General features: G+C 35.4%; 1 protein-coding gene and 1 pseudogene across 1 annotated transcript; one reads left to right on the top strand and one right to left on the bottom strand.

Moving 5' to 3' along the window:
• Window positions 1-47,405: 47,405 nt before the first annotated feature.
• SAMTOR (S-adenosylmethionine sensor upstream of mTORC1) lies at window positions 47,406-127,259 on the top strand. Its single transcript, XM_068550054.1, has 5 exons — window positions 47,406-47,589; window positions 62,133-62,274; window positions 78,869-79,039; window positions 109,740-109,854; window positions 125,283-127,259. The coding sequence occupies exons 1-5, from the start codon at window positions 47,430-47,432 to the stop codon at window positions 125,910-125,912; spliced, it is 1,218 nt and encodes a 405-aa protein (XP_068406155.1). The 5' UTR covers window positions 47,406-47,429; the 3' UTR covers window positions 125,913-127,259.
• Window positions 123,436-124,410, bottom strand: LOC137768718 (protein-L-histidine N-pros-methyltransferase pseudogene; annotated as a pseudogene).
• Window positions 127,260-144,179: the final 16,920 nt, after the last annotated feature.

The raw sequence follows: 144,179 nt of genomic DNA, 5'->3' as shown, positions 1-144,179 counted from the left end.
CCGCCCTTCAGTCTGAAGTGCCGCGGGAGCAGCATAGCCACACCTGACCCACGAGAACGCTCCAGTTCTCCCCACCCACCCGCGAGAACTCTATAAACCAGCCCCGCCCACCGCCTTTTGGGGAGAGTTGTGCTTTATAGTGCGAGCTCGCATCTCTCCCTTCTTTCATCAAAGGATCAAGCTTTCTTTTGCTATGGAACCGAACTGAGTCTCGTTCTCTTGGCTCGTACTTCAAGCATTTCCTCAGCAACCCTACACACAGCCTTTGCCCACTGCTCACCAAAATGAGAAATAAAGACACAGAAAGAAGAAAGGAACTCACTACCACACTGGTAATCAAGACGGAAGCTAGCCTAACTCTAGTATGTGGGAAAGAGTAATGCTAATTCCAAAGCAGGGAGAACTTGATAGAGGCATCTTCTCAGAGATAAGGACATAACATTTCCCACCTCCAGTGTATAAAAAAGAAAGCAATAAATAGTGCACTGCTTTTAAGGCCTGGATGCTAACATAGAATACAGTAAATATTTTACACAAGTAATTAAGATTCGTGATAAAAACTGTTTTCCTGTTCAATGTTACCATTGTCTCCAAATAGGCGTGGTTCTTCTGCAGAGTTCCTTTACCTCTGGTTTAAAATAAACAATTGAACAGGCTTTCATTTCTCCATTTTTATATTATACTGCTTACTTAATCCTTTATAATAAAATGATAATAAATTCAACATATTGTTGCCAGATTTGCATAGATGCCTCATTTATGCATTCTCTTTTTTGATAACAGCATTTCATGGCTGACTCACATCCAGTGTAAAGTATGCTAACACTCCCAGAGCTTACAGTTTCTTTCCAATATCACCATTAACTATTCTTCTCCTATAACTGATTTTCATTAGTTTCTGCCAGCCCTATGTTTTTAAAATAGTATCTGAAGTGCAGAACAGTTGCACAATCAACACAATTCAAGTGAATTCAGTTTTTTAAAGAGAGAGCACCTCAAAAATGTAAATAAGAAAACAAAAGCTGACCTCTGTTCTCAAGCAAATCCCACCTTAAAAAAATTGTTTTTATCTAGATTCATTTGAAACAAGTTAACAATTACTGGAGATGACAGTAAACTGGCATGAAAATTACTTAAATTATTCCATTTGGAGAAAAGAAAATGGAAGATAATCATAGATTTAAGACGTAAGGGATTATTTTAAAATGTATTCCAAATAGCAAACCTGTCCAAAAATGTATGCTCGTTTATAGATGAAGAAACAGAAGTGTAAATTAATCATTGATCAATATAGGGAGAAGAACAGAAAACTTTCTGAATCTGAGGGTCTTTTTAGTTTGTTTTGTGCTCCAACCAGTATGCACTTCTCCATTTCAAATGTATCACCAAATAATCAGAATGCAAAGAAAAGAGACATGAAGAAAGACTTCAAGCTTAAAACGACATAAGAACAAAACAGGAACATATTAGTAGCTTAGGCATAGCCACGTTTGCAAGCAACAATTTTGTGGAAGATAATAAACTGTCATATGGGTACAAAGGACTAAATGTTCACTGCTGACCCTCTAATGTTATGGAAAACGTTCAGTTTTACAGCACTGTTTCCTTTATTAAATATTATGTGCCATAGCCCAGATGTAAATCTGACCTAGCTTTTGGTACAAGATAGCCCATGAGAATGCTAGAAAAGCTAAATGTCAGGATTATGCAGAGCCAAAATTAGGTGAGCATGGATAAAAGTGTGGAAAGATATACCCCAAATTGCTAACAGTGGTTGCCTCTGCAGGATGGAAGTAGAGCTGGGGAAAGAGGAGAATTATCACTTTTAAGTCATGTATTTTCTGTTTAAAATTTTTTGTTTAGATTGGTTAAAATGATCATATGTTACTTTTATAATTTAAAAAATTCATTACTGAAACTTCTGACCAGATGTCAAATAATGTTGCTTCTCAGTTGAAGCAATATCTGACTTAAGAGAAACAGCACTTACTGATGATCCACAAATTCCATTCCCTGAATTGTATCTCTACCTTTTCTCCCCCTATTTGGACATATCAACAGCCCCACAGAAAAGTCCCAGAACTATTGCCAGGTGAGCTATCATAAGATGTAGAAAAGGAGAAGTACAGGTAGGCAGAATTTTTTTAGACAATCCTTACATTCAGAAGAGTGAGTAAGGGAAGAAGTTGTGAAAACAGTGAACACACCCTGAATCCAGTTTCCCAGATGGAACTTCTTGCTTGAATATTGTCCTGCATGCCGAAAATATTTCCTGGTTTGTTTGGGTTTTTTACACTTCAGTTATTACACCATAGAATGGTACTATAGAATTCTACCAAAAAGATAATCCTCTGGTTTACATCTTTCTTTAAAATACAAATTCTTCTTGAAAGGGTAAATGGCTCTCCACTCTTCACACACTAGTAAATGTTAGTTTAATCACATGTCCTCGTAACAGCCAGCTGAAATTAGACTTGCTGATGAGAGAAAAAGCATATGAGAGAGCGTAATTACCAATGGGAGACCTGGATGTTGAACTGAAGAGGACTTGGTACAAATGAAAGCATGTAAGCCTAGGAACTACAAAAGGGCCCTGGAAAGTCATAAAAAAAGATGGGTCATAAAGGAAGGTAGAGGATACCAGAAAAACTGTGGACTACAGGAAAAAGCACCCAATGAAAAAAAATAGACTCTTTCTGTTTCCTTCACCTTCTCTTCTTTCCTCTCCTTCCTTCTCTTTTACTTCAAATACTAAAGCAAGTATGAGTACCACATGTGAATTATATACAGTGGCCTAAATAAACTTCAGCTGAAGCTCCCTCCTCCATCCCTCTACCGCAAAGACTCACCATCACCTCCCACAGACTAAACACACAGTCGTTTGTCCACTGCCCAGGAAAAGGTTTGAGAAATAGCTCATTGAACACTGCCAGAGAGAAGTATATTTTGTCAATGATATTTCTATGGACTGGACGTTTATGCTCCCCCCCAAATTCATATGTTGAAACCTAATCCCCAGTGTGATGGTATTTGGCAGTGGGACATTTGGGAGGTAATTAGGTCATGAGGATGGAGTCCTCATGAAAGGAATAAGTGCCGTCCTTATTCTCCATCCTGGCCTGAGTCATATTGCCTCTGGCAAAGACTCATATTACACTCCCTTGTAGGTTTTAGAGCTCTTTGGAACACAGACCTGAAACAAGACTCAGGGATTCTTAGATGAGCCTTCTGTGCATCCCAAGGACAAAGCAAATCAGCCAGGAATAGAGATGGCTGTGCCTTTTAAAACTGTGGTCATGAAATCCAAGCAGGACAGCCAGGGATAGAGAACTCACTACACACACCATCAAAAGTGGTTGACAAAGTGAGCTAAATGAAAGAGTGACATTCACTAGAGGTGTTTTCTTAGTTTCCCAGTGTCATCTCTTAATTGAGTATGCCTAATACTTTTAAGGAGGACTGGGAAGATAAGTGAGATAACACACAAACTGTTTGGAGCACTCAATTCAAGGCCAGGTATCCTAGGATTAGCTAGAAATATTTACGTATTATATATAGGCCATGGGGCCTATATAAATACGGGACTTGAGGACAGGGGGAGGGGGAAGGGTAAGCTGGGATGAAGTGAGAGAGTGGCATGGACATATATACACTACCAAATGCAAAATAGATAGCTAGTGGGAAGCAGCCGCATAGCACAGGGAGATCATCTTGGTGCTTTGTGACCACCTAGAGGGGAGGGTTAGGGACAGTGGGAGGGAGACGCAAGAGGGAAGGGATATGGGGATATAGGTATATGTGTAGCTGATTCACTTTGTTATAAAGCAGAAACTAACCCACCATTGTAAAGCAATTATACTCCAATAAAAATATTAAAAAAATAAAAATAAATAAATAAATAAATAAAATAGATTTTAAAAATCATTAAACAATTTTTGACCACCAATTTACATTAACCTCCCTCATACTTATGCTTTCCCAGATATTTCACCTTTCTTCTTCTCAGTATAAATGCACTAAAAGAACAAAAGCATTCTGCTGAAGCAAAAGTAGTAAAAGCATTCTCATAGGCAATGGCTTTTATGCAAACAAAATCCAGAGGACTTGGGAAAAAACGGATCTTATGCAGTTTCTTTTGGGGACACATTGGTTTCCCTTGTAGCCTTTCTGATCCCAATCTCAATTTTTGTAGTCCATTTAACATATACAGTTGATGGGAGGATTAGAACTAGAGTCCCCTAGTGGAGGAACAGAAAAATGTGTGTGAAGATTATGGAATTGTAGAATAATGGGTAACCGAGAGCCAGATGGTCCAGATTCAAAATCTCAGCTCTTCCCCTCACTAACTGCATGACTGTGGACAAGTTAACCTCTCTGTGCCTCAGTTTCCTCATTTATAAAGTTGGGATAATAAGTACCTGCTTTCCAAGGTTGGATAAATTGAGTAAATTCATATAAAGTGCTTAGAACATAGTCTACCATATAGTAAGACCTCAATAAACTTGAGCATTAATATTGGAAGAATCATATTAACTTTTGTGGCACTTTAGGAACTCATACTGTGGTTTACTTGGAGTTGTCACTGGAAGGTAAGAAATGAGACTGCAGAAAAAGGCTGTCTTTACTCTCACGATCCTTTTGAGAGCATTTCAGCTTGTAAATGGAGAAATATAAAGGTTTCTTAATAATGGTTATTATTAATAATAATGATTATTATAATAATAATGATTCCATAATAATAATAAAACACAAAATTTATAATTTACTTATGAGTCAATGAGATTAAATTATCAGTGGGAAAACTGAATAAAAAAAGGAATAAAAATTTTATTCCCTGTTATCCAAGTGAATTTTAGCATTGGAAATGACTTTCCACTTCTTTACATAACTATAGCAAGGACATAAACATTAAAAGATTTCTGGTCTTGCATAATTTTAGGTTCAACCATAGTTAAAGGAAACAAATAGGAATAAATGTGGATACATGCTGAAAAACTTTGCAATAAGCAAAGAATAATTTTTAACACTAGAAGAATTATTCATTTTACCGGACAACTTAATGTCTTACGTAACAGTGAGATAGAACCTAACACCTGCAGGTAAGACAGGGTGGGTGAGAGAAGCTGATATTGAACAATTACATAAAATGACACTTGGCAAACAGAGAAAACCAAAGAACGACTGCAAATGTTCCATCACTGGTAGTTTGATACTAAGGAGTAGATAAATAAAATAAGAGAGGAAATTGGGAGGCATGTGAGGAATTGCTAAAACAGAGCTATGAGTTAGGAATACAAAGTTGTTTTAAAAAAGCATCAGAAATTTTCCAAATAACATGGATTCCCAAGTATTGCTTAATAAGAACTTTGGATGGAATAATACTATAATAGTCTCTGCAGCTTCAAGCTTTCTTGCTGTCCCCAAAGGCAAACACATAGGGCTTCTGGTTTAAGGGGATGACAGAACCAAAATGCATGGGAAAATCACGAAGTTTAAGTAAACTTATTATGTTCTTATGACTAGGTTTCCTGATCTATGGTTGTTGACTTCTGAGTGGTCATTGGAAGAACCACTGGACTTCGGCTTCTTAGGACTTACTCTTGAATATGATTCTTTAATCTTCCCCTGTCTACTAGATCTTCAGCCCATGTCTTTTGCCTAGAGAGAGACAACGACAACCGTTCATTCAAGAAGGACCCCCATGCAGACCTGAGGACCCAATCAGTGAAGAGCAAATATCAACTTTTCCATGCAATGGATGACAACCAATTCAACAGGTTTCTATCCTTCATGAGAATGTTGTCTTTGGAGCATTTCCTTACAAGGAGTCCTATTGTCATTTGATCACCAGTTTGAAATATATTATTGCAATTGCAATATTTGTTGTTAACTTTTTAAAAAACACAAAGTGATGAAAATCACTGGATGTGATCAAGTTCAAACAGTCTAAACTATGCTCCCAAACTCCAAATTGATTCAAATTAAATGATGATTTTAGGGTTAAAATATCTCAATAAGAAATCTAAAAGTTAAAAATAAGCAAAATAACAAAAACATCTAAATACCAGAGTAGTCTTCTCTTTAGTTTAATCTTATATTGATGTTGTTTTTTTTTTTTAAATATTTATTTATTTATTTATTTATTTTTGACTGCGTTGGGTCTTCCTTGCTGCTCGCAGGCTTTCTCTAGTTGTGGCGAGTGGGGGCTACACTTCATTGCGGTGTGTGGGCCTCTCATTGCGGTGGTTTCTCTTGTTGTGGAGCACAGGCTCTAGGCATGCGGGATTCAGTAGTTGTGGCACACAGGCTCAGTAGTTGTGGCTCACGAGCCCTAGAGCACAGGCTTAGTTACACCACAGCATGTGGGATCTTCCTGGACCAGGGCTCAAACCCATGTCCCCTGCATTGGCAGGCGGATTCTTAACCACTGCACTACCAGGGAAGTCCCTCATATTGATGTTTTAAATGTACATACCATCTTTATACTTCTGAGCTATTAATCAACACTTCTGTTTTCTTTAATTTTTTGCCTCTTTTGATGTAAAATAAATTTTAAATGTAATATTTAGATATTAAAATTTTCCACTTTCACATTTTTGCAATTCTCTTAATCTGTGCTTGAAGTTAAGGAATCTTCAAAAATGTTTTCATACCTTGAATGAGTAGCATTGCCCTTATTTACAAAGGGTCTTTACTCTGAGATAATTGATAACAGAATTATATTTATGAGGATCCAAGGCCCAGAGTACCAAATGAGTAAATATGCATTTTCTACAGTTCATCATAAAGCTTAGAGAGAGCATGTAAAAATTTTCTCTAAGAAAGTAATTAAGATAAGTTGAAAGAATAATTAATAATTGCATGGGTTCATTTTATCCCGTGGTTCATAACTTTATTCTGAGCCAAATATTTTTAATTTGTAAAGTTTTATGATTAATGTCATTTGATCTAAATCAAATTCATCAGTCCAAATTAAGGTATCAATGTAAGAAACTTTAGTAATCAATCTTTGGTTTATTGCAGCCATCAAATCATTTACACATGAATAATTTAGATCAATTCAAAAGAATCATATCTTTCAGCTATACATTTCCCAAATATGTGTGGTGAGGAATAGCAGTAATTGTTCAATATGCTACTAATAACATTATTTTATTTTCACAAAAATTGACTTTATATCAAATTGTTTTTCATTTTTATTATTTTCCCTCTCTTGTTAAAAAAAAGAATAATATTCACTTTCAGTTACCTGCATTCATGGCCAGATTTTTTTAATGAGTCAGTTAGTTGGTGGATCCATATATTGCTTGAGATCACCATCAGCTCTTCTTATTAGGCATTTATCTCATCAAGGCAGATATATCAGATGATTGTCAAAACAATCAAGCTTCTTGAGGGCAATTTAATGTTTCCTTGTAAAATAAAATACCACACAGAGAGAAGTCAGTCAAACAACGAAACAATAAAAATTTGAAGCTAAAGTGTTTTAAATTCTAGTAAGAAATAGCATGAAATGCCAAAATGTATCAATAGAATGTCTCCTTTCATGTGAAAATACTGCTAGACTTGGGGGTGGGGGTGGGGGTGGGATGAACTGGGAGATTGGGATTGACATATATACACTAATATGGATAAAATAAATAGATAACTAATAAGAACCTGCTGTATAAAAAATTAAATTAAATAAAAATAAATAAAATGGCAGATATGTTGATGGAATATTTATATGGAAAAATATGTGAAAAATATTTAGCAAAGCTATGTGTCCACTGATAAAAAGGGCCAAGGAAAAAGAATTGAAGAATATGAATAGAGGACATACCGTTGACTAGAAAAAAAAAATTACTGCTAGGCTTAAACAGCTATCATACTGAGACTTGATATTTTACAACTTAGGGCTCTTCCATAACTATGCAGCCAATAAGCTCCATCTCTAAACATATTAACAGTTTATATCCATGAAACCTAGGTCATAGAACATTAATGTGTATCAGATGCAGATGGACAACTCAACAGGTACAATTCTTAAGACAATTATAATTGGTGCTATCCTGAGGGTATGGATGGAAAAGGAGGTTGCCAGGGAAACAAAACCAACTGACCGGACATGTATGGCTCTCAGATGCTTTATGATACCACTGAGTACACGAGGGCACATACAGAAGAGCATACACAGAGGGTGCATTGATGTATGTGCAAGAGCTCATTGGCTGTTGCCATGGAGGCAGCCAGTAATGGTGTGCAGGGAACAAACAGAAGGACATAAAAAGAGATGACTGTGCCACATGTACTGAGAAAGAAACCTGTGAAATTCTCTCCGCTCATTGGCCATCACTATGGAGACAGCCTTTAAAAGCCCATAGGAAATGGAAATTAGATTCTGGTTTAAACACACACACACACACACACACACACACACACACACATATACCTCATAGAGGTGAGTATAAGCATGAAAAATATTTAAGGTCAATTTCATAAGCTGTTTTCAGGAACAATTACTAACATATAGCAAAATCCCCCTAGACAGAAAACATTGACATTATTCAATAATTATAGAGAGTATCTTTTTTCCTACCCTGGTATTCATTTCAAAAAGTTACCCATTTCACTCAATTTTATCTCTAAGTTGTATGTCAGATGCCAATACCACTGTATGCTGTTAACAGGTCACTCTTTCAAGTAATGAATACAACCCCTTGCTGCAAAGCAAGGGCTTAGAGACCTTGAAACCCTGATGTTTGGCAGGTAGACATATTTCAAGTTTTATCAGCTCTTTATACATTGGGTAAATGTTTTCTGTGATGCATTATTAACAAGGCTCGTCAGCACCCTGTTATGTAAAAAAAAAAAAAAAATCAGTTGAGTTTTAACTGGCTACTCATGAGGCAGAAAGGAAATCGAGGTTTCTTAAATTATCCTCTTTTGCTTTTTTTTTGCATGATAGTAGTTTGCCCTGACTCAATTACCAATACAACCATCATCTCTTGAATTCTTTTCAATTTTTCATTTGCTCTAACCTTCTGCTATGTGTAGTAGCTGAGCTGCCTAAAGCTTAGGTTTATCTTGGTCCCCAAAAATACACAGACATATACAACTTGGTCTAAGAAAAATACGTATTGTAGGAAAAAATACAAAAATGATGACTTTTGAGAATATGGAAATTAATCGCCACTACTTATTTACTAAGAAAAGGAAAAGGACTATTCTAACCATGGAATGGAGCTTGAGAGAGAGGAAAAAGAGAGTCACAGGTGGCAAAACCCCCTAATTTACTCCTGGCAACTTTAAAATGGAAATTCTACAACCAAGGGAGGCACATACTTCTGTTGCAAAAGTCAAAATATTAATAGAGGTATAAGTTACTGCAGAATGTTCTGAGTTTCCCCTCTAGCTGGGTGGAAGGGTTATTTCTTCTGCCTGAGAAAGAGAGCACTAGAGAGGAAAAGGCCGAAACAAGGGTAGACTTATCTACCAACTCTACGCAGCCAAACATTTAAAACAAACACTTCTGTCACCCAAAGGCATAGCCAAATGAGCTAGCTGATGGCAACGTAACTGAGTCCTCATTGTAAGTCAGGATGCCCCAAAATTACAAATTTTCTTGGCTAGGGGTCAGCCTGTATTTGGAACTGATAAAGTTCTATCCACGTACTTGGTGTCAGAAGCAATCGTGATCCCAGTATACCCTAACAGTTGTCGAATACATCTGCTGCAAGCTGCCTGCACAACAGTGTGACAGATAAAGAAGCATCAGAACAAAGAAGCATCAGAACTATTAAGAGGATAAACTGGATCTTATCAGTTACACTGAAACGTGTGCTTATATGGGCTCTGAAATGTTCCACAGTATCTAACTTTATTTCCTCTGATGCCTAAAAAATGTGATTCAGCCTTTAAGCACGACTGGTGTGTTATTTTTAGGCAGAGGGGGAAATCTGGTTCAGTGTCACTATTAAGTACCATTGTTTATATAGGTCTTTTTATACTAGGATTTGACCTGAACTTTTAGCAAGTTGAGGGGTGGGTTGTGAGGCATATTATCTCATTCCTTTGATCCTAAACACTATCCTCAAAAATTTCATTTGCAGGGCTTCCCTGGTGGCGCAGTGGTTGAGAATCTGCCTGCTAGTGCAGGGAACACGGGTTCGAGCCCTGGTCTGGGAGGATCCCACATGCCGCGGAGCAACTGGGCCCGTGAGCCACAACTGCTGAGCCTGCGCGTCTGGAGCCTGTGCCCCGCAACGGGAGGGGCCGCGATAGTGAGAGGCCCGCGCACCGCGATGAAGAGTGGCCCCCGCACCACGATGAAGAGTGGCCCCCGCTTGCCGCAACTAAAGAAAGCCCTCGCACGAAACGAAGACCCAACACAGCTATAAATAAATAAATAAATAAATAAAAAGTAGCTATTAAAAAAAAAAAAATTTCATTTGCAGAATGAGTTTCATTTTCAAAGGACTTACTATAAATAATAATAATAATAACAACTTATTTCATGCTATCATAAAGGTGTAAAAAATTTTTAGAGAATTGTTTAATTTTCCTGGGGGAGTCTAATGCTCTTATTTTAGGTTATTTTGCACAGAGATCATTAATATTTTTTAAGCTGATTGACTTTTCATGCTCTAAATTTAGTTACCACCCTACAGATCTTCAGTTGAAAAAAAAAAACAAAAAAAAAAACTCTAGGGGTTATTTCTAAGATACATACCTGAAATTCCTGTAATTAGCCAGCCAATAAATGGGAACAGTTAGGCTATGGCCTCCAGATCCAAAAAGTCTGACTTTCCATTACTGTATAATAAAAATAAAACATTTATTTATACTCAATTATGTTACTTCTATAAAATATTTACTCACATTATGATGTTATATTTCAGCAGTAAATATAGCAAAGTTTTAACATTCCTACAAATATATTCATCAAATCAGTAAGAAAAGACACAAAAATCACAATAACAGATGAGAAAGGGCATGAATGAATCAACAGTTCACCTAAGATGATGACTAGAAAAAATGTTCAAACTCACTAAAATCTAAATATGCAAAATGAAATAATATTTTAACATATTATAGTTAAATTGCCCAAAATAAATAATGATACATCTTAGAACTTACAAATTTAGAACAAATGATAAAATGAAAACGATAGCTTTTAAAGATCAGATAATTTAGATCAAAGTTTGAAAAAATACAAATATTTGGGCAAAAAAAATTTTTTTTTGGCCGTACCGTGAAGTTTTATCCGCTGGACCACCAGGGAAGTCCTAATTGGGCAAAATTTGAGAGCATCTTCATTAACTTGTAACAATTATGAATCTTAATCCAATTATATTCCCTACAGATTTAAACAGAGTATTTTTGTTCTCAAGTTTTGGAAGTCCAAAGTTCCTCAATTGTTGGAGTTAAAATTTTACTGCACCTTTTCTCATTTTAATAGTTATCTATGATCTCAGCTTACCTTTGACTTAGCTAGTGAATTCCCCAGAGGTTTAACTCCCTTTGCCTCCGAGGTCTAACTTTTCCTGCCTTATAGGATTTGACAGAAAGAGCCCAAGGTTGAATATGTCCTATATTTCCCAGTATAACTTCCATGTGACAGCATTTTTCAAATCAGCAGAAAAATTTCCTCTTCTGAACATATTTCTTTTTCATGCCCATTCTTCTTCCTTTATGAAGCCAGGACTGGTTTAACTCCAACTTTGCACTGTATACTTAGGCTCATATTGCATTGTCCCTTGGTAATGGATACAGGAGGTTTTAGATCACTCATAAATCTACTTGTTTTTGTTGTTATTTAAAAGGGCATGCCCTTTCCATTTCAAAACAGACTATAACATACATTTAAACAGATATATAAAATTGTTTCTTTCTCTACACCAACTAAATAAACTGTCCTCACAGTTGCTCAAAAGCACAGATTCAATCTACTACAACATTTTCCTAATTCAGTGTTCCTTGAAAACAAACTACAAATTCAGAAATTTCATCATATTTCTTAATGATATGACTATATAAAACTTTTCATAAAACAAATAATGTTCCATATTTGGAAACAGATAAAATATCTGTGATCCCACACTAGCTTACCAGACACTTTCAGTCATTGGAAATAAACTCTGTATTTTCAGTAGATAAATTATTTTTTAAATTCCTATTTAGATAGCACCTAATAGTAAAATTATAGTTTCTAAAAATAGTAAACTTGATATAGTCTTCTCCATTTTTAGTTAAAACATTTTAATTATGATGGTTTCCTTTATTCACCAGGAAAAAAATTCTAACTTTGTCATAATAGGGGGAAAAATTACCTTTTCAGCCTTACTTTTTGCTAACCCTTTCCTGCCTGCTATTATACCCATCTGCCTGAAATACCCTTGAGTTTTTTCTTCACATTTGACAGATTTGGTATTATTTTTCAAGGCCAACTCAAAGGTCCTATATGAAACCATCATTAACGACTAGATTTGAATTACTTATTGCATTGCACTGCTGACCTAAAACAAATAGATTGCCAGTTATTTCTCCATCAAAAATGGGTTTATTCTAATTCAGCAAAGAATTGTAATTCAGGGGGATTGGAACCAAGATGGCGGAGTAGAAGGACGTGCTCTCACTCTCTCTTGTGAGAAAACCAGAATCACAACTAGCTGCTGGACAGTCATCAACAGGAAGACACTGGAACTCACCAAAAAAGAGACCCCACATCCAAAGACAAAGGAGAAGCCACAATGAGATGGTAGGAGGGGCACAATAACAGCAAAATCAAATCCCATAACTGCTGGCTGGGTGACTCACAGACTGGAGAACACTTATACCACAGAAGTCCACCCATTGGAGTGAAGGTTCTGAGCCCCACGTCAGGCTTCCCAACCTGGGGGTCCGGCAACGAGAGGAAGAATTCCTAGAGAATCAGACCTTGAAGGGTAGTGGGATTTGATTGCAGGACTTGGACAGGACTGGGGGAAACAGAGACTCCACTCTTGGAGGGCACACACAAAGTAGTATGCACATCGGGACCCAGGGGAAGGAGCAGTGACCCCAGGGGAGACTGAACCACACCTACCTGCTAGTGTTGGAGGGTCTCCTGCAGAGGCGGGGGTGGCTGTGGCTCACCGTGGGGACAAGAACACTGGCAGCAGAAGTTCTGGGAATTACTTCTTGCCGTGAGCCCTCCCAGAGTCTGCCATTAGCCCCACCAAAGACACCAGGTAGGCTCCAGGGTTGGGTTGCCTCAGGCCAAAAAACCAACAGGGAGGGAAGCCAGCCCCACCCATCAGCAGTCAAGCGGATTAAAGTTTTACTGAGCTTTGCCCACCAGAGCAACAGTCAGCTCTACCCATCACCAGTCCCTCCTATCAGGAAACTTGCACAAGCCTCTTAGATAGCCTCATGCACCAGAGGGCAGACAGCAGAAGCAAGAAGAACTACAATCCTGCAGCCTGTGGAACAAAAACCACATTCACAGAAAGATAGACAAGATGAAAAGGCAGAGGGCTATGTACCAGATGAAGGAACAAGATAAAACCCCTGAAAAACAACTAAATGAAGCGGACATGGGCAACCTTCCAGAAAAAGAATTCAGAATAATGATAGTGAAGATGATCCAGGACCTTGGAAAAAGAATGAAAGCAAAGATCGAGAAGATGCAAGAAATGTTTAACAGGGACCTAGAAGAATTAATGAACAAACAAACAAAGATGAGCAATACAATAACTGAAATGAAAACTACACTAGAAGGAATCAATAGCAGAATAACTGAGGCAGAAGAACGGATAAATGACCTGGAAGACAGAATGGTGGAATTCAGTGCTGTGGAACAGAATAAAGAAAAAAGAATGAAAAGAAATGAAGACAGCCTAAGAGACCTCTAAGACAATATTAAATGCAACAACATTCACATTATAGGAGTCGCAGAAGGAGAAGAGAGAGAGAAAGGACCAGAGAAAATATTTGAAGAGATTATAGTCGAAAACTTCCCTAGCATGGGAAAGGAAATAGCCACCCAAGTCGAGGAAGCGCAGAGAGTCCCATACAGGATAAACCCAAGGAGAAACACACCGAGACACATAGTGATCAAAGTGGCAAAAATTAAAGACAACGAAAAATTATTGAAAGCAGCAAGGGAAAAATGACAAATAACATACAAGGGAACTCCCATAAGGTTAACGGCTGATTTCTCAGCAGAAACTCTACAAGCCAGAAGGGAGTGGCATGATATACTTAAAGTGATGAAAGGGAAGAACCTACAACTAAGATTACTCTACCCAGCAAGGATCTCATTCAGATTCGATGGAGAAATCAACAGCTTTACAGACAAGCAAAAGCTAAGAGAATTCAGCACCACCAAACAAAGCTCTACAACAAATGCTAAAGGAACTTCTCTAAGTGGGAAACACAAGAGAAGAAAAGGACCTACAAAAACATACCCAAAACAATTAAGAAAATGGTCATAGGAACACACATATTGATAATTACCCTAAACATGAATGGATTAAATGCTCCAACCAAAAGACACAGGCTTGCTGAATGGATACAAAAACAAGACCCATCTATATGCTGTCTACAAGAGACCCACTTCAGACCTAAAGACACTTTCAGACTGAAAGTGAGGGGATGGAAAAAGATATTCCATGCAAATGGAAATCAAAAGAAATCTGGAGTAGCAATACTCATATCAGATAAAATAGACTTTAAAATAAAGAATGTTACAAGAGACAAGGAAGGACACTACATAATGATCAGGGGATCAATCCAAGGAGAAGATATAACAATTATAAATCTATATGCACCCAACATAGGAGCACCTCAATACATAAGGCAACTGCTAACAGCTATAAAAGAGGAAATCAACAGTAAGACAATAATAGTGGGGGACTTTAACACCTCACTTACATCAATGGACAGATCATCCAAAATGAAAATGAATAAGGAAACAGAAGCTTTAATTGACACAATAGACCAGATAGATTTAATTGATATTTAGAGGACATTCCATCCAAAAACAGCAGATTACACTTTCTTCTCAAGTGTGCATGGAACATTCTCCAGGATAGATCACATCTTGGGTCACAAATCAAGCCTCAGTAAATTTAAGAATATTGAAATAATATCAAGCATCTTTTCTAACCACAACGCTATGAGATTAGAAATGAATTACAGGGGAAAAAACGTAAAAAACACAAACATATGGAAGCTAAGCAATACGTTACTAAATAACCAAGAGATCACTGAAGAAATCAAAGCAGAAAACAAAAAATACCTAGAGACAAATGATAATGATAACACGATGATCCGAAACCTATGGGATGCAGCAAAAGCGGTCCTAAGAGGGAAGTTTATAACTATACAAGCCTACCTCAAGAAACAAGAAAAATCTCAAATAAACAATCAAACCTTACACCTGAATGAACTAGAGAAAGAAGAACAAACAAAACCCAAAGTTAGCAGAAGGAAAGAAATCATAAAGAGCAGAGCAGAAATAAATAAAATAGAAACAAACAAAACAGTAGCAAAGATCAATAAAACTAAAAGCTGGTTCTTTGAGAAGGTAAGCAAAATTGATAAACCATTAGCCAGTCTCATCAAGAAAAAGAGGGAGAGGACTCAAATCAATAAAATTAGAAATGAAAAAGCTGAAGTGACAATAGACACTGCAGAAATACAAAGCATCCTAAGAGACTACTACAAGCAACTCTATGCCAATAAAATGGACAACCTGGAAGAAATGGACAAATTCTTAGAAAGGCATAACCTCCCAAGACTGAACCAGGAAGAAATAGATAATATGAACAGACCAATCACAAGTAATGAAATTGAAACTGTGATTAAAAATCTTCCAACAAACAAAAGTCCAGGACAAGACGGCTTCACAGGTGAATTCTATCAAACATTTAGAGAAGAGCTAACACCCATCCTTCTCAAACTCTTCCAAAATATTGCAGAGGAAGGAACACTCCCAAACTCTTTCTTTGAGGCCACCATCACCCTGATACTAAAACCAGACAAAGATACTACAAAGAAAGAAAATTACAGACCAGTATCACTGATGACTAGAGATGCAAAAATCCTCAACAAAATACTAGGAAACAGAATCCAACAACATATTAAAAGGATCATACACCATTATCAAGTGGGATATATCCCAGCGATGCAAGCATTCTTTAATATACGCAAATCAATCAACGTGATATGCCATATTAACAAACTGAAGAATAAAAACCATATGATCATCTCAATAGATGCAGGAAAAGCTTTTGACAAAATTCAACACCCATTTATGATAAAAACTCTTCAGAAAGTAGGCATAGACAGAACCTACCTCAACTTAATAAAGGCATATACGACAAACCCACAGCAAACATCATTCTCAATGGTGAAAAACTGAAAGCATTTCCTCTAAGATCACGAACAAGACAAGGATTTCCACTCTCACCACTATTATTCAACATAGTTTTTGAAGTCCTAGCCTCGGCAATCAGAGAAGAAAAAGAAATAAAAGGAATACAAATTGGAAAAGAAGAAGTAAAACTGTCACTGTTTGCAGATGACGTGGTACTATACATAGAGAATCCTAAAGATGCCAGCAGAAAACTACTAGAGCTAATCAATGCATTTGGTAAAGTTGCAGGATACAAAATTAATGCACAGAAATCTCTTGCATTCCTATATACTAATGATGAAACATCTGAAAGCGAAATTAAGGAAACATTCCCATTTACCATTGCAACAAAAAGAATAAAATACCTAGGAATAAACCTACCTAGGGAGACAAAAGACCTGTATGCAGAAAACTATAAGACACTGATGAAAGAAATCAAAGATGATACCAACAGATGGAGAGATATACCATGTTCTTGGATTGGAAGAATCAACATTGTGAAAATGACTATACTACCCAAAGCAATCTACAGGTTCAATGCAATCCCTATCAAATTACCAATGACATTTTTTATGGAACTAGAACAAAAAATCTTAAAATTTGTGTGGAGACACAAAGACCCCAAACAGCCAAAGCACTCTTGAAGGGAAAAAACGGAGCTGGAGGAATCAGACTCCCTGACTTCAGACTATACTACAAAGCTACAGTAATGAAGACAATATGGTACTGGCACAAAAACAGAAACATAGATCAATGGAACAAGATAGAAAGCCCAGAGGTAAACCCACGCACCTATGGTCAAGTAATCTATGACAAAGGAGGCAAGAATATACAATGGAGAAAAAACAGCCTTTTCAATAAGTGGTGTTGGGAAAACTGGACAGCTACATGTAAAAGAATGAAATTAGAACACTCCCTAACACAATACACAAAAGTAAACTCAAAATGGATTAGAGACCTAAATGTAAGACTGGACACTATAAAACTCTTAGAGCAAAACATAGGAAGAACACTCTTTGACATAAATCACAGCAAGATCTTTTTTGATCCACCTCCTAGAGTAATGGAAAGAAAAACAAAACTAAACAAATGGGATCTAATGAAACTTAAAAGCTTTTGCACAGCAAAGGAGACCATAAACAAGACGAAAAGACAACCTCAGAACGGGAGAAAATATTTGCAAACATATCAATGGACAAAGGATTAATCTCCAAAAAATATAAACAGCTCATGCAGCTCAATATTAAAAGAGCAAACAACCCAATCCAAAAATGGGCAGAAGACCCAAATAGACATTTCTCCAAAGAAGACATACAGATGGCCAAGAAGCACATGAAATCTGCTCAACATCACAAATTATTAGAGAAATGCAAGTCAAAACTACAATGAGGTATCACCTCACACCAGTTAGAATGGGCTTCATCAGAAAATCTACAAACAACAAATGCTGGAGAGGGTGTGAAGAAAAGAGAACCCTCTTGCACTCTTGGTGGGAATGTAAATTGATACAGCCACTATGGAGAACAGTATGGAGGTTCCTTAAAAAACTAAAAATAGAATTACCATAGGACCCAGCACTCCCACTACTGGGCATATACCCAGAGAAAACCATATTTCAAAAAGACACATGCACCCCAATGTTCATTGCAGCACTATTTACAACAGCCAGGTCATGGAAGCAACCTAAATGCCCATCAACAGACAGACTAATGGATAAATTAGTTGTGGTACATATATACAATGGAATATTACTCAGCCATAAAAAGGAATGAAATTGGGTCATTTGTTGAGACTTGGATGGATCTAGAGACTGTCATACAGGGTGAAGTAAGTCAGAAAGAGAAAAACAAATATCGTATATTAACACATATTTGTGGAACCTAGAAAAATGGTACAGGTGAACCGGTTTGCAGGGCAGAAATTAAGACACAGATGTAGAGAACAAACGTATGGTCACCAAGGGGGGAAAGCCACAGGGTGGTGGGGGTGGTGGTGTGATGCATTGGGCGATTGGGATTGACATGTATACACTGATGTGTATAAAATTGATGACTAATAAGAACCTGCTGTATATAAAAAAAAAATAGAAAAAACCTATTTATTAAATAAAAAAGAATTGTAATTTAGGATCTGCAACCATGGCAAGCCATGTGCAAGTCCCCAGAAAAAAATGGGGAGGAGAATTCTTTCATAGAGGGGAAAAGGAACTTGGGAGGCCTATAGTAAACAAAGACTCCATGTCTTTTCATTGGCTGAATTGTGACTGTCTCTCATTGGCTGAGCTCTTGCCAAGAAGGAGGAAGAAGTCTTCTTCCTGTTGGGCTCCCACTATTGTTGGTCATAGGGCATGAGAGCTCCCCCTTCTGGTCGCCTGACTCTATTTTTTTGTTTGTTTGTTTTGGTTTTTGTTTTTTTTGGCCACACCCAGCACTTGCAGGATCTTAGTTCCCCAACCGGGTATTGAACCCGGGACCCCTGCAGTGGAAGCGTGGAATCCTAACCACTGGCCTGCCAGGGAATTCCGTGACTCTATTTAACTGAGGTTTCCTTGTATTAATTTCTTATAGCACTATCTGTGATCTCCTAGGTCTTTGTCCACACTTCTTTTCTAAACACTTGTGTTCTTTTATTATATTATAGACATATGTGTCATCTCACATATGTCTATATCTCCTTCTAGACTGTAAGATCCTTAAGAGTAAGCGACATACCTTGTTTACCTTTATATTTTCAGGATCTTGCAAAATAGCCGCTATATCAATAAAATACTGCCACATAAACATTTAATGAAAAAAAAATCATTATTGAGATTATAAACAGGCAGAATGGTAAAACCTATAAGGGAAGCAAAGTACTTCTTTCTCTGAAACAAGAGGAAAGAAAGTTGTCCATATATAGCATTGCTCCTTCGTGAAGGTGTTTTCACCATTTCAAAGTTAAGGTTAAAAATCTTGGGGGAAACACTGGTTCAGCTAATTATGAATTTGTGTCCTAGATATTCATACTTTTAGTTTGGCCAAACTACAAATAGTTGTAAATAAATTTTACAAGATATTCTCCAAGGAAGCAGGAATAAACAAAGAATGTGGTCCAGAAAATTAGAGAATAGTTCAATGGGGTGATTAACATCCCATCCATTATCAGACCAGGCTGTCTTGAGGAAGAACACACTCAGCTTAAACCTATTTTAGGACCAGGGCTAGGAAACAAGAGTCTATGAAATCTTGAATGCCTGCAATATCTAAATGTGCAGGTATCCTTCCTTTTCCTCTTCAAAGGCACTGAGTATTTATTTTGGCTGAAACTTTTGAGTGGGCCGTGTGATATTGTGATTTATAATAAGAAATATATATCTGGTCTTTATCCCCATTAAAGTCATAGAGCTCCTAAAACCCTTGGAAATTCCTAAGTGACAAAAGCAATAAAGGTGTCTTTTGTTATGTTCTTGATGTGACTTTTGGAAAGCCCTTGAGTAACCTAGGGTGGGGGCTGATTGCCAAGGGAATCAACCAGGTGATTAAAGGGATGGACCTTTCAGTTGTACATCCTGACCTTCCTGGGAGGGGAGAGGATCTGGAGTTCAATGTCCAATGGACAGTGATATAATCAATCATGCCTATGTAATGAAGCCTTCAAAAAACTCAAAAGGATGGGGTTTGGAGAGCTTCTGGGTTGGTGAACATGTGGAGATTCAGGGAAAGTGGAACTCCCAGAGAGCATGGAAGTTCTGAGCCCTTTTCCCGTACCTTACCCTGTTCATCACTTCCATCTGGTTGTTCCTGAATTATATCCTTTTATAATAAATCAGTGATCTAGTGAGTAAACAGGTTTCCTAAGTACTGTGAGTCGCTCTAGCAAATTAATCAAACCCAAGGAGAGAGTCGTGGGAACCTCTGATCTAAAGCCAGTTGGTCAGACATACAGGTGATAACCAGAGCTTATGATTGGCATCCTGAGTTGGAGGAGGTTGTTGGAACCTCCAATTTGTAGCCAGTTTGTCAAAAGCACAGGTAAAAACTTGGACTTGTGACTGATCGGCATCTCAGATGAGAGGAGGAGTGATCTTGTAAGACTGAGCCCTTAACCTGTGGAATCTGATGCTACCTCCCAGTAGACAGAGTCAGAATTAAAGAACACCCACCTGGTAACCTGAGCATTGCTTGTTGGTGTGGGGAACACCCCTCTCCAACACACATACACAAATTGGAATTGGGTCTAAGAACCTCAAAAGAGAAGATTTTAGATAAACTAGTTCTTATTCTTCAAGCTAGTCAGTAGCCATTCTCCCACACAGGCAATTGTAAAACTGTGCCTATGCTTTGATCAGAGTGAGCAGAGTGTGCAAGTGAACACACAGACTCTTGGTCTTGTTCTCCAGACCCCTTCAAATTTTCCCTCTTCTGTAAACCAATCTATCTTCAGATATGTGTTAATATCATTAGGCTCTAGCTTCTTTCATATTTACTCTTATTTTAAATATATTTCTAGGTGTAATTCTTCTAACTTGACCCACAGATTTGCTAATTTAGTCAATTATATGAAGGTGTTAGTAATTTAGCTCTTAGAATTTCACTTTAATTTTTCTCGTTTTAAGATCATCTCACTCTAGCCTTTAATACACTGTCTCTAATTCTCAGTGGATTACATAAATTATATCTGTACACACCTAATGTTTTAAGCCTTTATGAAGACTACAGTTGGACAAAAATAATGTCCTTAGGCAACTCTCATAACCATTTCCTACAGTCAATCAACCATTCTTACTGAAGGGGAAGATTTTTGCAAAACTTGACATTGCCCAAGTTAGGCAGCTTGTTCAGCAACCCTGAAGTGTAGACATCTAATCATCATTAATTGAGGAATCTTCCAAGGTTTATTTGTTCAGCTTAGACTTTCTAACCCTTGGAATTAGATGTATCATGGAGACACTGTTTTATGGGCCTCCAGATAAGGTAAAAAGGTTTTTATAATATATTAGCCATAAGAGCTACAGAAGATAAGTTCTTTTGAAAACATCTACATCATTTCCTTTGGAGTCAACCTTGATCCTCAGTTCACATTCAATCTTCAAGAAACTTTGATGGCTCTTCTTTCAAAATATATCAGAATCTGACCATCTCTCACTCCTCTCCCCCTCCCATGGCAGTGCCAGCACCTCTCTAGACCACTATGAATTACTACACCTTGAATTACAATCTTCCCTCCATGTGCACCAGTTTTGCATCCACGGATTCAACCAACTGCAGATTGAAAATATTTTTTTAATTCCAGAAAGTTCCAAAAAGCAAAACAAATTTGCTGTGGGCCAGCAGCTACTTACATAGCATTTACATTGTATTAGGTATTATAAGTAACCTAGAGATGATTTAAAGTATGGAAGAATGTATGTATATTATATGCAAATACTACAACATTTTATATAAGGTACTTGAGCTCCCTCAGATTTTGGTACCTGCTGGGGCCCTAGAACCAGTTCCCCACAGTTACCGAGGGACGACTGGACTATAATGGCCTCACAACTGCTCTATTTCTATACTTTCTCTCCTATAGTCTGCCTTCAACACAGACATTAAAACATTAATCTGCTCTCCTCTGCTCAAAACGTTAGAGGGGTTCTCCTTCATTTAGGGAAGAGAGAACTCCGATTTCTACCAAGAATGTGGAAGAATAAAAGACCAAGCATTGCCAAGCATTCTGGCAACAAAGGCTGATTTTAAGACCTATTTTAGAAATTTTCACTAAGAAAAGAATATACAATTTGGGAAAAGATGCAAAGAAGACATACATACACATCAAGATCTATGTGCCTTCATGAAAAGATGCTCAACATTGCTAATTACTAGAAAAACGCAAATCAAAACTACAATGAGGTATCACCTCACACCAGTCAGAATGGCCATCATTAAAATGTTGACAAATAACAAATGCTGGAGAGAGTGTGGAGAAAAGGGAACTCTCCTACACTGTTGGTGGAAATGTAAGTTGGTGCAGCCACTATGGAGAACAGTATGGAGGTTCTTCAGAAAACTAAAAATAAAACTACCATATAACCCAGCAATCCCACTCCTGGGCATATATCTGGTAAAAACTTTAATTCAATAAGATACTACATGCACCCCAACATTTATAGCAACTCTATTTACAATAGCCAAGGCATGGAAGCAACCTAAGTGTCCACCAAAAGATGAATAGATTAAGAAGATGTGGTATATATATATATATAATGGAATACTATTCAGTCATAAAAAAAAGAATGAAATTTTGTCACTTGCAACAACATGGATGGACTTGGAGGGCATTGTGCTAAGTGAAATAAGTCAGAGAAAGACAAATACTGTATGACATTGCTTATATGTGGAATCTAAGAAGTACAACAAACTAGTGAATATAACAAAAAAGAAGCAGACTCACAGATATAGAGAACAAACTAGTGATTATAGTGGGGAGGAGGGGGAGGGGCAATATTAGGGTAGGGGAGTGGGAGGTACAAACCACTGGGTGTAAGATAGGCTACAAGGATGTATTGTACAACATGGGGAATATAGCCAGTAATCTGTAATAACTGTAAATGGAGTGTAACCTTTAAAAATTGTTTAAAAATTGTATAAGGACTTTCCTGGTGGCGTAGTGGTTGGGAATCTGCCTGCCAATGCAGGGGATACAGGTTCGATCCCTGGTCTGGGAAGATCCCACATGCCGCGGAGCAACTAAGCCCATGCGCCACAACTGAGCCTGCACACCACAACTGCTGAAGCCTGCGCGCCTAGAGTCTGTGCTCTGCAACAAGAGAAGCCACCACAATGAGAAGCCCCCACTTGCTGCAACTAGAGAAAGCCCGCACGCAGCAACAAAGACCCGATGCAGCCAAAAATAAATAAGTTTATTTTAAAAATATTGTATAAAAATTAAAGTTAGAAAAAAATCCTATGTTCCTATATTCTGGTGAGGAGTGGTCCTTACAAAGGTCTACTGCCTGACTCTCAGGGACTGGGGCTTACTTCCTGGTCCCCACTTCTACCCCAGGATACCCCAGGCTACCTGGGTGGCACTCCTAACGCAAAAGCCTCTACCTCGGTCTCAGTCACTTCTGGCCTGAAAATTGCTGCTCCCCATTATAGATCTATTTGGTGGAGATGGAAGGAGCTTTTTCTGCCCTCTTTTCAATTATGACCTGGATGTTTGCATCTTCTGCTCATTTTTTCCTCTTTGCCCATGATAAAAGCAAAGAATTTTTTTTTTCAAAAGGTTCAATTAAAAACCTAGAGTAAAGCTAATGGACAAATTAAGTCATGTTGTCAGACTTAAATCTTGAAATAATATGTCAGAAAGTCTGAAGAATTGGTTAACCTATTACCTTTTCCTCAAACTGTTCACAGAATTGCAGTGTTTCAATCATAGTTATAAATCCCAGGCCTTTCAGACAAAGAGTTCAACCACAATAACAATGCTGTAAATAGGCACAATTCTTTTTCTCTTTTATCCAATATAGTCATTACCTAAATAAAATATAGGTATCTGGTCTGTCCATTCTGCTTAAGGTGGAAATAAAATTTTACAGGATACCTTACCCTTTTAGCATTGAATTTTGTGGAGATTCAAAATGTCATACATGGGGCTTCCCTGGTCGTGCAGTGGTTAAGAATCCACCTGCCAATTCAGGGCATATGGGTTCGAGCCCTGGTCCAGGAAGATCCCACACACCGCGGAGCAACTAAGCCCGTGCACCACAACTACTGAGCCTGTGCTCTAGAATCCACGAACCACAACTACTGAAGCCTGCGCGCCACAACTACTGAAGACCGGGTGCCTAGAGCCCATGCTCTTCAACAAGAGAAGCCACAACAATGAGAAGCCTGCCCACCGCAACGAAGAGTAGCCCCCGCTCGCTGCAACTAGAGGAAGTCCACGCGCAGCAACGAAGACCCAACGCAGCCAAAAATAAATAAATAAATAAATTTATAATAAAAAATAGTTAAAAAAAAAAAAAAGTCGTACATATGTCCATATCTCTACTGACAATTTCCACGTCAGGGAATGTGTGTGTATTTAAGGGTAACTGAAACTATTAGAAATAATAAGAAAATTAATGTCCAATAATATTAAAAATAACGTTAGCTTTCCAATATTTAAGCAACAACGATACAAACTGCAGTGGAAGAAATTATCTTTTACAAGAACAATAATAAGATTAAATGTCTAAATATTAACTTACAGGAATTTTACAGAATCTCTATTCCTAAAACTTTAAAACTACACTGAGGAGTGTATAAAAAGATTTAAAAAAATTATTATGCACACTAGCCACTTGTATACAAGGGAGACAATATTGTCATTTCCTTTCTAAATTACGCTATAGGTTAAATACAGTCACAAAACACCAAAAGGATGATTTTTGCACCTGGACAAAGTTATACTAAAGATCATTTGGAAAAATAAACACACAAAGATGTTGAAGAAAATTCTAAAACAGAAGAGTGAATGGGGCTAGCCCTATTAGCTCTTAAGACATCGTGTAGTTTCCATAATTAAACAGATTGGAACATGAAAAGAAATAGATCAATGAAACAGAACAAAGTCAAGAAATAGTGTGCAGGACGCACAGAGATGTCCTTTATATTAAAATTGTGTTTCACATCGATGTGGAAAAACTTCTGTATGGCTAAAACTAAAATTATAACTGTAAACAAAGTTAATGAACACATAAGGAAAAATATTTGTAACATGTTAAAAAAGGATTAATTTACAAAGAATTCATATAAATTAATAAGGAAAGAAAGAGTCATTTTGTAAGAGAGAATAAGAGGAATGAGTTGATTTTTTTTCTGGAAAAAAGCAAGAAAATGGTGCCTATCATTACTTTACACAAAAAAGACTGTGGTTGTGAGTGAAGCTGTTTAGAGAGAGATGGGAAAAAGAGGCTCTACCTTTCAGTTTGTATCTTTCTCTACAACATGGATTTTTCTAATTATATTCAAGTATGTATTCATTTAACATGTCAACATATTACCTGGGTGATGGGATTTTAGGCCAGTATTTATTTTCATTATTTTATTTATTTATAAATAAACCTATATTATTGTTATTTTTAACATTTTAAGGAAATTGCTCTATATTGTCTATAATTTACTTTAGAATACCACAGTGTAAATGGAGAGATATATATGAGTTTCGATTTAATTTTACCGTAGGAGCAGGTAATTATCATTGAAGTGTCCTAATCAGGAACATACACTTCATGGGTGGTTAACTGGCTTTGAATAGCTCTAACTAAAACAATCCAGAAACACCTACACCAGCCTTTCAAATATCTTTATCTCCAATCAGCACAAGAGGCTTTGATATATGTTAGAAGTAATTTTTCAATGTGAAATGAGTAGTGTTTAAGATATATGCATTGGCTAGAAATATTGTACAGATTTTCATACCTTTGAATGAATAACCTAATATCTAAGCAATCCAATACCCTACACCTTTTAGAATAAAGCACTGATTTAGGATTATAAATAAATTGTTTGGCTGCCTAATGGCAGATTTTCTCAACTGACTCTAACTAAAACGTTAGTTATATTTGACATTAAAATATAATCACATTCATCTATATTGAAACTTGTATGCAAGATTCTGTCAGAGTGCCTAAAATGGTACAGTTTATAGAGCATGATGACTTTTCCCAATAAACATTGCTATGTAATGTTTGTATGTGTGGCAAATTTGGGCTTGCTTTCATTATGACATTTCACCTTACGGTGAAGCTATGTGGGAGAAGACCTACAGTCTCACCTAACTTTTAAGGGAGGTCACTCCACTTATCTACCTCAGAAGCTTAATTATTATGAATGACCAAATTACCTTAGGTCAATTTACAACACATTTATAATAGGGGTCTTAGAGGTGGCAGCTCTGAGAAGGAGAAAGCTTGGAAACAATCTCAGCATGGTATCCTCCCTCCCAGTTATCATAATTAGTCTCCAGAAATATAGACATAGAATTCAAAATGTAAGATTTAATCATGGCTTTGATAAGGGTCTTTGTATCTCTTTATTAAGCTTATAGAGATATCTATCCTCCCTTTTCTATGTCACTATTATATTCCCAATTCTCCACCCCAATGAGCCTCTTTGCCAGGTGTATTACCAACTATTCTCTGGAGATATGCTAAGTATTCTGCTGGTTTCTGAATTTGCATACCCAAGGGCTTGTTTAGGGCCTTTGATCATTCTGCTGAAAGCCTTGACAAACTCTGCTGACTTGAAAAAATTCTGAATTAACAGTAAAAATAGAACCTTCATAATGTAAATTTCTCTGTTTTCATTCCATTTGTCCACATTTAGAATTGCCAGGCTACCTGAATTATCTGAAAGAATAAACATTTGGGCAAAGTTTATTTTCTTGCTAACTTTAAAGGTATGTGTCGTTTCTTAATTCCCCATATAAAAATTTAAATTATCTAATCCTTTGTACATTTATTAATCAACTCTTGGAATTTCATTTAGGTCTATTTTAAAAGTTTTTTCTTAAAATCTAATGTAGTCTATAGAATAGTTCACAGAAATTTGAATGCCCTACCTTTGCAAATCTAAATCTTCTGTGTATTTGATGGATAGTTTCAATCTTGGCATCTCAAGTTTCAATCTCTAGCATTATTAATTCAAATTATAATCAGAGTTTCTTCAGTCTCATACCATCCTTCCCCATGTCCCTTAACAAAACAAATTTAATCTTTTCATCTGGAAACAGTTCATTCCACATCTTGCCTTGAACTCACTACACTCTCAGATCACCTGATATCTGTGAAAACAGATGTCTGACAATTATTGGAAACAAAATCTGTAAAAGGTCTCTGAGATATCTGGTTCAGCATCCTTATTTTAGAGGTAAACTGTGTGTCCCAGAGAGGTTTAGCAAGTCTCTCAGTTATTCATCAATTTAGGGTCAAAGCTGAATTATTTAGAACCTAAATTTCCATACTCCCTTAGGCCATTTCCCTCAAGGATACCACACCACTTCCTTATTCAATTGTCTGAATCACTAAGAGCCAACATTTCAGCAGTGGAAATATGGTGAAGTTGAAATAAAATCTATATGGAAATTTCAAGCTTTATTGTTTAGATCTAGAAAAATACCCTAAGGAATAGCAACATTAATTCTTTGACATTCTTTAAAAACAACAACAAAAATACTATCTCTTTTATACTTTCTTCTTTATATTCCCAGATTATAGGAGGTGGAGAGGACCGTAGTCTTATTTCTCTTTCCTCTCTTTGTAGCCATCACGTAAAGTTAGGAACCCTTAAGCTCTTGCTCTGATCGAGCCATTCCTGAAGCATCTTTTTTACCTTCCATTCGTTGTGTAATAATTTTGCTTCTAACCCTAAAACTGTCAACTTTTTTCCTTGTCTTTTTTTTCAGCTTTACATGAATTGGCAAAGGATGAACAAATAGGTCAATAAATGAATGAGACTGTAAAATGGGTTCTTCCATTCTGAAACCAAGGTAATTTTTCAGTTATATACAATTAATGCTTTCTGATAATTGGCAAAGAACCTGAATGGTATTGTATCCAAATGACTGACTGACTCCATAGCATCAGAAATGATGGTGATAATATGGGGTATGCTACCCAGAAAAAGCAAGGTTGACATCTACCAAATTATGTATGAAATCTAACATCTGTTAGAGCTATTCAAGGTGCAAAATAACATAGTGAGTTAACATATACAATAACTTAGAAATGTCTAAATATTGTTAAGTTGTTGCTGATTAAATTTTTAAAGATTTAGTTTCACATTCTCTTCTTTTATTTGATCATATATGTTGTATTGAGCTTTTAAGTATCCCTCTCTTAAAAACTCTAAGTTATTTTTGCTATCTAATCTGCACTGTCAATGCAATCCCATTTCTCACTCTTGTAGTGTAGCTCTTTTTTCTTTTCAAGTACCAGAAATAAACATTTAACATTTGCAAACAGAAAACTCTACATGCATGAGACATGATACACTTGGAGAAATGATTATCAACTGAATTCAGATATGGGAGAATGAAAGATGTCAATTTTAAAATGTTTTTTCACTTCCTTAAGGAATCTCAGTGATCAGCTTCTGTGAACTTTCTTTCCTCATCTGTATAACAGGGATGCTAAACTATATAACCTAAAATCTAATTATAGGAAATTAAAATAGCCACTTCAATGTCTATCCCATGATATATCATGGTAATATAATCAGATAATAATATGGTCCAGCAATTTGTTAGCCAGCAAATGCATCTCCCCTTTCATGCTGCTTTACTAAATTCAGGTTTTTAATAAACATTCATTTCCGAAAGGTCCATAAAGGTATAATTATGAGATTTTCCCATTATGGTGGCAGGTCTACAGAAGAATGAAGTGATAGTCTCTGATTATAAAATTATAACACATGCAATATGAGAGACATTATGGTAAGCCTAATCAGCTTGCTATAAAGTATTCAGAATTTTAAAGATGACATACGTGGACATTCTATGAAGTTGCAAGTGTCTAATCCATGTAATTGCTCTTTTTTCCCACTTAAAGTTTGAACTATTTCCTTTGTGTGGTTAGAACTGGAAAAAAAAACTGACAATAAATCAGCATTATACCATATATTGGAACACTTAGTAAGTAAAACATCATACATTACTATTATAAAATTATAAAAAATCAATTATGGTATTGGGTTATAGATTCTTATGATAAAATATTTATTTTGTTTAGCAATACTAGCAATATAGTAAAATGAACTAAACTGGAAAAACTAAAAATCCCCCTCACCACTTTGTCAAGAGTACACACAGGAATGATGAAAGATTCCTTATTCTGTTTGTTTAATGTTTGGATTTCAGTGATGCCTACCTCTGAAGATAATCTTGAGTGGCACATTTGACATTATATGAATCTAAAGTAAGTTTGATGCCACATTTTCAAATACAATGAGATACTGCATTTCAATGTCAGTTTCCATGTTTCTAGAGAATTTCAGAATCATGCAAGAAATCTTAAGAATCAGGTCCTATCTTCTTATTTGTGAATATGAATTATTTCAAAATATAAAGCATAGGGAGAGGAAGAGAAAATTTAAGGAAAATAATAGTATTACCTGGTCAAAGAAATCTAAATAGCTTTCAGTTAGAACCCCTAGTAATTAACATCATGAGTTTAATAATGAATAGTCAAGAAGATTTCAATCTTGATGTATTATACTTCTTGGGCTACTATAACAAAGTATCACACACTGGGTGGCTTAAACAACAAAAATTCATTTTCTCACAGAAGTCCAGGAGCAAGGCACCGGCAATTTTTGGTTTCTGGTGAGACCTCCCTTCCTGACTTGCAGAGAATCACCTTCTCTGTGTATCCTTGCATGGCCTTTCCTCTGTGCGTGTATGTGCAGAGAGAGTGAGCAAGCTGTGGTGTCTCTTCCTCTTCCCATAAAGACATCTGTTCTGTTGGACTAGAGCCTCACCCTTATGACCTCATTTACCTTCAATTACTTCCTTAAAGGCCTTATGTCCAAGTACAGTCACATTGAAGGTTAGGCTTTTTTTTTCCTTTCTTTTGTGCTGTGCCATACAGCTTGTGGTATCTTAGGCCATGCGGCATGTGGCATCTTAGTTTCCTGAACCTGCGCCCCCCGCAGTGGAAGCACGGAGTCTCAACCACTGGACAGCCAGGGAAGTCCCCGAGGGTTAGGCTTTTAACATAAGAATTTTGTAGGAACATGATTCAGTTTATAATATTTGGTATCCATTGGAAATCCCTCAAAATATTTCTCTCTCTACTTTAGGTCAAGCTAGCAATAACTGGCATAAGATATTTATTAATTGTGACAATTGCAAGAAATTTATTCTCAATTAGCAGGAACATCTCAGTATTCTCATATTATGATTTTAGCCTTTACCCCCAGGAGAAGAATACAGAGGCATTATAACACAATCTAGAGGAAATACATTTTAAGACATTTTTTCCTATTGCTGAGTAGTATTCCATTGTATAAATAGATCATAATTAGTTTATTAAACTGTTGTTGGTTTTGAATTGTTTCTGCTATTAACATTTGTTTGGAAGTATTTGTGTGGACATATGTTTTCATTTCTCTTGATTAATTACCTAGAAATAGAAATGTTAGGTCATAGGACATATATATTTTACTTTATAAGAAACTGCCCAAAATTTTTCCAGAGTGGCTCTATCACTTAACACTCTCACCAGCAATGTATGAAGGTTCCAGTTGCTCTACATCCTTGTTGACATTTGGTATTGTCATCTTTTAAATTTTAGCTATTTTAAGGGTATGAAATGGTATTTCATTGTGTTTTTAATTTACATTTTCCTGATGACTAATGAAATTGATCACTTTTTCATACGCTTATTGTACTTTTTAATTCTAGAATTTCCATTTGGTTCTCTTATATAGTTTCATTTCTCTGCTGAGATTTGCCTATCTGTTCACTCATTTTGATCCTCTTTTTCCTAAGTCATGAACATCTTAATAATTATTTCTTTAAAGTACTTGCCTGATAATTTTAACATCTAGGTCAACTTGGGATTTCTTCCTATTGATTCTTTTTTCTCTTGGCTAGGGATTATACTCTTTGTTTCTTGGTATGTCTATTACTTTTTGATTGCACACTGAATATTATGGATGATGTATTGTAAACACTCCAGGTTTCATTATATTTCTCTGAGAAGTGTTGATTTTAGTGTGACTAGGCAATTGTTACTGGCTGATATCCATGAACTTGTGGAGGCTTGATTTGAAAGAAGCCAGACACAAAGGCACATTTGCTGTATGATTCCTTTTATAAGAAGCTGAAGAACAGGAAAAACATTCCTATGGTGACACAATCAGAACATCAGTTATATATGGGGAGTGGAGACTGAATGCAAGGTGCACAGTATAATTTCCTGGAGTGATAAAAACATTCCAAATCTTATTTGAATTGATGCTTACATGATCATATTCAACTGTTGTAACTCACCAAACTGTATGTAAATTTTTCTCAATAAAAATGGTATCAGAAGGTATCTGTAGACTATATATTCATTTATAAAATTTAAATTCCTCAATACCATTAGAGAATATGGACCTATTGCATATAATTATCCTCCATGAATAGTTATCACTATATATAGTTTTCCATGCAATCAAATATAAATTCTAAATATAGAAAGCAATGAGAAAAAAAAAAAAAGGAACAAGAAATTTTTCAAACTTACAAAACAGTGCTTACTTGGGAAAGGGAAACTGCAAAGATATTTTCTGTTCCTTGTTAAGACCCTTTTTGCCTTCAGGATTCAAACTTACATTCTAAGAGGGAGAGAATTCAAATTGTTCCACTCCTCTGGAATGGATTCTGTGTCCAGCTAAAGAGAATAATTCTTTATGACATGGCATTTTATCTTGCATATTTATCTTATCCTAAAATATTTTAAGTTAAAAAAATAGTGACATATTGAAAGCGAACTCACACTCTGATAGAAAAAGTTGTCACTAGTGGTGCATGGTCAAAAAACAAACAAACAAAAGGCAATAAAGGAGTATGTCATCCTAACGCAATGGTTCTCAACTCCAGCTGTACATTAGAATAACCTAGGCAGATTGTAAAATAATAAATACTAAGTCTTAAGCCTCACTAATTACAGCAGAATCCTTGAGTTATTATTCTCACTGAAATAAAAACTTCATGAGGGAAGAGCTGTTTTTTGATTTTTTTCTCTTTTGTTCATTCTTATATCCCCACAGCTTAGAACAGTTCCTGGCACTAGTATGCTCTCGATATTTGATGAACCGGTGAGGAGTAAACAAGTTATTACAAGCCAAGGACAATCTTGGTCTTGTTCAAAATGGCAGAATTCTTCTAGATAATAAAGAATACAGTAGTGTGAAGAAGTTATTTTACAAAAATGTCTCATGATTTGTATTCATTTTATTTTATTTGTTTATATTTTATACAGCAGGTTCTTATTAGTTATCTATTTTATACATATTAGTGTATATATGTCAATCCCAATCTCCCAATTCATCCCACCACCCCACCCCCCCACACACATACGTCCATACGTTTGGTGTCCATACGTTTGTTCTCTACATCTGTGTCTCTATTTCTGCCTTGCAAACCAGTACATCTGTACCATTTTTCTAGATTCCACATATATCCGTTAATACATGGTATCTGTTTTTCTCTTTCTGACTTACTTCACTCTGTATGACAGTCTCTAGGTCCATCCACGTCTCTACAAATGACCCAATTTTGTTCCTTTTCATGGCCGAGTAATATTCCATTGAACATACATGTGTACATACATGTACCACATCTTCTTTATCTATTCATCTGTCAGTGGGCATTTAGGTTGCTTCCATGACCTGGCTATTGTAAATAGTGCTGCAATGAACACTGGGGTTCATGTGTATTCATTTTAGCTGAAAATTATTATACTAAGCATTTATTGAGCATTTCCTATGTATCAGGAATTATGCTCAGAGTAAGGTATACAAATGTTAATAAGGCATAGTTCTGCATTTGAGAAGCTTCCAGTCTGTTAGGGATTAGTGGTAAAGAGAAAGTCTAGCACAAAAACATACATCTATTTATTCATTCATTCAACACTTATTTATTAAGCATTTACTATGCGTCATGGACATATGTGCCAGTATATGCTGTGGTAAACAAGGCAAATATGATAACTCTCCTCCTGTCTAGTGAAGGAGAAAGATAATAAACAAGAAAAAGAAAGAATTACAATTTGTGATAAATATTATGAAGGAAATGATTATAATGTTGTGATGGAGAATTTGGGTCAGGTAAAAGGCACTGTTTTGTATTGGATGGTCAGGAAATATCTCTCTAGCGAGAAACTTTAATGATGAGAAGCAGCCAAGAATGCAAAGTGCATAGAGAGTTTCTAGAAGAAGAAATATGTTAAAAATACTGGAGGTTGGAAAGAACTTAGCATGTTCAAGGACCTGAAAGAATCCAATAGCTAGAGCATAAATAGAAAGTAGAACAAGTTGAAAGTGGAATAATAGATGGGGTTATTAAATTCACAGCCTTGTAGGCCATGGTAGAAAGTTTGGATTTTATTCTAAGGGCAATATGAATCTATTAAATGGTTTTAAACAATAAAATGGCATGATACAATTTATATATTTAAAAGATTAAAAAGATTTCTTTTTCCAAATGTAAAATAGATTAGAAGGTGGACAAAATGGAAGTGTGAATATTAGTTAGGAAGCTTTTACAGAAGTCCAGGTGAGCGATGACGGAGGCAGTGAATTACAGAGGTTCCAGTGCAGATGGAGAAAAGTGAGCTGCTCTGAATATATCGGAAGAGAGATTTGATAGGACTTGGTGAGGAATTGAATGTGAGTGAGGGAGAGAGAAGAATCAATAATGACCCGTAGGTTTCTGATTTACAAGAATGGGAGGATCAAGTAAATATGTACATAGATGGGGAAGAATAGGTCAACTCCAACATTTAAAGTTTGGATAGAAAAGGAACCAAGGAAGAATAAAGAATAACCAGAGAGGGAGCAGAGAACTCCAGAGCATGAGGTATCTCAGAATCTAAAAATCTCCCTAAAAGAGGAGAGTATTTCAAGAAGGAAGAAGTGATCAAATATGTTCATTGGGGCTAAGGGCAGAGAAGTATCCACTGGATATGGAAAAGTGAAGGTTGTTTGCAATCTTGATTAAAGCAATTTCAGTAGAATTATTGGAACAAAATTCAGATGAAAGAGGACTGAAGGGTAAATGGGAAGGAAGGCAATGGAGGAAGCAGGAGTAGACAACAGTTTCAAGAAGTTTAGTTTCAAAGGGAAGCAGAAAAATGGAATGAGAGTTGGTATTGAATCAAGAGGAGATACCAGAACATATTTGTACATTGATGGGGATGCTCTAGTACAAAGAGACTGATGGTTCAGGGAAAGAGGGGGTATTAATAAAGAAGTCTGAGGAAAGAGCATGGTAATTGAGGATGTCCTTGAGAGAATGATGACCTGTGGAATCTAAGCTGGACAAGGAGGGGAGAGGGTATGAAAGCTAAACAAAGCTATGAATAAAGAAAGCTAAAAATAAATAAATAAATAAATAAAAATTAAAAAATAAAGAAAGCTAGAAAGAGCAATGAATACTTGACCTTCTGAGAAGGAAGCATGCTTGGAAAAGGAAGAGGACGACCCCATGGAGACATAAGGTTGAGCGAATGTTGTATTGTCTTCTGAGGCTATTATGGAGAATGGAGGCAGTGAAAAGAGATGAAACTTGAAAGCTAGTTTTTGAAGGATACTGCATGCCTGCCAAAGAATTTGAACTTAATTTGTTAACAACCATAATTATTAAGACTCTCTGAGTTGCAAATAACAGATATCTACTTGGGTGGTATCTACAATGAAAGCGGATATTTAAAATAAGGATATAGGTGTCTTACAGAATTCAAGAATGAAAAAGAAGTAACGGCCTGGGAAGCATTGGAATATAGTGTGTTTATTGTCACTCATTTCTCCTTTTCTCTTCTTTTGCAGTCTGTTTACTTCTTCTCCATTTCATATATTAGAATATGGTGACCCCATTGCTCATAAGTTTTTACAGGAGGGAGAGAGATTGAGCCAGTTCAGGTATCTACTTCTGTTTCAATCAACTATGGCTGGAGAGTGGGTTGTCACTGAATAAATATGGTTTCTGGAAGCCCATTCCTGTGGATCAGTAGCTGAGCTCATAGAAGATAATATTTTTAGAAGTTAAGCAGGCAACCCTCAAATCATCAAGACATGGGAGGATTTTTTTTTTTTTAATACGGAAGTAACATGATCAAACCCAACATTTAAAAAGATAACTCTGGCAGCAATATAAAGAATACATAGATACAGAGACAAACTAGATTCAGAAAGGTAAGTCAAGTTAGGAAACCACTAAGAAAAATGCCAAGCAAAAAAATAAAACAAACTCAGTTTGGGACAGCAGTAGTAGCAATGGAAAGTCGTGGATGGATATCAGACACATTTCAGAGGTTGGATGGACCAGACTTTAATATAAGCAGTGAGGAAAGGTGAAAAAGGACCAGACTTTAATATAAGCAGTGAGGAATGGTGAAAAAGAAAAGATTACTCCAAGATTTCTAGCTTGGGCAACAGGGTAAATATGATTGCTGATAACTGAGACATGGAAAACAAACAAAACAAACAAAAAAACCCCACCAAGGTTTGAGGGGCAATATCGAGACTGAAGAGTTACAGTAAATCCAATGACAGATCCAAAGCTCAAGAAAGAGTTGAAAAATCAGTATTTAAGAGACACAAAGGCAATAGTTGAAACGTTAGGATTGCATGAGATCATTCAGGAAGATCATGTAAAGTGAGAAAAGATAGTAACTCCTTTGGGAAACTCCATCAGAAGAGATGGAACTAGGAGAAAAGTAAAGAGCAGTCAGAGACGTGAGGGAAGAATAGGAGATAACTGTGTCTTAGAAGCCAAGAAAGAGCTTTACAGGAAAAAAAAAAAGATCAACGATATCAAATTCTGCTGGAAGGAAATATAGGCTGAGAGCTGAAAAGAGGCTAACGTATTTGGCAATCACATGATTGCTAACCTTTCTCACAGCAATTTCAGTAGAGTGGTGGGGGTGGAAGCCAGAATGCAGTGGTCTGAGAAGTGACTGAGAGAAGAGGAAGTGGAGGCAGTGCCTATGACCTGCTCTTTCCAAAAGTTGCCTATAAACTAGAATATATACCAGCATAGAATGATTTATTCTATTAAAACTTATTTTTTTCACTATTTTGGATTGAACTAAAACTAAATCATTGACAAAGCTCCAAATGAACCATGGACTCCTTACTCCCAATTATCTAGAGATCACTTTATCTTTAAATAAATTAATTCTGTGGCCTCTTAGAGAGGTAGATAAAATGATACTATATCTCGTCTTTATTTTTACTGTTTTTCATGCCATGGTCTTTAATGATTTCTCCCATCATCATTCCTTTTTACTCAATCTCAGCTCTCAGACACATGACCTTTTTGCCAATCTCATTAAAGCTTGTGCTCATTTTCTCAAGTTTCCTATCAATCCGGGTAATTTCTTCCTACACAAAACCCAGTCTCTTATTAACTGGCTCATTACCTTGAGTTAAAAGTTTAGAAACTTCAAACTGAAATCGCTGCAGTGTCCTGAAAAGAAACTACTTTTGAAGATGCTGACACATCTGTAAGCCAAGACATTTTTTAGATTGAATTCATTGTTTTACAGCTCCAATTTATTCCTTGTCAGGTTCCTATTTTCACCAGTTTTCCTTCCTCACTGTAATGGTACATTTATTACTCTCCAGGTCATAACAGTTGCAAACATCTGGAGTAGTAGAGGACAAAAATCAGTTAATGTGTTGATCACAGCTCTGCCTGTGTTGATAGAGCTAATGTGGCTCAGAAAATGTATACTATTAATGTTCCTCTAGTTCTCTCTCCAGTTGAAGACAACTAGGTTAATAAACATTTCTCATTTATTTGCATACTAACTAGTTTTATCTTTGCATTTTTTTGGCTTACCTCACTGATGCTGAACATTCTAAAAAACCGTTGCTACTTTGGATCAGTGAGAAAGACCAAGAGACATGAAGTGAAAAAAATGTAATAAAATAAATGATCCAAACTCATTATACCTAATTAAAAATCTTCTTTGGTAGTACAGGTAAACGTCTCCTCAAATAGATTTTTTTACAAAGCATCTATGATAAGTTCAAGACATACATCACTTCAAGCAGAATAACATCTCCTAAAAAGAACTAAGATGCCCCAGTATTCAGCTGCTCTTTCTATCAAACATTTATTTAGTACATATTTTATGGTGGTCACTGTGATATAGAGATATGGGCCTTGGTTTGTGTTTTCGAGAACCATATCGTGGGTTGAGGAGAAAGAATATACTATCCATAGGAAAGCAAATAATAATATAAGACAGTATATTTTCAGTGACAAATGAATTTTACAGATTATAAGAGCTGTCAGATTCCATATCGGTATTAGCATACCGATATGGAATAATTTAGAAAAGATTTAATGAAGGAAGTGCTCCTTGTGCTGGATCTTGGAGGAAGTATAAGACGTAGGCTAGCAAAAAGGTATGGGGAAGACATTATAGGCAGAGGACCCAACTTAAACAATGATCCAGAGGAGATGTAGAATTGCTGAAGAATCAGGCCTGAAGGCTTGCAAGTGTCTTTTGTGCTCTGGAGGAAGTTAGCCACCATGAATAAAGTCTAACTACCCTGAGCCTATCATCATGCTGTGAGAAGCCCCACCTACCCATGTGGAGAGGTCACATAGAGACCTGAGGGCACTGGCCCTGAGCTCCCAGCTGAAACAGACAGCACCAGTATGTCAGAAACATGAGTGAGGCCACCTTGGAAGTGGGTTTTCTAGGAGTAATTGAGCTACTTACCGGATACCATTGCTCAGCCCTGCCTAAATTTTGGAATTTTGAGCAAATAAATGATTGATACTATTTTAAATCATTAAATTTTGGAATGAATCACTGCCTCTTTTCTTGATATGGGTTAAAATTATAACAAGCAAAATTTATCTGTGAAGATCTCTTGCTTCAGTATTATTCACTTTCCCAACTTTGTCTTCTCTACCACGTAGCATAAATCTTTATCCTCAAAATCCATATCATATGATGACTGGTTAATTTATTTTTAAAAAAGATCAAAATCTTCCTTCTTTTTTTTTTTTAACATCTTTATTGGAGTATAATTGCTTTACAATGGTGTGTTAGTTTCTGCTTTATAACAAAGTGAGTCAGCTATACATATACATATATCCCCATATCCCCTTCCTCTTGTATCTCCCTCCCACCCTCCCTATCCCACCCCTCTATGTAGTCTCAAAGCACCGAGCTGATCTCCCTGTGCTATGTGGCTGCTTCCCACTAGCTATCTATTTTACATTTGGTAGTGTGTATATGTCCATGCCACTAGGGGCAGGACAGGAATAAAGATGCAGACGTAGAGAATGGACCTGAAGACACGGGGAGGGGGAAGGGTAAGCTGGGACGAAGTGAGAGAGTGGCATGGACAAAATGTTCCTTCTAATGTTATTTATCTTTTAACAAAGGAAGATAGGAATATCTTTTTATTTATTTATTTATTTTTGGCTGCGTTGGGTCTTCGTTGCTGCATGCGGGCATTCTCTAGAGCGAGCAGGAGCTACTCTTCGTGTGGCGCACGGGCTTCTCATTGCAGTGGCTTTTCTCGTTGCAGAGCACAGGCTCTAGGCGCGTGGGCTTCAGTAGTTGTGGCGTGCAGGCTCAGTAGTTGTGGCTCGCAGGCTTAGTTGCTCCACGGCATGTGGGATCTTCCCGGACCAGGGCTCAAACCTGTGTGCCCTGCATTGGCAGGCGGATTCTAACCACTGAGTCACCAGGGAAGTCCCAGATAAGAATATCTTTAAGATGCGAGTGCTGAAAAGGATGTAGGGTGGGAATGTAATGAAAAAGAAAGAAAAGGAAAAGTATAAAATCACCATATAAAAGCCCCAAACATCCAATTTAAGCTATATTGCTTCAGGTTATCTAGATCACAATTTTTCTTTGCTTGATTTCTCTACTTAAAAGTGTATGTCACTTCCATAGGTTTTTTTTTTTCAGTTGAGAAAAGTTAATTACTAACTATGATTGCTTTATAAACCTCATATGCCAATTTATTATAGGCTAAAATCAGAAAAATATTTTAAAATATTTTAAAATAATCAAAAACAAAAGATTTTCCCCATCTCATGCTTTTTCTAAAACATGTAAAGTGAACCAAAGAGTAAAACAAAAATGTATTATACTTCTCTTCAACTGGTCTGCCACTAGTTCTCTTTAACTAGTCTGATACTTTAATGGGAATTTTCTTTTTCCATTTAAGAAAACATATCCTCCTAATATTAAGTAGCACATATTTCAATTCAACACAAAAATCCAGTCTCTATCACTATCGACTTTGGGGAATTAAACCAAATTAAGAATTTAAAACTTTGTCTATCGCTTTCTATTTTAAAGTTATGGACACTGTTAAGAGATATAGTCAAGAATTATTTGATATCTCTCTTTCACTTTTATATATCTTCTCATTTAACAGATATGCTAAGTCCTTGCTATTTTTACACTAAATTTATCTAGGTAGCAAAATAAATAACTAGTTTGTATAAAATTTCCACTTACTTTATTTTATAAATAGTACATAAATAAGAATTCCACTGGTTTGCATTCTCTTACTAGTAACTGCTAACTTCATGAAAGTATAGACAATCTCTCTTTTTTTTTTTTTTTTTGCCACTGAAGCCACAATACCTAGCAGAATGTCTGGCATATAATAGGGCTGAATATATTACTTTTAACAGATTTATTGAGGTACAATTAATATACAACCAAGAACATGCATTTAAAGTGTACAGTGTGACAAATTTTTACATCTGTACAGACTCATAAGACTATCACCAAATTCAGGAAAATAAACATATCCATTGCCCTCAAAAGTTTCCTCATGCTTCTTTGTAATCCCTCGTATCATGACTACTGACACACTTTCTGTCACTATAGATTAGTTTTCATTTTCCAGAGTTCTATGTAAGTGAAATAATAAAGTATGGTTTGTTTTCTGTCTAGCTTCTTTTACTCAGTTTAATTATTTTGAGATTAATTTTTGTTGTGTGAATCAATAATTTATTTCTTTTTATTGCTGACTAGTATTCTGTTGTACGGCTAAACCACAGTTTGTTTATCCATTCATCTGCTGAGGGACATTTAGGTTGTTTCATTTGGGGCTGTTACACATAAAGCTGCTGTGAACATTCATGTATGTCTTTATATAGATATACACTTTGATTTCTCTTGGGTAAATACTTAGGAGTGGTATGGCTGGATCATATGGTAGGTGTATTTTTAGTTTTTTAAGAGTGTCAAACCGTTTTCCAAAGTAGTCGCACCATTTAACATTTGCACCTGCATTGTGTGAGAATTCTCCTTTCTCTATGTTCAAGGCAATACTTGGTATGGCCAAACTTTTGAATTTTAGTCATTAGCACTGATGTGTAGTGGTATCTCATTGTGATTTTAATTTGCTTGCCCCTAATGACTAATGATATTGAACACTTTTTCACGCACTTTTTGCCAACTATTTGCCCAACCCAAGGTCATAAAGATTTTCATCTAAAAGTTTTACAGTGTTAGGTTTTATATTTAGGTGTGTGTTCTAGTTGGAGTTTAATTTTATATATGGCATGAAGCAGGGACTGAAGAACATTGTTTTGCATATGGATGTCCAATTTTTCCAGCAACATTTGTCAAAAACACTATCCTTTCTCCACCAATAAGCTTTGCAACTTTGTGGAAAAACCAGTTGTCTATACATGTGTGGGTCTATTTCTGAATGTTCTCTCCTGTTTCACTGATCTATTTGTTTCTCTTTATGCCACTGCCACACTGTCTTGATTATTGTGGCCATATTGAGATCTCCAACTTTGTTCTTCATTTTCAAAATTGTTTTGAATCTTCTGAGTTTTTTTTTTTTTTTTCCACATGAACTTTAGAATCAGCTTGTCAAGTTCTACAAAAAGGCTTGCTTGGATTTTGATTGGGATTACCCTGAATCTTTACATCAATTTAGGGAGAATCGACATCCTAACAACATTGAGTCTTCTGACCCATGGCTGAATACATTTTTAAGGGATAAAAGAAGAATTGTTGAAGTTCAGTTTTAGAATAAAGAATTTTCAGAAGCTCTAGGTAAATTAGAAATATCATGTTTATTAAAATATGGGAGGAAATTTTGATTTGGCTTTTCAAAAAACATTCTAATTATACTTTTAAAATTTGGGGGCGATAACGTTCAACTTTAGGAAATGTATTGTAATTGCTTCATTCTTTGACATATAACACCTTGTAATTTCAGAACTAATACGAGATCTTTGGAGCATGCTCTACCTTTAGAAAAAGAAAAAGGAAATGGTGATTTGGTGACAAACTATTAAAATCTAAAGGGAGACTGATGAACATTCAATAAAAGAAAGTCCAGATTTAGCTTCCTGCATCCAGGCAATTTCACTTTTTCAGGCCCCTTAAAAACAAATAATACCTATCACATTCATTTGCTTTTGTAATTTTTTAACTTTTCAAAACACTTTCAGTTCACGATTTTCTTTTATTCATATAACTTTGTGAAGTAAGAATGACAAGTCGCCATCATTGGCAGCTGAGGAAATTGAGGAACTCAGCATATAACAGATCACCAAAAGTCACAGTGAGAGCTAGTGAAAACTGCTTTCAGGTCACCTAATTCTCTTCTGAGATGTTTCTTCACTAGACACTTCTGTGCAAAAAACAGAACTCACTCTAGCTGTTCGAATAGAAAAGGCATTTATTAAAGGATGTTAGGTGTCCCCCTAATCTCCAGAAGGACCAGTGAGGCAGACTTGCAGACTACCCAGCCCAGATCAACACCTAAGTCAGACCCAGTGACTAATGCGCTAGGTCAGACCTCACTGCCTTTGTTTTTTGGCTTAAAGGGCAAATGTTGGACACTAGAAGACAGGACCTCGGTCACTATGATCCTAAAAGACCCACACCAGCACAGTCTCCCTCAACGAACCAAAAGGTTCCCTGTAGCTTCTGCTTCATTGTTCTGCCCTTTTCTGAACAGACAGGTCACTCCAGAGAATATGATTAGCAGAGTCCAGTCACTTATTTGAGCCTACATTCATAATGGGGAAAATTCCCCAAACATAAAAATGAAATTTAAAAGGCAGTGAGTAGCCTCAACATGGCAAGGTACATGTCACAAAGCATTCTTAAAATCAGTTGAGTCATCGAATGACAGTGGTTTGGGGGTTGACAGGGATCTTTTAAATTGCCAGTATTTTCCAAATTTTAAGCCGTGACTCATTAGAACACCATAAAAATCAATGTACTGTGCTCCATAGTTTTAAAAATTAAAATAGAATTGAAAATACCACCATGGATTGCACTTAGGGAAGGTAAGTACCGTCTGGTGAAACTTTTGTCCTAATTGTATATGTGTGTCTACATGTCTATATATATGTATATGTACAATATATATGTATTCATACATATGTATAATATATATTTATATTTGTATATATATAGTGCATATATATATATACATTTTACATTGGGGCTTGGGATGTACATCCCAAGCCCCAATGTAAAATATATTTTTTACTGTGAGTCGTGGTGAATATAAAAAATTGAAAAATGCTAGTCTAATCCAATCTCTTCATTTTACATTTAAAGGAGAAAAAATAAGGCTCAGAGAAATCAAGTACCTTGCTCTGGCGGTTAGCATAAAGCTGGAATCAAGATGCAGAAAATCTCTCAGTCCTACTCTGCATTATAAGGACATTATCTATCACCTAGAAGAATACTTCCCATTTCCTATGTAGATCTTCTCCTACATTAGCCTTGTTGTGGTAATTAAATGTATTTCATAATTAGCAAATCACAAAAATATTGTAAATTTTATAGTTGCATTTGGAGTGAGGCAGTAGTTAATTGTTACCACTTGCTGTAGTTAATACTAGTCTTAACACCATTCTGCATATTAACTCTGGAAAGACAGCTAACCTCTGTTATTTTAAAGATTTTTATGTTGGCAGATATGTTAAGAATTGCAGGTGACACATTGTACTAGTAACTATAAACAAATTTTTAAAGAAAATAATTTTATTTTCAATAAATAGAAGGAATTTTAAAGTTGTAATCTGCCATACTGAATGAAAACATATCAATGAAAATATTTCTTTTCTTGCTAGTTCTCTGCTATGTTTGTTTCTATCCAAACATTAAATACATATTCCAAAAAAAGTTTCTATGATTTGAAATAAAATTTGAAAAACAAAAGCTTTTCAACAGTTTCTCTAAATGTGCCCAATTAATGATACATCTACACTTTAAAAATTTGAATTACTAGAAACAAAGTACTTAAACTTCATGGATATTTTTATATTAATGGGTAAGAGTTATACAAATAATATATAAATATTTAAAAAAATAATATAGATTTTACTTTTCCGGTCCTCATTTTAACTGAATTTCTAAAAATTCTATTTCTAAATAGCCATGAGCCAAAGATTTAGCCAGCTTGCAATAGCTCTATCTTCAGTAATAAAGAGGTTCATCAAGTCTTTTTGCACTATTGTACACCACTGTGTATTTTATAAACAGAAATTTAATATAAATACTTCTATTACACATTAAAACCTAATTGCTTTTAAGATTTTGATGATAAAGAGGGTCAAAGAGGAGTAAAAAATACCAATGATTAATGCTTTAGATAATCAAAGAACCCCAATTTCCATTGTGTAGGCTTCTCCCTCCTACAGGAAAACTCAATAAATGTAGCAACGAAAAGTACACTTTTGCAAAGTGCACCCAGAATCTTTCTATTTGCTAACTCAGCGCCACCACCCAGATTTTGATATGGATTCTACAAGTTTACTTTTCATCACCAGTTAATATGTTTTCAACTCATACTGAAAATAGAATGCACTTTATTTTTACATGTTGACTCTTCTTGTTGCCTGTGGGAACTTGTTTTCCTTACAAAGAATATAGTTGCAAACAAAGAAGACACGGTATTTTTCTTGCCAAGGATATTTTCCTATACTGAGTGGTTCTTTGACATAGGAAGCTTACTATGACATACCAAATGTGCATGGGAAAGGGTGCAAAAGTCCATCAGGTAAGGTAAAGAATGAGGATGAGAAATTTAGTTATCAGGGCTTTAGTTTAGTGCAGTCGTTAGAAATGTCTCTTCCTCCCAGACTGTTTTGTCCCGTTCAGTGAATACTGTTTTATTCCAACATCCCTTTTCCCAACAGCCATTTAAAATAATGAGGAAAAAATTTTAAAGATATTTACAGTAAATGAAATTCTGTCACACATGGAGAGGGTAGGGGGAAGATGCTGATATTTTCCTGAGCATAGGATATGCCCTTTGAATATGGCACTAAACCTACTTTCTGCAGTGAATTCTTCTTACCAGCAATTGGGACAATTATTTTACTTAAATGGAAAATCTTGTTACCATTCTTCTGCTACCTTAACAGCCAGAAAGCTTTTCCCAATATTACTAATCACACTGGAGGAAGATTATAAACTCCTTTTTATACTGTGGTCTATGGCTGGTTGCCATAGCCCTCCAAAGAAAATTCAGTATTGATGTATCTCAGGACATGTTGGCCTTTGCCCTATGTGAATTCATTCAAATTTAGAGTAAAATCTAGCTGTTTAGTTTCTAATCTTGAGTTGCTTCTCGAGAAAGTATGAAATCAAAAAACAAATTAAAAATGTGGAGCTCTTCAATTTGCTTGAAAAATGACAACTAGATAGTCTTAAATAAGTTCCTTTTACTTGCTGTTATATTAGTATTTAGTGTTAAAAATTATGCCAACCAGAATAGCCAGTTAAGAAACAGCAGAAAATTCCCACGTTTCTTAAAAATAGAGACCTTTAAAAAAAATCTCATTAATGACTTTGTAAATTGTACTACCTATACTTGGTAAGGGTGCAATCAAATAGACACTCACAGTTACTGCTGGAGGTGACATAAACTACTACCACTTTTCAGAAAAGACAATTTGACAATATACATAAAAAACCTTAACATGTTTGATCCTTTGATTCAGGAATTCAACTTTTAGAAATTTAGTCTAGTGAAATGTATAATTAAAGAAATGCACAAGCATTTGTGTACAAGGGTGTTCGTCAAAGCATTACTTGGAATACAGAAAAACTGGAAAAAACCTAAATATACAATAGCTGGGAATTGGTTACTAAAACAATAGGCTATTCATATAATAGATTATCACATAGCCATAAGAAATATCTCATTTGAAATAAGTATGTACAAGCAAAGGAAAAAAAAAATCACTGTTATCTTTCAATGCTGGGTTTCCAGGTGACTTTTACTTTTTTTCCACCAGCTTTATTGAGATGTAATTGACACATAACATTGTGTAAGTTTAAATTTAAGGCATCCAATTGACTTGAAACTTTTAAAAACTGCAAAATGATTACCACCATAGTATTAGCTACCACCTCCATCCCATCACATAGTTACCACTTCTTTTTTTGTGATGCAAACATTTAAGATCTACTCTCTTAGCACTTTTACTTTCTTTACTCCTTTCTGTATTTTCCAGGTGTCCTTCAGTGTAATCTTTACTTTTTAAAAGGACTTTAAAATTCATATGCTAGTAGTCGCATGGAGGGAAAAAAATTTTTTAACTACAATTCAGTACAAATGAAATTTAATGTTCTCTTTACTATGATTATAACTTCCAAATATTTGCACCTCTTTCTGCCTCCGATAAATATTAAAATATGTAAGAACCAAACGAGGTTATGTCTTTTCAAGCTCCCTTTTTTCCCAAATGAAATCCCCCCAAATAAGACCCCATATTCTCATGAGGCATATCCTCATTTTATTAGGCATGTCCATGTAATTTCTCCTCATAATTACAATTAGTTCTTATGAAGTTTATCTTGTGTTTCATCTGCTTCTTCTCTGTGCGGGTAGGGACATAATCTTCCATCTTAAATTTCACCAGTCTTCTCCCTTCACTTCCTCCCTCTTGCTCCTCCTATGTTCTGGAGAGTGTATGCTACGTTCTTCAGGGTCTTCTTTATTCAGAAGGTGCCATACAAAACGGTTACATAACGCAGGCTTCATTCATATTTATAAAATTACTGATCAGATAGTTATTGCAACAATTTCCAAACAACATCACGTAACCGACAACTGCAGTGCGGTGGGTGGAGTGCGGGGGCTACAACCTAACACAATTCATTAAGGGCTCTCAGCTGGTTGACTCTCTGACACTCCAGCAGTCTCAGTACCACTTTCGAAGCTAATGCGGAGTCCCGCTCTCTCGCTCTCTCTCTCTCTCTGGAAAGCAGCGTTCCACCTTTCTGGGGCAGAAGTCAGTAACCATATTCCCCATAAGCTTCCCATGAGAAGACAGAAGAGGAGGGAGGTAGAACAGGTTGCCAAACCCACTTAGGCGTTCGCATAGATTAACCTACCAATTAAAAGGCGGGAGGTCACCCAAGCCAACTTTAAAAGCGCTCAGAGTTCTGACGCAGATTAGACCAAGGTAGGCTTTCTCTGACACCCGGGCCACCACAAAAGTTCTTGAGGGCATCTGTTGTGGATTCCCCATCTTTTCTTTCCCCTCTTCCATCTTATATTGTTTTTATTGGCCCGCTCCTCTCCTCAAGTTCTGTGTTTTTCGCTCAGCACTAGCACTAAAGGCATTAACCATTGTTGGCCCGTGAATTAAGCCAGTACTTGGCAGCCAGACCTCTCCTTGCCCCCACCAAAGCATCCACGCCTGGGTCCCTTAAAGTGTAAAATTCTAGTGCTGCCAAGTCACCTCTAAAGCGCTTCTCAGGCCTACGCAGCTAAAGGGAACCTACAACCGACAAGGTGCAGCGGGGGCTCAGGTAGAGGACCCTGGCTGCAACACACCAGAATATAACTCGCAAAGGGGGGAAGAGCTAGAAGACGAAAGAATGCTGGGCGGTAGAAAGATGCCCAACCTAAGCAAGCTCAGACGCGCAAGCGCGTGGCTCACGGCGCGTCTCCGTGGCCTCACCACAGCGCCTGCGCACAGGATCCCCGGAGCGGCGGGGAGAGGAGAGGAGCAGTCGGGCCTGGCGCTCCTACCGCCTCAGCAACTCCAGCCTGCAAGCTCCGCCTCCTTCAGCTGCTCGCCTTCCCAAACAAGCGGGTGCGTCCCTGGCGCTCTCCGTCCATTGGCCCTTGGCCTTTTCCGTTTCCGCCCAGCCCTCCAGAGTCCACCAATCAGCTTGTGCGTTTGGGTAAGTGGCCACCTCCTAGGCCGTCGCTCCAGGTCCTCTGCCTCCTCCCGCTGCTGCCTCCGCTGCTGCCTCCTCCTTCCCCACCTCCTCCGTCAGGCGGGTGGCTGCGGGGGCCTGAGGGGCGGCGGCGGCGGCGGCGGCGGCGGCGGCGGCAGCGATATGGAGCCGGGGGCCGGCGGCCGAAGCGCTGCTCGCGGGCACGGGGCCAGGCCCCCGAGCATTCCGCCGCCCAGGGAGCAGGAGCGGAAGCTGGAGCAGGAGAAGCTCTCCGGGGTGGTAAAGAGCGTCCACCGGCGGCTCCGCAAGAAGTACCGGGAAGGTAAACAGCGAGCTGAGCGGGGGAAGGGGAGGCCTCGTCGCCCCCAGCCCCTTGTCAACCGCTCCCCTCCCCCCAAGGGGCCACCATTACGACCTGAAGGAGCTGCACGTCAGCCCCTGCTAGGGCCGCTCTCCCAGGTCCGGACGCCCCCTTCTCGGTCGAGTACTCGGTTGGCGTCAGGCGTGCTCCTCCCGCCCCCTTTTCTTCGAGGGCCCTTCAGGAGAGTTCCAGGCCTGTGGAGGAGCCGAGTGCCCACCTCCCCCATCCCTTGTCCCCAGCCGGGGTGCTGAGATTGTTGTCACCACACACACAAGCACGTAGATCCTCACACAGGAGGTGGAGGTCGCTCGCTGCGAGAGACATGAAGCTAAAACACGAAGGCAGGTAGAATCCATTCGAGAAAGACGAACTGAAAGAAGCCCGAGTTACCCTTCGCTGCCTCGCGCCTGATCAGCCTGTTTGATTTGCTGCCCCGTCAGACCCCCTTCCTAGTACCTAATTCCTGCGGCTTTAGCCCGGGCCGGAGCTTCCTCGCATTGGCTTCCAGGGCTGCGAAGTCAGCAGGCCTTAGAGCTGACTAGACTTCACCTTGTTAAAAGGGGGAGGGGTTCCATCCTTGCCACCACCCCCCCCATTCTTCAAATGCCGCATCTTAGGGTTTACTTAGGCGGGAGAGGAAGAGATGTGGGGCAGGTTCTCAAAATACTGTTTAGATTTGACTAATCCGTAACTACCAAGCCACCTAAGGATACAGATCCCGGTGAAGCCGACCGTCGCTGGGAACCCTTCTTATGGAAGGTCTTGAGCAAAGGAAGAAGCCATAGTAGCTTTTACTTGGGCCTGAGGAAGGTTTATAGTTGGGATCTACAGTTATCCTTGGTATTTTAAAATATAGGCTCTTTTACAGAGCTATTTTATAAGAAACTAACAGTGAAAATTCCCAGTTTTTTCATGTGCTCAGGAGACATTTCTTCTAAAGATCAAAACGAGGGATAACTTTCTTCTGTCTTTAGCTTAATTGCAAACAAAAGTCGGCAGTCTTATACTTAGTTAAGTTAGGATTAGAAGCAAAATTATGACAGTGAAGGAACAGATAGGTAAGATCACGTTACTTTCGAGTTACAAACACTTTTCAATTACTCTGGAAGATTAAAACTAAGTGTCTTTTGTTCTCTTGAGTGTAGGTGATGTGTTTCATTTTTCAAACTTTAAATTCAGAGTTTTTTCCCCTTGGCAACTCAAGCCTCGATTTTTTAAATAGCTGCTTAAATAGTCGTCCTCAAAGCTAACCTATAGTTATTGTTTAATAGGTAGCAATAGAAAGAGGCTTATCGGGCATACTGAGATGTTGAAATTTGTTTTTTAAAAGAATGCTTTAAACCCCAACCCACAATTTATTCAATAAAATGAGTAGTTACCATAGCAATCGTTGCATCATTCTTGATATTCAGAGAGTGCACTTACATAATGGCATTCAGTGTAGGTTCTTGTGTTGTTTGGAGAAATGAGCAAATAAACGGACACACTTTATCATGCTATTTTGTATAAACTTAAGCAAGTACATCTTTTTAAAGAAAAATGGGTAACATATAATTCAATTTCCATTTTTACCTTTTTATAATTATTATTCATTATTAACTTATTCATAAATGAGTAGATTCCACTTAATATACTACTAATGTGTCATCATGTCTTCAAGAGCTGTTTATATTTGCTTAGTTCTCACATGTTGAAACATGTCTTTAAGCCTGAATATTAACCAAGGGAACACTTGTTTATAATGAGAATTAGTATTTGGAAGTTATGAGAGCTAGAATAGATACATGTAGTGCATAAGTGAATGATCTAGTGTGCTTTAGGACAAGTAAAGTCCTGGCAGTCTGTAAACATATGAATGAGACTGTTCTTTAGGCATTTTAATGCCCTGAATTCCACCAATGATCTAGACTTCTCTAGGCTTTACTCTAATGATATACAAAGCCCCATCAGTGAACTAGCAAAGTAAAAGATCCTTAAGAGCATGCCCTTTCTACCTTTATTTCTGACCTGTAGGTCAAATCTTAGTTGTGATTTGACAAAAATGCATGAAAAAGCCATCTGTGAAAAAGTCTGATTATGCACATCATAATACCAAAGAAGTAATTTTTAGTGCTTTGCTTTGAGGTCTTAGTATCGTTATAATATCATTTGCAAAGTCATCTCTGGTTATAAAATAATAATATAAATGGTGCTTAGGTTCTAGGTCAGGTTACAAAGGCCTATTTGATCAGTAACATGCCTGCACTGTAACACCAATAACTATGGAAACTTTACTCCTTTTATGACAATATTCCTATCAGAAAATGCAGTGAAAATTCCAGCTTAGAATCTTGGAATGTTAAACTAGAAGGAACTTCAGCATTTATCAGTGATTCCCAAACATGGATAAACAGTAGACTCATATGGGTGCCTTTTAGAAAATTACTCCATTCCACCTCAGATGTACAGTTTCAGAATCCCTATCTGGTGCTTGGAAATTGTCAGCCAGATTTTGGACTGATAATCTAAACTACTTCCTTCTTTTTTACACGTGAGTGAGCTGCATCCTAAAAATAGTAAAATAACTTGCTTGAAGTTTGGATAGTTTATCATTAGCACAGAACATATTTTATGGGAATAATGTGTTTTTCTTTCCAATTCAAAGCCTAATGGTGTCTCCAAATGTTGTTGGAGTGGGAGGGAAAATGGGAAGCAGGAAGTAGCCCTAGAATTTGTGTTGGGTAAGAGGATGTAAACTGACGGGAATGGGGCAATCCCTGGGATAGGTATGGTTCGCTGAGTTAGGGCTATGTGAGGTGTGGGTTTCTTAGGGAGTTATGGCAAAGAAGGAAATAAGTTGGGGTAGAATAAAGAAGGAGGCAAAACATTCACTGGATAGTAAAGACAGGAGTGAGACCTGGATAATGAGTGTAGGGTTGGATAATATAGTTTTCCCTTTCCTTATCTCTGGTAGTGGAATTGAACATGAAGCAGGAATAAGATTGAAAATAAGATTTTTCTGATGTGGTAAAAAAAGGTTTCTCTCCATCATTCCCAGTCCATTTGTCCAAACTGATGCTTGTTGTAGCAGTGAGCAGGCTTGGGGTAGGGGGTAGTGGATAGGATTGTAAAGACTAGCAGGTAAGTTTAATGCACTCTTTTACCACTTTTCCCCTCTCTGCTCCATTTTACTGCCTGTCCTGTGTCACCACTTAGAGATCCTTTCCCTATTTGTATAAGAGTAAAGTGAGAACTGGAGATAAACGTCAGTGTTCCAGGCAGTGCTGATATCTGAAGTAGTTACCAGAAGGAAATGGTAGGGAAATGTTTAGCAATGGTGATGAGAAGGGGTGTTTCTGGTATCAGCCATTTATAGATAAGGGACAGTCTTTTAGACTGAGTTTATATAAATGGAAATATGCTTGTAGATGTAGGTGTTTTCTGTCTTTGCTATACAGAATTTTCAAAATAATGGCCTTGATATAAGCCAAAAATATTTTAAAATATATCATAGGATTGGAAACAGCTTTTAAATAAGAAACAGCTAGTTTTTCTTTCCAAACAGGGAGTTTGGAACAGGGAGTCATTGTTTAATCAAATCTGCCTGATAAGTACATATCTAATTGAGAACTGAAGTAGAGCCGTGTGTATTTTCAGTTGACTTTGTATGATTCTTTCCATAATCCTAGTCACATAATCTTATTCCTGTAATGATTGTTATTATGCTTGGCATCTCTTTTTAAATTGAAAGTATCCGTGTAAAAACTACAAGAAAATGTAAAGGCTACAGCTGTTAGGAATAAAAGTATGATCCCCATTCCATTTAGTTTTGATTTTTTAACTTATCTTGTGAATGTCTTTACTTTAGCAATTTTCATCAACTTAATTAAGTCTCTGAATTTACTTATTCTATATGCCAAAACAGGTTAAACAAGTTTGTCACATAAACCCGTGTAGGTTATCAATCAGACAAAAATAAAAATGCACGTTAACCTGTTAACAGTGATATTCTCAAAGTCATGGTTTAATGGGAGATCTTTATTATACTTTTCTACATTTAAAAAAGTCAATCTTATTAGTAGCAATGATAATATTATAAAAGTAGTTAGAGTAAGTAAGACAGATTACTGATACTGAAACAGAAAAGGAGAACACAGAGTAGGTTGGTTCTGTAGACTAAGTCTGGAAAACACTGTGTTACAAAGGTTAACAGCTGTGAGCAGCATTTTAAGAGTCAGCTACTAAATAGCCTAGTTTAGATGTTTAATTCTTATTTATTATTGAAATTATTCTTCCTTGTTTGAGACAAAGGGTGAGCTAGAATAGCAGTTTAGGATAAGCTGAAAAATACATTTGTGATTGAGTTTTCTTTAGCATACATCTAAAACGAGAATTGTAGGGGGGAAGGAAAAAAACCTTTGAATTAGAAATAATTTTAAACTAAAACCAAAAAGTCTAAAAATGAAAGAATAAATGTATCGTTAGAGTTTTTCCTGAAACAAAGTTTTGAAATTGTTTTTAAAATTAGGATAACAGACTATGTGTTTTTAATTGAAATTTTCTAATTTTTTTTCCTTCGGTGGCTTTCAAAACTGTTTCAAAATACAGACCAACTCCATGACCCCAAGACACTTTTCACAGGTTCTCCTTGTTTTACTTTTTTATCAAGTGAAGTTTTACTCTTTTCTCCTTACGTGGTCTTTTCTGATTCTGATATAGAATCTGAAAGTGCTGTTTTTTGTGGTAGAATCTTTGCTCAATCAACAAAATAGGTGAAAAATGTCCACAGAAATGCTTGTTAACTTTGCCCTAGGAGAGTTTGAACTGCCATTCTAGCAGGGGAAAAAAAATGAAAAGAGTTTAATAATTAGTAACACTAAAAGATAAAGGGAACATTGATAAACAGTCAGCTCAATGAGGTACACATAGTATATTAACTATTTGATTTTGTTATTTCTAGTCATCTTTGTATCTTTTTAGGAATTTTTTGTATTTCAAAAGATACGGTAAAACTAAAAAGTATTGGTATAGATCCTTTGATTGTTTTGTGGGAAAAAATATAACAACAAATGCAGTGGATATTAGCCTTGATTCCTCATCAGTATCATCTCTGGGACTTTGTGGAACACAGGCATCTGTATTATTTAAAAGCTCCATAGATTATACAGTGGACAAAAGGGTTGAGGAACACCTAGCTAAAGTACTATAGATTGGAGTAGGAAGGAATCTAGAAGAAAGTAGATCAGCTAGGAGACTCTTACACTAATCTATTTTTTAAAGGTGAATAATAGCATAAATAACAGTGGTGATCATGAAAATAGAGAAAGATAAGTCAAATAGTCAAACATAAGTCAAAGTCAGAGTGAGCAGTTTTAGTGAAAGTAAAGGGGAAAAGAGTCAATGATGATGCCAAGATTTCTTGCCTGGAAAAATATAAATAGCCATTTCCATCCAGTTTGGAAATGTCTGTGTTGAGGTGGGAGCAGGGAGAAAAGAGTAGACAGGCAGGTTGGCTTGTCATAGGGATAGTGGTAATGATTTAGTTTGGAAGGTATCCCTTGGAAGTGAAGGATTGGAAACTCTCTCTTGAAGTTGCAGCTTTGAGGGCAGATGAATGACCCAGTGGAGTAATGATAATGTATAACTGAGGACAGATCCTTGGAAGATACCAGTAGTGTCCAATTTTACATAAGTACTGCCCATTCTACCATATGCTCCCATGACACAATTGCCTTGCTTTTATCATAGTTATCACTTACCAGTTCACTTGTCTTTCTCACTGAATTTAGTTACTTGAGTAGGACTCTGCCTTTTATCTTTGTATCCCTAGTACCTAGCACCTTGCCTTGTAGATTTAAGGCACACACACACAAAAGAAAAGCTGATATACATATTTCCTTATAGTTTGAGTCTAATCTTTTTGTATTCAGAACTTTTACATTTTAACTTTGGATACAAATTTTTTGTAATGAATTTATGGTCATATCTTTTTAAGTGAGTATATTAGATTAACCTTTTGAAAATGGTCCAAATTATCATTATTAGTATCATTCCATTTTTTTATTAAAAAAACTGTAAATAGTGGCAAATATAGATTAAAAAGAAGTTTTTGTTTTCAGAAAATGAGAACTAATAAGGATATTGTGTGTGGTATAATGTGTCTTTGTGTGTGTTGGTATTAAGATGATAATTTTGTGTATGTGTATATATATTATATACTCTAACTTCACACACAAAATTTTGCAACCCCAATATCAATTGCCTAAATTTTGGAGGTGAAATTTGTACTAGTTGTAAAATCCAAGCATCTGAGAACCACTGATCTAAACTGTACTAATTTATTGTGCTTTAAGTGTAGATATATTGATGCTCATTGCAAGGGTTATTTTAGAACCCTATGGCTTTAGAGAGACATCTGAGTATCCCCTATTCTCATTTATACAGAAATTGCTCTACTTATATAGAAATTCCTATTCCCATTTATATAAAAATTTAAGTCCCAGAAGTTTCTCCATAAGTCCTTTGCTTACACTAAACAAGAGATCTGTGTGGTGGTACACATTTCGGTAAAGTTGTTTCACAGGGGAATAACAGATACTGATGCCATTGATTCTAACTTTTCTTGATTCTTTTCTATCTCTTGTACAGGATGTGTTCAAAGTTTTACATTTCAATTAACTGTTTTTATCATAAATATGTTTATAATAAGAGAGTGCTCCATGCACAGAAGATGCACCATTGGCCAAACTGTATTTATAAATGTGAACTTTTATCTATGCAGTGTTTTGTTTTTTAATTAAATTTGACTCTTCAGTTTGCCCCAAGTCTCAATTGCTCTGTGTATTATTTCACCAGACTTTTGAGTTTACAGTCTTGCCATAGACCCATGGCTTTAAGCCATGGCTGCACAGTGGATTCATTTGGGGAGCAGTGAAATAAACGACCAGTTCCCACTTCAGACCAATTAAATGAAACTTCTAGGTGATTCCAGTGTGCAGCCAGAGTTGAAATCACTTCCAGAAATCTGACAAATAATGCAGTTGCAGAGACTAAATAACTGCATTTGACTGACAAAAGACCATTTGTTTGTGGCTAGTAGAGTCAGTGTGCTTTGCTTTAGTGCAAAGCTTTGCTCATATCCATGAAAGTTCATAAATTAAAAACTCATAAAGAGAGGCAAGGTGGTATAGCGGTTATGAGCATGGACTTTGGCCCTTGACTGCCAGGTTTGATGTGTACCCTTGAGAAGGTTACTTAATCTCTCTATACTTCAATTTCCTTATCTGTAAAGTAAAATATCTGCCTCAAAGGGTTGGTATTAGAATTAAATGAATTAATATTTGTAAAGTACTTAAAACAGTATCTGGTACATAGGAAGCATTACTTGTGTTAAATACATAATTTTAAAAATAAAAGGTGTATTTGTAGCTACCACCTGGATGCATTAAGGGCATTGAAGATTGAATGGTTTCTGGAATTTCTATCTAGACTGTTCTATAGTGTCTTTCTTCTTCAGTATTAGGATGGTTGTAGTGTTTTTTCTTTTCTTTTCTTTTTTTTCTTGACCCCCTTTGCTCTTTGTATTTCTAACTTTTTATGTGAAAGGTCCAACCTTTTTAGCACATTAGAATACTAGGTTTTTCCCCTTATCAGAGAAATGACTAGTCGCAACACGTTAGGTGTAAGATGCAGGTTTGCAGGTGGTTCGTTTGTTTGATTCTCAGGAGCTGCTTCAACACCAAACATCTTGGATGTTTTTGTCCCACCTCTATGTGTGTCACTATATCAGATGCTCAAGAATACTGAGAAAGCTGGTCTGTGTGTGGTTTAACTATGTTCGTGAGACAATCTTGTCCTGATCACTTTGTTTTAATGTCTTGGAATGGCTGCTGAACTTGTTTCCACTTGGTCATGAGTTTCTCTGCTTACTTCATATTAGAGAAAATGACCTTTCAATGTTCTTTGAACTTGAATTTGGTAATCTGGTCATCTATTTGGTAATATACCTAAGTAAAAGTGAAAATTTTCTGAATTTCTAAAAGTTTAAGACTTGTTTGTGATACTCAAGGTAACTCCTTGTTTTTGTTTTCAGAGTATTTGATGACCCTCAAATTTAATGAAATATAGTTTTTATTTTGTAACTTATGCTGTGTTCACAGCACGTCATATTTTAAAATGAAATTTATTGAGGTACAGTTTATATACAATAAACTACACACAGTTAAAGTATATAATTCACTGGGTTTGGCAGATGTATACACCCTATACATCTTTTACCACAATCAAGACACAGAACATTTCTGTTGCCCCCCAAATTTCCTCGTGCTCCTTTGCGTCATTCTCTCACTCTACTCTTGGTCCCACTGATCTCTTGTCCCTGTAGATATGTTTTCATATTTTAGAATTTTATATACATGGAATCATATGATACCTTCTCCATTGCATTGTACGCCATTTAAGGACCACAATAGTGCAATGTTAATCTTTGGTATCGTGACTCACAAGGCTAAACTGACAAGAATGACATGCTATTCTTATCTTAAATTGGCCTCAGATTTACACTTGCTAAATGTCTTATCTTCTGTGCTTTATATTCTGTCTTTTTATACTGAGAATTAGAATAGAGTTATTGAAAAAATAATATTATTTCTAATGTACTTCTAAACATCAAATGGTCCCAGCATGTAAAAATGCATGAACCTTAGCACCTCTTATTCATTTTATTCATTTACAGGTAATTCTTTATCTATGTAATGTGTTACCAATAATTTCTTCTTAATCTTATAGATTTTCCAAAAAGACCCATGTACTATAATCAAAGAATTTAATAGATGTGATTGCATTTCCACTTGCAAGTTTGTTTTTTTTTTGTGACAATAATGTGAAGTGAAAAAAAAATGATAAATTAGCTTAAAACAGTGGAGAGTCTTCAGAAAATTGACTTTGAACCTATTGGTTTCCTAAACGTCTTGTAACTAATATTTTGAGAACACTGTTTGAAGTATTCAAATTTGACTGCTTATTCATCACTATTATCTACTGACAGTTATGAACTGTAATTTGAATTTTACTCTAGCAACTACTTAATTTGTAATTTTTGGTGTTTCTTATAATTTTTGAGCACGGTGAAAATTTAAATATTTTCTCCCCCATTAATGGGGCACCATGATTAACTTCTATAGCTTATATAAGTTATAAATCAAAAGTAGTCTTTGCCTTTCAATTTATACTTTCTAATGGAAAAAATCACACCTGGTTTTAATAGAAAACTCTCTATATAAACAAGTGACAGAGTACTATAAGGATGGCAAATGCATATAGGGGGGAATTGTAAGATGATCAAATGGGAGGCAGGTAAATCCTCTTGAAGAATATGGGAATTCAGTTATGTTTTGAAGGAAAGAAATTTGCTATACCAGATGGCATTAGAGAGGTTAATTCAAAAAGGAAGAATAGTATCCATTCTAAAGAGACAGTTTAGAGATTCCATTGGTTCACCTGAGTTTGGACCTGTAATACAGCTGTTCTTGAGCAACAATAAATAACTCCTTAACTTATTATACTTGGTTCTTACAAAGACAGCTGCAGTCAAAGTAATAATATCTTAACTAATCACAAAATTCTTAAAAATGGAACTCTTTTTTTTTTTTTAACAGGTCTATGACGTATTTATTTTATAACTGGAAGTTTGTACCCTTTGACCCCCTTCACCTATTTTGCCCACTCCCCTACCCTCTGCCTTTGGCAACTACCAGTCTGTTCTCTGTATCTATGAGCTTGCTGTTTGGTTTTCCTTTTTGCCTTCTTAGATTTCATAGAACTTTGTCTTTTTAATCAACTAATGAATGTGCTATTTTTTCCTAGTTATTGTCTTTTCATAGGAAATAACTTATATTTATTCTTCAGTTGTTGCATATGTTTGTGAAGGTGAGTTTAGTCAATAATTATGGTATTATCCTGACAGTAGGACCATGCTTCAGAATAATTTGGTTCATCCGATTTCCATACTGAATTTGGTTTGGCAACTTTAAGTTGACATCACTTGTGTTTTGAATTATTAATTAATTTTTTAATTAGTGTTTTTAAAAATTTAAATGTAAAGAGAATATAATGAATAGAAGTCATGTTAATGTGAACTTCATTCTAGAATTTTATGAGACCATCAGGTGACTTTAAGACCTGGAAGAGCTTTAAGTTGATCTTAAAACGATGTATTTGAACAAATGAATACTGATTTCTTCTCTAGATTTATTATTTTAGTCTGACTATAAAATGTTTATTAACTATTAATTTCAAGTTAGGCTGCAGGACATATATATATTTAATTGTGCTTTCTAAATATAATTTTTTAATTACCCAGATTTCTCTGTGTTAGGGCAAAGTCAAATGTATGCATTAATTAGAGGTTTTCCTCTCCTTCTCTCCATTCCCTTCTCATCCCTTCCCCCCTCCCCCCTTTTCTCTCTCTCTCTCTCTTTTTAACTAAGATACATTCATATTTTTATAGGATGCCTGTAAGAAATAAATAAGAAAATAGATTATTAACCACAACGATTTTGAGTCATCACAAATACCAATATATAAAAATCATTATAAAGCTAATTATTAATTCATTGAGACCTCTGATTGATTGAACTTTAATACTTAAGCATTTCTTGTTCTGTTGAGTAGATTTTTGACGCAGACCTCAGGAAGTTCTTAGTTCTTGATTTACCTTTCGATAATGAAAAAGTATTTCCTTTTAAATAAGACAATCTTTTAAATATTGGGTGACCTAATAACTAAAAGATAACAACAACCAAAAAATCCTCAGAATTGAGTTTTAACATATTTTTTTGCATATGCAGTTTGACCAAGTTAGCAGCAGAGTTTTGAATTTGTATACTGGGCACTGGTGAACTTTAACTTTTAGAACCCAAATCATAAATTATTTTGAAAATACAGCGATTAAAAGGTAAATAGCATTATTTTGAATACTGTAAAAACAAATAATGGGCTGTTATGAAAAAAACCTGAATTTTCCCATTCTGTTTTTAATAAATTTATTTATTTTAAAAATAACCTTTCAAGGGTATTCTGGAAAGTGGAATTTCTGAAGGCTAACTATATTTTTTGTTCAACTTTGTAACCACCAGACATGTAACATAGTATATACCTAGTAGTTGGGGTCTGATACTTTTTGTTGAATAAATACATGATTTAAAAGTTCTGGGTCCAGAGTGGCTTACATGGATCATAGTGAATATGTCAGGTTCATATCTCTGTTAGAGCAGATACCACATTTTAATACATCTTCTCCCCTTCCTTTGATGCCAGTGCTTGCTCGTTAACTTTATTATTCTCTGTAGTGTTTGACCTAGAGTATTTTTTCAGCAAATCTGTTGAAGGAATGAAAAGTATGTACAGTTGCATTTAGTTTCAATTATATATTAAGTGTACTGACTTTATTAATCACATTAATCTCAGTATCAGCATATTTAGAGAGTCTGGAGACTCTTAAAAGTTAGTGAAAACATTAAATTGAAGTTTGCAATCAGTTTCATAGGCTTACAGACAAAATGTGAATCCTTCCTCAAAACTTTAGTAGAGCAGATAGTAAGCCTTAAAACTACATAAAAAATTGAAGTATTTAAAGAGAATTTAGTTAAATTTAGTTTAGAATTTAGTTTAATTCTAAATTTGGTTTAGAATTTAGTTAAATAGTTAAAATAGTTAAAGAGAATTTTGAGTGTGAGAAACTAGAGGTCATCTAAAAAGCTGAAGGGCAGTAGGTTTCCATATATATATAAACTCATCTTTGTATCTCATAACTAGTAGAATAATTCTAGAGTAAATTGAGTTTCACAGTATACATGTCATAGTAAGGACTCTGAGAATTTATAGTAGATGCCTTTGGCAGCTCACATAGCATACCATTGGTCCTGGGGTGTGGTGGACAAACACTGTGAGCCCAGAGGCACTCAGCCCCGACAGAGTCCCATTTTAAATGTGTGTTGCTTTCTTTTCTACTTTTCACCTTTTTCCAACACTGATGGAGCCCACTGAGGGCATCCCCTTTTTCAGTGCCTAAGTATAGACTAGAGGTACAGGTTGTTAACAACCTTCAGTTAACGGGGGATAGTAACTGATAGATAAATGGTCCAGCCTCCCATCCTTTCGGTATACAATTCCAGAGGCTTTCTGTATACTTCTGTGTTGCCCACAGCAGCAGCCTCAATAATGCACCCTTGTATTAGCATTTTCTCCTCCCTTAACTTGTTCTCCCACTCCCTCACTCCTGTTTCATAGGGTTCCCTCCTAAATAGACTACTTGAACCCAGGTCCTTGTCTTAAGTTGTTCCTTCTGTAGAATCTAAACTAAGAAGTCTTAAAAAAAGGAAATCTGTTTAAGTATGTTAAACATAGCTTTTCCCAAACGTATTTTTTTTTAAATTTTATTGCATTTTTATTTATTTTATTTATTTATTTTTATATTTATTTTTGGCTGTGTTGGGTCTTCGTTTCTGTGCGAGGGCTTTCTCTAGTTGCGGCGAGCGGGGGCCAGTCTTCATCATGGTGCGCGGGCCTCTCACTATCGCGGCCTCTCTTGTTGCGGAGCACAGGCTCCAGACGCGCAGGCTCAGTCGTTGTGGCTCACGGGCCTAGTTGCTCCGCGGCATGTGGGATCTTCCCAGACCAGGGCTCGAACCCGTGTCCCCTGCATTGGCAGGCAGATTCTCAGCCACTGCACCACCAGGGAAGCCCTTCCCAAACGTATTTGATCATAGAACTTTTGTTTGAATGACTTATATTACCAGAAAATATAGTAAATTTATGTATTTATGATATGTACATTACATAAGACAGTGAAACTTACATATTCAAACAATGGACCTTTTAGAGTTGACAATATCCATCTCAAAAAAAAGATAAAGCACCTTTAAAATAATACTGTACCTTAATGAATCATTTGACATCAAGTCTGATGAGTAAAGTCAGGAATAGTCTTATGAACATCATAGGTTTATTAAAGTATCATTAATCAAAATATTTGTTTCAAAGACTTTACTTCCTGTAGTCCTACTTAGATACTTGATAAATAACTACATCTGAAAGATGTTACCAAAACTGAGGGGTTTTTCTTTGAGAATGTAGAAAAATTTGTTTGCCTGCTTGTTTTCAGTGGACAGTTATTGCCAACCTGCTGTATAACAAATTGAGAGCCCTGTCACTACACAAATATTAGTGATTAATGAAAATATTATTGTATAAGAACATAACCATGAAAAAAGAGAAAGCTTTTCATCCTTTTGGGGTTTAAAGTCAATATTCAGACCAAGGCTGAGACTGATACATATTCATCTTAACTGAGCAATGTGTGTGTGAGGGCATGTTTGTACCCTTATTGCTCTTTCTGGTATTGGTCAAACTAGAAGGCTAATAGTTTGGTTTTCAACTCAGTACGTGCTGGGCTAAGTGCTTAAAATAACCAGTAAAGTTTTTCAAATTTTGAATAGATAAGTGTTGTTAACTTTGAACTATTATAATTCCTTTTCTGTTAAAAAAAACCCAACTCTTAAATACTGGAATCTAATTGTCTCACCTGGGGAAAGAACTTGACTATAATTACCATCCCCAAATTTGGTTGTTGTGTTTATGTTTTTAAGTTTATTCTGTCACTAAACAATTTATGTCTAAGAACATTGATTGAAGCCAACTTGATAATTTTTGTTTACTCTTTTACCTTTACAATTATGTAAATGTTATTTATTTGGCTGTGGCATATTCATACCTTTCTTTATCAGAACTCACATTGATTTTTCAAATTAAATATGATGACTGATCTAATTTAAAAAGAAAAAAGGTAGTAGCTGGAAGTAATGCTGTGGCCAGATAATGTAGTCAGCTTATAATTTTTATTCATCTTATAAAGACTCAAAACTTTGGAGAGGTTTCCAAGGTAATTTCTCTAGCAATGTTTTTGCACTAGGATTATAATTTTTTAAGTGTATGCCTACAGCAAGTCCAAGTGTATCAATACACAGCCATTTAACTTGCATGCTAATTTATGTTGCCATCTCACCTATCAACCCCTTTTAATATAGAAAACTGATAAATTTGTAGAGATCCAAGAAAATAACATACAAGAAGAAGGATTAAGTGGCTTCTCTGTTGCTGCAAGGTCATATTGCCCAATGGTAGCAGGACAATTAATGTTTGAATGCCCAGCCATACTTGTCCCCTACCAGGATGTTTTTGGTTTATAAATTGATAACTTGTATATGTCTACTTATATTTATTAGTTTTATTCAGCTTCACAAATCCATCTGTTTAAAATGGTAAAATTTATTTGGTTATCAAATCATCATGGTTAAAATGATGAATCTATTTGCATAAAGGAACTTCGAAAATTATGAAGTTTAAACTTCATGGAATTTTACTTCATGAGTTTGCTTTTATTCATCTTTAAATAATTGTAGATTATGCTGAAGCTTTTAAGAGCCTGACGTATTTTAAGTCAACTTTATTTTTTTCCTTGTTTTTAGTGGGAGATTTTGATAAGATCTGGCGAGAACATTGTGAGGATGAGGAAACACTTTGTGAATATGCTGTTGCAATGAAAAATTTGGCAGATAATCATTGGGCAAAAACTTGTGAGGGCGAAGGTCGTATTGAATGGTGTTGTAGGTGAGTGTTTTTATGAACTAACATTTTTGGTTTCTAATGTATTATTTAAATTCTTAAGTCTAAATAATTCCGTATATGATTCATTGTACCAAAATAGAAATGTTTTAAAACAGATGATGTCTTTTAAATAGCTTCTCCCCATTGCCTCACTTTCTCTCTGTTTATTTCATTCACCTTTTTTTAATCAAAATGTTTTTCTTTGATATAACTTAAATTTCTTTGTTTCAACTTTTTAAATGTATAACTTTAAATACATTTAATATGTTTAATTAAGCATTGGTACATTTAAAATATGAGATTTAGCACTTGACTCATCATTAATAAGTTATAGTATAGAAATTTCTTTAGACAATTATATTTGGATTCAAGTAAAAATGAATACTTTCAATTCTTTAAAGCTGAAAACATCTTAAAAGTTTCCAAATCCTGAATTTTTATATGTGGTTCAGGGTATTCCAGCACTTATATTGACTTTGGATAATGTTTATTTTCTCATAGCAGAGCTTCTAATTTTAAAAACATTTGAAAATGGAATACTGCTGATCATTTCTCTCAAGTGGTGAAATAATAAGAATGAATTTGTATATTGACTGAATTTAAAAATCACTTCCCAGAAAACAAAACATTATCTTTCTGCTTGGACAATAAGTTTATGGTAACTTTAGGTTTATATTTCATTTCAATTATTTTTTATTCAAAGTTTCTGTTTTGATTTCATTTAAAAGTTATGTAATAGTGCCTATTTCATTTATTCAACAAATAATCCAGAGAAAAATATGTATTTTACTTCATTCTTTTATTTATTCATTTAATAAATAAATTTAAATGATTGTCGACTGTGTACCAGTCACATCATAGGCACTGTGAGTATAGCACTCAACCAAACAGATAAAATCCTTGCTCTCACTGAACTTACATGCTAGTGAGGGTTAGAAGCAAGAAACAATACATAAGTCAAATATACACTAGGTCAGATAATGGTAAGTGCTGTGAGAAAAATAAAGCAAGGAGAAATAAAACAATTTTAAATAGGGTAGACAGAGAAGGCCTCACTAAAGTGATGTGTAAAAGACATGAAGGAAGTAAGAGAGCAAGCCTTAACAAGTCCAGAGGCCTTGAGACAGGAGCTTGCTGGCATGTTTCAGAAACAACAAGGAGACCAGTGTGGCTAGAACAGAATGAGAAGGGGAGAGTGATAGAAAATAAGATAACAAACAGCTAGATTTTGTAGGATCTTGTGGACCATGGTAAAGACATTGGCCTTTATTCTGCATGAGATGCGAAGTCATTAAGTGTTCTAAGAAGAAGTAACAGGATCTTATTAATCTTTTGAAATGTGTCAGTGATTTTTAAGAACTAATTGTAGTGTTAAGATAGACTATAGAAAAGGCAAGGATGTTAGTAAGGAAACCAGTTAGGAAGCTGCTACAGTAATTAAGGCACAAAGTTATAGTGAAACAGTTCTCTTGGAGAAGGAGAGAGTGAATGGACAGACGGTGTGGTAGGATTACTGCTCAAATGAGTATAATGACTTAAGAGAGGAGCAGGGGAGATGGTGATGTATACATGGTGGTGATTATGATGATATGTAAGAAGTGAGCTGAAAATGTGAGGTAGGTGAGGAACAGTGAAAAGATTGTTATTATCAATGGATTGTGGAGCCAAAGAATTGTGGAGTTGAACTAAAGGAAGGAGCCAGAATAATAAGAAATGAGATGCTTGGGATTAAAATGTTTGGGTTTTTTTTTTTGCTTTTTCTAGAGGAAAAATGGTTATAAATGTGACTATTCTACAAAGTATACATTTCTCCTTCAAGCTAAGAAACGCAAATTGATGCATACTACTGAGCCAAATATTTCCCTTGTGATACAAAGTAATAATGTAATCCAATCAGGAAGTCAGTACCATCGCTATTTAAGACCAGCATTCTTTGCTCTTAGCAGCACTGCTTTTAAATTAGTATTCCAATACATCAGGCAAGCTCTCAGACTTTATTTCAAATACCACTTTGATATGTGGTATTCTCATAGGAGCATTTGCTTGTACCTTCCACTTGAATAATGAATATGCCTCACACTTCACTCTTCTTTCTTTTTCCTCACATTTGTGTTTTTATCAATAGTTTTTGTATCTACATGTGTTCTGAAAGAGGTCATTTTTAGGTCAAACTGCTGAAAAAGAACATTAATAAGAATTTAGGTCAAACTGCTGAAAAAGAACAGTGGCAAAATATGGTAAAAAGATTTTACTATGGAAAGTAATCCCAAGAGAAGTTTTATAGTGTCTTTACTTTAAACTTAAAACTAGGTTGGGAAAAAAGGCTTCAAAGCAATATTGAATTTTGAAATGAGTTATCTGTAGTTCTAACTTGGGTTATATGTATTTCCTTTCCCTGTTGACAGTTCTAAGAGAGCAGTGTCACTCTGAAAAGCTAAAATCAGCTTTAAAAGGGGTTTGACAAAAGTTCGCTTCCAGTAGTTATACTAAAAACTTTAGAGGAATTTGATGTGTGAAATAAGTCTTACTGACATTACCTTGCTGAGATTTTGTTGACTGTTCAGCTTGAAGAATTATACATAAGATTTCCTTCTAAAAATTAGTAAAATTATATTTGTAATATGAAGTATTTAAATTAGAAACAAAACACAATATAAAGTTATAGTTGTATGTTTAATAAAAGAATTTGCCTTTTCTAACTCTCCACACAGAGGAACATATAAACACACCATTTCCTGAACCATTTGAGAGTAAATTGCAGATGACATGACATTTCATCTCCATCTCCTACATAACCACAATACTATAAACACATTAAGACGATTAACAGTAATTTCCTAAAATATCTAGTGCATAAAATTCAGATTTTTGTTATTGTCCCCATAACATACTTTATAATTTTTTTCTCCTAAATCAAGGCTTGTGCTTTGATGGTTAAATTTTTTAGGTTATTGTTTTTGTTTTCCCTAACATTGTTTTTAGAGAAATGTCAGTTGATTTGTAAAATATACCACATTATGTATTTTGTGATTGTTGGTTTGAGGTGATTAGTAGCATTGTTCAAATATTCTATATATCCTTACTGATTTTTCTTTTTGGCCTTCTATCAGTTACCAAAAGAGATGTTTCCAAGATATCATTTTACTTAATTTTTCTATAATAATTTGGCTCTTCTTTAAAGATTTCATTTTTCTATTGAAGTTCTCCATATTTTCATCTATTCAGTTAATATTTTTCTCTATTAAAATAATTTATAATAGTTATTTTAAGTCCTTGTCAGCTTATTCCAACATAAAATTAATCTGTGGTTCTGTTTCTTTTGGCTGTTTTTTCTTTTGGTTATGGATCATTTTTTTCTGCTGCATTGTATGTCTGGTAATTTTTAAAAATACACTGGGTTGGCCAAAAAAGTTTGTTCGGGTTTTTCCATAACAGCTTACAGAAAAACCCGAACGAACTTTTGGCCAACCCATATATACTGGCATTATGTTTAGAAGAGACTGGGGTAAATATTATTTTCCCAGAGAGGGCATGGTTTTTTCTCTGATAGGCAGCTGGGATAAGAGATTGAACACTTTGATCTCATCAGGAGTTAGGCTGGGTTGAAGCTGGATTACCACTTTAGATAGTTTCAGTTCACATCTGGCTTCAAATGCCTTGAGAGTGAGTCCTGTTCTGTGTATATTACAGGTACCAACCTGTAGCAGGACTCTGGGACCTAAGCCCATGGAAGAGTGCAGAGAATTTTCTTTGCTTTTTTAGTCCCACTCCCAAGTCTCCAGTGCTCCCCCCTCCCCCACCTTTTTCTTACTTGAAAAAAGACCTGTGGGGGGAAGGCAGGAGAATGGGGTGAACAATCTCTGCATTTGGGTTTCTTCAAGTTTCCAGTGTGTCACTCCATTCTAAGCAGCCATTGAAAGCTCTGCTGCTTTTCCTTCAGTCGAACAAAATTCCTCTACCTTGGAAGGCTTGATCCTTCACCATTCATGCTCCTTTTCAGCAAATGCACAAAGTGCCTGTGGTCCCTTCCATTAGACCTCTTTGCATACTCAGTTCTCTTGATTTCTTTTTAATACATTATTTTTTAGATTGTGTAGGTTTTTTTCTTTTTTCCTAGTTATAGCACAACCAGGGGTCTGTTGTGATTATCTGTATCCTAATCCAAAACTAGCTTTGTGTCTTTGTTTTGGATTTATTTGATTGTTTTATCATGGTGCCATTTAACTACTTCCTCAGTCTCCTTTATTTCTTATAAACTGAACGTTGAGTCTAAAGTGTTGATTCAGGTCCCAGATTTTTTGCCAAAATATTTATTAGGTGAAACTGCATACTTCACATTGCAACACATTAGCAAGTTCTTATTGTCAGGTTATTCCACTATTAGAGATGCTAAATTTTGCCATTTGGTTAAGGTGGTAACTACTAGATCCTTCCATTGTAAACTTATGTTTTCCCTTTGTAATTAGCAAGTCATACGTAGAGTGACATTTTTGGCTTGTGGATCAATCCTGTCTCCCAACAATCTTTCAACTAGCAGGTTTACTCCATTTATTAAATAAATTTGGGGTGGTAAAATGATTTTTTTAATTGTATCATTCGTTGCATTTATTAGCGGTCATTCTTCTGTAAATAAAAACTTTCCCTTATGAACAGGGAATGATTACATGTTTTCTGGAAAGGCTAGGTAAAAATAAACATATACATGTAATTCTTTCTGTTTAATTAGCAATTTTCGGAGTAAGGAGTTGGTGTAATAGTCAATTCCAATTGTGACAGATGAGTTGTGGTTTTGTTGTTGTTTGGTTGGTTGGTTTGGTTTTGGTGGGTTTTGTCTGTTTGTTTTTGGAATATCACTGTAGGCTCCTGGATTCACTTTTTCCATCAGTCTTTGATTTGTGTGTGTGTGTCTGTCTTCAAATTAATCCGTATTTAGCCAGTGGGAGCCTCTTCAAAGCTGGCTTCTTGGTTCTGACATCACCTTTGAGCACTTCTTGCTATCTACTACAAGATAAGCTTTACCTTCCAAGTCAAGACCTACAATCAAGGAGCCTTAGTTTCTTGTAGTGAGAAATAGAAATTAAGATCTGGGCACTAGATATGCTTCTGGGGTGTCCTTCCTTCTAGAATTTTTCACTGAACAGAAATATATATAGTCTTAAATTCATAATTGATATTTACTATTCAAATGTAACATTACAGGTTTTTTGCCTAACTTCTTTGTTTTATATTTGTATATTATCTCTTCTGTTACTCTGAAGGACTTAGTTTGGAATGACATCAACATATTTGCTTTGTTCTATAGTTCACATAAAATGGTTTCAAAATTACAGTACCAATTCTACTTCTAACAATCAACTGAGTGAAGTTTAAGATTTCTTTGCAGTTAGTTCTTTCGTCTTTAGAACATATCTCACTAAGGGTCACAATACTGTGTTTAAAAGTGACTTGAAACAATTCTTTTGTGTATGGTTATGTTACCAATTTACTTTGCAGTTAGTTTCACTTTACTTTGTTTTATGGGCTTTTTTCTTATTTTCTTTTAATCTGAGGGAATATAAGGCATTTACATGGTTCAAAAGTCAAAACTTGGGGCTTCCCTGGTGGCGCAGTGGTTGAGAATCTGCCTGCTAATGCAGGGAACACGGGTTCAAGCCCTGGTCTGGGAAGATCCCACATGCCGCGGAGCAACTGGGCCCGTGAGCCACAACTGCTGAGCCTGCGCGTCTGGAGCCTGTGCCCCGCAACGGGAGGGGCCGCGATAGTGAGAGGCCCGCGCACCGCGATGAAGAGTGGCTCCCGCACCACAATGAAGAGTGGCCCGTGCTTGCTGCAACTAGAGAAAGCCCTCGCACGAAACGAAGACCCAACACAGCTAAAAATAAATAAATAAATAAAGTAGCTATTAAAAAAAAAAGTCAAAACTTTACAAAAAGGTATACTCAGAATAGGCCCCCTTCCATTTTCTTCATTTGTTTCTTGTTTCTCCTTTTTGCAGAAATAAGCAAATTCATACAATGTATATACATGTATCCATCCTGTCTTATCTCTTCAAGTGGTACATGTCATATACTCTCTTTTGTACATTTCATTTTTACTTAATATTATGTCATGGAGATCATTCTATTTGATATTGTATTAATCAGGGTTCTCCAGAGAATTGGCTCATGTGTTTGTGAAGGCTGACAAGTCCCAACATCTGCAGGATGAGTTGACATGCCAGAGACCCAGGAGAACCAAACCAATGGTGTAATTCCTATCCTGAGGCCAGCAGGCTCGAGACCCAGGAAGAGCTGCTGTTTCAGTTTGAGTCTGAAGGCAGGAAAAATTCAGTGTTCCAGTTCAAAGGCAGTCAGGCAAGAAGAATCTCGCATACTCTGGGGAGGGTCAGCTTTTTTGTTTTATGCAGACCTTCAAGTGGTGGGATACAGCCTACCCTCATTAAGAAGGATAATCTGCTTTACTCAGTCTACCCATTTAAATGTTAGTCTCATCCAGAAACGTCCTGACAAAAATACTCAGAATGTTTGACCAGATATTTAGGCACCCCGTAGCCCAGTCAAGTTGACACATAAAGTGACCATCACAAGTATATAGATGTCTTCCTCATTTTGTTAAGTTACATACAAGCTTTTTCTGTTACAAATAGTGCTGTAATGAATAACCTTGTGCATATTCATTTTGTATTTTTGGCATTGTATCTTTGTAGATTTGTAGACGTGGAATTGCAGAGTAAAAGAGTAAATGCATGTGTGATTTTGTTGGATTTTGCCACATCACCCTCCATAGACGTTATATCATTTAATTCCATGAGCAAAAATGACAATACCTGTTTCTCCAAAATCTTAACCAACAGAGTATGTTGCCTACCTGTTGAATTTTTGCCAGTCTGATAGATGGGAATTGATATCTCTGTGTGATTTTAGTTTACGTGTCTCTTATGAATGATGTTGAGTACGTTTTCATATACTTAGGAAATATTTGCCTTTTTTTTCTGTGAATTATGTGTTTGTGTTTTTGATGCTTTTTTTCCTAATGGTTTTTGGTCCCTTTTTTCTTGATTTTTTTTAGAGCTCTTTATATAATTTAGAGATATGTGCCCTTTTTCTTTGAGTTTGTATCTTTTGCCATGCAAGTTTTTGTTTTGCCATGCAGAAGGTTTTTGTTTTCACGTAATCAGATATATCTGTCTCTTCTTTTATTGCTTCCAGATTCCAGTTGTCTTAGAAAAGCTTTTCTGATTCCCAGACTGTAGGAATTCCTATTAGAAATTCACTCATGTTTTCTTGTAGTACTTTTATGGTAATCATTTTTTTTTTACATTTAGATCTCTGACCTCCTTGGAATTCATTCCAGTGTTTGTTGCAAAGTATAGATCTAACCCCCCCCAATAGTTTTTTATTTCTCCAACATCATTTATGAAAAGGTCTACCTTTTCTACAGTGATTTGACATATACTTACGTGATATACCAAGTTTCCCCACATAATTGGTTATGTTTTAGGACTTCCTGTAATGATTCCTTGTCTATATCATTTAATCCATGCTATTCTATAACATTCTTCCACCTCCCCACCACCATTCTTCTTTCTCAGGATTTTCTTGGTTATTCTTGTTGTTTTTTTTTTTCCATATGTACTTTAGAATCAACTGGTCTAACTAAATTTTTTAAAGTTTGTATGTTATTGGGATTACATTAAATTTTTTAATAACTGGAGAAAAGTGGAATTTTTATAATGTTGAATCATTGTATCCATGAAAAAGTTACATATCCTTCCATTTGTTCTAGTCCACTTTTGAATTTTCAGTCGTGTTTTAAGGTTTTCTGTATAGTGATTATGCACATTTCTTATTATGTTGATTCCTAGGTACTTTATCATTTGTTGCTATTATAGATGAAATCTTTCCTTCCATTGTATATCCTAACAGGCTATTGTTTGTATACATGTGGAGGCTTTTGATTTTTGTATGTTTTACATCCTGTTTTACTGAATTCTCTTACTGTTTGGATTACTTTGTGATTGATTCTTTTGGATTCTCTAGGTATATTATCATATCTGTGTATACATAGAGTTTTATTTCTTTCTCTCCAATTCATTTGACTAATTATTTTTCTCTTGTCTATTGCATTAGCTATGTTTTACTCATTCAGTGATGTGTGTGGTATGTCCCCATTATATAAGTTGCTGGCTTTTTTGGCTGATATATAGATACAATTTAACTGTTAGGAAGTATTCACCAAGCTCTGATTGATTGATTGATTTTATTAGGAATAGCTGTTGGATATTGTTGAATGTCCTTTCAGCATCTATGGAAATGAATAAGTTTTCTCCTTGATTTGTGAATATAGTGAATTATATGGAAGGATTTTTTATATTGAATAATCCTCATATTCCTGAGATACATACTCCTTGGTCATGTTTGATTCTGTTTGTTAAAATTTTATTTCATATTTTACATTGATATTTATTTTTGTATTTTGTATTTTATATTTCTGTATTTTTGGTAGACATTTTCACACCTAATTATCATTGTATTTGCTCCATAAAAAATGACTTTAGAAAATTTTCCTTTGTTTATATGGTCTGGAACTGTTTAAATAGTTTTGGCGTTGCCTAATTTGTACTTGTGTGTTTTATTTATAGAGGTGACTGAGTGATGGCATGGAGAGGTCATTGCCATTGAAAGAATTTATTACTTACATGTCCTGAGAGAAGGGGGTATGCCATGTCACACAGGGAAGCACCACATTTGGTCAGGAGGCAGAAGCAGGAGAGAGGGGAAAAAATAGACCTGATCCTTTATAGGGTTTACATGGGAAAGGCAAAGCAGGGTAAACAGTATAGGACTGGCTAGTTTGAATAATTTTGGTGGGCTTTGGAACATAGGAGCTGTCCCTAACTGTCTGGTACCTGGACCTGGGTTAATTTAGGGTATGGGAAACATGGACTTGTGTGAGAGTTAAATAAAGGAAATGGTTGGGTTGCACATGAGAGGCGTGCTCCCAAGTAAGTTGTTTATTATCTTTAGGAATTAGCTAGCCTTGGGAGAGGCAGTTTCTCCCTGGGTCTGTAAGGCCCTCCCAGATATCAAAACATCCTGAGTTACAGAAAATTAAAAGCTTGATAAATACAGGGGTTATCTGGTTTTTGAAGCCTTGGTAGAATTCCTCAGTGGATACTGATGCTTTTTGCTGAAGCAACTCTTTGATAACTTTCTCTTATTTCATCTATGAATTTTGGTTTTGTTTAAATTTTGCAATTTAACTGCAAAATTAACTGCAGTTTATTAATTCTACCAGTAATCAAGAGTCAAGTTTAATAAATTTTCCTATATTCCTATATCCTATATTTAGTATACTTACCTAGAAAAATCATGTTTCATCTAAGTTTTCAGCTTTATTTGTATAAAGTTATGCAAATTAAAGAACCAGTTTATGTATTTATTTGTTGGTTCTGTTTTTTCCTAACATTAATATCTTACTCCCTTTTTTTGGTTTGTTTACTTTTTTCCCCTAATCCTTTGAGTTGGATATTTATTTTATTTATTTTGATTCTTTCATTTGTATTGATATAAATATTAAAGGTCTGAATTTTCCTCAGGTCACTGTTTTAGTGCATTTCTTAGATTCTGACCTGTGGTGGTTTTGTTATTGTTTTTTAGAAGTTCTGTGATTTTTATTAGTACTCTGCCTTTGACTCCAGAGTTATTTAATTTTTAAAAAAATTTGCAGGTGAAATGAATTTTTTGTTTTGTTATTAGTTCTAGCCTTATTGCATTGAGATTGGATGATTTTGTCTGTATTATTTTTCCTATGGCTCTTACTGTAGTTTTATTTGTGGCCTAATACATGTATATGGTAATTTTTGTGAATATTCCATGTGCACTTGAAAAAGAATAGAGAGTGAAGTTTGTTATGTAGTGATAAGATAAACCTTATTATGCTCTTTAGGACTTCTGTAACCTTACTTATTGTTCATTTACTTGATTGAGAGTGGTATGTTAAAGTTCCCTGTTTTTAGTTTTGCCTGTTTCTCCATGCATCTCATGGAGTTTCTGCTTTGTGAGGATGGCTGCTATGATACGTAGTACATGGCTTCACTGGGAATTGTGGTCTTCAGCATGATAAAGTGTCCTTTTTTAATTCATTTAATGCTTTTTATTCTCTACCAGCCTCTTCGTCAACATTTCCCAGTCATCTCATAGATGAAGTTCATGCTTTAATAATCTTGCAACTGTGATATTCTATGAGTTCTTACATACCAAAAGCTATTTTTCTATAGTTTTGTCACAAGATGCATAACTTGGCTAGATATAAAATCCTTGACTCACACTTTCTTTCCTTCAGTTTTGAAAAAAAAAAAGTTGCTCTATTTTAGTCTCATTTTGTATCGTTTCCCCTTTTTCTCCCCCCCCCACACCCCCCTCGCCTTTTCCCTTCACTCTCTATTGAACCATTTGAAAGTCAGTTGCAGAAATCACAAGACTTTTGCTCCTGAATACTTCAGTGTGTATCATTGCACTTAGTTGTTATTCCTCTTTGGTCTTCTTTAATCTAGGAAAATTCTCGGTCTTTTATGACATGGACATTTTGTAAAGTCAAAGTTTTACAGACTGTCTCAGTTTGGATTTGTATGGTTGTTTCTTTGTGATTAGGTTCAAGTTAAGCATATTATTAGCAAGAATATCACATAGGTGATATTGTATCCTTCTCAGGGTACTACATCAGGAGGCACATGATGTCTATTCTGTGTTTTTGTTTTTGTTTTTCTTTCAAATAGTCATTATTTTTTTAGAGCAGTTTTAGGTTCACAGCAAAATTAAGCAGAAAATACAGGTAGTTCCCATACACCCTGACCCCCCACATGGGCAGTCACATCACTATCAACATCCATCTATAGTGCTACCTTTGTTACAGTTGATGAACCCACACTGACACATCATTAGAATCCAAAGTCTATAGTTTACATTAGGGTTCACTTTTGGTATTATATATTTTATGGGTTTTCATAAATATATAATGACAAGTATCCACCATTATAGTATCATACAGAACAGTTTCACTGCTCTAAAAATCCTCTGTGCTCCAACTGTTAATTCCTTCTTCCCCCAACTTCCCCCCGCACCCAGCAACCACTGACTTTTTTACCGTCTCCATAGTTCTGCCTTTTCTAGAATGTATATAGGTGGAATTATGGTATTTAACCATTTCATATTGACATCTTTCACTTAATAATGTGCATTTAAGGTTCCACCATGTCTTTCTTGGCTTGATAGCTTATTTCTCTTTAGTGGTAAATAATATTCCATCGTCTAGATGGACCACAGCTTGTTTATCTTTTCAGCTACTGAAGGATATCTTGGTTGCTTCCACATTTTGGCAGTTATGAACAAAACTGCTGTAGAGACTTCCCTGGTGGTCCAATGATAAAGAATCCACCTTACAATGCAGGGGACACAGATTCGATCCCTGGTCAGGGAACTAAGATCCCACATGCCACGGGGCAACTGAACCTGTGCACCACAACTATTGAGCTCGAGTGCCTCACTAGAGAGCCTGCGTGCCACGAACAACAGAGCCCATGCTCTCTGGAGCCCGTGCACCACAACTAGAGAGAAAAAACCCAAACGCCACAACTAGGGAGAAGCCTGTGTGCCACAATGAAAGATCCCACATGCCTCAACGAAGATCCCGCGTGCCACAACTAAGACCCGAAGCAGTCAAAAATAAATAAATAAATAAATAAATAAATAATAAATCTTTAAAAAAAAACTGTTGTAAACATCCATGTGCAGGTTGTTGTGTGGAAGTAAGTGTTCAACTCTTTTTGGTAAATACCATGAAACTTGATTGCTAGATTATATAGGAAGAGTATATTTAGTTTTGTGGGAAATTACCTGTCTTCCAAAGTGACTATACCATTTTGCATTCCCACTAGCAGTGAATGAGAGTTCTTGTTGCTCCACATCTTCACCAGCGTTTGGTGGTGTTAGTGTTCTGGTTTTCGGTCATTCTAATAATGTGTAGTAGTATCTCATTGCTATTTTAATTTGCATTTCCCTGATGGCATGTGATATGGAGCGTCTTTTTCTTATGCTTATTTGATATCTGTACCTTCTTTAGTGACATGTCTGTTAGGTCTTTTGCCCATTTTTTAATCAGGTTGTTTGTTTTCATAATGTTGAGTTTCGAGGGTCCTTCATATATTTTGGATAACAGTCTTTTACTCGATATATCTTTTGAAAATATTTTCTCCTAGTCTATGGCTTGTTTTCTCATTCTATTGACATTGTCTTTTGCACAGCAGAAGTTTTTTATTTTAATTAAGTCTAGCTTCTCAATTTTTTCTTTTAAGGATTGTGACTTAGATTTGGCAATGACTTTTTAGATATAACACCCAAGGTCATCTAGATTTTCTCCTAAAAATTTATAAAACTCTCTTAAGAGTTTTAGAGTTTTGTGTTTTACATTTAGTTCTGTGATCCATTTGGAGTTAATTTTTGTGAAGAGTGTAATGTCTGTGTCAGGGTTCATTTTTTGGCATGTCGATATCCAGTTGTTCCAGCACTATTTGTTGAAAAGACTGTCTTTATTCCACTGTGTTGCCTTTGCTCCTTTGTCAAAGATCAGTTGAATGTATTTACATGGATCTATACCTGGGCTCTCTCTTCTGTTCCATTAATCTGTTTGTCTATTGTTCTGCCTACAACATACTGTCCTTGATTACTAATAGTAATAGTATAGTTATAGCTTTATATTAAGTCTTAAAATCAGATGGTGTCAGTCCTCCAACTTTGTTCATCTCCCTCAATATTGTGTTGGCTATTCTGGGTCCTTTGCTTATCCATGTAAACTTTAGAATCCATTTGTTTCATCTATAAGATATTTTGCTCTGCTTTTGATTGGGATTGTGTTGAATGTATAAATCAATTTGGGAAGAGCTAACATAGTGACAGTATTGAGTCTTCCTATCCATATTCATGGAATATCTATTTATGTAGTTCTTCTTTATCCTCAGTTTTCTATTTAATTTCAAATTTGAAATGTTTTTTCATATCTGCATTGCTTAATTATATATAATTAATATTGAAGTGTTATGTTACAATTTTTTTCTCTTTTATAGCTGTTATTTTCTGCGTTTTTGAGAATTTTCATCCACTGAAAAATTTTGATATCTTTCTCTCCCCTTCTAATAAAAACTTGTATGATTGCTGGATTCATTGGACATTTCTTTTATGTGTTTTGTCTTTTATGTTGGACTGTCTCTAGAGGTATAGGTAGAGGTTTGGGTGCTTGCTTTGTTTCTTAATTCCAGAGACCCTTGCTTGATTGCTACAACTATGAAAGTGGAGTTCCTTTAATAAATATTGTCCTCTTTTGGCTGATTTATGAATTTTTAACAGGTTTAACTTATGTCAGTTTGCTCCTTATTCTTAATTGCTTCATTCTTTCCCTTTATCAACACACCTCCAGAGATACCCCTTTTTTTCAAGGTGCTTCCTTTCTCCCTCAGAAATAATATCTTCACAGGGCTCTCACCTTTGGTGACAGCCCTTCCCATATACTTTCCAGACTTTTTCCTTTTGGTCTTCCTGTGCTTAATGCTTTGTTTCACTACGTCCCATAAGTCTTAAGATCTCTCCATTCAGAGTTGGACTCTCTGTGGTGAACCTTAGCTGGTATTATCTATTTTTCTGTGCCACCTCTAAGACCCCATCATACCTTCCTCTCTTACACAGTCCTCATCTGACTCTGTACTTTGGGTAACTCCAAAGCCAACTCAGTTGGCCTCAGATTTTTATTTCCCCAATTACATGTAAAATAAGGTGCTATTCCTGTTTCCTAGTTATGCCATAGGTGTGAACTGTGTGTGCTTTTATTTGCTCTTCCTAATGATTTGTATATTTTTTGGAAGTTTTGTAGGGAGATTGGGGTTTAGATGGCAGTTATTATCCTATGAGTATCTGGAATTCTAGCCCTTTAAGTATTTTGCAGTCAAGTCTCTAGGTAACATTGAGATTGAACCACATAAAATTGCAATTTTTGTGGGTCAAGAACTATTGAATATCAGCAGTTCTTTGTGGTTCCACCTAATAGAAAGGTAAGCAATCTCTTTACCCTTGTGTTTCATGCCTTAGTGAAATATTATATGACAAAGGTATTATTTTTAGTATTAATTCCAAGGTGATTCAGGCTATATTTTTCAATCAACCTTACTGAGGTTTAATTAATATACAATAAAATATACCCATTCTAGCGTACAGTTCAGTGAGTAATGACAGTTGTTTACACTTATGTAACCATCACCACTGTCTAGATACAGAACTTTTCCATGACTCTAAAAAGCTCTAGTGTACACCTCTGTAGTCAGCCCACCCCTCACTCCAAGAAACCACTAAACCATTTCTGTCATTATATTAGATTTCTAAAAAAGGCCACATTCCTAAATTGGCCTGTCAGTTTTGCATGATCTGAAGTTTGCTTACCTCTCCAGTGTCATGTGGCTGTCATTCCTCTCTATATGTGTGTTGGCCTTAGGACCTTTTCACTCCTGAGTCCATCCATCCATTTTCTGCCTGGCAGTTTAAATTTCACATGCCTTGAACTGATGTCTATCTCTGCGGGATCCATGTTGCTTTTCTCTTCCATGCTTTTGCTCATGCTGTTCTCTCTGCCAGGAAAGCACTTTCCTCCTTAACTAACATTCTTCCTAGCCTGATTTACTCCTACTTACCTTCCTAAAATCAGCTTATACTACTGATTTTAGATTGGGCGTTAGGTATTTATCAATTATATTTTCTTTACTATTGGGTTGGCCAAAAATTTCTTTTGGAAACCCGAACAAAGTTTTTGGCCAACCCAATATATAATTATTTGTCTCCTTCACTAGTCTGAGGTCCTTGAGGGCAGCAATGCCTTCTTCAATTTGTTTTTCCATCACCTATGTGCCTGGCACATGATAGGTACTTAATAAATGTTTGATTAATGATAAATGAGTTTCAACTCCTGTATATAATTTGAGTTAAAATTAAATCTCCATAGGATAAGTTAAAGAAGTCTTTAATAGATACTTAGACAAACTGAAATTGAACTAATAGCATCCTTTAAGTGTGAGGAGAAATGGGCATTGTTTCGTTAGACACCATAGTTCTACTTGCAGAAATCAGTTTTAAATTAATTTTTCAGTTCTTCTCTAGCCATGTGTTTTTGAAACTGCACCAAGCAGTGTCTATGCAGAAAAATAGTCTAGCTTGTTCAGAGTATGAGCTATATGGAATAATAACGTGGTTTAAGAATCTAAAAAGAAAGAAAATTTGTTTAGTTTCCATTTACATTCACTTTAAGCTTTGATAAGTATATCAGTTAATTGTCTAAGTACGTATCTCCTGTCATATTGTAAGCTCAAGGGCCAGAGGCAGATCATACCAGTCTTTCTTCCTTTAAGTTTCTTGTCTTTAATAGCTAGTAAGTGTTTTGAGTTGATTCTGTGGTTCATGTTTATTGTCCTGTTACATACCCAGGCATGGTACGCTACTATTTTCACCCTAAAATTGTATTAGGTATGAAGAAAATTGTTTAATCTTAATGCCAGTCATCAGTTTCTGATTACGGATAACAACCTGATATGGGCTAAACTAAATGAGCTTGAAATAATACATCTCGAAAAATCTGCGTTTTAATATCCATTTATATTATAAGAATTGAGACAAGTGGTAGTGGTCTCTTGATGGACAGGAATAATTTCCAAGTGTTATAAAAATCACTATTATGTTGAAACCTTTGTTCTCTCTGAATGTATACCTTTATAATATGATACCATTTTTACCTTAACCAGATTTTTATGCTCTTCTTTCAGAGCAAATAGCATGATTCTTAATATGTTGGCAACCTGATTTTGTGACTTTTTTTTTTAACAGCAATTAGGTATAGTTTAATGGAGCTTCTCTTTTGTGTGATAACTATACATATATATATTTTTTTGTTGGGGTATAGTTGTTTTACAATGTTGTGGTAGTTTCTACTGTACAGCGAAGTGAACCAGCCATATGTATACATATATCTTGCTTTTTTGGATTTCCTTCCCATTTAGGTCAACACAGAGCACTAAGTAGAGTTCCCTGTGCTATACAGCAGGTTCTTATTAGTTATCTATTTTATACATATTAGTGTATATATGTGTGACTTTGTTTTTATAAACCAGGAGGGATCTGAAAAACAACTGTCTACTACCAGCAGAGCTGGCTCAGAATTAACTGTGACTACTATTCTTTTTGGATTCTGTCACTGAATAACAGAGTTATCTAAGCTTTTCTGGAGGAACTTATGTTTTAGCTAAGAATAAAGTTCAGCAAAACATACAGGCACATTGTACTTCTGAAAAAACACTTTTAAACATAATCTATGATCATGCTTTGTTGTATGGTAATTTTCAAAATTTGAAAATGCTACAGGTGCTCAAATTTACCTCTGTTTGACATTTTAAAAATAGGACACTATAATTTGAAAATTTCCCATTTTGATTAATAAAGGTTAATATTTTCCCATTTTATATTATATTCATACCTATTGTTTTAAAATATAACTTTATTTTGCCTTGTAGTGTATGCAGAGAATATTTCCAAAATGGTGGGAAGAGAAAAGCACTTGAAAAAGATGAAAAAAGAGCTGTACTCGCCACTAAGACCACTCCAGCCTTAAATACGCATGAATCTTCTAAACTTGAAGGTCATTTAACCAACCTCAGCTTTACAAACCCTGAATTTATAACTGAGTAAGTATACTTTTCTCCTTAGATTATTAACATTATCCTGGATAGCTGTGTTAATAATGTAAAATAGTGTAATGGTTTACGCCAAGTAGTGGGCAGTTTGCTTGCTTCTCTGGTAGTATGTTAGTCTGAGAAATGTAAATTTGTAATATTATTAGGTAGGAAAGTAGCATAAAATTTTAAGGGATATCTGGGAAACTAGTAGTTCCATAACATCGATTGTTCTCACTAAAAATGAGAAAGAATCATTCATTAAATGTTACATTTTATGGTAATACAAAGAATCAAAACAGTGAAATCCGATTAAATTAAATTTAAAGTGGCTATCCACTGACAAATCACAAATAAGGAATTAATGGAAGATTATTAATAGAACCAATTGCCATTATTTTATTTTCAATATAAAAATCTGCCTGCTGGTAATATATATATATATATATGCATATAGGCATAAATTTTATTTAATAAGTACATGAGTATTTTCCCAGTTTTATTGAGATATAATTGACATGTAACACTGTTTAACACATACAACAAAGTGATTTAATATATGTATATGTTGTGAAATGATTACCACAGTAAGTTTAGTTAACCATCCCTCACCTCACCTAATTACCATTTTTTTTCCTTATGAGAATTTTTAGCAATTTTCAAATATACAATACAGTATTGTTAACTATAGTTACCATGCTGAACATTACATATCCAGAACTTATTTATCTTATAATTGAAAGTACCTTTCACCCAATCCCTAAATTTGTGATCTGACAGTCACAAATCTGATTTTGTTTCTATGCGTTTGGCTTTTTTTTTTTTTTGACTCTACATAGAAGTAAGATCATACAGTATTTGTCTTTTCATGTCTGACTTACTTCACTTAGTGCAGTGACCTCAAGGTCCATCCGTGTTGTTGCAAATGGCAGGATTTCCCATTTTTTTATGGCTAAATAATATTTCATTGTGTATGTATTATAATCCAATTAATTATTAACAGTATTAAAATTATTTATATACCATAGTACCAGAATAAATTTGTGGAATCAAGTAATATTGTATTACTCTCTTGAAAATGTTAAGCTCGAATAATTCTAGAAACATTCCTAATAGACACTGCACGCTAACCATGGAAATAAAATTAAATTAACCTCTTAAAACATTTCCAAACCTGTAGATATCAACATAACATTACCTTTGGTTACTTTGATTTTATAACATGTTGAAATATTATCTAGTTAGGTATAAGCAGTTTCATTCAAAAATTAATATACCTTTGATTAGTTCTATAGGTAAAGATCTTTACCTTTATTCAAAGGTTACTACAAAGCTTACAAAGCATAATGAGTTACTAAACATCTTATAACTCAGGTGTTATGAACATTCTTAAATATTTTAAAAATATTGACCAGCATAAGAAATTATATAGTTAACAGTGCTATCGAAAACAGGTACATATGGAAAATGTGAACCCTAGAATTTCTATATCGTTCTTTTTTATAGTCTCTGTTTCATTGTTGAGATTACCTTGTTTGTTAAGTCATTGTCATATTTTCCTTTTCCTCTTTTGAACGTAGTTTCTTTGAATTCTTTGAACATTTTTATAATAGCTGATTTGAGGTCTTTGCTAAATACAACATTTGGGCTCACTCAGAATCTATTTACTGCTCTTTTTCTTGAATATGGACTACACTTTCCTGTTTTTCTCTGCATGTCTCATAATTTTTTGTTGAAAACTGTCCAATATATTTTTGAAGTTATAGAGACTCTTGTTTTGGACTTTTCCCCAAGGAGGGTGGTGGTGGTGGTGGTTTTTAGTAATCTCCCTGCACTTAATCTGTGGGGTCTGTTTCCCTGGTAGTTCGTACATTACTATTATTTTTATTTTTTTAGGCTGGTTTCCTACGGTTTGTACCTGTGTCTGCCCAGATTAAGGGTCATTGATAGGTCAGAGGTTGTGCTCAAACACCTCTCCAGCCTGTTAGGCTCCCACCCTCTGCCAGTGGATGAGTGTTGATTTGGGAGTACATTTAAAATTCAGGCAGTCTCCAAGTCTGCCTCACTTTTTGCTTTCCATCAGGCCCTTGTGGGTCTCCCGTGCATGTTCATTTAGCCTCCCAATCAGCCAAGGCTATGTGGAAAGTTTATCTAGTGCTTCTGTGCCTCTCTCATTTCTAGGATATTTCTGGAATTTCTAAATTTCTGCCCAGTCTTCCAGTCTACAGCTCTGGCCAACCAAAACTGCAGCCTGAAGCTAGCACAGCTGCTGACTTGCCCTGTTTGTTTCTTACCATGTTTGTTACTTTTACTGACATTGTTCTGTGGGTTTTTCACCCTCTGCTCCAAATCCCATTAACCCCTTCCAGCAGTGTAGTTGCTGTTTTTCACAGCCAGCCCTGTCCTCAAAGAACTTCCATACCAACAGAGCAAAGGGTGGGGATGATGGGAGTGGCTTCAGGCAAAGACACCGCAGATCCCCACTGTTGTTAGCTAAGATTTCGCTGGTTTTCATGAATAAACACTTTGCAATGTGTTTGCCTGTGTTTGAGCCCTGAAATGGTTGTGTTTGGTGATCGTGTTCTTTGTTATAGTTGTTTACTGAGGAGTGGATTTGCCAGCCTCTCCCCTGCCATAGTCAAGAAATTTCAGTCTCTGATTTAATTGTAAAAGAGAAAAAGTAGTTTTAAGTATTTAAAGGAAATATGATTGTTATAGGTCAGGACTTACTTAGTATTGAAATTAAGCATTGAAACATCTTAGCCTAGGATGGCTAGGTTTAGATTTCCTTCATTCTAGAAACTACTTTGTGTAGCATCTGGCCCCAACATGTGTATGTAGACTTATCCCTTCTGCTCCTCCTACCATTATTGCAGCCCATATTCTAGTCTTATGGAACTGTTTAAATTCCCCTAGTGGCACACGCACGTTCTCACTTTCTGGCATTTGCAAGTACAATATATCTTCTTTCTGATCAACTATTGCTGTATTATATTAGGCTATATTTGAAGCATCTTCCCTTCCAGAACTTAACTTGAACTTCTCAAAAGAATTGGTACTCTGGTACCAATATCAAACCTTTTAATACTCTATTACAGTACTTATCATGTTGTATTAAAATCAGTATTGTATATTTTCCTGACTGCAAATGAAATACGATAACAGTATGAAAAATTTGCATGTAGAGAAGATTATAGGTGTAGAAACATTATTACTCAATCCTGGTTACATTTAGGTATATTTCTTTCCAGTCTTTTTAATAGGCACTGTTTTCTTACACAATAGAGACCATGCAGTATAAAAAATTTTGTGTAAACTGCTCTTTCTGTGCTATTAAAACACTCATTCTGCATTATATTTTATCATAAATATCTACCACTTTATGTGTCTAAATATAAAGTGATCCTCATATAAAATAATAATCAATTTTTCCAAAGAGAATTTCTCGCTCTCTTACACATACACATTTTTAGAGAGGTAGATGAAATAGTCAAAGGTCAGATGTTTACTCTCTTTATTTATAGATATTATTATGTAGGAAGATATGTATTTGTTACTATCTAAATCTGTTTGACTTCCAACTTTGGGTAGCAAGTGTAGCTAGCAAGGGTTATCTTTTTCCCGGTCTTATCACAAAATCAAGTCATTTTGATTTCCGGGTTCAGATAGTGAGGGCTCACATAGCAAAAATACCTTGGGTGTTTTCACTTACATTTTACGAAAACCAAAAATTTATTACTACTAGAGTCACTTTTTAAAGTCATCTATGGCTCAGAATTGAGACGTGACACTTTTTGAATCTGTATATAATGTGATAGCTGGAAATTTTATCCCAAGCCCCAATTCTACCATTCCTTGTAATACTAAGATCGCTGTGTCCCGACCCTCCTTCATGTTGTACATATCTACTTGTAAATGATACAAAATAAGTACTTTGCTTTCTTTTAAAAAGTATTATTTTTTCAAAACATTTACAAAATAGGCCATATTCTGGGCCATAAAACACACCTTAACAAATTTAGAAAGATTTGAGTTATATAAAGTATTCTCTCAGACCACAATAGAATTAAAGTATAAATCAATAACAAAGAGAACTGGAAAATCCCAAAATATTTATAGATTATCTAATTAGCACATGGGTCAAACAAGAAGTCTCAGGAGAAATTTTAAAATACTTCGCACTAATTGCACTAAATGAAAATGCATCTTATCAAAATTGAAGAGATGTAGTGAAAGCATGCTTAGAGGGAAATTTTTAACATTGAATGAATATATTAGAAAAGAAGAAAAATGTAAAATCAGTAATCTAAACTTCTACCTTAGGAAACTAGAAAAACAAGAGCAAATTAGATCCAAAATAAGCAGAGAAAAAGAAATAGTAAAAATTAGAGCAGAAATTAATGAAATTGAAAACAGGAAAACCATAGAGAAAATCAGTGAAACTAAAAGCTGGTTCTTTGAAGGTCAATAAAATTGATAATCCTCTGGTCAAGCTAACCAAAAAAAAAAAAAAAAAGACAAATTACTAATATTAGAAATGAAAGAAGGGCCATCACTACTGATCACATTGACAATAAAAGGATAATATAGGCATATTATGAATAACTGTATGCCCACAAATTCGATAACTTAGATGAAATTCCTTGAAAGACACAATCTACCAAAATTCACACAAAGAGAAATAGATCATCTGAATAGGTTTTTATTAATTAAAGAAGTTAAAGCAATAATGAATAGTCTTCCAAAACAGAAAGCATCAGGCCTAGTTGGTTGCGCTGGTGATATCTACCATTTAAGGAAAAAAAAGACCAATTCTCTACAATCTGTTCCAGAATATAGAATCAGAGGGAACACTTCTGAATTCATTCTGTGAGGCCAGCAGAATGTAATTTAAGATGTTAAACCAGTGTTCCCATTTCCCAATCTAAAGTAAAAAAGAAAATTTTTAAATAAGAGAAAAGATCATATGAAATCAGAAAAATAAAATTCATTCTGTGATGTTCTAGTACTTGCCATGGTAGAAACATGGCATACATGCTTTCATAATACTTTCCAAAATCCATGATAAATGTAGGTAGTTGGTCATTGGATCTTTCCTACAGAGCCTGGACTTGGCCTCAGAATCCCTTTTACACAGTACTCTAAGAAGCTGTTACCAATTAATCAGTCAATATAAGAGAAGAAACTCATCTGCAATTTATGTCCATTACTGTTGTTACAAATAGAATACACAGTTTTGACTCTAAGCTTCTTAGCATCTAAGCCAAGGCTTCGAATAGGATCATTTCATTATTTCTTTTTTTTTAAGGATTGTCTGTTCATGTCATTTGCTCACTTAAGTTTTATGATCTTAAGTCTATCAGTTTGTGTGAGCTCTTTAGTACTCAGGATATTACTGGACATTTATAGTGATTTGAGTGGGGGCTTAACACATGCTTCATGGGTAAAAGAACAGACAGACAGGTGGACGGATGGATGGAAGGAAATGAAAGAAGGAAAGACATATTTAGGACAGTAGAATCAGGTTTTTTTAATCATCTACTTGACATTTAGTTAACTGATAGAGAAGGGGAGAAGGAAGAGGTGGTACTGAGCAAAAGGAAAGACTATTTATTAGATGGTCACTGCCAATCCAAGAGTCTTAGGGACCTTACCTCCATACTGCCTGAGGATGTAAGATATTGGACAGATTCTTAAAAGGCTTGTGACAGAGAGAGAATACAATACATGATGATAGGTAATATCTAATAAAGAGGACCTAATTCGACATATTAATGCTGGTTTTGAGAGTTCGGTTTATAATAATTAAATAGTGGTTTTGAATACCATTTTAATGTTCTTTTTTTTTCAGAGTTTTAGTTAGCAGTTGATTTTTATTCAGTTTTTAGCATTCTTCGTATTTTCTTTGGCTTTTAACGTTGAAGGTTATCCTAGTAAGTAAAAGATATTACAGTAGTAAAGGAGGAAGTTAAATGTCTTTTGAACATAAGGCAGTATATAAATGAAAAATTTGTTTCAGTAGTGCTTTTCAAGTGTTTTCCTTTTAGTTTGAAATGCATTACATATTAATCAAAGCATATATACAAATATAAATTTGAACCTGAGAGTAAAATTCTTCATTTATTTCACTGAAACACTAAATGGATAAAATTGTGATTACAAATATCAAATATGGAGTTTTAGAAATATTAAGATACTAAGTCCCACTTCCCTGGTGGCGCAGTGGATAAGAATCTGCCTGCCAATGCAGGGGACATGGGTTCAAGCCCTGGTCTGGGAAGATCCCGCATGCCATGGAGCAACTAAGCCCGTGCGCCACAACTACTGAGCCTGCGCTCTAGAACCCGCAAGCCACAACTACTGAAGCCCGTGTGCCACAACTAATGAAGCCTGTGCGCCTAGAGACCGTGCTCCGCAACGAGAGAAGCCACTGCAATGAGAAGCCCACGCACCACAACGAAAGTAGCCCCCACTCGCTGCAACTAGAGAAAGCCTGTGCGCAGCAACGAAGACCCAACGCAGACATACATACATACATATGTACATACATACATAAATAAATAAAATTTTTAAAAAAGAGACAGACATGGTGGCTGATGCCTCTTGTTAAAAAAAAAAAGATATTAAGTCCCATTTAAAGCCATGTATATTATAATATTTTAAAGCTATTTCTACAGAAACAAAGTGTATTAATTACCAATTCAAAATGTAAAGTTTTCCTCCATAGGTTTTCTTGGTTTAAAATATATATATTGGAGATTATGAATAAGCTGAATGCTAATAATCCATGCTTATCAGTTGCTTCTTTTTAAAATGTTAGATAGTTCCTTTCCCAATTTTAACACTGGCTCAGAGAATAACCTTGGGAAAATATCTAACATTCCTGAGTCTCCCTTTATTTATAAAAATAAAATAATGCTGTATAGTCTTCTGTTAAAAAAAAAATAGGAAGAACTATGTATAAAAACCCCAAAGGTCTGAGCTTTCAGATAATGACCCAAAGTACTAGATGTTGAGAATGGAAGTAGTGATGATTATATAGGTTCAAAACATCATTTGGGTAACAATAGCACAATGGGCACATCGTCATAAGAAGAATACCGTGATCCAGACCTCTATAATCTGACTGTATATATAAAGGAAAATGATGACCAAAAAATATTTTCTACCAAAAATTCTGTTTGGAGGCATTCTTTTTTTTTTTTTTTTTTTAATTAATTTATTTATTTTTGGCTGTGTTGGGTCTTCATTGCTGTGCAGCGGCTTTGTCTAGTCGCGGTGAGCGGGGGCTAATTTTCGTTGCAGTGCACGGGCTTCTCATTGCAGTGGCTTCTCTTGTTGCAGAGCACGGGCTCTAGGCGTGTGGGCTCAGTAGTTGTGGCTTGCGGGCTCTAGAGCGCAGGCTCAGTAGTTGCGGCTCATGGGCTTAGTTGCTCCATGGTATGCGGGATCTTCCCAGACCAGGGCTTGAACCCGTGTCCCCTGCATTGGCAGACGGATTCTTAACCACTGCACCACCAGGGAGGTCCCTGTTTGGAGGAATTCTTAAAGTAAATGTGCTTCCTTAGTAAGATTTAAAGCATTCCCCCAAAATTCTGTTAACTTCAGTTTATAAGATTTTTATTATAGTTCTGTATATTATGTCCTCAACAGATAGTAAATTAAAGATTTACTATCTAAAACAAGTTGTTTATTATTTTGGTAACTGGAATTGAATCTAATTTGATCTAATAAAAAATATAAAACTAATTAGACTTATGTGGAATTATAGAAACATAATTTAGGAAATAGTGTCTTTGGTGTTTTAACTAACAAATTACCATTTTCTAGTGAGTTACCTAAAGCCTAATAAAACTCGTCCTGAAACAAATATCAATGAATGTCATTCATTTTATGGGGGTGGCAGAGGCATGTGCTATTACCTATTTTATGAGTCTTAATGGTAATTTAGTGGTTATTAACAGTCAACTTATGTATTCTTCTCCTTATGACTGCAGTGTTATCTTTAAAAAATAAATGTCTTCATCTTAATACATGTGCTGTAAGGACACGTCCTTTTATCAGTCCATTTCTTGTCATTTCTTAATAGCAGTACATCCCCTTTCTTTGCCTCTTAAATGCTGGTCCTGTGGTCTCTTCACTTTCATATCCTCTCATGGCAGCTTAATTTACTTCCATAGTTTTGGTTACCACGTATATGCTGGTGATACCAAATCTGTATTTCCAGTTCAGAGCTCTGATCTGAACTTCATATATCTAGGTACCTACTAAACTCTGCGTTTGTGCCTGTGAGATACCCTTGTATCATGAGCAAGCTAATAGTCTCCCCTTTCCTACTCTCTGAATCACCCAGATTTGTTCCTCTTCCAATGTTCCCTGTTTCATTAAATGCATCTGTATGCCCAAGCTAGAAACTTAAAGATTTTATCTTGACCCCTTCCCTATCTCACTTCCCACATCCAGTTAATCACCAAGTCCTATTATCATTTCTAAGTTCTCAATATCACTTCAGTCAGTCTACATCTCTCTGTCCTCTTCTCCCACCAGGGCAATTACAGTAGACTTCTATTTCCAGTTTTATTGCAATTCATTCTCCACAGTTCAACCTGAGAATTTTTTTCTGAAACATAAACCTGATAATGCCAACTCTCTTACCTAAAACTGTTCAGGGATTTTCTTTTGCTCTTCAGATAAAATGCAGGCTCCTTAACATAACATAGAAAATCCTTCATTATTGACCTCGGCATCCCTCATTTCCTCAGTACCTTTTCTTTTTAACTATATGACTTAATAATACTGATCTTTCTTTTATTCCTGTAGAACTCCAGCTTCGGCCTTGTGTTTTTCCTTCTGCCTAGAGCATCCTCTCACAACCCATCATTCAACCCCTTCACCTGGATAATTTCCTGTTAATCCTTACATATAGTCTTAAACATTCAACACTCTGAGGAGGAACTTCCTTTACTCCTAGATTTGGTATCATCAACAAGGCTACAGAATCCTCTAACATAGCAGATTTCAAAGTGTGATCCATGGATCTCTAGGAGTCTCTGAGGCCCTTTTAGGGAGGTCTGTGAGTTCAAAGTATTTCCATGTTAATATTAAAATATTGTTTGCCTTTTTTACCATGTTGCTATTTGTACTGATAGTTCAGAAGCAATGGTGGATAAAGTTGCTGACATCTTAGCACAAATCAAGGCAGTGAAACCAAATTATATTAATAGTTGTATTCTTCACCATGCACCCACAATTAAAAAAAAAAAAAGTCCAGTTTCAACTTGATTGTTGGCGATGAAGCAATAAAAATTATAAATTGTATTAAACTTAACTATTGAGTAATTGTCTTTTTAATATGTCATGTGATGAAATGGGAAATACACAAAAAGCACACTAAAGCATGATGGCATGATTATCCAGCTATTATCTGTTTAGCTAGACAACAGAGATTTGCAAAAAAAATATAAAACAGTGTCACTTTTCTCATTAATTTTTTGTTTTGGAAAATATAATTTTTTCCAAAAATGCTATTTATAAAGTTAGCCTGTGATGATTTTATTATTGCCATTTTTATGAATAAATTTTAAAAAATTTACTCAGCTATAATTTTTATACAGTAAATATCAATTGATATAACCCATATAAACAAAAGTTCTTTGATGTCTTCAGTAACTTTTAAGAGTAGAAAGGTATTCTGAAACCAAAAAGTTTGAAAACCCCTGCTCTAACTCATCGTATTTTCCTTATTCTGTTTAATGGTTTGTCTTTCCTCTTAGACCACATTGTAAACCCTGTGAAGATAAGGTCCACCCACGTCTGCCTTGTGGGTAACTCAGCTCCTAGCATAGTGCCAACACATACAAGGTCCCCAATAGATACTTGTTAAATTAATGAATTCAACAGCATGTGTTTATTATTATCCTGCATATTGTTGAAATGTGAGTCTAGAGCTAAGAAAATTTTAAAAATCAGAAAGTAGATATAGAAGTATCATCTGCATTTGGGGATTATTTTGATTGTTGGAAGTACCTGATATCATCTGAGAGTATCACCTGAAACAGTCTGGAGAAAAATTGTAAAGTAGAAGGAGAGAAGGAAAGAGAGAAACCTTAATTATGGAACTTTAGGGAATGCTTATGTATAACAGGGATGAAAAGGAAGGTATAATGAATATAAGAGTTAGGAGGATAATCATTAATTGGATACAGATTGAGAGGATGTTCTTCAGGGGGTTTAAAGAGTAATGATACTCTAAAGAGAAGCATGATAGCAAGTGAAAAGGTTAAGATAGGATAATGTCTTTAGGGAAATTCAGGAGTTCTCCCCAAGTGACTACAACACACATATTATTTTGTACTTGTAAGTCTATAGAGTAAATTTTTTTATTATCTTGAATCATCTAAATAAGAATTTACTGGATTTAGTTTTAATGCTAATACAACAGCATTAACTAAATTAGAGGATGGAGATATACAAGCAATTGGCTAAAGTCAAGGAACAGAAGATGTATGTATATGTATAAAATTGAGTGGGTTGAAGAGTAAATTGTGTTGTTTGTGCTGCAACTTTAAATCATCACCTCCTTCTTATCCATAGGAGAATCACTTTCTTAATAAAAATCTCCTGTTTAGTACTTCTCCAAAAGAAATGCTTTACTTGAAAGCTTTGTTTTTATCCCCCCCCTCATTTGTAGGTAAGTCTTTCTGGTCCGTAATTTTTAAAATCACTCATTACACTCAGAGAATGGATTTTCCATTAGTTAGTGCTATCTTTCCTAGTTAACTAGGATAACTTGGTTTTTTGGTATTGAACCTTAGAAAACATTCACTAGTTTTATATGGAGTGTTTGAGAGTGATGGTACTTATGTTTTCTTTGACATTTTTTTTCTTCAGTCACTTGCCTTTTGATAAATATAACTCAATCTTTGTCACAGCATTTTGATATGAAAGTGTCAAAATATTGCTGTGATAACTGTCATGGGTAACGATAGTACCTTACAGATTTTATAAAGCTCTTCTGAGATCTAGTACTTAGGCCTAGACAGGATCTATAGTTTGAGATCTATAGTGAAGAATAGAGTTAGTGTCTTTGGCTTTCTAAACCTTCAACCATGAAGCTTGTGGGAAAGCTGCTATTTAGAGATAAAATAGGAACTGAAACTCTGTAAACAATAAACAGCCGCCTTCCTGGGTTTCAGCCCACTCCCTCCTGACCTCTTCTGTTTCACCAGGCAGCAGCAAGTAGCTCATAGCTTTCCTTCCCTGATTCTGGCCCATTCTCCGTGCTTCACTTGGCCCATGGAGACTGCCTACCTGCGGATCTGCCTAAGTCAGAGCTGGGGTCTTTAGATTAGTAACAGTGTTGCACAGAATTCTGAAGTGTTTCTCTGCACCAAATTTAATAACACATTGTTACTAAGTTTATTCTTACTATACTGATAATAGTCAAATTAGTGATACTGAGTAACTGTATATGGAGGAGTGAATAGACACTTAAGTTCCCAAATCATATATTATTTATGACTCTTTTTTGAAGTGGTGGTCCTCATGTAGTACTATATATTTATTATATTGTGTGTATTTCCCATTCTCAGTTCAGCTCTACTTATAGAAAGCCATATGAAAATAATTGATGATGTTTTATTTATACAGCACTTACCTAAATTAGATTCCTGCTGTGTAAATTTAAGGACAGTAAGTTTGCCTTACCACTGTATCATCAGTACCTACAGAATACCTGGCATACAATAAGTACTCAGTATATATTTGAATAAATGAAGGAAAAATGGAAACAATTGAGTAATCTAATATAGAAAGTATGAGCGTAATTGCTTTACTTCTGGAGAATATTTTAAAATTAAGAATGTGGCCTTAAGAACATGACCAGAGATGAAATGTGAATCTGAGGTGGAAGCCTTCTCTGAAATATGTAAGTTGTTAAAGAACCTTAGCCAGCTGGATTCTTTTCTACCTCAGTTTTCCAAAGCAGTGGTTTTTAGCCTTCATAGAAACAATGTTACCTGTGTTAATTTTTATCTAAGCCAACAGTGATAGAGGTCACAGCCTAGAACTTAAACTATAAATATGAGTATAGAGTAGTAAAGTATTTCGGAATGACATTGTCTACCTCACTCAATCTCTAAGCCTTTAGGCAATGTTTATTTGCTTTAAGAACCGTTTAAGAGGAAAAGCTTATTCCTCCCAAGATCTCTGTACTGTTATGGATTAACTCTAGATTGAATACATATTCTCAAAGGTAGAAACAATTTAAAAAACCTGGGAAAGTCTGTATGTTTGACAGAATTCACAGTAAATTAATCTAAGTAAAATAATCTACTCTATCATAAAATCACAAGAGAACTTGTGTCTGTGTCTAAAGGCCAGGTTTTCTTTAGGCTTTAATAGTAGTTGAGAACTTTAAAAAAGGGTTAGAAAATTCTAAAAGAATTAAGTTATTCACTTTAGTAACTGGCCCAAAGGGCATTATAATCTTACTAACCATTATAATTTTCCAAACCATGTACTAGTGTATAAAGCATCATGAGGACAGATGTTCAAACTCTGTTATTCTCTGCTATAATTTGGGGGCTTAACACAGTAACCTTGCACATAAAGGAACACAGTAAATCAGTGAATGAATGAATTCTGTTAGAAGGGACTATAAAATTAATTTTAACCAAAACCCCAAATAGTGCCAATCTCATGATTAAGTTAACTGTGACTTTAGAACAAAGATGACTTAATCGAGGTTAGAAACAGGGAAAATTAGTAGTACTCTGTTTCCTTTATTTTCTTTTTATCCCTAGAATATCTTTTCAGTTCTGTATACCATTGAGTACGGTGATGTTGGCCCAAAGTATTTAGAGTAGGATGGAGCCATAAATACAACAGATTATGGGTGATCCCAAGGAGAAAAAACAAAGGATTAAAATGTTAGAAGTAGACTAAGAAAAGGTTTTAAAAAGGGGGTGCAGGTGTTGGGGGGTGTTGTGTGTGACACTTTATATCTTCAGAAAACATTGGTAATCTAATATCTCTACTATTTGGCTTCTTACCCTGGTTAATAAAAGACAGTATATCTAGTTTTAGCCGACTTATATTTAACCACCCTGAATAAAGATGAGATCAGTTCAAGTAATTGCCATGGAATTAAGCCTTCATACACAAAAATGAAGGAGAGAAAATAAGAGTTTTTCAAAGCATAATAGATTAGAAACCTTAAGAAAACAGAAGAGTCAGTTTACATAATAACAAAATGTGACAGAGAAAACACCAACTATCTTAAAGAAAAGCAACAAATAATTCTAGAAACAGGCAAATTTTTTGAAGGAGCAGAGTCCTATATATCTATAAAAATGATTAATGGTCATGATGAATACCTCTGATGTCCAGAAAAGATAATGTTCAAGTCATTTTTAAGAAGACAGGTAAGACTATGTTAACTCTTAAAAGATTTCCATTACATATAAAATATATTGTCACTCAAGCACTAGATCCTTGCCTTTAAAGAATCATGCCCTATCACAAAATTTTGAGTTGTTAAAAAATACTGAAGTGTAGGTTACCAACAAATTGTTTATTTCATAAATAACAGGTGAGAAAGTTGAAATAAACAGTATTTTATTTTATTTTTTTAATTTATTTGATTTATTTATTTTTGGCTGCATTGAGTCTTTGTTGCTGCGTGCGGGCTTTCTCTAGTTGCGGTGAGCGGGGGCTACTCTTCGTTGTGGAACACGGATTTCTCATCACGGTGGCTTCTCTTGTTGCGGAGCACAGGCTCTAGGCGCGCGGGCTGAGTAGTTGTGGCTTGCGGACTCTAGAGCGCTGGCTCAGTAGTTGCATGGGCTTAGTTGCTCCGAGGCATGTGGGATCTTCCCAGACCAGGGCTCGAACCCGTGTGTCTTGCATTGGCAGGTGGATTCTTAACCACTGCGCCACCAGAGAAGCCCTAAACAGTATTTTAAAATACCACTTAGGACAAGGTCATGAGTGAATATAAATCTGCATTTCAATTAACTTTATAATTTTGAATTTTTCCAATTTCTTGCCAGATCTGATTTAGTCTTTTTTTTTTTGCTTGCTTCAGTCTAGCTAAGAAATGTTTTTACTAGGAATCGAAGTGTCAGATCTGTTTTGTTTTATTTGTAACTCCCTTGCGTTTGCATTTTTAGATTATCTTCAACCTTTAAGCTTTTTTGCCAGGAATCTTGATAAGCTACTCTTTCATGAGGCTTAGTTTAATTAAAACCAATAATTCAGTCTATCTATTGACTTACCTGGGAGCAAGGAAACTCAATATGTTGTGGTATGCTGCTAGGGAACAAATAGCAGGGATATGCCACTGATATTCCTCCGTGTTTTGGAACTCCCTCTCATCTCTCAGGTAACCCTACACAAAAACAGGAAGCTTGACCACCAGATACAGGGATTCTTTTGGGGAGTGTGTATTAGTCATGTTATCCAGAGGAATAGAACCAATATAGTATGTGGGGGTGTGTAGAGGATCAGAGATTTAAGGAATTGGCTCACATGATTGTAGGGACTGGCAGGTCCAAAATTGCAGGGCAGGAAAGTGGGCTAGAGACCCAGGGAAGCGGTAATGTTGCATTTTGAGTCTAAAAGTAGTCTGGAGGCAGAATTCCCTCTTCCTCATGTGACCTTAGTCTTTTTTCTGGTAAGGTTACTAATCCATTGATTAAGATGGGAAGATTATCTGGGTAGGCCTAATCTAATCACATGAGCCCTTAAAAACACAGAACTTTTTCCAAATGCAACAGAAGAGGAGGGGAAAAGAGGGTATCAGGGAGATTTGAAGCATAAGAAGGATTCAGTATGCTGTTGTTGGCTTTGAAAATGGTGTGGGCCATGAGCCATGGTATACAGGTGGCCTCTAGAAGCTGAGCAGACAGCCAGCAAGAAAACAGGGCTCTCAGTCCTACATCCACATGGAACTGGTTTCTGCCAACAGCCTGAATGAGCCTAGAAGTGGATTCTTCCCTCACAAAACTCTTAAATAAGAGCCTAGGCCTGCTGAAACCTTGATTTCAGCTTTATTACACCCGGAGCAGAGTACCAGCCAAGCATACCTGCACTTCTAACCTATAGAATTAGGTTGTATTTTAAAGTTAACTTTGTGGTAGTTTATTACATAGTAATAGAAAACTAATACATATGATTAGGTTGTATTCAAAATGAAGAACTACATTTATAGTATATATTTCCATAGCATCTTTATTTTATGCATGGACAACTGTTAATTTGTATCCAAACTGCTACTTCCTTCTATGCTAAACATAGTGAGCATAATTGTTAAACGCTCAGGCTGCTGAGTCAGACAGATTTTAATTCCACCTGAAATCACTTACTAGCATATGACCTTCCATGTGTTATTTAACTTCTCTAAGCCTCATTCCCCTCATCTATAAAATGAGAGTAGTAGTACCTACTCATAAGAATTTTACATTGCCGATATAGTGACCATTGTATATGATTACAACGATCACCAAGATGGCAACACAAAGAATGTTGTCAATAAGAGCGGGAATCTGGGCATTCATGTGAAACCATGCTGAGATCTTTTCACTTAATTCTTTATACCCTTCTCTGATCTCTGTATATGGATTTTCTGGGTTATCCTTTCAGTTTTTTTCAGATGTTTTGCTTAAAAACTAGATATCCATGCCTTTCTCATGAATCCCTATCTCGTCTCAAAAGTTTCCCAGAGAAGTTCTGTAAAATAAGTAATACATAATTTAAAAGAGAGTTTGTCAACAAAATAAATTTGGACATTAAAATTAAATTGAGTTTCTTAATTATAGAGCTATTACATGGTTACATGCCTGTAGCTCTTCAAAAAGAGATTATATTTTCCACATTTATTGACCTATTGACAAAGAAGTGACTTGCAAGACTATTTCGTGAAATGCACTTTGGGAAAAACTGGCCCTCCAGATATAAATCAACTCCATGAGCTAACTCTTGTTTTCTCTTTTCCTTGTTAAAGCCTGACTTCATCTACTTAGTGCAGATTATTTAGTCTATAAACAACCTTTACTCACACACTTAATCTCCCTCCAATATATTTTTTGTTCTTTACTACCAAAATATGGAGGGGAAGCTGTTGTCTGGCTTTACACATTGCCATCAAAATCAATAATCGTTAGCAGTCATTTCAGGGATTTGTGATACATATAGAAATGAAGTGGATTATGTACAATGCTAAGAACGAGTTGCTAAGTAAATGATAATAAACCAAGTCATCAGAGTCAGAAGTTTTCTATTTTAACTTTTTTCTGCTGTTCCTTGAAGGAATGATTGAGACAAGAGGATAGGTGGAACTAAGGATTTTTATATGATCCAAGGTATCTAGTAATAAATTTTCCCCACTTATTTGTCATCTATCAGCCCCAAAAGTTGGCTTTAGAAAAATTTCCATATATATGACTGTCATGAATTCAGAGTCAGAGTGACAGTGCTGTTTTACATACTGACTCTCAAAAATGCATTTTCTTCTTGTTTTTTCTTCTCAAAAAGATAAGATATGGAAATCTAATTTCCCCCTTCCTCTACGTCAAACCAGCAGGGATAATTAGTAAGGCCTAGATCATTGATTTCAACCATTTTAACCATAGAACCTTTTCTTCAGAGGAAACATTTTATGGTACGGTCAAAGGGTATAGAAGTTGTAGCCTCCAGATATCTCCCATACCTGCCTTTGTTGGCCCTTGAATGGACTCTGGAAAATACCTACAGCTTTGTAGAGAGCACTTTGAAAAACTGTTGTAAACTGCATACTTGGGTAAATATTGCCAGATTTTCTTATGTAATGAGCAAAAAATTTTACTTAGAGTTTACAACTCCCTCTTAATATGTCTTGAGGAGTTCAAGATGCTGTTGTTGACACTGGCAGTATGCCAGACAGAAAATTTTGTAGGAAATAAAATCCTGCATTTCCTTACTAAACTCCTTAACCAATGGATGGGAATTGAGGGGGAGAGAGTAAAGAAATGTGATGTTTTACTATAACTGTTTTGGAAAAGAGAACAAAGACAATATTGAGTAAACACCAACATGGGAAATTTAAATAGAAAGTTATCATTTGACCAGCCTATACATTTTTACATATAAGATTTTTTTCTTAACACTTTTGAAAAACTGCAAATGAAGTTAGAAGACTATGAATTCTTAAGTTTTAAAAATGTTTTTAAATAATACAATTTTAAGATTCTCTGCTTAAATCCGCCTAAAGAAGCAAAATGAAAATTTACTGAGGAATGTAAATGAACATTTGAAAGAGACATTAAAATGTAGAGGAAGCATTACAAACTTTCTAGCTAAACTTTGTTTTCTAATCAGTATGTTTTATCACTTTACAGAATGTAAATGAAGAGAGTGCATATATGCTGAAATTAGGAACCAGTCTAACTGTATTTCAATTAGCTGTCCTTTAGAAAACCGTTTGTTTCCTGACTAGTCAGACTGTTGACCTGTTATATTTTCCTGATTAGAAAAACTAATTTTTTTTTTAACTTATTTTTTTTTTTTGGCTGTGTTGGGTCTTGGTTTCTGTGCGAGGGCTTTCTCTAGTTGTGGCAAGCGGGGGCCACTCTTCATCGCGGTGCGCGGGCCTCTCACTGTGGCGGCCTCTCTTGTTGCGGAGCACAGGCTCCAGACGCGCAGGCTCAGTAGTTGTGGCGCACGGGCTTAGTTGCTCCGCGGCATGTGGGATCTTCCCAGACCAGGGCTCGAACCCGTGTCCCCTGCATTAGCAGGCAGATTCTCAACCACTGCGCCACCAGGGAAGCCCTAGAAAAACTAATTTTTTCCAAGTATTTGCCTTACCAACATTAGTAAATTCAGCCATTCCTTTTTGTTTTGTTTCTCATAAGGTATAATGACTTTTTTTTTTTTCTTTCCCTTGATCTCTTTGGAATCACATTTTACGTGTCAAAAAAAGGGTTTAAAATCTAAGGCTTACATACGGCCTAGTGCACATTTAGAAAAATGTGTTCAAATGCCCCAGAGTAGTCTCCAGAGAACACTAACATGTTCCAACAGTGCTGCCGTAGACCACAAAATTTATTACAACTGTTTAATGAAGTTACAACTCCTACGTCGCATTTCTTTTAAACATTCTTAATGGTGGCAAATTGTCTATTGTGGTTGAGTTTGATGTTAGTTTTTGGAGAGATGTTTCAGTAGAAAATGATATAGCTGTAATAATTCCTAGGTTGCTATGGGAAGAGGGATAAAGCATGAAAAGTATAATCTGAGAAGGGCTATCTGAGAGTTACAAGTGTCTTGGAAGGGATTTAAAGAGCACATCCTAACGAAGAATGCTAAACATTAACTCAGAGAGGAGTTCACAAATATTACTTTATTAATCTAGCTCATATCCTGACTGTGTATGTAAATACTAACTACTCTAAACTGAAGTGAAAAATAATTATACTTTAATAGTATAGTTCAGGGATATAGGACCATGTCTATTTTTGTCATCAAAGTCCAGAAATTTTTTGTAGGCAACTGAGGCAGCTTTCTGGAAAGAAGAAGGAGACAGAAGACTATCTCCTTGGTAACTTTTCTGTTCCCATGAAGACCAACTGTGCTTCTTAAAGTTGAATTCCATGAGATATGTTTTCATATTTCAAATAAATTTGCCTTTACTCAAGCTAGTTTAAGTGGTTTTCTGTTCCTTGCAACAAAACTATACCAGACCAAGACAATGATTCTATAAAACCTTATCTTCATCATCACTGCCTATACATGGAAACTCAGATAATCCAAGCAGAGTCTGTGAACCACCCTGAATTATATAAAAATGTGATTTGTGTATCATATGTGTATTGTTGTCTAGGGGGAAAAGGCCATAGATTTCATCAAATACTCAAAGAAGTTTGTTACCCAAAAAGATTAAGAACTATTGGTAGAGAGCCTCATGCAGAGGCATCCTAAGTGACAGAGTCCCTTTCCATTTTGCCTCCATGTTGAGGCAGTGAAAGACTTTGGTTCATTATTGTTGCATCTGACAGTGCCATAATTATGCCAGTTTTTATCCTATATATGGAACGTTGAAAAAAGTGCCCCTTAGAGCTTTGCTGCTGTTAGATGTCTATTAGCAATCTGACAGAATAGATTTTCATGAAATTTGGACCTCAGGAAAATTCACTAGGTAGTAATTTTTTTAAGAAGTCTTAGTTTTTGTTTATTTGATGATTTTCAGTGGGACATTGATAGAGACAGGTTTCACATCTGCAAGAGGGTGGTATTTTATTCTATCAAGAACTGATCTAGAATTTTAGAATTAGAGTGGCCTTTCATTTTACAGATGAGGAAACTGAGACGCAAAAAAGGGCAAGTAAAATTTCTAAGGTCACTTGGTAGTAAAGCACAAGTGAAGATAGAGTTCTGTTGACTGTCTCCAGAGCCTTTTTTTTTTTTTTTTTTACTGTACCAAACTTTTGATAATTATTACTTCTCTACTCCTTGTCCCCATCTATGATGTGTAGGCAACTCATTTAATGTTTATACAACACTATGAAGAAGGTGCAATTACTGGCATTTTAGTAACTATTTCTTCTGGGGAAATTTTCTTGGGGAAATTACATTGTGAATGTTCTATTAAAATATGTAAGTCAGTTTGAAAAATAATGCCATATACATATATGTACTTATTCATGGTAGTGGAATTAGATTTCAAGTCTTGGATAAATCAGCGAAAGAGCCATTTCAGATAATATTCTTCTCTGTTTTATAGGAAATGTGTTTAGAGGCTTTTTTGTTTTTTTGCTTGTTTTTAAAGTTCAAAGTTTTAAAAATGTTAAGGGCAGAAAGAACAAAAAATTGTCACTCTGGACTTAAAAACTACAATACAGTGAAATCAGTTGCTGGACATTTCAAAAGGCACTTTATGAGTTTCACAGAGTTTATGGAAAGTCCACACCTACTTGGAAACATGTACCTTTGCACTTACTGTGGTTTCTAACTGGAATGACAGTCACCTACCTCAACAGTCCTTCCCTTTATTCTTCACCCCCCATTTCTCATTTTCTCCTGGGAGAAGCCTGCTTATCCTGCAGGTCCCAGCTATGGATTTCCCTTCTCTTCTACCAGTGTTCTTCTACTCCTATAACATTTTATACACTCCTTTACTATATAATCATTGCATTGTTTTCATGTTGTATTTGCATGTGTGTCTTCTTTACTGAACTGAATTACTTGGGAATCTCAAGCTCCTAAACAGAGGTAGACAGGTACAATAAGTATTCAATAAGTATTTGTCAAGTTATAGTTATGTATACATTTAAAGTATTTTTTAAAATGATACTAAAGGTATTCGGGTTTTTTGTAGAAGATTTGAAATACTGTTTCGATGAATAATTTCAAATTAAAATAACTTCTAAACTAAGATTAAACAGTCTTAACTATATATTTATGATTATAGCTATTTAGTATAAACTTGAAAATTTCCTTCCAAACTCTAATCTTATTTCTGATTTTAGAACCTTGAGGCTTCAGATTTCCACTTCCACATCAAAAATTAGAGCATACGATCTGACAAAGATTTTGTTTTGTTTTTGTATTCTGTGAGTGAAAGGTATTCTGAAATATAATTTGGATGCCAAGATACAGGAATTTCAAGATCTTTCAGCTTCAGTGAGGAAGAGTAGTTTGTTGGTACTATTGAGAAAAAAAAAACACACCCTATTATACTGTTTAAGTATTTCTTTTGTTAAATGAATTATTCTTACTTTGCTGAGGCCAATGTTTTGAATTCCAGATACCTAACCACCACCTTACCCATCATTTAACTTGCAAACAAAAGGGGCTTTTCCCCCAAGTAAATTTATAATATGAGAATTTGCATAAGTAGTAATGTTTGTTGCTTAATTTTGAAGTATTGGTGCTTCAAATACAGAAATATAGGTGCCAGGATTTAGTCATTATCAATAAAAATCATCTGGATGTGACAGTAGTCCTTATAAATTTTATTTATTTTGGACTATGGGATTACAAATCCCATAAGAATTTATTAAGGGTAAACCTGAGAGAGACCAGGATAGCTTTTACATAGTATTAACATAAAAGACTTGCTTATTTCTCTTGCAGAAAAATTTGAAATAGTGATTAAAATGAGAAAATTGAGTAATTCAATGTCATTTTAGTCATATCTGTATTTGGCATTTTAACTATGAAGTCTGTCATTTAAGGTCACTTAAGGTTGGCTCTCTGGCCTTTTTTGATTAAGAAGCTTCAAAGTCATTTGATAGATTATTCAGAGGCTATTTTTGCTCTTAGCACACCTAATGTATTCACATAATAAGTATTTTCATATCTGTGAACAATAATGAAATACTTGTTCTACTTCTTTTATAATTTTTTTAAATTAATTAATTAATTTATTTATTTTTGGCTGCGTTGGGTCTTCATTGCTGCGCGCGGGCTCTCTCCAGTTGTGGCAAGCAGGGGCCACTCCTCGTTGCGGTGCACGGGCTTCTCACTGCGGTGGCCTCTCTTGTCGCAGAGCACGGGCTCTAGGCGCACGGGCTTCAGTAGTTGTGGCACGTGCGCTCAGTAGTTGTGGCTCATGGACTCTATAGAGTGCAGGCTCAGTGGTTGTGGCGCACGGGCCTAGTTGCTCCGCGGCACGTGGTATCCTCCCGGACCAGGGCTCGAACCCATGTCCCCTCCATTGGCAGGCGGATTCTTAAGCACTGTGCCACCAGGGAAGCCCCTCCTTTTATAATTATTGACTCTTTTTGTCACAGACTGATTTTATGCTGACCAGCTAGACTAAATTAATTTTATCTGTTTATGTATTTACTTTGAATGTTAACTAGAATATGCTAGCAGAATATTCTAACTAATCTCTCAAACTTGAAAAGAATAATTTTTTTAAAATGTTGGATAAATCTTAAAAACACCAAAGAACTGGTAGGGCCAAATGCAAATGCTGGCAGGAACCCAGAAAGGGAGGCAGAGCACAAAGCTTCTTTTGCCTTGAGAGCATTTTTCCAAACTGCAGACTTCAACTTTAGTTTTTATACTCCACTGATTGGAGCTTCGACTCTGAAAATTACTGTCTCAGTTTAAGGGTGAACCAGAATAAATCTACCCCGTTCACCCACAGCATGAGAGACTCTGACAAGTTGAAACTCAGGACATCCCAAGCATAAACTCCTAAATTCACATCACGAGGGTGGTCCAAAAAACTTTAAACCCTGAATTTATTTGGTTGAAAGTGGTCCGGCATTGGTGGTATCCCACATTGCCTGACAGAGCAAAAATGAATACTTCTGCTCAAAGAAACTTCGTAAATAATTTTTTAAGAAAAACAGCTCACAGTAAGAAGTAATTATGAAGCATGTATGGAAACAAGGAACCATGATCTAAAATCAGCAGGCATCAAGGATAGATATTTTTAAAGGCCTCAGACACTAGAATTATGAGTCACTGTTTACAAAATAATATTTTAAAAATAAAAGAATGCTTGAAAGTTTCTGCAGGGACTAGAAACTTTAAGAACCTACAAGCCATTTGGAAAGCCAAAATTAAAAAGAAAACTTCTAGAGATAAAAAATAAAATAATTAAAATAACTCAGTGTATGACATGAATTAAAGAGGAAATTATTGAACTGAGTGAGACAGAGTAAATGAAATTATCCAGAATGCCACATACGGACAAGAAAAAAAATAATAAATTAAAATGGTTAAAGACATAGAAGATAAAATAAGGTTTAACTTCTTAATGGAGTTGCAGAAGGAGAGGAAAGAATGGGAGAGAGAAATCTCTTACTAAAAGAAATTCTAGAGATGTATTTCAAGCAGAAAGAAAATGATCCCAGATGGAAAGTCTGAAGTGAAAGAAAGAATGAAGAACAACAACAACAACCAAAAAGGTAAATATGGACAAACATTTATAAAACAGAATACACAAAAAGACTAACATAACCACACAACAGAATTGTGGTCTCAAGCATTTGTATGGTTTGAGAGAAGGCTAAGATTATTCAATAGTTAAGTATACATTTTTCTAAAAGAACAAACTATAAATTTTGAAATCCGTAAAATGAAACAATATGGAATTATTAAAATTTAAAAGGAAAATTCTAAAACCAATTCTCAACCTTGGCTTACACAATACATTCACTTGGGGAGCTTTTAAAAACCCTAATGCCCAGGCTCCATCCTAAACCAATTAAATCAGTCTTTAAGTAATTTTGAAGCTCGCAGGGTGATTCTACGGAAAGCAAGGAGCAGAGGAAAAGAAACAGAGAACAGAGCAGATAGAAGGTGCAAGGTAAGATACTGTATATAAATCAAAATATGTTAGTAAATCACTTTAAAAGTAAATGATCTAAATACTCTAGTTAAAAGAAAATTTTTATTGTCATAAAAATCCAGTTTATGTTGCTTATGAGAGACATATCCGAAATATAAGATGGTAGAATAAATATAATTTCTAGAGATAAAGTATATTTCTCATAATAATAAAAGGTGTGATTTAACAGGAGAATATGTGTTTAATTTGTACGTGCCTAATAGTATAGCTTCAATATACATAAAGCAAAAATTGACAGACCTACAGTTGTTTTGAGGAGGTTTGTTTTTTTTTTCCCCAGCATTAAAGTTTGATAAGTTTCAAAACTCTAAGGGAGATTTTAAGGGTAGTACAACCAATACCCTCATTTATGTTTGTTACCAAGATTCATTAACAGTTAATATTTTGCTACATTTACTCCATAAATCTACGTGTGTATATATAGACACATTTTTCTTTTTGTTTCTTTTCTGAACCATTTGAGTTACTTCAGCCTTAAATACGTTATCATGTATCACCAAAGATTGAGGACATTTTCCTAGTAACCACAATATAGTTGTCATCACATTCAGGAAATTTAACATTGATATAGTTACATGTTTACATAGTTCACATTTGAATTTTCCAGATTGTTCTAATAATGTTCTTTATAACTGTGGGTTGGTAGTTTGATCCAAGAGCCAATCAAATATTATATATTGTATTTAGTTGAATATCTCTTAGGCTTGATTAATCTAGAAAATTCCCCATGATTAGATCCATGTTAAACATTTTTGATAGGTATAGATGATACTGTGTTCTCAGTATATCACTAAGAGGGCATATGTCAGTTTGTCCCATTATCATTCATGTTAAGTTTCATCATTTGACTAAATTGGTATCCACTAGATTTCTTCACTGTAAAGGTACCTTTAATCTCTAATCTGTTTGGTTATACGTGAAGACCGAGACAATTTCCTCTTCCTTGACAATTTTCACTGTAACTTTAACATGGTCTTGCCTGAATCAAGTTTTGTTTTGGTTTTTTTTTTTTACTATAATAGTTGGAAAATGGTGATTTTTCTATTTCTAGCTCGCTTACACATTCATTGGTTGGTATTCTTCTATAAAGGAGAACTTTCCCTTTTCCTCCTCTTTTTTAAAGTTCTGTAGACTGATAGATTTTTTTAAAAAATTCAGTGTGTTATAATTCATTCCTATCATTATTATGATGCTGAAATCATCTCACATTAGGCCAGTGGAAACTCCTGTAAGCTAGCTCCTTTGACCTTTTGATATATTCCTATTAGTTTTTGAGCGTTACCTTACTTTCTTGTACAACAAGATAGTCGAAGCTCACCTTGTACTTTCCCTGCTTCAACCCTGGAATAAGCCTTCTGTAAGAAGTGCAGGTTCCCTTTAGCAAGGGACCAAATTCTGGCATTATGTATCCTCACTGCTACTGGGGTGTCATTGCATCTACACCCTTTCATATGAAACCTCTAATTCTAGTCTGTCACCGAAGGATTCTTTCTCTCCTTTCCCTCATTCTGAATTTGTATCTCCAAGCAACTTTAGTTTATTTCCCTATTTGCTCAGCCCTTCAGTACACACAGAATAATTTTTAAATGGCTGCACTAGTACCACAACAACAACATACTAAGTAAAATTCAGGATTTCTTTGCAGTTTTTTGTCCTTACAATTTCACCCATTGAGATTATTATAATCAGAATACTGTGTTCAGAGTTACTGAATTTCAGTAACTGTCATTTCAAATCAATTTATGGAGATCTTTATCTGCTTCTTTAAAAAAAAGTTGGAAGATTTTTAACACACCTCAATAACAGAGAGCAAGCATTCACAGTGAGTAAGACTGTTGAGGATTTGAACAACATAATTAACAATCTAATAGCCATATATAGAATAGTGTACCCCAAAACTACAAAGTAATATTCATTTCAACTATACAGGTAACATTTATAAAAATGTTTCTTAAAAATTATATTAAATATTTAAAATATTATTTAATTTATAAAAATTTATAAGTCAAATGTTAGTAAGATTCAAAGGGTTGAATTATGTAGACAATGCTATTAAGCTAAAAATTGCTACCAAACGGCAATAAGGAAATACCCAAAGGTTTAGAAATTAGTAAATAACCTTCCAAAAAAAAAAATCCATGAAATGAAAATTTATAATAAAAATTAGAAAATATTTTCAACTAAATAATAATGATACTTTTTGTGAAGAAATGTTTTGTCAAAAAATGTTACAAATATGCTTTTTATTAAAACTTGTGGATATAGCTAAAGCATCACTTAAAGGAAAATTTATAGCTTAAATGCATATATTATAAAGAAAAGCTGAAACTAGTGAACTAAGAATCTGTCTCAAGAAATTAAAGATAACTCAGCAAATAAGGCCCTCTCCCCCTCCAAAAAAAATGAAAAGGAAATAGTAAAGAGCAGGAAGATAGAAAAAGTCAGAGATAAAAGTTGGGATTTTGTAATAATATTAAAGAAATTAAATCAGTGGTTAAAAATCTCAGAAATAAAACTCCAGGCCTAAATGGCTTTACCAGCAAGTTCTAGTAAACATTTAAGGAAAAATGAATTCTGTTCTTACACATACGCTTTAAAAATAGAATGAAAGGAATTATCCCACACTCATCTTAAGAGTCTAGCATAACCTTGATATTAAAACCCATCATGGACAGTACTAGCACAGAAAATTATAGTCTGGTCTCACTTATCAACATAGATGCAAAAATCCATATACACACACACACACACACACACACACAGTTTATCCTAATTATTCAAAAATTCCACATCTGCAAATTCACCTACTCACTAAAATTCAACTCCAAGGTCAGTACTCATGGCAGTTTCAGACTCATTTGTGGACATGCTGAGGGTGGCGAAAAATTTGTCATCTGACACACACCTTCCCAGCTGAAGTCAAACAATGCAAGCTTGCCTTATTGTTTCAGCTCTCAAGTATAAAAATGCCCCTTTTTCAGTCTATTTAATATCACATTTTTTGTGCTTTATTGATTTTACTTTTATTTTTAAAATTTTATTTTTGGCTGCATTGGGTCTTCATTGCTGCGTGCGGGCTTCCTCTAGTTTTGGCAAACGGGGACTACTCTTCCTTGCGATGCGCGGGCTTCTCATTGCGGTGGCTTCTCTTGTTGCAGAGCACGGGCTTTAGGCGGGCGGGCTTCAGTACTTGTGGCTCGTGGGCTCTAGAGCGCAGGCTCAGTAGTTGTGGCACATGGGCTTAGTTGCTCTGCGTCATGTGGGATCTTCCCGGACCAGGGCTTGAACCTGTGTCCCCGGCATTGGCAGGCAGATTCTTAACCACTGCGCCACCAGGGAAGCCCTATTTTGCTTTAAAAATGGCCCCTAAGCATAATGTTAAAGTTCTATCTCGAGCCTATTTAGATCTAAGCACAGGAATGCTGTATTATGCCTTAACAGAGAAAATAGTGTATTAGATATGCTTCCCTTAGGCATGAGTTGTAATGGTGTTGGCTGTGAGTGCAGTGTTAATGCATCATAATACATATTAAATAAGGTAACTTTAAACAGAAATACACATAAATCGAAGTTATGTGTTGCTCTGGTGTTGAAAGTATTGTAACCAGAGGCCTAGTCTTGTATTTCCCTTAGGAGCATGGTTCGGTGTTTGTGGTGACTTTATAGACCAGACCCATCACAAATAGAACCAACTATATATACATATATAAAACAAATCCTTTAAATTATGAAGAGAATAATTTATCAAAACCAAATTAGATTCTTCCCAATAAGGCAAGATTGATTTAATGCTACAGAATTAATGAGTGTACTTAAACAGATTTAATCACATAAACAGATTAAAAAAAAGTCATATCTCAGTAGCTGAGTGCATTTGATAAAATCCAACATAGATTTGTGTGAAATTTTTTTTTAAAAGGAACTAGCAAAATATAAAAGTAGCTTCATCAGCTTTATCAAGGATTCTATATAAAACCTACAACAGTCATTATATTTCACGGTGAGTTATACATTAATGGTGAACATTATACTTAATGTTCCCTCTGAGACTGGAAACAAAATAGTACCTGCTTGTATTAGTCCTGTTTAATATTGTATTAGAAGTCCTGGGCAAAGCAGTGAGGCAAAAAATAGATGGATGGGTGGGTGCATGGATAGATAAGAAATAAGAAATAATATTATTTTTCACAGATTATGTAACTACGTACCTAGACTAGAATACCCAAAATAATATACAGATAAGCAGTTGAGATAACAGGAATTTAGTAATGCTGCTGGATACAAATCATTGTACAAAAATGAATTGCATTTCTGTAACCAACAATGAAAAATTAAATTTTAAAAAATAACAAGGTTTATCCATAGGGGAAAAGCAATAACAGCACCAAAAAATATGAGTTAACAAGAAGTATAAATCCAACAAAATATACATGGGACCTTTTAAGAGAAATTGTTAAAGCTATTGAGAGACAATGAGGAACTAAATAGATGGAGAACTATGCCATGTCCATGGATTAAAAGAGTCCATATTGTAAAGACATTAATTCTCCCAAATGATCTTTGGACTCAGTGTCACTCTAATGAAAATCACAGTGGGATGTGTTGTATAAAGGTACTATCACACAGCAATGTACATGAATTAACTACAGAAACACAAATGACACTCACAAACTTAATATTAAATGAAAGAAGAAAGTCACAAAAGCAAATGTGTAGTGTAAAACTAAACTATGTTATTCAGAAGACATTCAGTCATAGGTAGCAAGACTATAAAAGGAAATCAAGGGAATGATTATCACTAAAATCAAGATAGTGGTTACCATTACAGAAAGGGGTAGGGGATGTCGTCAGGGAGGATCCTGTTTCTATGGTGCAGGCAATGTGTTATTTCTTGACCTGGGTGATAATTACTTGGATGTTCTGTTCACTTTGTGATAGTCTTTAAACTAACTATATGTTTGATGCAAAAAAAATTACAGAGCTCAACCAAAGAATTTGAAATGGATTAAGTGTATTACTGAGAGTTAATGTTATTAAGTTAATCCATGATATTAAGTTATTGGTAATTATATTTTAAAGTTGAATTAAGTTGAATGATTTGGAATACTCCATCCAGGTAGAAAGGTTAATTTCTAAGAAGCACTTTTTTAAAGACTATCAGAAATTTTTTGTTACCCAATTTACTAGAGTCTACCAGTATAGAATTTAGTGTGAGTCAAATTCTGCTTTTACTATGTTCAGGAAGATCATTAGTGGACAAACCACAAAAGATTTTGTATATAACATGATATTAATAGCTAACAATGATATCTACCACTTTTTGAGCGTTTACCATGTACCACATACTAGGGCAAGAATTATAAATGCATTATCTCATTTAATCCTAGAAACGACTCTTAAGTGTGGGTACCATTGTTGTCCCCATATCACACAGGTAAAGGACAGAATCAGGTTTTGATTTTAGTCTCTCTGATTCCAGAACTCTTGTTCTTAACCATAGCCCCACATAAGGATTAGAATGGCAATCTAGTAGTGTACTTAGTGTTACATATTTTTATAGATTCATTTATTCAAACTGGTTATGATTTGAGTATTCAAATTTGTTAATTCAGCAGTAAATGTCAGCTATATACCAGGCATTTCAAGGTACCTATCTACTGGATCTTTTGCTCTGTTTAGCAACTTGGAACCTATACCACAGTAGTTCGCTGGCCTCCTTCTTCCTTAGAGCTAGTGTATTGTGGTATTTCAAGTATCGCTAAACTTAATTCAACTTTACAGATGATTATTTGTTATACACATCACCCAAACTACATAATAATCTGCTTCCTGATTTGGCTGCAGTACAGAAAATTACCTTTTGAGCCCTAGGATCAGCTCTTGTTGCTGAGGGAGTTTCTAGCTATTCCTTTTATTTCCTTATACCCTCATAACCCCTTCTTTGGATGAGTTCTTAAATAAAATTTTGTTGACAGAAATCTTTTAATTGGTTCATATTGTTTTTTATGGTACTATAAAATGCCATGTACTGTATTAGACAGGTCCTGTATACAGTTTATTTATAATCAAATGGTGATTATGGTCATTTCTGTAAAATGTTAGGACATCAGGCTCTTGGTAAAAAATGTAACCCCTATTCCTTTTATGAAAAAAAAAAAACTTTATATTATTTTATTTTGACTTACAGTGCCTTTTCCAGGAGCTTAACTACAGTCTGTAGTTTAACACCTCTCTAATGGACACTATGGCAGTATGCTAGCTGAGGTATAAGGAACAGAAGCTGGGCAGATTTTCTCTGCCCTATAGGCTTTAAAGAACCAAGATTCTGTTTTTACCCAGTTATTTCACTATATTTCTTTCCTTTATGTTTGCAGTATCTACTCATAATTTTTTTTCAGCAAAATTGTCTTAATATCAATAAAATGGCATATGTCTTAAGTTGGTTTTTATTATTGCTTTACTGTCTGAACACTAGGACTATAGGCTTCAGACCAACAAAAATCCACTGTTTTCCTTCATCCTTATTTGCTGCTATGTAGATCCATATTATCAATAGTTGCATTTGACTAACTTTAGTGGTCATGTCCGGTTTTGTTTACCTTCTTTTTTCCTACTACTTTTGGACACAAGGAACGCTCCTGCACAAAATAAAATTTTTCATAACTTAAGAAATACTATTCTATCATTGCTTTGCTCTTTGGTCCTTTTAAATCATTGAGACAAATTAAAGTTAAGTCCAAAGACATCATTATATTGACTACTGAGAATTAATCTGTGAATGGATTCTTTCATCTACAAAGACAGTTTTCAAAGTATGGTCTGGGGATCTGAGACCCTTCTAGGGTCTCTGTGGGAGGAAAATTATTTTCATAATAATACTAAAATATCGTTTGCCTTTTCTACTCTCATCCTCTCTTGAATGTAGGGTTGAGTTTTCTAGAAACTTCATGGCATGTGATGTTGCAACAACTTGAATGCAAAGCAGACATGCGAATCCATCTGTCTTCTATTAAGCCAGACATTAGAGAGACTTGAAAAAATGTAAAACAGTAACTCACTTTTACTATCTTTCTAATCTAGATTTTCATTAGAAAGTATAATTTACATTAGCATATACTATAGTGTTATTGTTTTATAAATGAATTGATGTTTTTAAACCATTCAGTTTTAATTTCAAATATGGTATTATTGATAGAACCTATATAAACAAAAGAGCTTTTAGGCTTCAGTAATTTTTAAACATGTAAAGGGATCATGAGACCAAAAAGGGAGCCAATAATCTATATGATCATTTTTATTCTCAAATGTTTGAATTTTTCTTATATTTTATTTCATCTTATAAAAGGCATAATGAAAATAATCTATTTTTAGGTTGCTACAAACCTCAGGAAAGATCAGATTACTTGATGTTGGCAGCTGCTTTAACCCATTTCTGAAGTTTGAAGAATTTCTAACTGTTGGCATAGACATCGTACCTGCTGTAGAGGTATGCATAGTTCTGTTTGTTTTGAGATGAATATTTTACATGTATATATTACAAAGGAAAGCACTGTCTTTACATTCCTGAAATAGCAAATATATTTCTTGTGTACAAGTTGATAATAAGAGACTATTTCTATTCAAAACTAAATGTATATTCCGTGAAAATTTGAGCATTTAGTTAACTAATATTAATTTGACCAATACCATATTTGTCTTCATTTTGTTTTGTTCCCTGTTTATCATCTATCATTTCAATCAAGAAACTTCAGTAAGTTGCAAAGATTCCTTATTTTATTTTTTAATGCATCTCTCTCTGAAATGTACTGCGATGTAGAGCTATTATGGAATAGTGGAAAGAGCAGGGGCTTTGGAGACAGCCAAAACTTTATTAAATCCCAGCTATTTGTACTTAGTAGATAAAACTACTTAACTTTACAAAGAATGTTTCCTCTGCTTTTAAAATTAGATTTTTTTCCCCTCAATGACATACGTTTATAACATTTGCCATTTTACTTTTGATATGGCACCAGGCACAAAAATTTTTTTACAAATTTTTATTGCTATAAAGAGATTGTGGTAGAGTATAAACTCAGGCGCAGAGATTTTTTTTCCTCCACTCCTATATTCCCAGCACCTAGAAGAGTGCCTGGCATATTAAGTACTCATTAAATATTTCTTGAATAAAAGAATGAAATCTTATTTTCAACCTTGATTTGACTCTCTGAGCCTCAGTTTTCTCGTCTGTGCAGTGGGGTTTGTAGTGGACCATACCTTATAAGATTGTTGTCATGTTTACTTGAGAAAAAGTATTTAAAGCACCTAACAAAGCACCTGTTATATAGTGAGTGCTAAAGAAATGTTTACTGTTATTATTGAAAAGTTCCTGCATGAAGAGTCAACTTTCATATGAATTTATTCTTTAATTTTTATGAGCTTGACTGTCTATATTGAATCTATATGACTAACAATAACAAATAAGAAAATGCTAAAAGCATTACTATTATCTCCTAAACGTAGACAGATACTTGCTTTATGGTAAAACAGCTGTTCTTAGCTTACCACTGCAGAGACTTCCTGGGCCATTAGAAGCTATAGTTTTAAAGTGCAGGTGGATTTGTACATGGATTCTCTCCCCTTCCTTCCTCAAGACACACATTAGAGATGTCCTTCAGGGACTGGTAAGACATGATGGCCATTTGATCTAAACCTAAGGTTCAAATATTTAAATATTAAGCTTATTTATAGATAGGGCTATAAATTTTCAACTGTAAAGCCATTAGAGAAGGCAAAAGAACTATTATACATGAGTTCAGTAGTAGAATCAGACTTTGATAGTTCCAGAACCCTATAACTAATTTTAAAACAAAGGGAAGAAAATTATACTTCCAGTCAAGATGGAGTGACAGGGACCAGACTGATCCTCTTTCCCCCTGCCTGCAGCAACTAAAAAGTGGACAAAATATTCAAAATAATATACAAGACACTGGACATCAGGTAATGAAGGACAGTGACCCCCAAGAGATGGAAAACAAATGAGATGAGCCATATGGTTGCACCAGCACATAGCCTTCAGAGAGTTTCCAATGTGTGGCACAAACAGGGGATCCCAAGCAGAGTCCAGCTGATACTGAGTTCTAGAGGCAGAGGTGAGAGTCCTGAGAGACCAAGACAGCTGGGGCTCATGGACAAAGTACCAAAGATATGAGAGCTGCACAGAGAGAAAACTCCAGGGGTCTGCAAAGAATCCTCCCTGAGTACTCAGCTGAGTACTTATCAGTACATGTCTGTGAGAAAACTACATGAGACGGGAGGAAGTACCACCTCAAAGATCTAGAGGTTATAGTGCCCAGCACACTCACACAGGCTGGAAGTAGCACCCGTTCCCACCAGCCACACTGGAAACCTCAAGAATCACAGTATCTTGGGTAGAGTACACAGAAGAGCCTTGCATCAGTAGTGGAGAATAATTAGCCTTAGACTGAAGGCTGCTCTAGTCCCACCTAACAAATCTTGAAACAAAAACCAAAAAGATCAAACTGTCTCCAAATAATTTAACTATATCCTAGAGCAAGTTAGACTATTTATAGCAATACCAAGTCATCCAGGACCCAGCAAAGTAAAATTCACCATGCCTAGCATCCAATAAAAAAGTAATCAGTCAAGTAAAGAAACAAGAAAATAAGACCCACAATGAGGAGATCCATCATCCATCAGAGACCAACTGTGAACTAACACAGATGTTAAAATTTGGAAACAAGGACATTAAGATAGGGACATTATGACTGTATTCTGTATGAACAAAAAGTAAAGTAGAGACGTGGAAGATAATTAAAAATACCCAAATCTAACTTCTGGAGATGGATACTGTGATCTATTATATGAAACATGTACTAGATGGGATTAATGGTAATTAGATATTGAAGAAGAAAAGTTAAACTGAGGACATGGCAATAGAAACTACCCAAAATTAAACTGAGTTTTTATTTTTTAATGGAAAAGCATCAGCAAGCAGTGAGTTAATTTCAAATGGCCAAATATAAGCATAATTGGAGTCCCCCCAGAAAGGAATGAAAGAAGTAATGGTCAGAATTTTTCTGAACTTGATAAAAGCTAACTAATAGTAGAGCTGACCCTTAGCACCCAGGGGAATTGTTCCAGGACACCCTACCACCACCACAGATATCAAAGTCTGTGGGTGCTCAGGTCCTTTGAGTCAGCTCTTCATGTCCCTGGGTTCCATGTCCACAGATACAGAGGACTAATTGTATATTTCTTGGAAAACTCCATGTATAATTGGACCTGTGCAGTTCAAACTCGTGTTGTTCAAGAGTCAGTTGTAATGTAGAGTTTATAATCTATATAAAAATAAAATGTATGATAACAATAGCACAAGAGGGGAGAAAGAGAAATATACTATATGTATAGTAATAGGTTTTTATACTATATATGAAGTGGTAAAATACTATTTGAAGGTAGACTATGATAGGTTAAATATGTAGACTATAAATTCTAAAGCAACCAGTAAAATAAAGAGTTACAGCTAATAAGCCAGCAAAGGAGATAAAATAGAATTAAAAAGAAATTTCTTTAATCCAAAAGATGGCAGAAAAGAGAAGGAAACAATGAACCGATGGGAAACATAGAAAATAAATAGCAAGATCATACATTTAAACTTAAGTTTACCAATAATCACATTAAATAGATGTGGCCTAAATACACCAATTAAAAGGTGGAAATTGTCAGATTGGATAAAAAAAAACAAGACTCAAATATATGTTGCCTACAAGAAATGCACTTCAATTATAAACATACAAATAGGATGTGTAAAAGAAAGGCACTGTGGCACTATTACAGTCAGACAAAGTAGATGTCAGAGCAATATTACCAGCAATAAAGATGGCCATTTCATAATGATAAAAAGGTCAATTCATCAAGAGTACAAAACAATCCTCAATATATACGCATCTAATAACAGAGCTTCAAAATACGTAAACCAAAAACTGATAAAGTAGCAATTACAAATAGACATTTATAAAATTATAGTTGAAGATTTCATTACCCCTCTCTCAATAATTGATAGAACAATTAGAACATCGGTCAAAGAAGAACTCACAAGGAAAGTTAGACCATATTTTGGAATGAAGATAAATAAAAACATAAGATATCAAAAACATAAGATATGTATAGGATGCCACTAAAATCACTACAATAGTACTTAGAGGAAATTTTACAATACTAAACACCTTCATTAGAAAAATAAGAAAGGTCTCAAAGCAATGACATCAACTTTCCAACTAGGAAAAAAAACAAGGCCACATTAAATCCAAAATACAAGAAAGAAAATAATAAAGATTACAGCAGAAATCAATGAAATAGAAAACCTTCAGAAAAATAGTAGGGAAAAACTGATGAAAGCAAACACTACCTCTTTGAGAAGATCAATAAAATTTATAAATCACTAGCCATACTGATTAGGAAATAAAGAGAAAGGTGTGACATCATGTATATTTTACCAATATTAAAAGAAAGGAAAATAAATATTACAAAAAATGTTATGCCAATAAATTCCACAACTTAAGTGAAATGGTCAAACTCCTTGGAAGACGCATACTGCCAAAGCTCACTCATGAAGAAATACATAACCTCAGTAGTCCTAAATGTATTAAAGAAATTTGAATTGGCAGTTAAAAACTTTCCCACAAAGAAAATTCCAGGCTCAAATGGCTTCACTTCCCAACTTATTCTATGAGGCCATTACCCCAATACCAAAACCAGAGACATTATAGAACAACAACAAAAACTTACCACGCCCATCATGAACATAGACAGAAAAGTTGTCTACAAAATTCTAACATATTGAACCCAACAGTATTTCAAAAGGGATAATACGTCATGGCTAAGTTTGATTTATTCTAGGAGTGTAAGATTGGTTTAACGTTAAAAAAAATACTCAATCTCTAACACCTATACAAAAATCTACTCAAAATGGATTAAAGACCTGAATATAAGACCAGATAATATAAAACTCCTAGAGGAAAACACAGGCAAAACACTCTGACATAAATCGCAACAATATATATTTTTTTGATCTGTGTCCTAGAGTAATGGAAATAAAGACAAAAATAAACAAATGGGACCTAATTAAACTTAAAAGCTTCTGCACAGCAAAGGAAACCATCAACAAAACAAAAAGACAACCTACAGACTGGGAGAAAATATTTGCAGACAATGCTACCAATAAGGGATTTATCTCCAAAATATACAAACAGCTCATACAGCTTAGTATCAAAAAAACAACCCAATCAAAAAATGGACAGGAGACCTAAATAGACATTTCTCCAAAGAAGACATACGAATGGCCAACAGGCACATGAAAAGATGATCAGTATCACTAATTATTAGAGAAATGCAAATCAAAACTACAGTGAGGCATCACCACACACCAGTCAGAATGGCCATGATTAAAAAGTCTACAAATAATAAATATTGGAGAGGGTGCGGAGAAAAAGGAACCCACCTACACTGTTGGTGGGAATGTAAATTGGTGCAGCCACTATGGAGAACAGTATGGAGGTTCCTTAAAAATCTAAAAATAGAGTTACCATATGATCCTGCAATCCCACTCCTGGGCATATATCTGGAGAAAACTCCAATTTGAAAAGATACATGCACCCCAGTGTTCATAGCAGCACTATTTATAATAGCCAAGACCTGGAAGCAACCTAAGTGTCCATCAACAGATGAATGGATAAAAAAGATGTGGTATATATACACAATGGAATATTACTCGGCCAGAACAAAGAATGAAATAATGCCATTTGAGGTAAAATGGGTAGACCTAGAGATTGTCATATTAAATGAAGTCAGACAGAGAAAGATAAATAGCATATGATATCACTTATATGTAGAATCTTAAAAAATAATGATACAAGTGAACTTATTTATACAACAGAAACAGATTCACAGACATAGAATACAAACTTATGGTTACCAAAGGGGATAGTGGGGGATGGGTCTGGGGGGGAGATAAGTTAGGAGTTTGGGATTAACATATACACATTACTATATAGAAAATAGATAAACAACAAAGACCTACTGTATAGCACAAGGAACTCTACTCAGTATCTTACAATAATCTATAATGGAAAAGAATCTGAAGAAGAATATATATATAAATGAATCACTTTGCTGTACACCTGAAACTAACACAACATTGTAAATTAACTATACTTCAGTTTAAAAATGGTTAAAAATAAAAGTACATATACCATAAAAAAAAACCCACTTATTCTTTTCATCACCGTAATACACTAAAAAAGAAACCTACAGCTAACATCATACTTAATAGTGAAAGAAAAATGTTTTTCCAATAAAAACTGAAAAAAGAACAAGATAAGGTTATTTACTCTCACCACCTCTATTCAGCATTCTCTAGAGGTTTTAACCAGTGCAGGAAAGCAAGAAAAAGCAATGATAGGCATCCACATTGGAAAATAAGATGTAAAACTGTCTTTGTTCACAGATGACATTGATCATCTATTACATTATTCTGTGGAATCTACAGAGAAGCTACTAGAACCAGTAAGTGAGTTTAACAAGGTTGCAAGATGTAAGATTAACATATAAAAATCAATTCATATATACTAGCCACAATCAATTAGAAATTTAAAATAGTACCATTTATAATAGCATCAGAAATATGAAGTATTTAATATATGAACATATACTTATATGAAATATAAAGCTGACAAATATATAGCAAACCTATATATTGAAAACTATAAATTATCAAGAGAAAGTAAAGAAGACCTAAATGAGTAGAGATATATACTGTGTTTATTGGTGGAAAAACTCAATATCTTTAACACATCCATTTTTCCCAAAATCTATAGATTCAGTGCAATCCTGATCAAAATTCTAGCAGGTGTTTTTGTAGAAATTGAAAAATGTATTCTAAAATTTGTGTGGAAATCCAAAGGTCCTAGAATAGCAACTTTTTAAAAGGACAGTGTTGGAGAGTTTCAAAATTTATTTTAAAGTTACAGTAATGAAAACAGTGTGGTATTAGTGTCAGGATTATTAGTGAAATATAACAGAGAGTCCACAAATAGGGCTAAGCCCCTTATAGGCGTCCCAGAGGGAGAAGAGAGAAGAGGATCAAAAATGTATTTGAGAAAATTATGGCTGGAAACTTCCCAAACCTGAAAGAGAAAATACTCATATCCAGGTACAGGAAGCACAGAGGGTCCCCAAAAGATGAACCCAAACAGACCCATATCAAGACATATCATAATAGAAATGGCAAATTTAAAGAGAGAATTTAAAGACAGCAGGAGAAAAACAAAGAGTCATATACAAGGGAATTCCTGTAAGGCTATCAGCTGATTTCTCTGGAGAAATTTTGCAGGCCAGAAGGGAGTGGCATGATATATTCAAAATGCTGAAAGGGGAAACCTGCAAACTAGGATACCCAGCAAAACGATTATTTAGAATAGAAAGCGATAAGAGCCTGCTGTATAAAAAAAAAAGAAAAAAGAAAAGAAAAAGAATAGAAAGCGAGATAAAGAACGTCCCAGACAAGCAAAAAATAGTTTATCAGTACTAAGCCTACCCTAAAAGAAATGTTAAAGGGTCTTCTCTAAGTGGAAAGAAGTAAGGATCTACAGGAAAGGGAAAATCCCACTAGGAAAGGCAAATATATAGTAAAGACAGAGAATCAATTGTGAAAGCAACTGTAACTGCAATAAACAGTTAAGGGAGAATCATGAAGATGTAAAATATGACGTCAAAACACAAATGGGAGGGGAATTAAAAATGTAGATCTTTTAGAATGTGTTTGAACTTAAATGACTGTAAGTTTAAAATAAGTAGATATATTATAGGTCAATACATATGAACACTGTGGTACCACAAATAAAAAAACTTACAATAGATATACAAAAATTAAAAAGAAAGGAACACAGCTTACTACTAAAGAAAGTTCATCAAACCACAAGGGAAGAAACAAAAGAAGAAAAGAACAGAACTACAAGAACAGCCAGAAAACAAGTAATAAAATGGCATTAAGTACATACCTATCAATAATCAGTTTAATGCCAATAGACTAAATGTTCCTATCAAAAGACATAGAGTGGTTGATTGGCCTAAAAAACAAGACCCATTTATATGCTACCTATAAGAGACTCACTTCAGAGCTAAAGATACACACAGAATGAAAGTGAGGGGATGGAAAAGATATTTCATACAATGACAAGAAAGTGGGGGTAGCAATACTCATATTAGACAAAATAGAATTTAATGGAGTATATAACAAAAGACAAAGAAAGGCATTATATAATGATAAAGGGATCACTACAAGAAGTTTTACACTCATTAACATATATACATCCAACACAAGAGCACCTAAATATATAAAGCAAATAACTAACAGACATAAAGGGAGAAATTGACAAGAATACAATAATAGTAGGGGACTTTAACACCTTACTGGCATCAATGGACAGATCACCCAGATAGGAAATCAATAAGGCAACAGTGGTCTTAAATGACAGAATGGACCAGTTGGACTTAATAGATATCTACAGGACATTCCATCACGAAACAGCAAAATATACGTTCTTTTCAAGTACATGTGTAATGTTCTCTAGGATTGATCGCATGCAAGGCCACAAAACGAGTCTCAACAAATCTAAGAGAATAGAAATTATATCAAGCATTTTTTCCAGCCACAACAGTATGACACTAGAAATCAGTTACAGGAAGAAAAATGGGAAAAGAACAAATGGGGAGGCTAAAACAACATGCTACTAAAAAAACCAACGGTTCAATTAAGAAATCTAAGAGGAAATCAGAAAATAACTGAAGACAAATGGAAATGGAAACACAACTTTCCAAAATCTATTGGATGCAAAAGCAATTCTAAGAGGGAAGTTTATCACAATACAGGCCTTCCTCAAGAAAAAAAATCTCAAACAACCTAATTGTGGACCACCTAAAGGAATTAGAAAAGGAAGAACAAAGCCCAAAGTCAGCAGGAGGAAGGAAATAATAAAGATCAGAGAGGAAAAAAATGAAATAGAGACCCAAAAAAATAATGGAAAAGATAAGTGAAACCAAGAGCTGGTTTTTGAGAAGACAAACAAAATTGATAAACTTTTAGCCAGGGTCACCCAAGAAAAAAAGAGAACCCAAATTAACAAAATAAGAAATGAAAGAGGAGAAATAGCAACTGATACCACAGAGATACCAAAAAAAAATAAAAATAAAAAAAGAATACTATGAACAGTTTTATGCCAACAATTTGGACAATCTAGAAGAAATGGATAAATTTCTAGAAACCTACAACCTGCCAAGACTGAATCAAGAATAAACACAATTTGAACAGACTGATCACTGGTAGTTTAACTGAATTTGTAATTTAAAAGAACGCCCAGCAAACAAAAGTCCAGGACTGGATAGCTTCACAGAGGAATTCTGCCAAACATACAAAGAAGAGCTAATACCTTTCCTCTTCAAACTAGTCCACAATATTGAAAAGGACAGAACACTCTGAAATTCATTCTACAAGGCCACCATTACCTGGATACCCAAAACAGCAAAGACACTACAAAAAAGAAAATTGCAGGCCAATATCTTTGATGAAAATAGATGCAAAAATCCTCAACAAAATATTAACTAACCAAATCCAGCAATACATTAAAAAGATCATACACTATCATCAAGTGGGATATAGTCCAGGGATGCAAAGATGTTTCAGTATTTGCAAATTAATGTGATACACCACATTAACAAAAGGATAAAAGTCACATGATCATCTCAGTAGACACAAAAAGCATCTAACAAAATTTAACATCCATTCGTGATAAAAACTGTCATCATAGTTGGTATAGAGGGAACATTTCTCAACATAATAAAGACCATTTATGACAAACCCACAGCTACCTTCATACTCAACTGTGAATAGCTAAAAGCCTTTCCTCTAAATTCAGTAACTAGACAAGGACGCCCACTCTCACACTTCTATTTATCATAGTATTGGAAGTCCTAGCCACAGCAATCAGGCAAGAAAAGGAAATAAAATGCATCCAAGTTGAAAGGGAAGAAGTAAAATTGTCATTACTTGCAGATGACATGATAGTTTATATAGAAAACTCTGAAGTCTCCACCAAAAAAACTATTAGAACTAATAAATGAATTTAGTAAAGTTGCAGGATATAAGTTTAATATACAGAAATCTTATGCTTTTCCATACACTAGTAATGAACTGTTGGAAAGTGAAAGTAACAAAAAAGAAGTCTCATTTAAAACCACATCAAAAGGAATAAAATACCTAGGAATATACTCAACCAAGGAGGTGAAAGACCTATACTTCGAAAACTATAAAAAACTGATGAAGGAAATTGAAGATGATGCATAAACATGGAAGTATATCCTGTGCTCTTGTATTGGAAGAATTAAGGTTGTTAAAAGGGCCATACTACCCAAAGCAAACTACAGATTTAATGCAATCCATATCAAAATACCCATGACATTTTTCACAGAACTAAAACAATCCTAAAATTCATATAGAATCACAAAAGACCCCAAGTTGCCAAAGCAATCTTGAAAAAACAAAAACAAAAACAAAACTGGAGATATCACGCTCCCTGGCTTTATACTACAAAGCTACAGTATTCAAAACAGCATGGTACTGGCACAAAAACAGACACATAGATCAATGGAACAAAATAGCCCAGAAATAAACCCACACACCTATGGTCAATTAATCTATGACAAAGGAGGCAAGAATATAAAATGGGGAAAAGACAGTCTCTTCAGCAAGTGGTGCTGGGAAAGTTGGACAGCTGAATGTAAGCCAATGAAGTTAGAACACACCCTCACACCATGCACAAAAATAAACTCAAAATGGCTTAAAGACTTAAACATAAGACATGATACCATAAAACTCCTGGAAGAGAACATAGGCAGAACACTCTTTGACATAAATTGTAACAATATTTTTTCAGATCTGTCTCCTAGGGCAAAAGAAATAAAAGCAATAATAAACAAATGGGACCTAATTAAACTTAAAATCTTTTGCACAGCTAAGGAAACCATCGACAATACAAAAAGACAACCCACAGAATGGGAGGAAATATTTGCAAATGATATGACTGACAAGGGGTTAATATCAAAATATATAAACAACTCATACAATTCAATATCAACAGAACAAACAGCCCAGTCGAAAAATGGGCTGAACACATGAATAGACATTTTTCCAAAGAAGACATACAGATGGCTAATAGGAACATGAAAGGATGCTCAACACTGCTAATTGTTAGAGAAATGCAAATCAAAACAACAATGAGATATCACCTTATACCTCAGAATGGCTGTCCTCAAAGTCTGCAAATAACAAATGTTGGAGAGGATGTGGAGAAAAGGGAACCCTTGTACACTGTTGGTGAGAATGTAAATTGGTGCACCTACTAAGGAAAATAATATAGAGGTTCTTCAATAAACTAAAAATTGACAACCATATGATCCAGCAATTTTACTCCTGGGTATATATTAGAAGAAAATGAAAACAGTAGTTCAAAAAGATACACGCTCCCTTGTTTTCATAGCAGCGTTATTTACAATAGCCGAGATAAGAAAGCAACCTAAGTGTCCATCAACGGATGGATAAAGAAAATACATACACATATATGCACATACACACAGGTATATACACATACATACACACACAATGGAACCTTACTCTGCCATAAAAAAGAATGAAATTTCTGCCATTTGCAAAAACATGGTTGGAACTAGAGAATATTATGCTTAGTAAAATAAGTCAGACAAAGACAAATACTATATGATATCACTTATATGTGGAATCTAAAAGATAAAACAATGAATGTATATAGTAAAACAGAAACAGACTCACAGATATAGAAAACAAACTAGTGTTACCAGTGGGGAAGAGGGAAGGGAAGAAGGGCAAGATAGGAGTATGTGATTAATAGATACAAACTACTGTGTATAAAATTGATAAGCAACAAGGATATATTGTAGAGCACTCTGGAATATAGCCATTATTTTGTAATAACTTTTAATGGAGTATAATCTCTAAAAATACTGAATCACTGTGCTATACACCTGAAACTAATATTATAAATTAACCATATTTCAATAAAAAAAGAAGACATTGTTAAAAGAATGAAAAGACAAGCCATAATCTGAGAGAAGTATTTTCAAGTTATATATCAGATTATGGACTTGGATGAAGAATAAAGAACTCTCAAAATTCAATAAGAAAATAGGTTTTTAAAATTTAAAACAACCCAATCATTTTTCACTATGCAAAAAAATTGAACAAACACTTCACCAAAGAAGATACCCAGGTAAACATCACTACTCATTAGGAAAATCCAAATTAAAACTTCAATATACTACTACACACCTGTGACTATGATTAAAATTTAAAAGGCTGGCCATTCCAAGTGTTGATGAGGATTTGGAGGAACTGGAACTCCAATAAACTCCTGGTAGAAATGTAAAACTCAGTATAAGTGCTTTTGAAAATAGTTTTGAAGTTTCTTTAAAAGTTAAACACGCACGTACTGTATGATCCAGCCACCGCTTTCCTCGGTATTTGCCCAAGACAAATGAAACATGTCCATTCAAAGACAAACAGAAATGCTCATAGCAGCTCTAGTTGTAATAGCCAAAAACTAGAAACAACCAAGTTATCTATGAAAGGTATATGGATAAACAAAGCATGGTATATCTTAATATAGTAGCCTACCTCAGCAATTAAAAAGGAATAAACTATCAATACATGCAAAAAAAATGGATTAATCTGAAAATAATTGTGCTGTATGAAAGAAGCCAGGCAAAATAAGAGTACATTATTCTGTATTATTCCACTTATGTAAAATTCTAGAAAATACCCACTGATCTATAGAGATAGAAATCACATCAATGATTGCCTAGTGGCAGGGGAAGAGCAGGGAGGGTACAAGGAAGGGATTATATAAGGGGCACAGGAAAACTTTGGCAGGTGTTGGATCTATTCATCAATTTGATTGTAGTAGTGGTTTCGTGAATGTATAAATGTTAAAACTTACCAAAGTGTACACTTTAAATGTTTGTGTGTCAGTTATACTGCAGGTTGTACATCAGTTATACTTCAATAAAGCTATGCCCCTGCCCCAAAAGGAGCAAAAGGAAGAAGAAAAACAATCTTTTTTCCACATAGTTCCACGTAGTAGAACTTTATGTGTCGCATTTCCTAATAGATAGTCCAGATGCTTATGTGACCAGCTTGTCTACACACTAACAGAATTGAGGGACTAAGGTATTAGCTCATATCTTTGATAATTAATTAACTAACTATTGTTAAATATAAGGGTAACTAATTTTTATCTGATTTTAAAACTGCTTTCTTATTCTGGATTATTTCCACAGAGTTTTTTTTTTTCCATCTCCAAAAAAGTTTATTAGCATGATTAAAAACATTTTTTGAATAATGATAGAATTTCTAAACATAAAAGAGTATCAGTGGCTATATCCTATAACCAGTATTTGCAACTGGATGGACAGCTTTATTGCCAGTCTTCATTTTATTAAAGACAATCCATATTTATTGGTTCCATGTGAAGTCATGACTGTTGCTTTGCCTGAGAATGAGTCCCTACTGCAATTAAGTATAAAAAAAATATCTCCCAGATGAACCAGTTTGCAGGGCAGAAATAGAGACACAGATGTAGAGAACAAACATATGGACACCAAGAGGGGAAAGCGGGGGTGGTGGGGGAGTGCTGTGATGAATTGGGCGATTGGGATTGACAGGTATACACTGATGTGTATAAAATGGATGACTAATGAGAACCTACTGTATAAAAAAATAAATAAAATAAAATTCAAAAAATATATATCTCCCATAATCGGAGTGTGACCTGCATGACTGAGTAAAGAGTTAATAAAAATCCTCAAAGAGTTGGGGTTTTGTTTTTCAAAAACATTTTTTACACACTACAAAGAAATAATTAGTATTTTGGCTTTTAAAATTCCTGCATGGTATTTAGAATGGCAGTCCCCAAAGGTCCTCCCTTCACAAAATTGAGAACACAGACCCTCTTCCGGAGCATACATTCTTGGGGTGGACTCTGAAGACTTCAACCTCCACGTGTTTATACTGGTTTGAGAACAAAGCGTCATCCAGAATGTAGTAGTCTATACATGTCACCTTCACACAGGTATGGCAGTCTGGTGAAAGCTTCGATAACAAAACCAGCTTTTCTGAAAACTTCAGGCAGAGACTATTCACTTGTTCTTCCCAGTTCTATCCCTTGATTTCCAAAGTTTCTGATGGTTTATCCCACTTGCCATCTATGTTTTCCACATTGGAATGAAAAGGTAAGACCAGAGCAAGGATGACCCTGCCTCTAGTTGGCTCCAAGACACTTCTGATATCTTTTAACAAAGTCAGGGGCTGATCACAGCGGTCCAGCAAATTCAAGCAGCTGATGATACCGTACTGGAACCCTGTATTCTGCCATTCATTTTTACCAAGCACTCTGTATTTCTTCTTCTGAAGCTGCCATATCATAGTTTCAGACAGCTCAGTGGCATAAATTTCTTCAAAATGAGGACTCATGATTTTTGTGACTTCTCCATCTCCAGCACCTAAATCAAGAAGTCTGTGGGTTTTCCAGTCTGGATTAATTTTAAGCAGTCTCTGAAACTGATCTGGTGAAAACACAAACATTGAGCCTCTTCCTAGCAACCCATTGATAGATGTTCTAGACATAAACTGGCTAAAAACAGATGACACAAAAGAGTGATATAATTGGGTACAAAGACAGCCTGGAGTGATTCGCAAAGTTTCTCTCTGTTGCACACAAACCACTGGTGGTTCTTCCTGCCGCCTGCGGCCGCCGCCAGCCCACCCCAGTCCGCTCGTCATGTTCATGTACAGGGAGCGGGTGAGCGGGCTCCGCAGGGTCCACATTCTCCGCGCCAGCCACACGGACGCCAGGCTCAGACACAGCCAGCCCGCGAGCAGTCGCATCGGGGGCCGCGGCCACTCGCTCCGATCACCGCCGGTGCCGGGGCAAGGAGGAGGACGCGCTGCCGCCTCCAGCTGCCGCCGCCGCTGCCTCCCAGGATCAAGCCATCGCGCCGAACTCGCCCATCCAGCTCCTTCAGGGCAGAGGCGGAGGGTCTCCATAGAGTTTTAATATTCAGCAAATGATACAGTGCTGTTTATTTTTTTACTTGTAGTGTATCTCATGGTCATTTGACTCAGTTAATTAAATTTAATACATAGTTTGTTTCAAGCCGGAGATTAGCTTTTTAATAGAATCAATATATTATTAAAATTACTTCTGAGATGGTTACAGTTAATGGTTGAAAAGATGTTTTTCATGACCTTAAAAACGTTTAAGGTATTTTGCTTTTACACATTTATAACTGCTTTCATTATCCTCTTTGACTTCTTTGATTCATCTTTATTTCATGGTATTTCTTGTTTAAAGTTATTTTTATATTAACCTGTTTTTTGGTAACTATAAATGTTTAAGTGAATATAAATATGACTAAGTTTAGAAATAAATCATCCCTGTAAGCTCTTATCCAAATTAAATTTCAAATAAACCCTTATTATTTTTTAAAAATATATACTTAAACATTATTTCTAATTTTTCATTAATTGTTACGCAGAAATATATTTTTTTAAATGATGACTAGAAATTCTTTGGGCTTAATTACTCTGAGATTTTTCTGAGTAAAAGTTTTGGTTGAATAAGTGTGTGCAAGTGGAATATTTATAAAGGAAAGGTACATAATTAAAGCTTGAATTATGTAGAAATGCTGTGAAATAGTTTGGTTTAAAATTTATGTAATTAGGTGGAGGTAATCTTAAAATTCTTAACATGCCTTGTTTTTCCCTTTCTGCAGAGTGTGTATAAATGTGACTTCCTGAATTTGCAGCTTCAGCAACCACTCCAGCTTGCACAGGATGCTATAGATGCCTTTTTGAAGCAGCTAAAAAACCCTATTGATTCTCTTCCTGGAGAACTTTTCCATGTGGTTGTTTTCTCTCTCCTTCTTTCCTATTTTCCATCACCTTACCAGCGATGGATTTGCTGCAAGAAAGCCCATGAACTGTTAGTGTTAAATGGTTTATTGCTTATCATCACACCTGATTCCTCCCATCAGAACCGTCACGCTATGATGATGAAAAGCTGGAAGATTGCTATAGAGTCCCTGGGCTTTAAACGTTTCAAGTATTCAAAATTTTCACATATGCATCTGATGGCATTTAGAAAAACCTCCCTAAAAACCACAAGTGACTTGGTTAGTAGGAACTACCCAGGGATGTTATATATTCCTCAAGATTTCAACAGTATAGAAGATGAGGAATATTCTAATCCTTCCTGCTACGTTCGATCAGATATAGAAGATGAACAGCTAGCATATGGTTTCACAGAGCTCCCTGATGCTCCATACGACTCAGATTCTGGAGAAAGTCAATCCAGCTCTATTCCTTTCTATGAGCTAGAAGATCCCATATTACTTTTAAGTTAATATAAAAGCAAAAGGCCCTTTCAGTCCAGACTCCTAAACTTAATTGCTTACACTAATCAGAAATACTAACATGAACTCAGTACTTAAAACCTGCTTTGCATAGAAGAAATGCAAAGGTTTACAGAGTTTGCTATTTTTTTCTACTTCTGGATTTTAAAATTTATTCTTATATAGAAAGCTTAAAGTTTCACGCAGAGTGACTCCTGTCATAGCAGAAACCACTTATTTTAGCATTTAGCACTAAGATATTATAGAAAGGTACCTTTTTCTCTTTAGTGCTATTGTGAAAAATGAAGCATAATTTGCTATGTATTTTTCTTGTTTTCATCTTTTCAGTGTTGACTTTAAACCATTGCAATGAGAAACTAAGATATGTAGAAAGCTGTAGATTGCACTTTGATGACTCACAAGTTAAATGTGACAGAGATAGATTGGTTTAGTAGTTTTGTGATGCACTTATTCTTTTTTCTAACTAAATTGTTACCTGTTATAGAAAGCCATTTTGGCTCAGTTTTGTCTGATGATTGAACATTCCCCAAACTTTTTGGAATTGATAATTCTTATTCTTTCTTGCTTGCTCATTTGGCAGCATCAGACATTGGGGAGATATTTCCCCCGAAGTATGTATTCTAATTTGATTAGCATAGTACAGTAAACACCATTGCCAAAATAGAGTTTTCATATCTTTCTTGTTGATTTGGGCCTTGGTGTTAAGTATATTTAACGGTGAGAATTCACTTTTACTTTTTTACATTTAGATTTCATTTACAAAATTTTCTATTTAAGCAAGGAACAATATAATACTCAATACTGACCCGAAACACATTTGTGAAAGGGTTTGCACTTGTAAGAGAGCTTATGTTCTACCTAGACCAACCTTAATAGGGTCCTCACCTTTCCATTAAGGAGGTGCTGCACTACAAGTCTGGAATTATATAGAAAAATTTTAAATTAATCCTCTGCTGGTAATCTCATAAAATGGTTTTGACGTTTTGGTATTCTAATTTCTATCTAAATCCTAGCAGAAATTTTTCTTTGAATATATAAACCATTAGTTGGCTGTGGGAATTTTCCCTTTCCACATTGATAAATGCCTTTCTGTGTTTCTGAATCAGAAGCAAATGATTAAGGAGAAATATATGTCCAACAAGACAAGATTAGTTTAAATGGCTAAGAACATTTAGTCCACATTGTCTTGTCAGCCAGCAATTGTCATGTAAACTATCATTTTTAAGAGTGCCACTGTGTGGATTTTTTTTCAAGTGGTTATTACATTAAAATTACCTCATACTGAGGTTTTTGCACTGAAATATCACAGTTTCAGATTTCATGGTTAATGTTGTGTGTGTGCGTTTTTAAAGGAAATTTGCATTTTCAATAGTTGATCCTAAATTCATAAACTGAACTTCTTTACTCTGATAAAAGTGTTTTTGTGCTTATTGTGAATTGCTGTAGTTAACTCTGAATGTCAAACTTTATTTAGAAATAAAAAATTTACCCTTTAAGATATAAATGGTTGAGTGTGTATACCCAATATTTCAAATTAAATTTCACATTCTAAATTAATGAAAGTAACAAGATTGTAATTAACCTAAAAGTCAGTTGAGTAAATGCAATAAATATTGGTTGCTCAAGTATGCCAGAAGTAACTTGAAGTTTTTCGTTTACTTTCAATAGCATAAGATTACTTAATAATAAGGAATAATTAGGACTTTCTTTCCAATTAAGCACTACAGGTCAAGTCTTGTAACTCGCCCAAAAGAAGAAAAAAAACACTGTGTTCAGGGTAACATAGAAATGTGTGTTGTTAGTACCTCCTTTACCATACGGTCCGTTTTCTGTGATTTGGCTAAATGCTACCTTAAAGGCAAAGAAAAGCAACATACCAAACAAAAGTGCTTTGAAAGTAAATGAAAACAGTGCTTTTGAGAGGCTGGTGTAAGTATTGATATATGACCTTGGAGTTAGCCCATGTGTTACAGCTAAAATGTTGGTGCTATAAATTCTTCTGATTGTTTACAGATGTTGATTCTGCTTATGCTCCAAAGTGTGCATGATGTATTTTAAGTAGTACTTTGAAGAAAAATCTCTTTATAAAAACCTATACTCTCACTTAGTATAAATTTGTTTGGATTTATAAATCTCATTTGTTACTGTAAATTCATCTTCAAAATTAGATTGGCGCAGGATTTAAACTAACACGTATTCCACCAAAGCCAATTCAACATATAAATGTTAAAATATAAGCAGTCATGTGGCTTGGTGCCAGATTATATATGTAATGACACAAGAAGTTATTAGAGCCTTTAATACTGTATGGGTACTCTTGAGAATGATTTTGTTTGGATATGAAGAAGTTAAGGGGCCTCCTGTCACATTCACAACAGTATTCTCCAAAATAATTTGATGTTTCAAAAACAAATGATCATTTGCTTGGTTTCTTCAGGATTATGACTAGATCAAGTGGTTTATATGATAGTTGCCAAGTGGTGGGAGGTGGCTTACCTGAAAATGTATGTTTGTGTTTGTTGTATTTTTTCACATTTTGTGAACAAAGCACATTTATTAAAAATTTTAAATTTTCTAATATTCCTCGTCTATTATTTACGAACTGAAAGTTTTGTGGTCTTGACCTAATCTCACTAAGTGATTTCAGAATTGGGAAGCAATTTAAAACTTAAATGACTTAGAATTTTCTATCTGGTTTCATCTAGTCTAGTCCCTTAATTTCATAAATTCATTCACTGAGATCCAGAGAGCTCAAGTGACTTCCCCATTATCATGCTATTTACTGACGAACAAGGACAACAAACAACAAATTCTAGTTCATTATATGTCAACTATATCATACCGTGCTTTCCTTTGAAGTTAATTACATCCAAGATAATTTACCTAAGTATATCAGTTATTTTAGGGCAGCAGATGGCTTTCTCATGATGTGAAAGAGTTCTTTATTCATTAAACAGATATTTGAATTCTACCAAGTGCAGTATGCTGCGGAAACAGCAGGGCTTGGTGTGTTCACAGTCCCCTGCTTTCATTGGAACTTAGGATCTAATGAAGATGACAAGCATTCTACATGGAGTTAACATCTGTATCTAGGAATGATTGCCTACTGATCCTACACATTTGCTCCTGCTTAACTTCCTTAATTTGTTTCCTAAATAGAACAGGAGGCAAAAAAAAATTTTAAACACAACAAAAACTGTTTAGCAAATCACATACACATTGTAGATAAGAGGGATCCCTCCAGAAAAGTGCAAACTGAAAATAAATTCTGATTGTTAAAGGCAGGGAAAAAATGGAATTGAGCTTTTGCTCCATATTCCCACACTTTCTGAGCACAGTGCTGCAATGGTGTTCCTCTTCAAGAGTCCACATACTAGGTAAGTAGAATGTAGACTTAAGATCTGGCTCCTTCTTGGTGTTGGAAATTGTTAGACAGCAAAGGCGAAAAATACCTCTAAATTACTAGTCCCAAAAAACATAATACAAACATTTATTACAAAGAATGTTTGTATTATAATTATTTTATTCGTTCCAAAAACTTGATTTGCAGTAACTTGCATGATAGTTCACAATAAAAAATTCATGTCCATGATCAATTGAACACAAAACTCCCCAAAATTATTAATGGTGGCCTATATTACATAATACCCAATAAACAAGCATGCTACAATAGCTAACAAATCAAGACCTCTAAATGTTATAAAAGGAGAGAAGTATAGGTTTTCTAAACCCTATTTTGTCTTAGAGATATTCAAACCTTAACAATTGGATCTCTTAATTTATTTTAAACTCAAGTTTGAATGTATGTTTTATCCCAAATTTGTTTCAGAATGAGCTCGGTAGTTTAGTGTGTATTTTTCAGATAAGAATTTGTTACAGATGGCACTACTAAGTGGTAACTTTGAGTCTACATAAGCAGTGTTCAACTGTGAATTTTATTTTTAAACAGAACACCTTTGCTCAATTAATAGAAAGCTATTCCACTTTTTGCAATAATATAAAGCACTTGTTATTCATGTCACTGCTTGTCTTTAGTAACTGAATATATTGATAACTCTTTTACACTATAGATTTTAACAATTTTAAGATTGGGCCCATCAGTAGTACCAAAGATGGTACCTATGTTTTTTAACTTACAGGAAGATACAAGAAATTAGGTAATAGGCGTTGACTGCAGGATCGTTTCTTGAATTTGTCATCAATAATAAGATTGTAAAACAAATTTGTTGATATTGTTGGATTGGAATACCCATGTAAACAATAAAAGTAGTAGGAAGCATTACTCAAAAGACAAAACAATGCCTGGTAGCATTTTCTGGCACTGGGCCTATTTGCACCTCTTTACAGAAAATAGCCAGGAGAATGTACATGCATTTTTATTGCTTGTATGTCTTATCTATTGAAGGCAGACACAACCAAGTAAATCAGTAATCTCCTAATGACAACATTCTTTCCACATACCTTTGAGCTGGTGGGGGAATCAGATATCTAGAAGAATATGACTTGTCACAGATACAGTCTATATGAGGCTATTATGGAATCCACATGTAAGTCATTTACATTTATTCCCTAGACCTACGAATCTTTCCTAGAGTTAACTAATGCCACTCTAGCTATTCCCATTGCCTTCTACCAAGGAAAAAGAATACAAACATGGCCATGGCCAGTATTAATTTAGTTCTCCCTCAAACTCTTGTCCTGTAACACATCCCCTGTTTGGAGAGTGCTGAGACAGGCTAAAATATGTAGGAAAGATAAAGTCATCCAGAAACAATTATAGTTTTTAAATCGCCACAGGCCTTTTCACTAGGAATCTAAGAGATAACATTCCCAAAGCCAGGCCTAGAAGTAAAGTAGATGCATGATTACTGGAAAGAAGAGAGGTAAGCAGGCTAAATCCCTGGAGCCTGCCTGCAAGTAGAAAGATGCTTAGGAAACAGACCTGAGACAGAAAGAGGTTCTAATGGCTTGACTGTAAAAAGGAGCTTTTATGTTTTTCAACCCCATTGAAATATTAGCACAGATTAAAGTACCAGAGTGCAGGTTACTGTGGAAAAATAGAGACCTGGGAATTTAAAAGGTAAGATAATATTTTGATAGAGAGGAAAAGGTCTGGATCTTGTGTGACCAGAAGTATTATCAAGGTAGGAGAGACCCCAGTGGCCTGGAGAATGATGCCAATTGGAATGAGCTATAGAATGGGAGTTAGAATGTCACAAACCATCTCCTTAGTCCTGCTTGATTCATCATTTGAGGCTTCATTACTACACTATTACACTAGACTAGGTACTGTAAGGAATAGGTGTCTGTTGTGCTCTTCAGAGCTAACAATGTAACTTAAGAAAAAAAAGAGAAATACATTTGCATTAATATGAAGCAAGAAAAACTTTAAAATTGAAGAATAGTATATTCTGGCACTGCTGCATTTGTTGATACATATCAGTGAAATCTGTTCATGTGATTATGGCACACTGTCCATAACCAACCTAGATGCAATTAAATATGGGTATCTCTCATCATGGAAGTACCAAATATAAATGATGCCCCTCCCTGCCTCTCCCAACTCAACCTCCTACACTCTCTCCTTCACCTTCTATGTTAACCTCCTGGGGGTGGGGGCAGGGGAGAACCAAGCCTGTGCTCACCTTTGCAACAGCTAGTCCCTCTGCCTAGAATTTCTCCCTCTTATATTGGATTTGCATGGCTAGTTGATTTTTGCTAATCAGATCTTAGCTTGCATGTCACCTCCTCAGGAGGACCTCCCCAGTCCACATAATCTAAAGTAGTCTCTGCATCACTCACCTGGTTTATCCTTTTCCTTTTTTGTCTATATATATGGGCAAGGCCCTCTTCCATCCTATTCTGTATCTTCAGCTGAGAAAAGTGCCTTGCACAAACAGGTGATCAGTAAATATTTGCAGATGAATTCATTTTACTTTATAGAATGCAAGCGAGATGACACAGTTTCACTACCAATACTTAGTTTATGAATTTTTTTTCGGGGGAGGGGAGAGGGTCTAGGTCTGTTTTATATTGTTTATTACTTAATGTATTCTCAGAATCAGGATATAGCTCAATTTATATTTCAGAAAAGTCTGAATTGGTTTGTATAAAATGTAGCTTAGATCAATACTAAGTAATTTCTCCCCTCACCCCGCTTGCTTACTCCTACCCATTTAGATTTCTTGTTTCTTAATCTCAGATCCTTTCTCACCATGTCTCTGTGACATCCAATCCCCACCTCTCTCTCATTGCCAATAAAATAATTTAAGTTTGTAAGCCATCATTACCTTTACTACATACTAAAAAGGAAGATTTAGCTAATTGATGTCTTCAACTCCACAAGAGAAGTGGTACTCCAGCAGTTTCTTAATTTGTGTAAGGGATACATTATTCCAACTACTGCCCAATGACTTTATATCCAGATAGGTTTCCACCATTAAATACTATGACATCTTGGGCAAATTTCCTCAGGACTTATTTCTTAATCCACACATTTTGCTGTGTTGAAGATAGGTTTAAAAACAATTTATATAAAGCAAGTAACACAATCTTGTCATGTAGTAGGGATATAACACATAGTATTATTTGTTTTAGCAAATAGGCTTTTTTTTTTTTCTATAAATTTATTTATTTATTTATTTATTTTTGGCTGTGTTGGGTCTTCGTTTCTGTGCGAGGGCTTTCTACAGTTGCGGCGAGCGGGGGCCACTCTTCATTGCGGTGCGCGGGCCTCTCACTATCGGGGCCTCTCCTGCTGCGGAGCACAGGCTCCAGACGCGCAGGCTCAGTAGTTGTGGCTCATGGGCCCAATTGCTCTGCGGCATGTGGGATCCTCCCAGATCAGGGCTCGAACCCGTGTCCCCTGCATTGGCAGGCAGATTCTCAACCACTGTGCCACCAGGGAAGCCCGCAAATAGACTTTAATAGCCCTGTTACTTTTTCTTAGTCTTGCCTGTTCTGTGCCTTCCACACACATTAACCATTTCACAGCCACCATCACCACTCGATTCAAGATCTTGATATCCACTCCTTAGAACCAACTGAGCAAGTTAAATAGTGTTAATTTTATCTTGGATTTTCTCCCCTATGAATTCCCAGCAAATGACATAGAAGATACCCAGTTCGTTACACCTACCCTGCAAGGTTTCAATGGAAACCACAAAACAAATCTCAACACAAGATTGTCTTGTCTTTTTAAAATATGATTTCATAAAGATGGGTAACCACTTCAGTATGTTTGATTCAACTGTCTAATCATTAAGCACGAAGGAGTTTCCATAAATATAAACGATGGCAGTTAATATGAACTAGGAGAATCACCAATTTATTTAAGAGTAGGAAGGGATTAGGGATATTACAGCATTAAACGGGAAAAAAACCTTTGAAACATAGTTCAGTTGCTAAAGTACCGACTTCTCTAGCTCTACAAAAGCACACCTACTGTTGCTTCTATCACATCCCAAGTTATGAGTGTAACCTCATCCATGGAGAGTACTTGTCTGAAAACCAACTAAAGCTCTGGAACCGCAAAGGCCTTGTACACAAGAACAAATTGGAGACTTGGTACCCACTTTTGACATGACAACAGCCTAGAAAATTACAACAGGAGCAACAAAAAAGACACATTTTTAAAAAATACCATTCAGTTCTAAATAAAATCCTTTCAATAGTCATTATAACAATAACAAGTATGATTGAAACTACTGCATATCAGGTATTATGCTAAGTAAGCATTCCACAAACAAACATTGCCTCAACAAGCCTTTCATCCTCTCAACAAGCCTACAAAGTACTATTATTATTATTATTGTACTAGTGAGGAAATAATCTTTGAAATATTAAGCAATTGTCTCAAGTTACATAGATAGAAAAGTGGCTCAGCCAGAATGTAACTTGGGTCTGCCTAACTTCATATCTTATGTTCATTCATCACATTACCTGAGGTGCCTAATAAATGTGGTTGTCTGACTGACTATATATTTTTGAAACTAGTTTCATAAGGAGTGGGCACTGTATATGGTGCTGTGAGGATGCAAAGTTGAATAAGATATGCATAAAGTGTTTGCATTACATTGTGCAAAGCATTCTTTTACATTCTGAGTTCTGATACCAAGATAAATCAGACAGATTATGCCTTCAAGAAACTTCCAGTCTAGTAGGAAAGACAAAATATGTACATGAAAATTATAATACAAGGTAGAAAATGGGATGCCACAAAAGAAATTGAAAACTGAGTCAAATATTTTCTCCTTTAAAAAGGAGAAACCTTTAAACCAGGCAGTTTTACAGGTGAGTTTTATCAAACGTCTATGAATGATTTTTTCTAAAATCTGTTCCAAAGCATTCAAAAAGAACTCAAGAGTTCAAAAAGAAAGAGGAAACTTTCAGTTATAGTTAATTCAAACTTGGAGAGCACACAGATACAATTACAAGCTGTATTAATTGTCTATTGCTGCTGTAACAAATTGCTATAAAATTAGTGGCTTTAAAAACTACATATTTTGGGCTTCCCTGGTGGCGCAATGATTAAGAATCCGCCTGCCAATGCAGGGGACACGAGTTTGAGCCCTGGTCTGGGAAGATTCCACATGCCGCGGAACAACAAAGCCCGTGTGCCACAACTACTGAGCCTGCACTCTAGATCCCGCGAGCCACAACTACTGACCCCGCACGTCTAGAGCCCATGCTTCTCAAGAGAAGCCACCACAGTCAGAAGCCCGCACACCCTGCGCACTGCAATGAAGAGTAGCCCCCACTTGTCGCAACTAGAGAAAGCCTGCGCGCAGCAACAAAGACCCAAGGCAGCCAAAAATAAATAAATAAAAATAATAAAAAAGTTTAAAAAAAAGTAAATAAAATAAATAAAAAATACATATTTATCATGTTACAGTTCTGTAGGTCAGATGTCCAACATGGGTCTCACTGAGCTAAAATCAAGGTGTTGGACAAAGTTGCATTCCTTTCTGGAAACTCTAGGGAAGAATCCATTTCCTTGCCTTTTCCAGCTGGAAACCACCTGCAATCCTTGGCACATAGCTCTCTTATTCCATCTTTAGAACCAACCATGCAGATCAAGTCCGTCTCCCATCACAACTTTGAACCTCCTTATCTTTGCATCTCTCTCCATCTCTCTCTAATTGCAGCTAGTAAAGGTTTTCCCCTTTTCAGGACTCGTGATTAGATTAGGCCAATGAGAATAATTCAGGAATATCACTTTAGCAAAATGTCTTTAACCTAAATCACATGTGCAAAGTCCCTTTTACCAAGTAAAGCAGTCTATTCACAGGTTCCATGAATTAGGACATCATTGGGATACTATTATTCTGCCTACCTCACAGACAATTTTACTTATAAATATTAATGCAAAACTAATAAATAAAATACTATAAAAATAAAGTAAAAGTAATATATCGACACAATTCATTATCACCATCAAGAGTTCTTTTTCTTCCAAGCATTAATCCAGGTAAATAATAATGTAAGTCACTATATGCACCAATTTAAAGAGAAAAACCATATACTCATCTGGATGCTGAGAAAAGAATTTATTAAATCCAACACCCATTCATGAATAAGCTCTTAGTCAGATTAATAGAAGAAAGCCTCCATAACATGACAAAAAGTATCTACCAGAAACCTATAGACAAACCTCATAATTAATGAACAAACACTAGAAGATTTGATGAACAGTGATGCTCAATTGCACCAGGTCTATTCAATGTACAAACAGACTTAATTTAGTAAAATGAGATAAATTAATGAGGTACAATAGTAGAAAGGAAGAGATAAAGCTCTAAAATGAGATAAATTAATGAGGTACAATAGTAGAAAGGAAGAGATAAAGCTCATTATAGGTGATATCATTGACTAAAATGTGTAAGAGAAATGACCAAAAAACTATTAGAATTAATAAGAAAGTTTAGTAGGTTAGCTTTCCTATATATCATCAAAAACCAATTATCAAATATAGTAGAAAAATATCCCATTCATGATTGCAAAAATGAAGAACAAAAACTATAAAAATACCTAGCAATAAACTAAATATTAAAAAGTTGGACTTCCCTGGTGGTGCAGTGGTTAAGAATCCACCTGCCAATGCAGGGGACACAGGTTCAAGCCATGGTCTGGGAAGATCCCACATGCTGCAGAGCAACTAAGCCCATAAGCCACAACTACTGAGCCCACGTGCCACAACTACTGAGGTCCGCGCACCTAGAGCCTGTGCTCCACAACAAGAGAAGCCACCGCAATGAGAAGTCCGCACACCACAATGAAGAGAGTAGCCCCTGCTCACCACAAGTAGAGAAAGCCCACGCCCAGCAATGAAGACCCAACACAGCCATAAATAAATAAATAAATAAATAAATAAATAAATAAATAAATAAATAAATAAAATAGAATAAAATAAAAAGTATTGAGACTTATGTAAAGAAAATACTACCACTTTACCAAAGAACATAAGTGTGAATAGCTGCAGACACTGTCAAGTTCCTCATGGGAAGACTAAATATCAGAGATAAGTCTGTGATTTGGGGAGATATCAAGATTTGGAAAATGTCAGATCTTCCCATCTCAAACAAAATCCAAATAATATTTTTGTATCAATTTTATTACCAGATTAAAATTTCATATGAAAAAGAAAATGGGCAAGGAAAACCAAGAAAATTTTTTTAAAAGAATAAAGAAGATGCTGGTATAAAACATACAAGCTTTAATAATATAAATTGTAAGGTATAGGTGCAAAAGGATTAATAGAATTGAATAAAAAGTCCAGAAAGTGTCCAATGTACATATAGGAATTTAGTATAAGACAACATGACATCTTAAATCAGTAGAAAAAATATAGACAATGGTGTTGGTGGTAGACAACTGAATAAATCGTAATAAATATGAACGAAAACTAGGAACTGACAGTTCACACAAGAAAAATACAAATAGAAAAAAAAAATGACAAAGGGCTCAACTCACTAGTAAAGAGAAAAAGAGCAAATTAAAACAACAGAGAGATACTGTATTTCACCCTTCAGCCAGACAGAAATGAAAAATGAGAATTTGCACTACTGATATGGGTGTGGGGGGAATAAGAATATTACCTTTCCTTATTGGTAGAAATTTAGTATAAATTCAAAAAGGATTTTTGGTGAACAATTGAATATGCACTTAATCCAGCAATTTCTAATTCATAAACATGTCACTGTGTCTGCAAATTTCATATATTCACTGAAGCACAGTTCTTAACAACAAAAAAAAAATGGGAAGTCTAAATGGCCATCAATAGAAAAATAGTTAATCTGAATCATAGTACAATCATCTTATACAGTTGTCTAAAAATTTTTTAAAAAACCAAAACCCCTAAGGGATCTCTGTGGGCTATCTTGAGAACATCTCCAAGATAAATTGCTAAAAATAAAAAAGCAAGTCAAGGACTTCCCTCGTGGCACAGTGGTTAAGAATCCACCTACCAATGGCAGGGGACACGGGTTCAATCCCTGGTCCAGGAAGATCCCACATGCCGCAGAGCAACTGAGCCTGTGCGCCACAACTACTGAAGCCTGCACGCCTAGAGCCGTGCTCCGCAACAAGAGAAGCCACTGCAATGAGAAGCCCGCGCACCGCAACGAAGACCCAATGCAGCCAAAAATAAATTAAAAATACATAAATTTTTAAAAAAAGCAAGTCAAACAACAGTAGTAGGAATATAACAACCAAAGAACAGAATTATATGTTTGTATAAGAATTCTTATTAGCACATGGAAAGAGGATAAGATCAATGACTCACAAAATTTTAGTATGATTAAGAATCATCAAAGTGCAGCTTCCTAGGTCCCACTTCCATGCCACTCTGATTCAGGAGGTCAGGATCTGTAACAACCCTCCCCCCAACCCCCCACCTGCCATGATTTGAAGTAGAGTCTCCGGCCAACATGTTGAGAGTAATACTGTTTTCCTCTATGTATGCGAGTGGCTTTGGCAAAGTGCTGAAGAGGAACTTCCAGTTTTTACTCTGTGTAGTTTAACTTGTTTGAATTGTGTGAATTAGTGTAGTTTGTACATTTTAAAAGCAATTAAGCAACAACAGAGAAGGAAAATACAAAAAAGATGAAGTGTCTTCAGTCACCTAACAGAAAAATCTATGAGAAATCAAAGGAAGAAAATATTTTCATCTGGGGCAATCAGGGAAAACTTCCTAGAGGAAGTCACATTTGAAATGAGCTTTGAAGGAAAAGCTAAGGTTAGGACAAGTAAAACTGAGAAAAAAAGTATCCTAGGTAGAGGAATGAGATGAGAGCACAGAGGGGGGAAATGAGGGCTCTCAATTAGGGAATATTGCCATTTGATAGAGCTAATGACACTGAAGAGAAATTATTTGGAATTAAGAGATAATAATAGTTAAGGCAATATTTTTGGAGGGTCTTGGTTATCGGGCTAAAGTATTTGAACACTATAAGCAGTGAAAATGTAAAACAATTGAAAGATATCGAACTTAAGAATCTTGTACAAGTAGGGTCCAGTGGTTGAGACGTTGTCTTCCAATGCAGAGGGTGCAGGTTCGATCCCCGGTCGGGGAGCTAGGGTCCCACATGACTCACAGCCAAACAACCAAAACATAAAACAGAAGCAATATTGTAACAAATTCAATAAAGACTTAAAAAAAAAATCTTGTAAGAGTAGAATGATATTTTAAGAAGGTTAATTGGATACCAGGATGCATTGAAGAAGCAGAAGCTAGAAGTGGGAGGCCACAGTCCTTTCCAAAAAAATGAGCATGAATTATGGTAGAGACAGTAGATACAGAGGAACATAGAGCCAGGGCTATGAGTAGAAAACATATAAAGAAAGAGACGAGGGGAAGAGCTCAGTTTGGGAGAAATAGCATTTGGGCAAGTTTACAACATGGCGTGGAGAGCTTGAGGTATATGGGCTTGGGAATCAGCTGTACAGAAGTGAAATTAACATCAATATCTAGCTAAGGGAGCAAAAAAGGAAAAGAGAACCAAACTGGACTTTAGGAAAAATCTATTCAGGAGGAAGTGGGACCAGTGTTTGAAGCAATTCAAACAAATAAAGCAAAGAAAAAGTAGTCAGAGATGTAGGATGAGAACAAGGAGAATATTGGCCTTCCAAGCTAATGGAGAAGGGATCTTGGTCAACCAAACCACCACCTCTCCCCCACTACTCTCACCCATCTTGAGTTTTTAATTTCATTTCTCTATTGGCTACAACAGTGGTTCCCAAACATGGCATTTAATTGGAATCACCTGGGAATGAGGATTTTAAAGATTATAGGTATGGAGGCAGCAACCCTAGAACTTATAATTCAGTAGGTTTTATGTGGCGCTTCTAAATCTGTGTATTCCAATAGTTTCCTTACAGTTTGGGGGCCACTAAGCCAGATATAATTTGGGGCATAGTATGAAAGGAAAGGTAGTGAACACTGAAATCGAATAAACACATATAAATAAAACATAAATAACTTTCATAAAAATTGTTGCAAAGTTGAAAGAAAGCTATTAATTTCTTAGGATATATGGTAAAGTAATAAATGGATATGTGAGAGGATAAAGATGAAGCAAAGTTGGGTTGAATCCCTCTACATGTGAAAGTCAAAGGTTATTGTTTTGTCTATTTTATAATTAGATGTGACAAAGATAAAAGGATATTAAGAGTATTTGTAGCCTTCACCCCTCCCCCTGTTTCCTAAAAACGTTTCTGGCCTTCTTGCTGAGCTCTGGGTATTAAGGAGCTGATCTGAAAAATGAGGGAAGGAAAAAATGGAAAGAAGCCCTGAGACGCTATACTGATCTATATAAAAATGAAAATGGCTAACAATTGAGAACTTACTAAGTGTCGGGTACTGTTTTAAATACTTTACCTATGTTAATTCATTTAATTCTAACAACCATATGAATAAATACTATTTCCATTTTACACATGGGGAAACTCAGAGCTAATAAATATTCCAGATAGAATTCAAAGTCAGTCTCGCTCCAGATCTCTGCATCTTAACCACTACCCTATACTGCTTCTCAAAATAAATAGCAAGCAGCCGAGTCAAGAAATGAGGTAGAGAGGAAAATAAACTAGTGGAACACAGATATTTTGGAGAGTATATGGGGAACAAGTAAATAGAAGATATCAAGTAAGTTCTCAGAAATTAAATTTTAAAATATAAAGTGATAGGACACACTTTTTAAACTATCTCAAAAATTAGAAAATCTTGATTAAGTGGTCAGTATTATGAAAACATATTAGTTACTAAAATAAACTCAAAGAGGAGTAAAAACTTGAAAGACCAATGAGCAGAGAATATGTTTTAATAAGGAATTACCTCTCAAAAAGAAAAAAACACAAAAACCCCACAAAACTCCAAAAAAAAAAAAAAACCTCTAGTTCTGAATGCTTGAGGATTGAGTTCCTTCAAACTTAAAAGATGATTTCCATACCAAATAATCTGATGCACAAATAGAAAAAATAAGGAAGCCTACCCAATTTTTTAAATAGAACAAATATACCACTATACCAAAACCTAAAAAGATAATACTAAGAAAATAAAATCATGTACAAATCTAACTTAAAATTATATCAAAAATAAAATATTGGGTATTGAATTCAATAGTTAGTTAAAAGACCAATGAGGATTTATTCCAGAATTGCAAGGATAGATTAATATTTGTACTTAATATGGTAGACTGATATATCAGTTTGTCAATGAGGGAAAATCATATAAACACCTCAAAAGATCCTTAAAAAGAACTTGATTGACTTCAAAACCAATTTCTAAGATAAAACATACAATGAAAAATTTCTTGGAGTTAACTGAGAATGAAAGAACATATTCTTTAAACATTCTACTTAAATTATCCATCAAGAATATGCTCAATGGTGAAAATACTAAAAGCTTTTCCAATAATGTCAGGAACATGACAAGAAGGCCTATTTTTACTACATATTTAAAGTTCAACCAAAATTATTAAACAATGCTTTAAATTTTGATTGAAGAATAAGAGGTATAACAAGTAGAGAGAAAATAAATGTTCATTATTTTTAGAAAAAAATTGCTATATATAATATTAAAAAATTAAGTGAGATGGCCACATTTTAAAAATGTAATATATTTTTAATAAAGTAATACTCAGTTAGAAGGTATAAAACAAAATTCAAGAAGGCAAAATCAGCAAAGGCAAAAATACCCCTTTCCGACACCAAGTCCAGAAAAATAATAATATGTTCTAAATAATATAGTATAAATATAGCTACATTGAAAACTGGAAGGTAACTCTCAACAGGGAACTGTGAGCACTCAAAGTAAGGAAAGCAAGAAAAAACCCTATCAGACTGAAAGACTAAAACAGGAAGGCTCAGGGATCCCAGCAGGAAAGCTACTGTGGAAAAGCAAAAATTCCTAACACGTGAAGAAAGTCAAAGCCATGAAAGATAGATGACAAATCCAACAAATGGAAGAAGAGATGATAAAATACAGTAAAATGAGCATTCAGCACAGGACTTAAAACATGTATGTTCGATATCCTCCAAGGAGGGAAATGCCATAAAATGAGAAATAAATTATAAAAAGATAATAGATATTTCACAGAAAAAAAGAAAACAAAGAGGCCTAGAAAAAAAAATTTAATAGCTTGAGTAGTATATTACTACCTGTAAGATCAAACTGAGGAATTCTTCCATAAAACAGCACAAAGAATAAAAAGATAAAAAATATGAAGGAAACGTGAAGTCTAGATACAGTTCTAACATACATTAGAAACAGGAATTCCAGATAAGAGAATAGAGAAAATGGAAGGAAGGAAATACTGGAAAAAATAATATGGCGAATATTTTTCCAGAATTTAAGAATGATCAGAATCCTTCAATTAAAAAAAAAAAGATTACTAAATAAAAATATAGCATTTTCCTGAATTTAAACATAATGAAATTTCAGAAGATTTAGGATAAAGACAATTTTCTAAAAGGTAAGAGAGAAGACAGATTACCTTCAAGGGAATGGGAATCAAATTGTTATCCAACTTTTCATTGGCGTCTTTAGATTTCAAGAAGACAGTAATGCATTTGGCCACTCAAAAACATGGCACATTTCCCAGACTCTATAAATGCTAAATACTGGTCAATGTGACATAAGATGAAGTGTCTTATACAGCTTCCAAGAAGTGTCATTAAAGTAGGGGTGAGGGGAATAACTTTGCCTCTTGTACTTCCTCCTTTTTGTTGACTAGAATTCAGAAGTGACAGCTGGGAATTAAGCAGCCATTTTGGACTATGAGGAGGAAGCCATGCCCTGAGTGGAGGACCAAAAGGCAGAAGGAATCAGGATCTTTAACACTGAGGAGCACCACATATGCTCTGGAACACCTTCTTCTAGAAATAAACTGCTATTAAGCCACAGTTACTGAGTTTTCTGACACATGCATCTGAACATAATCCTAAAATCTGGACTTTATGCTTTGAGTATCTGATTCAGTAGATCTGGGGGTAGGGCCTGATAATCTGCATTTCTAACATTTGCAGAATCACTACACTAATGGAAGTAATAACTCAGTGGTTCTCAACTCTTGCTTCACATTAAAATCACTAGGGAGGGGGAAGGGAGGGCGTTTTAAAAAGCACACAATCTACCTGGGACTCACTCCAGAGGAAACTAATTTAACTAATCTAGGCTGGGCCTGGGTATGGGTGTGTAGGTTAAAGATCTTCCAGATGATTAACAAGAAGTGTACCAAGACTTAACACTAATCCTTTCCCTACTTACTGTGAACAGAAGAAATGAGACTGAAATACCTTTGTTTCATGTACAGGGAAATGATAGAAAGTTGCACTTGTGGCCTAGGACTTGAAGTCCAAAGATCGAGGTTTAAGTCCCTGCTATGGGACAGTGTAGTTTCTCTGGAGCTTGGTTATTTTATCTAAAAAATGGTGATGAAAATATTTATATCACCATGTTTTTGTAAAGATTAGATTACGTGATAGAGGTGAAATAAGTCTGTAATCTCAAAGTATTACATAGAAATAACAAGGAATCAGGCCAAGAAAATCGTTTATGGAGAACCTGAGTTGGTTTAGCTCTAGAACAGGATTGAAGGATTGAAAGAAGTAGGAGGAAAATAAGAGAGAACTTAGAAATAATGTAGGAGTCATCTGTGAACCCTTGCCACAGAGGATTGAAATGGATGATAGGATCATCCATTTCTCCTGCCACGGGTGCTGTCCCCTCCTCCTTTCCTTGATTTTTTTAAAAATCATGATTCTATTTTCAACAGGTGTTCTTAGTCTGAAGTAACTCCTCTGGTGAAATTCCTGGCCTGGAGCACACAGACCTTGCCTGCAGAGAAGCAAGTGTTGAAGAATGGATGGTCCAGCTATTAGGATCATTACACTGCCATCAATAACTGCAGCTTGAAATCTGTCACTGAAATGGTTCCCAGGCGGCTGTTTTATATCTAGGTGTTTGGCTATTGATGTGCCAGATCTCCAAGAACTGACCTTGATACTTCTAATTTCAAGATAAACGGCACCAGGCAAGGGGGTGTATGGGTAGATCATACACCAGAGGCCTCAGGTGCCAGATTAAGGAGTTTGGACTTTATTCTCAAATTCGTATAAATCATTGGTTTTAATCCAAGACTGACACAGAGTGGTACCCTGGGTATATCAGTCAGGGGGACTGTAGAGTAGGTTAGGCTGAGGTGAGGCTGACATCAAGATGACCAGCATAGAAGTTACTGAAGTAATTCAGGGTCAGGACCTCAACTAGGGTAGTGGCAATGGAAGTTGATAGGAAATGATAAATGCAAAAAATATGGTGGGGCTTCCCTGGTGGCGCAGTGGTTGAGAGTCTGCCTGCCAATGCAGGGGATGCGGGTTCGAGCCCTGGTCTGGGAGGATCCCGCGTGCCGCGGAGCGACTGGGCCCGTGGGCCACAGTTGCTGGGCCTGCGCGTCTGGAGCCTGTGCTCGGCAGGGAGGGGCCAGTGATGGTGGGAGGCCCGCGCACCGCGATGAAGAGTGGCCCCCACTTGCCACAACTGGGGAGAGCCCTCGCACAGAAACGAAGACCCAACACAGCCATACATACATACATACATACATACATAAAAAAGAATGTAAGCAGACAAGAATAGCATTAAAAAAAAGAAAAAAAAAAAGAAAAAATATGGTGGATGAAAATAAGTAACACTTGACCTTCACAATTGTCAGGTCCTTTTAGTAAATGCTGGCAGCCTTCAACTAAAGACTGATGAGAGCT

This window comes from Eschrichtius robustus, chromosome 8 (genome assembly GCF_028021215.1).
Source record: "Eschrichtius robustus isolate mEscRob2 chromosome 8, mEscRob2.pri, whole genome shotgun sequence".
Classification (NCBI taxonomy): domain Eukaryota; kingdom Metazoa; phylum Chordata; class Mammalia; order Artiodactyla; family Eschrichtiidae; genus Eschrichtius; species Eschrichtius robustus.
This window is presented reverse-complemented; position numbering and strand designations above follow the sequence as displayed.

Coding starts and splice junctions, on each gene's coding strand:
- SAMTOR (XM_068550054.1), top strand. CDS start 47,430: ATGGAGCCGGGGGCCGGCGGCCGAAGCGCTGCTCGCGGGCACGGGGCC. Junction 47,590..62,132: donor CCGCAAGAAGTACCGGGAAG/GTAAACAGCGAG, acceptor CCTTGTTTTTAG/TGGGAGATTTTGATAAGATC. Junction 62,275..78,868: donor CGTATTGAATGGTGTTGTAG/GTGAGTGTTTTT, acceptor TTTGCCTTGTAG/TGTATGCAGAGAATATTTCC.